Source organism: Colossoma macropomum, unplaced genomic scaffold (genome assembly GCF_904425465.1).
Source record: "Colossoma macropomum unplaced genomic scaffold, Colossoma_macropomum, whole genome shotgun sequence".
Taxonomy (NCBI): Eukaryota; Metazoa; Chordata; class Actinopteri; order Characiformes; family Serrasalmidae; genus Colossoma; species Colossoma macropomum.
This window is the reverse complement of record NW_023494791.1, coordinates 30142888-30287066: the sequence shown is the minus strand read 5'-3', so window position 1 is coordinate 30287066 and position 144179 is coordinate 30142888. Positions and strand designations below refer to the sequence as shown.

At 38.7% G+C, this 144179-nt stretch overlaps 2 protein-coding genes across 2 annotated transcripts; one reads left to right on the top strand and one right to left on the bottom strand.

The window, feature by feature from the left end:
- Nucleotides 1-89213: 89213 nt before the first annotated feature.
- lrpap1 (low density lipoprotein receptor-related protein associated protein 1) lies at nucleotides 89214-94700 on the top strand. Its single transcript, XM_036574825.1, has 8 exons — nucleotides 89214-89474; nucleotides 90413-90557; nucleotides 90897-91027; nucleotides 91186-91306; nucleotides 91552-91707; nucleotides 91875-91957; nucleotides 92561-92737; nucleotides 94133-94700. The coding sequence occupies exons 1-8, from the start codon at nucleotides 89313-89315 to the stop codon at nucleotides 94199-94201; spliced, it is 1044 nt and encodes a 347-aa protein (XP_036430718.1). The 5' UTR covers nucleotides 89214-89312; the 3' UTR covers nucleotides 94202-94700.
- A 751-nt stretch (nucleotides 94701-95451) lies between these two features.
- On the bottom strand, nucleotides 95452-139449 carry dok7 (docking protein 7). The gene is made up of 14 exons (XM_036575286.1): nucleotides 139256-139449; nucleotides 139084-139129; nucleotides 137214-137444; nucleotides 131497-131697; nucleotides 116548-116667; nucleotides 106541-106648; nucleotides 104616-105502; nucleotides 99653-99701; nucleotides 99457-99530; nucleotides 97941-98028; nucleotides 97798-97866; nucleotides 97524-97598; nucleotides 96330-96497; nucleotides 95452-95685 (listed from the first exon to the last, which is right to left on the bottom strand). Exons 1-14 carry the CDS (start codon nucleotides 139307-139309, stop codon nucleotides 95549-95551), a joined length of 2307 nt encoding a protein of 768 aa, XP_036431179.1. The 5' UTR covers nucleotides 139310-139449; the 3' UTR covers nucleotides 95452-95548.
- Nucleotides 139450-144179: the final 4730 nt, after the last annotated feature.

Here is a 144179-nt window from a genome sequence, read left to right as displayed (position 1 = left end):
AGGAACTGGGAACTAAATTAAGACCTGGACATTTGTCTAGACCAGCCCACTACAACCACCGTGAACTCTTTCCTACCATGGCCCACAAAAAACTGCGAACACCCCTCACAACTAAGCCTGCTATCATAGTTACAGTGAGTGGACATGTATTTCCGAACAACATGAGTCTGAACACGTCATAGACGCTGTGCTTGGCTGAGAAGTAGAGTGGCTGCTAGTTAGCGACCTAGTTAATTATCCAGTGTGTGATAGGACATTAACATTAAGCTAGCCGTCTGTAGCCTTAGTGCACAAGTAGACTGAATGAACTGGTTAATTTACTCCTTTTGCACTAATCAAGTACTTTTATTTTTTAATTTCTTTACATCTTATTTAAGTAATGCTTATTTTGATGCTCCCCCTTTTTTGGAGTTTTTCTCCATCTCTCACTAGCCAGGCTTCACATTTTAACTTTCCTGGTTATTTTCATTATACTTTGTTGTTGGGGCGCTGACGTTTGTGTGACTGGCCAATGTCTAGATATGTGCACTCCAGTATTTGCCCAGCCGTTCACCGTTTATCCTGGGCAGACTCCAGTCATTTTATATAGGACTACACTAGAAAAGACCATACACATGTCTGTCTCTCAATCACTCAGTGGCCCACATACATAGCAGCCCACCAGGAATTGTCCCAGCCCTCCCGATGGGCAGTCCATCTCTGGTTAGGACTTCAGGAGCTGAACTGAAGCCCCAGTGCATCAGAGTAACCTTTAACATAATTAGGAACTGACAGTGAAATTCTCATGGGGGTGGTAAATGTAAATAGCATTACCAAAGAGATGTTTTTTTCTCATTTTTGATTGAGTTTTGACATTTATGGCCCAAGCTTAAGGCCTAGCTCTAATGGTCATGGTTCACCACTGAAGACATTTCCCCGGGCTTCTTAAGCGGTATAACTACCTACCCATTGACCCGATCATTAGGAGATTGTAAGTTTGATCATCGGCTGTGCCACAGTCACCTGCGGCCAGGAGTCAGAGAGAGAACAATTGGCCTCGTTCTCTCTAGGTGAGTAGGATAGCCCCCCAATTACTTTGCATGATGTTAGCCAATGCGGACATTTGTTTTCTGGTGTAACAGAATTAGCAGTTAGCATTCTCCTTCAAGCTTTTTGAGCTGTCCAGTGACGTCACATTAACAGCAATTTGAAAAGATGCAGTGGTGCTTCACATGATTTGGAGGAACACGTGCTAGCCTCCCACCCTGACAGCATCACGTGACAGGGGAAGACCTAGCTAGTGGGTGGAATTGTGACTATATTGCAGAATTATGTAAAATAAATTTATTGTTGACAGAAAATTGGTATCTTGGTCTTTAAACCTTTGAAAGATTCTTTCCTCTGACAAGGTTCTGTACATGCATCAACCATGCAGATTAAAATGAAATAGGTGTAAATTCGGTGACTTATACACAATACTCTGTAAACAATAACACTTATGATGAAAAAGGTACAAAAGCTTCTTCAGGGTGAGTACTAAAGGTGGAAACATGATGATTTTTTACCATTGTCGTGATAAATATTGTTATTGTGATAAAGAATTCTGCATGTCATGGACCTCATTCATACTTAAAGAACACTGATTAACTAAGTCATTACAGAGACAGCACAATTAGTCTTGTTTACCTAGATTTAGGGCTGCATTATAGTTACATTCACAGTTTTTGATGGCTCTTTTTAAATGTGGCTCTACTAATGCATGTGTGTATGGCAAAATACTGTAGTAAATATTATGTATCGTGAAAATGTCTTGAAGCAATGTGATATGATATTTTAACTATATCGCCCATCCCTGGTGAGTATTGAGGACTGTCTGTCTGGTTGTTATCAAACTTTGCAGATGAGCTACTATGGGAATACAAGATGATGATCAAAAGAACATTCTAACTGAGCCTGTTTCACTACATAAATTGTCCATTTTACCCCGCGTTAGGTTGTACCCTACTCTCCCCTACCATTGAAGGAGCAGTTTGTAAGATTTAGTAGAATCTAGCAGTGAGGTTGCAGTTTGCAACCAACTAAATACCCCTCCCTCAGCCCTCCCTTTCCAAGCGTGTAGCACAACCTACGGTGGCTGTCAGGTTTTCTGTCTTCAGTTCCGATTTTGTTTTGGTTCTTCATATTTTTGCTTTTTTCACCCTCCCTTGCTTTTTGTCACATAACACCACATAGTCAGCAACCATTGATTCTTCTTCTTTCTACGTCTTCCAACTGGTGCTATAGCACTGCGAAATTCAAGCTTTTGCTTCAATGTAAACATATGAATGGAACGGTTAATGGAATGGTTAAGGTGTTTGGTTTGTCCATTCTGGGCTGCTGTAGAAACATGGCAGCGCAACATGGTGGCCTCTGTTGGAAGAGGACCCGCTCCCTATGTAGACATGTAGAGACCTTTAAGTGCACTATACACAGAGTAGCCAGTTTAAGTACACCTACCTTGTATCTTCACTCACTGGCCATTTTATCAGATACACATAGCATATAGATGCAGTTGAAAGTAGATATAGAATAACAGACTACAGTCCATCTGTTGCACATTTTATCTGCCCCCCCTTAGCCCCTCCCTCAATGCAGAGACCACCACTTGACCACCACTGAGCAGGTATTACATGGGTTGTGGACCATTTATAGCACACCTGTTAGGCAGGTAGGAGTGTATCAGGCCAACAGTACTGCTGGAGTTCTTTAAATACCTTAGTATTACTTCTGGGTTGAGAATAGTCTGCCGGTCCTGTTTCTGAAATGGAAACAGACTTCTGATGAAGTCTTTAATGAGGTCCTCAGTGTTCTCCTTCTTATAACAGGGAGTTTCTCAGTTCCCAGTATTGCTAAACTCTGCAGAGCAAATCCCAAGATTGCCAAACTCCACAGTGCTGTGCCCCACCATGGCTGCAGTCTGACAGCTATGGGCCTGTGGACCCACAATTCTGCATAGTGTTATGTATTCACCGCTTCAACCAGAAGTGGAACATTCAGGTCCAGAAAATGAGAAAAAAAATACTCCCCAGGATTTTATTCCAGCTGCCTGGACAGCTCTACTGCTGGTTTGAGGTCATTAGAGAAGCCAGGCAGTTGGAACTAAATTAGTTTCTGAACCTGAATTATCCACCTCTGGAGGCCGCAACACACTTGATCCAGCTCATGAGGGGCTTCATAATTTTGCTGATAACCTAGACCAGGTGTGTTGTGGCTGGTACTTTAACTATGCAGGGTGGTAGGGCCCCAGGGCTGGAACTCCCCAGGCCAGAGGATGTTTACCACAAATTGTGCATGGTCAAATATGGGATATATCTTTAAATGTACATCTACAAAGTGTACCACAAGGCATATATGTCTAATGAAGTGGCCAGTACATGTACAAAATTTTAAAAACTCCAGCAACACTGCTGAGTCTGATCCATTTGTATCAGCGACACAGACACACTAGCATGCCACCATGCTGGTGTCACTACTGTGATGAGAATGATTCACAACCCAAATGATATCTGATCAGTGGTGGTCCTATGGTGTTCTGTTTCAAATGAGGGATGGGCTAGAGGGTGTTCCATAAAATATACAGCAACAGATGGGCTACAGTCAATAACTGTAAACCCACACTTATATGGTAGGCAAACCTGATAAAATGGCCAAGTGTAGGTACAAGGTATGTGTACCCTATAGCTGGCAATTGAGTGTACAATGCACTCAATATGATACTTCAAATTACAAATATAATGCTTGTGTTATTAGCAGTGAATTAGATGGGAATAAATGATTTTGATGTAAGGCAGGGCTGCTAGAAAGCCTGTAGTATCTCCAAAAGCTGTTGGATGTGTTTCCACAAATAGTCCCACAAAGCAAGGGCCAGGGATCCAGCATCAGTATAAAAATATGCACCTCCCCACCAAATATGTCATCCAAAAAGAGCACTGCCTCAGCCTGAGAGACAGAATAAGGTTGTTACAAACTGAGGAAAATAAAACAACATGCAAAAGAAAACAGTACCATGGTTAATTCATATAGTTTCTCTTTGAACAGTAACAAGTATTATACTGTCATGATCATGAAATTTTAGCTTACGTTTAATTTCCATGTAAATAATTGCAAGCAACAATTTAATTGCCTATTAAGTTGTCAATTAAAATGCAAGTCTAAAGTGGCCAAACTGTCTGATTAGCTATGTTGCTTTCTAGCTGTTCATAGTCCCATATGACAACAGAAACAGCTCAAGCCCACATGCACAAACATTACTAACTGAAGCCGTCTAAAGGTGTTATAGCCCTGTTTAGAAGCTATCAACTTTTTTATGACCCGATGACGTCTCAATAAATGCTTCTGCTGAAAACACACCCAATTCACTTTCTATTTGTTGCGATGTGAACACGTGATTGTAAAAGAACAACTGTGGAAAATAATTGCAGTCATCTTTAATAATTGCAACCAGGCAATTATGTAATAATGTGACATAATGAAACTGATGCTCTATTATATTAATTCTTTTGACATGCACCTTATCTGGAGCAAGAACAGATACTGCTCAGCTCTGGGCCTCCTCTGGCCAGGGCTGAGCAGGAATGAAAAAAGATAAATCATTGGTAATATGGAACAAAGAAGCCCTCCTGGTCACTGGAATAGTGGGAGAGAGAGAATTTTAAGTAAATAATTTGGTGACACTTTATTTTAAGTAGTCCTTTTTAGATGAAATAAACACTCAACAGACTCTCATTAACATATTAACACCATATCAGTGATGTAGCAGCAGTGAATACATTCAGTAGATTTCCAAGAGACTTGTAATTAACTGCGTAAATAAAATTTGTTTATAATCTGCTGAATTCATCTGTTTTTCACTTTATTTGGAGGGTCCAAGTGCATATCTGTAGATGTTAACCTGAGAGATCACTGAACACGTAACTAATACACGTCTAATACAGAGCATCTCAACATCCTCAACAACTGTTACAGACGTGCTGCTGACATCATTCTGTAACTGGAGTTTACCTGGATTAGGTTTTGGGTTGCAAGGTTAGGATTAGGGCCAGGGTGAGGGTTAGAATTAGGTTTGGAGTTGAGTTTAAGGTTAATGTTAGGATTAGGGCCAGGGTGAGGGTGTTGATTAGGTTTTGGATTGAGGTTAAGGTTAGGGTTAGGATTAGGACCAGGGTGAGGGTTAGGATTGTGTTTTGGGTTAAGGTTTAGGGTTAGGGTTAGGTTTTGGGTAAGGTTGGGTAAGGTTATGTTTTGCTTAATTGAAGTAACATATTCTACTTCATATAACGCATCAACAGCCCATCTACTTAATGTAAGTAATGTAACACCAGTACTGATGTGTTGTTGATGTGTTACTGATACTCTGTTAAGAGTTTATTAATCATCTTCAAAGGACCACTCAAAACAGAAGTGTTGTCGAGTCCTTATCTAAGATCAATGTCTGCACTTCACATTCTTCTGAAGATGACAATATCCGTATGGAGAGCTGTTTGTGAGCTCTGAAAGGCTCCATAGTCTAGCTTCTAGGGCCAACACAAAGACACACTTGATTCTAAGACAGAGTCTATTAATAGAATGACTGGGCTCTCTCCTTGCAGCACTCCAGCTCATAGACAATATATTTGAAATTTAAGTACTGAATCTACAAGGATAAGAAACATTAGTGTCTGAGCCTGTCTCAAAAAATGGTCACTATGTTGTAGACTAAAGCCTAGAATGTGTGAACTCAGCCCAAGTCGTGCTAGCTCTGTGCAAACAGCTTAATGATGATAAACATTCGAAGCAAAGTTTACAAGGCAATTATGTGCCTGCTGGAAGTGTGGAAGTTTTGTGGATGAAAGAGAGACGGTTGTTGCTTATTCAGGAGATTTTACATGAATATGTGTTACCCTAGCATTTCGAGTGGCCATTCCACAAAGAATTATGATCCCTGCCACATAGTTCAGATGCTGACTGTTGTTTGGAACAATCTATAGAATGAATCTAAGAAAAGGATTGTCAAAAAAAAACTGAACAGGCACTGGTGTATAAAGACAGATTCACTGAGAACTGAGAATTCATCTGGTACACTTACAGTGAAAGTCTGGTGCAAGACTGAAAGCCTAAGAGGAAATTTGGAAATCCTCTTGATGGCAAAGTAGTTACTGGGGCAATAAAACGATTTTTTATTGACTTTTTTCAAATAAACTTTACAACTTAAGACATAACATGTTACACTGGATATAACAGATGTATCAATAGATTACAGAACATCATATATATTAGCAGAATAGGTCAGGCACAAAAACACAGCATTGGGTTCAATAGTTTGATTACAAACTGAGTAGCTTCACTGAGAAAAATTGAGATTATCTGCCAGTGGTTTATAGAGCCTTGCAGCTGAATGTTTGGACCACAGCAAATTAAGAAAGCATGGCAGTTTATTCTCACACTCTATTAGCATGACTCCAAGACTCTTTACACAGCTTCTGTGGAGGAATTATTCCAAACAGAGGACTAGAGGATGATTAGCTCATACTATACAGCAAGAAATGAGCTATCGTCTCTGGCTTTATATCTACAGGGTGGACCAACAATGCAGGTGCGTCTAATAGAGTGGAAAGTGAATGGACACAGTGTTTAAAAACTCCAGCAACACTGCTGTGTCTGATCCGCTTGTACCAGCACAACATCAGTGTTACTGCAGTGCTGGACAATGGACAATTAGCGTAGAAACAAGGAGGTGTTCATAATGTTAGGCCTGATCGGTGTATATTGCAGTGGACTCATGCTTCTAACAGAAGCATGATACAGCAGAGTAGGCCAGAGTAGACCATCTTGCGTAGCCTCCTTTGGACTACGGTGAACTTCCTCCTTTTCTTGGTTAAGTCCTTTGTCATGTCTGGGAAAAAAAAATTCTGCCATGCCACTTTAACTTGACCTTATTCCTAAATTTCTCCCTAACTGCGGTCATTACACATTAACATCCCAAGAACGTTTGGAATGGCCTCAGAGGGAGACCTTTATCTGCATAGGTGCCAAAGATTTATGCACATGCAGAAGCTCGTTCTTAGCCAATTCCACTCCAAGCACATCTGTAATCAGCTGCCTAACATACTCCCAAGGCTTTCCTCCCTCCAGTTGCTCTTTGACTCCTATTAGGCATAGATTGAGACATCTATCCTGGTTAACTGCATCCTACACCGTCCTCTAAAGCTCTTCACATTGTTTGGCTCTCCTCTGTAGCTTAGTAGCTAACCAACCATCCTCTGTCTCAGTCTCGTCTGCTTGATAGAGTCTCTCCAAAATGGTTGCAATGTCCTTGCTAGTTTTAGCCTGTGAAGCTTTAACAGTGGAAACATCCTCCTTAGGTTTTTTGAGAATGTCGCTAACTTGAGCCATCCCTCACATTGTCTTTTCCAGAGTCCCATTAGTGCATTTATGGCACTAGTTGGTAAACCAGCATTGAGGTCTGTTGCCACTGTTGTCAGTTTAGACGTCACCATGCCAGTTCATTGCTTGTTTAGTTGAGTGTAGTTTTGAATTTGACACAGACATGGGCCACGTTTGATGGGCTTGATGCAAACAATGAATGCAAATGCATTTATATTTAAAGTGTATCTTCTTTCAATTATAAAACCAGTTACTTATCTATCCAATTCCATGTCAATTTAGGTGTGTCGGGAGGAAAGTTTTAGGTACCTATCATAGCAGGTAGTCCCACATGACTCCAACAAAACAAGTTTCGTATATATGGACACTTTTGCAAATATCTTTCAAAATAAATGTAATTAAATGAAATGGGAAGCTGATGAGCCTCACGAGACAGTGAGATCTCCAGCTGCCTAAAATATACAAATATATTTACTACTGATCAATAAAACTGATCAAAAATGTAGTCAGAATTGATTTGAGCAGTGTGCACTGCCTTGCCTCAGGAGCACTCTGGGTGGAGAAAGAGAATAAATATACACGTGTGTGTTGTGCTGGTCTGAGTGGATCAGACACAGCGGTGTTTGCTAGACTTTTTGAACACCTCAGTTTCACAGCTGGACTGAGAATCGTGCATAAACCAGAAAAATCAAACCAACAGAGTCCTGTGGGCAGCATCCTGTGACCACTGATGAAGGACTTGAGGATGACCAACACAAACTGGGCAACAACAGATTAACTACTGTCTCTGACTTTACATCTATAAGTTGGACCAACAAGGTAGGTGTGTCTAATAGAGTGGACAGTGAGTAGACACAGTGTTTAAAACTCCAGCAGCACTGCTGTATCTGATCCATTCATACAAGTGACACACACACTAACATCATCATTACAGTGCTGAGAATGTTCCACCACCCAAATAATATGTGCTGGTCCTGCAGGGGTCCTGAATAGCAGGTTGAAAGGGGGGTAACAAATTATGCAGAGAAACAGACGGACTGCAGTCTATAATTGAAAAAATGAATAGAGTGTAGATGTGTACTTAAAGTGGCCAGTCGGCATATATCACATATAGTCAATGTTGCCCACTCTTCTGCAATTGTAGTCCTCTCACTCTTGAAAACTGCATAGGTCTTGTTTTGGGGGAATTGTAGTTTTCTACTTGCTTTAGTTAGTTACTTTGCTGCTTGTTGATTTATCAGTAGTTATCCAACAAGCAATGTCCTATAGGAGGTGTCCTCTAGTGCTATATACCTATGCAAAATAAATGCTTTCTGAATAACAGTTTTGGGTTTTCAAAGGGTTACTCATACATAAAACTGCAAAATAAAGAAAAAAATTTAAGATAATCATTTTGGACCACACAGTGTAAGTTCACGAACATAGAGTGAATAAAAATTGAGAATCTCATTGTCAGTGTCCCACTGAGCTGAGACAAGTTATTGTACCCATGTAGCTTCAGCAAACAAATGAAAAGTCATGCACTCAGAAAAGATCCCTTCAGAGGATCTCTTTCTCTTTCCATTTAACAGAAGAACCTTTAACGTCCTCAATCATGGGCTCCAGGCTTCTGTTCTGGGCACACCCTGCTGTGAGCTGATCCTGGAGAGTGGAGATAATACTGTCAACAGGGATGTCCAGACAAACAAGGAGGGGATAAACCCAGTCACAAAAAAACAAAAACAAGCCCTACAGCTGAGATGAACTGAGCACTTACCATGACAGAAAAATGACTGCCGATGCCACACTGAGGCATGTCACGGTATGAGATGCTCCAATACACTTTCATATGTGAGAATAACGTGGGCATCTTTTACGCTATGATTTTGATTTTTGAAAATAGCTCATAGCAGGAAACTGGTCTGGTCTGAAAACTGTCTAAAATGGCATTGAGACCTTACAGAGGAAAAGGCTCTTTTCCAGCTGGACATTCCTCTTATACATACCTGGCTGCAGTACTGCTGCTGTGTGTGCAGTCTAATCAGATATATAACCAGCTAGTTCTCTTGTTCTGGGTCAAATCTAGGCAAAATTGAATGTTGTGGCAGCTTTGCTAAGCTGGCTGCAAAATTAATTAATGATAAAGGCCAGACTAGCTTGTCATACTAAGATGCAGTGCATGTACTTAATAGAGTCTTAATTAAGCAAGGTTTTTAGGGTCCTAATTAATATTAATGTAAATTAATTGCAATAAGAATCTATACATAGTCCAGTAAGCTAGTAAGCTACAAAAAAGTGCTACACTTAAGTCAATTCATTATTTATTATGGTTATATAAACTGCTATCCTTAGACTTGTCATGGGCGTTGTTTATGCTATTGTCAGACTTCTAATGATATGCCTTAATTAAGTAATGCTTTTGCTGGGTAAATTGTTATGATCTGGGAATGTCAGCTACATCACCCAGTTATCCTACATTTTTAGCAAAAAAGGTTTTATATAGCACCAACATAAGTTCTTTGACTTTGACTGAAATTTTACAAAATCTGATCACAGATCAGAACACAATGGAACCTTTTTTATTTTTACAAAAGCTGTCAAATGATTAAAATCATTAATCATGATTAATCACATTCTTCTCTGTAGTTAATCATGATATGCTATATCTACAACACTGTTTTAAAAAAGTTGGGATTGCAGTCTGGACTGGTTGTAATACATATAGAATATTGTTTGACACTTGCTGTAATAAGCAAGTCCTTCCCTTAAAAAGACATCATCCGGATGGCAGCTCCAAAACCTGTATGTATTGTTCAGCATTAATGGTGCATTCACAGATGTGCAAATCACCCAAGCCATGTGCACTAATGCACCCCTATACCATCATGGATGCCGGCTTTAGAACTGTGTGCTGATAAAATGCTGGATGTTCCCTCTCTTCTTTAGCCTGGCAGACATGGTATCCATGACTTCCAAAAAGAATTTCAAATTTTGATTCATTCGGCCACAGGGCACTTTTCCACTTTGCCTCAGTCCATCTTAAATAAGCTCAGGACCAGAGAAGGTGATGGCATTTATGCATTCGGTTTATATATGGTTTCTTTTTGGATGGTAGATTTTTAACCTGCATTTGCGGATGCAGCAACAAACTGTGTTCACAGACAGTGGTTTTCAGAAGTGTTCCTGAGCCCATGCAGTGATTTCCACTACAGAATCTTGTCAGTTTTTGATGCATTGGCACCTGAGGGCCTAAAGATAATGGCCAGACAATACTGGTTTTCAGCCTTGTCTCTTATATACAGAGGTTTCTCCAGATTTTCTGAATTATTGTTATTAACGATATTATGTGTCATAGATGATGAAATCCCTAAGTTATACATTCATTTTGAATTTTTGTGCAATTTGCATGCGCTGTCTTCCACAGAGCGGTGAACCCCTCCCTATCTTTATGTCTGAAAAATACAACCTCTCTGGGATGCTCTTTTCATACCCAATCATGTTACTTGTTACTACATGTTGCCAATTAACCTAATTAGTTGTGAGATCTTCCACCAGGTGTTTTTTTCAGCATTACACAGCTTCACCAGTCTTTTGTTGCGCTTGTCCCAACTTTTTTTAAATGTGTTGCTGCCATCAAATTTAAAACGGACATATATTTACAATAAAATTTCTTAGTTTTAACATTTGATATTTTGTCTTTGTAGTATTTTCAATTAAATATAGGGTTGTATTGATTTGCATCATCATCATTGTATTCTGTTTTTATTTACATTTTGCACAGCGCCCCAACTTTTTTGGAAATGAGGTTGTACCACTATGTCGTAAATGAATCCACAAAGGCAGATATTAGTCTAAATTAGAATAATAGCTAAGTTAGATATAGCTAAATTACAGCCATGCCCGCTCAGTGTGCAGCGTTCATCCTGTCAGGTTTTTATTTAAATGGATCCTCTAATTTCTACAGTGGCTGACAAGACCCCATGCACAGTACAATATAAAATGCAAGTATTTCACAATATTTAGGCTCAGTATTGAATATGTCTGTTTTAGTAACGTGGCCCTCTTGACTATAATGTCCCTGTTATGGCCAACCTGCCCCTTTATTCATGGTCCCTTCAGACAAAGTTGCTTGAGCTCTTTTCACTGGAGTAAACATGGGTTTGGTACTTATCTTCATTCAGAAACAGAGAAGAGGGGCATACAGCCGTTTACACACCTACAGGCTGGTTCTGATGGATATCCAATACACTACATGCTATCATTGACTGACCAAAACTCAAAATGTTTCTCTTCTGCACTTGATGCTCGGCTTCATAAATCAATAGTATTTTGGCATACTGAAGCACAACAATAGTGGAAATGCCTTAAAAGGGTTTACTGCAATGCAGCAATCTCAATCAATGGCTACTGTCCAACTTTTCAGAAGTTCTCTGCTGAAAAAACCCATAGAAACCATTAAGTGTTTCTGCTGGTTCCTGATGGTTTTGTAATGTGTTTTGGCTTTTTTGATGGGTTGATATCTCAATGTAAAGGATACTATTGGTTTAACAGATGACCAGTGGCTTATTCTAAATGCATTTGATGGTTTCCTAATGGGATCTAAAGCTGTTCTACAGGAAACTGATCTCTATTGGAAACCATAAAGTCAATTCCAATTAGAAAGCAAAACCTTTAGGTTTTAATCCTAAAGGGTTATAATGGTTTTTTTTTCAGCAGGCTCACAGAACCTATGAAAGTCAGAGAATATTTCTCGTGTTTCTGTTAGACTTGGAAATAAAACTGCTGCTCCTTTAAGTGATCTGGGAATGTCAGCCATATCTAATGAGCACCATCAGTAATGAACTACAGGCTCTGCATCTTCTTTAATGTAGTTCAGAATCAGAATCAGAATCTTTATTTGCCAAGTACCAGGTGTCAACATACAATTAAATCCAATAAAATAAAAATAGAAATATACTGATATACTACATATAAACATAAAATAGACAATACACAAACAAGCAACTAAAAGGATGAGCAATGGGAGATTACTGAAGCACTGAGGTGCATATATACAGTACATACAGCTAAAACAATTGAGCAGAACATATATATATAAATGTAACCATATTTCTAACAGTGTATTGCAGCGAGTTAAAGTGCATATGTGCACTGACTACAGTAGAGGACATTCAGAGGAATTATTGTATGGTATATACAGTGGTTATGGACATTACAATGTGTGTATTAAAGTGGTTGTGCAGCAGTTTAAAGCAGAGGGATGTGAGAAGAGTTCTTGTTTAGGAGGATGATGGCCTGAGGAAGGAAGGTGTGGAAGTGACGGATCGTCCAAGTCTTTGGGGCTCTCACTCCACTGAAATGGAAATAGCCGGAAGAGAGTGTGACCAGGGTGTGAGAGGTCAGCCATGATTTTCCACACCCTCTTTCACATCCTAGATGAGTAAAGGTCATCAAGGGTGTAGAGAGCCAACAGCTGATGATTTTCTCTGCACATCGCACTGTTCACTGTGTCTTAGGCTTGATGTGCAAAGACACAGCCAAACTAGACGGATATGGAGGATGTGATGATGGTTTCTGTTATGGCAGTGTAGAACTGGACCAGCAGTGCTTGAGGCAGCCCAAATTTCTTGAGTTGTCGCAGGAAATACAAGCACTGATGGGCCTTCTTCGTAACTGCAGTGCCGTGTCTTTACCATTTGAGATCGTGCTGAACGGTGGTGCCCAGAAATTTGTAATTCTCCGCTCTGCTGACTGTGAAGACAGTGGGGTGGGTTTCTTTCTTTGTGTTCTCTGCAGGAGCTCAATTTTCACTTTTCTGATGAAATTCAGATTAGTTTCAGGAAGTTTTCACAGAGGACTTTTCAGTTTCTGGTTGTATTTTAAAAATATTTTTCTACTTCTGGCCTCTTTATCAGATACATTTACCTTGTATCTATGCTCGTTGTCCATTTTATCAGGCCCACAAAGTATGCAGAGAAACAGATGGACAGATGGACAGTTGAAAGTAACAGATTACATTAAACCTAACTCTAAATCTAACCCTAATCTTGACCTAAAACCTAATACTAAATATAACCCAAATGATAACACTGTTGATAATCATCATTTGTAGATAATCTATAAGGGACTCTCAAGTGATGATGATGTTTTGGCCAACGTCTTGTTCATCATAAAAACAAAAAAAAAATTGTTTCAGTTTTTGATCTGATCATTTTTTTTCTCTTTTTGATTAGAATGTGCTTGTATAGTAGCTGTAGTTGGTGGAATTTCTAGTACTATACTGAAGTGTTTCTTGACCCTGGAGCACTGCCATGCAGTTTTTATTCTTTTCCCTGCTCCCAACACACCTGATTCAAATAATCAGCTTATTAAGAGCCCTATATTGAGTTAGTGGCTGTGTTAAAGCAGGAAAAGCACTAAAATGTGCAGAGCATTGTGCCTTCAGGACCAAGGTTGAGGAGCACTGTTATATCGCTGCTGGAGCTGGAATTTTACTATTACGTTATTAAGTTTTCTGGGGATAGTCCACCAAAAACAGGGACTGTCCCTGGAAAATGTAATAACATAGTAGTGAAACAGCTGGAGCTGTCCCTGGAAATGTCCCCAGTTTTAACTGTGAACTAAAAACACACGGAAAGTCTTAAGAAAGACCTAGCAGCAGAGCAGACGGAAAGACTGGCTGCTACTATCTGCTAACCACTTTGTCTAGTTTTAGAGAATATTGCTGTGCAAAACTCAACCAGAAGCTAGCATGTGTCAAGTGAGTCCGCAACATCACCACAAACATCTTTTCAAGACATGAGGTAAGGCAGGGGTTAAAACCAGGGATGGGGGTACGGGACTTGAATTCTACTAGCAGGTGATAGGTAGACTGATTTGTATAGGCATACAGTCTACTTGAATTATCATGTGATCTATAAATAGTGCAGCATTATTTAAACTGCATCACCTTTTTAGCCATCCATAACATATGGCATTTGTTGATAGCAGCCGCCTGCTTTGTTTGTAAGGTCTGCTTTTGGGCTATAGCCACAGAACTTTTTTCTGTCGCCACGGGTCTTTTTTTACTGCCAAAATATTTAATATGACTATGAATTATGGGCTCATACAACCACTAGACATGTCCCTGGTTTTCATTCCACAAATCACCTTATATTACAGGAGTCACCAATCTTAGCCACAAAGGCCAGTATGGCTGCAGGTTTTTATGCCAACCAAACAGAGGCACACCTCCTATGAGTAATCAATTGCTGGAAGACTGAGACCAACAGATTCAACTAGTGAAATCAGATTCTGCTTCTGCTTGATTGGAATTAAAACTTGCAGCCCCTGCAGTGCTGTATTGTACCTGGAGTTGGAATTTCAGTACTCTGTAGTAGCTGGAGTGCCTTCTGCCCAATGACAGCTGGGATAGGCTCCAGCACCCTCCTGCAACCCAGAAGGATAAGCGGTTTAAATAATGTGTGTGTGTGGTGTGTGTGTGTGGTGTGTGTGTGTGTGTGTGTGTGTGTAGTAGCTGGAGTTGGAATTTCCACACAACTGCAAAGAAACTGGAGTTTAAATTTCAGTGCTTTTTTGTAGCTGGAGTTGGTGGAATTCCCACTTTCTAGTAGCTGGAGTTGGAATTTCAGTGCTATATTGTAGCTGGAGTTGGTGGAATATCCACTGTATAGTAGCTGGAGTTGGAATATCAGTACTGTATTATAGCTGGAGTTGGTGGAATTCCTACTGTAGTTTATAGTAGCTGAAGTTGGAATTTCAGTGCTATGTAGTAGCTGGAGTTGGAATTTTAGTGCTGTATTGTAGCTGCAGTTGGTGAAAATCCCATTGTACTATATAGCAGCTGAAGTTGGAATTTCAGTACTGTATTGTAGCTGGAGTTGGAATTTTAGTACTTCAAGAAGTTGGAATCTTCCTTTTGCTTCAGACTGCATGTCAGTTTACCTTTGAATTCAGAGCATTCATTCATTCAGTGTGCACTGTGACTCTTTCCCCTTCTCGATCTGCAGTTTGTCAGTACAAAAGTTGTGGATAGAACTTTGTTTGAAAAAGGTCAGCTGATTCCAGCCAGCTACTTCAGACACAAATGGGGGTGAAAATCGTTCAACATTTAGCTTAATCCCTTTGCATAGCGTGTGATAATAATAGTTTTAGCAGCTTTGTAACCTTGTTGGCATCTGTGTAATCTTCAGCTAAGCCCCTGAAGATACTGAGAGAGAAACGTGTGAGCAGCAGTATGTCAGACTGAAAAACAACTGGGAAATGGCTTCCATTATTACACTTCATTTACATAATATCTCACTGCGATATTACACTGTTGGAGAGACCAAGCATCTGTGCTTATTAAAGAATGTCCCTAGTGGGCTGAGGGTCTCTCATGGGAAGCTGAAATAACCGAAGGCTAGCATATTTACTCACCACATTTCAGATTGCACAATTTACAGGGTACCATAATACAGTCAGGGTCGTGTTTTCATATTAATCACTGTCTGTTGTGTCTATAGCATACGGTCAGTAGTCACAGATATTATTTTCATCTTTCTCTGCACTTAAGAACAGGAAACCTGTTCATTATTTCACAACAGGTGCTGAAACCCATTAGCTTTTTATTATATGGGTGTTCTAAGTGAATGGGTTTACTGTTCTTTTCTAAGTACCAGGAGATTATTGTCCATAGTAATAAACCATATGGTACAGATGCAGCAGTTATAGTTAGCAAAAAGCACTAGAATCAAAGAGGTTCCTACAGAGAAAAGACTAAATGCACAGGAATGTAATGTCTAGCTCTAGACCAAGACCAGGAATAAAGCAGGTAAGACAGTCTAGTTTGTTTATTATAAGGTTAATTTTATTAGATCTAGAATTAGAACAAAAATCATCCACAGTTTTGTCTGTCCTGTAATGAAAACAAGGTAGATTTATGCATTGTTTTTTTCCTCAGGTGGCTGTAGTATCAGCTATTATTGTATGTGCTTTAAAAAACAGATTGACATTATGTTGCTGTCTAGCTTATCTGTGGTCATTTTTTCAGGAACTGATATTTAAATTCGATTATATGTCATAAAATAAATTTGTAAACCATGACAGTCTGGAAAACCAGGGAGCTTTCTGTTGATATCTGTAAAAAGCACAAATATGGTCAAATGCAAAAGTTTGACTGCCCCTCATCAAATTACATTTTTTGTTACTTTTTTACCTGAACATAAATACACATCCTCTACAGAGAACACACTTCTGCACATTGTAATGCACAATTACTGTTTATTTGCTGAATTTAACAAAATTTAACACACAATAAAAAATAAAATGTGGTCTGTGCAAAAGCTATGGGATATTTTACATTATATCTTATCTTTTTTTACTATGTTAAACTCAGCAAATAAATAGGAATTGTGCACTAAAATTGTGTTCTCTGTAGAGGATGTGTTAACTTTTTTTCACTTAGAAAATAAGGGTGATCCAAATTTTACATATGACTGTATAATCAGTTCAAAATAAAGCTATGATCCAAACCATTTCTTATGTGCCCACTCAACATGCCAATAAAAATTATTAATTTGTTTTTTTTATAAATTCATAAATTATTAAGTTGTCTGACTATTTCTCATGATTGAAATCTTGGAAAATGTAAATGTACCGTAAGGGAGAGCAGGGCACAAACTAAGAAGGGGTCAAATGTAACTTATATTTTATGTTCCCATACTTTAATACCAACAACATCTGTAAAGTTTGACAGCAAAGAGACAGATATTTCTCAAGATTCACCCTGATATACCATAAAAGTGTTTTTATGTCATCCACTATGTTTGTTGATTACTGAATTGTCTGTATAAGTCTCAGAATTCACACCTATATTATTTTAATCTTAGTGGCTCTAATATAGCACCATTGTGAAACATATAAACAGCTTACAGTGAAAGTTAGCCAGGCTGTTATAACTAAGCCTCCCTAGGGAAACAATAGGACATATGTGCTATGCACAGAGAGATGTCATGTAAATAGAATATATTTTAATTTCCACTTCTTACCTACTCTCTTTTCACTAATCATATTTATTTTGATACATATATTTAATGTATTTAGGTTGGAAACTTGTCAGATTCAAACAACACAGCTGTATTGAATTATTTGTGTTTTGTATCAGTTTATACTATTTATAGCAACTGTTACAACCAGCCCCTCAGTCTGTTATAATTTACCCTGCCTAAGGGGTCAGTTGTAACATTTCTATTCACTTTGCTTTCGGATGAATTATTTACAAATTTATTTTTTGTAAATAGTTTTAAAATGATTTACCAGAGAACAAAATGTGTTAGATTGTGCCCCACTTTCCCAGAGCATCTACTTTCAGGTCTATTTTGTAAACAAACACCATACGGTTCACAAACAACATAAAGATTTAGAAATCTTTTTAATGATGGCCAAAGCAGTAGATGTCTACAGATAACAAACTGTGCTTTTAATGATTTTTGGACCATCACTGGTTTGCAGATGAATAGGCTTTTTCAACATGCTGAAGCATCTAAAAGAAGGAGTAGAATAAGGATTACAACAAATTTAAATATAGTGTGGTCCAAAGGTTGGAGACCACCTTTTGTAAGTTATAACAAGTCAAATGAGAAGAAATATTCAAGATTCTGCACTCTTTCTGGGTCACTACTCAAATTTATAAGACTGACCATGTTGAGGGCTTTTGTACAAAAAGGTCATTATTTTTTATTCGTATCTCCTTCAGTGAAGCTCCTGTCCAGAAAAAATCATCAAAGCCCTTTGAACAAACTTGTGTGCTTCCACAAACTTCCATGCCAGCTTGAGTGTATGCTGTCATTAAAGCTAAAGAAGGACATAACAAATACTGAGAAATTTATGTTAAAATAACAATTCATGTTAAAATTTCAAAGATTCTTTTTCTATCTACACACACACACACACACATAGACACACACACACACACACACACACACACACACACACATATATATATATATATATATATAGAGAGAGAGAGAGAGAGAGAGAGAGAGGGAGAGAGAGAGAGAGAGAGAGAGAGAGAGAGAGAGAGAGAGATACACTACTGCACTTTTTCAGAAGAAAGAGAAAAATGCAAGATATATTGAGATATATATATATATATATATATATATATATATATATATATAGATCTGTTAAATGATTAAAATAATAATGAATCATGATATTAATCAGAATAATTTATGTAGATCACATTGATCTCAAAAGCCGAGCACTTATTACAGCTATATGAAAAGACAAAAAACTTCATCAGAATGTATTTATTATCTTCAATAATCTAATAACATTATCTTCATCATGTGAACTGTGATCACATGAACAACAAAATCACATGAATGCAATTATCACTTTTTATCCTCTCTATCTGAAAGCACAAGTGGATGCATGTTCCAACCTCCTCCACAACTGTAGCCTCTCACTCTTATTTTACTGTTTTACGTTTTGTTTTGAGAGTGTCTGTGGCTTTCCACTTTACTCTGGTTTTTGTTTGCTGCGCGCTGGCTTATCAATAGCTCTCTTGTGCGAGCACTGCCCAGTGTCATCTGTCGAAGACGTCCTCCACTGATATCCTATGAGCACTGATAAGAGTTGTGCTCATAAATGATTCTTTAGACTGGATATACTTTGGTGATAAACAAATTCACAGCATGGCATGGAAATATTTTAGTTTTATCAAGAAATCCATCAACAGAACTCACCATTTAAACACTGTATTTGAATGAGAGGACTACAGCAGCACAGTCAATACAGTGTCCGAGCAACTGGGCTTTAGGCTGTTTAGAGTGGAGCTACTGAAGCTGATCACTGATGAAAAACTAAAGGACAACTAGTCAATGTTTGTTTATGTATACAACTGTGCAGCAGACTCCAACAGCACTGCTGTGCCTGATGTACAGGTACCAACACAACACACACAAACATACAACTGCCATGTCAGTGTCACTGCAGTGCTGAGAATGATCTATCACCCAAATAATACCTTCTCTGTGGTAGTCCTGAGGCAGTGCTCACACAGGAGAACTATTGATAAGCCAGCACGCAGCAAACAAAAGCCACAGTAAAGTGGAAAGCCACAGACACTCTCAAAACAAAACATAAAACTGTGAAATAAGAGTGAGAGGCTACAGTCATTGGAACATGCATCTACTTGTGCTTTCACTGGACATTGAGAGGATGAAAAGTGATGATTGCATTCATGTGATGTTCATGTTCATGTGATCACAGTTCACATGAAGATAATATTATTGGATTATTGAAGATAATGAATAAATAAATCATTGATGAACAGGATAAAGAGGGGGTAACAAATTATGCAAACAGATGGACTATAGCCTATAATTGTAAAACTATGAAGTGCTCCCATACGATAATTGGAGCTGATAAAATGGACAATAAGTGTAAATACGACTTATAATACTTATAATATGGCCAGTGAGTGTTTAGGGAAAATGTACAACCACATGTTCTCACAAAGTGAGTTTCAAGATAGGGTGAAATGGAGTACCTTCATTATTTACTTATGGACACACACTACTCAGACAAAGAGATTTCTCTTGAGCTATGGCTGAGATGTTCAGCTTGCCTGTTATTAAGGATCTGCGTATCACTTTGATGTTTTCTTTGATGTTGCAGTGATTGTCATGCTGCTGAGAAAAGCATTTGCATTTCTCAGTTTTATACATAAATCCAACAACATAGCACTGCAAATATGAGATTTGTTTTTCAACAACATTTGTAATACTAGCCATCATTATATAAATGAAAGCTTCTTAATTCAATGTATTTCTTCAGTTAATCATCTGTTGTCAAAATTATGGTCTGTTCACATGCATGTTGATGTTTTTTATACAGTACTGTGCAGACGTTTTAGCTATAAAAAAGCTATTTATCATCCATCCATCATACCTGGTTTGGCAAATGAATCCTTCATTAATACCATTAAATGAAATGAAATCACTGAGCAACAGAAGGGTTATCATCGCTTACTTTACATCTTTTATACTTTACAACATGAACTTTACAAGGTGGACTAACAGATAACTAATAGAGTGGACAGTAAGTGCACACAGTGTTTAAAAACTCCAGCAACTGAGTTGTGTCTGAGCAGCACTCTGAACTGATTGAGCTCCATCTAATACCTCTAGGATGAGTTGGAGTGGAGTTTGTGATCCAGAACTTATCATCCAACATCAGTACCTGACCTCACTAATGCTCTTGTGACTGAATACAATCAGTTCCTCACAGCAATGTTCCAACATCTAGTGCAAAGCCTCCCAGAAGAGTAGAGGCTGATACTGCAGCAAAGAGGAGAAACTCCCTATTAACACCCTTGATAGCAGACAAAACATTGGACAAGCAAGTGTCTGTTGGGATCCTTCACTATTTCTTGAAAGTACATATATTTTAACTGGCCTGAAGATGAGACACTGTGTGTGTGTCCCTGTGTGTGTGTGTGTGTGTGAGAGAGAGAGAGAGAGAGAGAGAGATGAAGGTCAGTATGGTCATTACTTGCAAATCAGCACAGACTCCTCTTAAACAGATTTTTCCCATCAGTACACTGGGTGCTGGTGTTGTCTGTCTGCGGGCTTGGTCAGCTTGCATGCTTCTTGTTAATGAAGCTCTAGGTGTCAGTCTGATGTGTCAGTTTAATATGTTATTTTTCCCTCTGGATGTCAATTAAGTGCCGCAGGCCTGCGAGCAGTGTGTGATGTTCATGTGCTGGTGCTGGTTAATCGCAAGTATGTAATAATGAGAGAAGTTTGTATGGCTTCATGCCCCCACATTGTCTGACTGGTGTAAAACAATGTGACAGCTCAGTCTATGCAGCATGCTCACTGCTTGTCACACACACACACACACACACACACACACACATACACATACACACACACAAACACACACACACACACACACACACACACACACACACACACACACACACACACATACACATACACACACACAAACACATACACACACACAAACACACACACACAAACACACACACACACACACACATACACACACACACACAAACACACACACACACACACACACACACACACACATACACACACACACACACACCTTCTTGTTTCTGTTTGCTTTTAAAGAATTAAAGATGCCAGATTTGATGTGCTAATGTGTTAGAGCAGTTCTCTCTCTCTATCTCACTCTCTCATTCTCTTCTCTTTCTCTCTTTCTTTTATCGTCTCTCTTTTTTCTTTCTCTGTCTCTTTGTATCTTTTTCTTTGTTTGTCCCTCTCTCTATCTCTGTCGCTCTCTGTCTCTCTCTCTCCTCTCTCTCTCTCTCTCTCTCTCTCTCTCTCTCTCTCTCTCTCTTATTTTCTCTCTTTCTTCTTTCTCTGTCTCTTTGTATCTCTCTCTCTCTCTCTCTCTCTCTCTCTCTCTCTCTCTCTCTCCCTCTTTTATTGTCACTCTTTCTTCTTTCTCTCTCTGTGTCTTTGTCCCTCTCTCTCTATCTCTGCCCATCTTTTCTGTCATCTTTTTCTTTCCACTCTTTCCTCTCTATCTGCCTGTCTATCTCTTTTCTCTCTCTCTCTCTCTCTCTCTCTCTCTCTCTCTCTCTCTCTCTCTCTCTCTCTCTCATTATCTCCTTTGTATCTTTCCTGATCTCTCTCATTCTCTCCCTCCTTCTCTCACGTTCTATCTGTCTCTTCCTCTCTCTGTCTGTCTCTCTCCCTGTAATGTGTTAAATATGGTTTGATCTCAATATTCCAGTAGCTATTCATGCTGTTCCTGTGAATACAAATGGTCAGATAGATAGACAGATGGTCAGAACATCAGTAAATGCTGCTCAGCTTCTAAAATGTCTTGTCTTACAGAAACTGTAAAATCTGTAAAAAGCATATTATAACTCCAGATCTTTTGCTTTAGAAAAAAATAGAAAAGTCTGAACTCTGAAAAGATGTAACATTTCTGACAAGGAAACTTGACAGCTACATTCTTTGTTTTTCATGCAGTTTATTATCTTTGCCATAGGCCTTGCTCTATATGCTTTAAAATTATAATATTATCTTTTTGGCCAAATGGAATACATTGAGGAAAATAGATTGAAATCACACAGGCCAAGTGTGATGAACAAAGTGCCCCAGGGACATGTTCTAGGACCTATATAATTCTTTATAGACTGTTTATGAATCACAATATTAAGAAGAAGAAGGAAAAATTAAATATATATTTCTTTGAAGATGCTAGTAATATATTCTCATGACACTTCAGTAGCTTTGAATATGGAGATTAATATGAAATGTGATGCTTTGGCCACAATATGGATATTACATTAGCATTTCATGAAGGGAGGAATAAATTAGTGCTGCCTTGATAAATTTTTTAAATAAAGTTATACTCAGAAAATGGCTTCTCTGTCTGTCCCTCTCACTGTCCAGACATTTAGGATCTTGGTTTGACAAAAGAAACACAGAATTATCTTCTATAATCTTTATGTATATATTCTATGTAGACGAAGGCTGATAGGCTGCTCGTCTTTAAAAGTGATACTGAATTGTTTTAATAAAATATTTGGCAAAGCTGTCCTCCATAATTCATACACATTGTACCTCTTCTAATAGCAGATTGCCACAATCATTCACTACACAGTTCGTCCTTGATATTCTGTTTATTCAGCTGAGGAAAAATACACTTTCTGTCTACTGAATATCCATTCATGTGGTTGTTTAATGACCAGCTCATACAACTTAGCACATTTCTGGGCTCCCTTCATGGGGGCAGTCATGGGCTGGAGGATAGGGAACCAGCCTTGTGACTGTAAGGTCACCGGTTCAATCCCCTGAGCTGACAGTACATGACTGAAGTGCCCTTGAGCAAAGCACCTAACCCCTGACTGCTCCCTGGGTGCCGTGGATAGGGCTGCCCACCGCTCACGTGTGTGCATGCGTGCGTGCGCGTGTGTGTGTGTGGTGTTTCACTGCATGGATGGATGAAATTTACCCATTGTGGCATTAATAAGGGTCACTTAATTTATGCTTTTGTGTGTATAATTATTTAAAGTAATTAATTAATAATAATTATTTGTACATTTGTACTGTCTATACATACATACATACATCATCTAAACCGCTTATCCTTCTGGGTCGCGGTGGGGTGCTGGAGCCTATCCCAGCTGTCATTGGGCGGAAGGCAGGATACACCCTGGACAGGTCGCCAGTCCATCGCAGGGCAGACAGACAGACACAGTCACACACACACTCACACCTAGGGGCAATTTAACACGTCCAATCGGCCTGACTGCATGTCTTTGGACTGTGGGAGGAAACCCACACAGACACGGGGAGAACATGCAAACTCCACACAGAAATGACCCTGGTTGCCCGGCCGGGAAGCGAACCCAGGCCATTCTTGCTGTGAGGCGACAGCGCTACCCACTACACCACCGTGCCACCCTGTACTGTCTATGTACAATTTTTATTATTTTTTAAGCCATCGCTAAGAATTGAACAAACATGTTCTCAGAGGGGGTTTGTCAAGGGTTCTCCAGTAAAGGCTACAGTTATATAGAACTTTTGACAGCTCAGGTGGTGGAGAACCTGTTCTTTATACAACCTTTTTTGATTAGACTGTATGAATTTCTCCAAATCTGAATCTCTGTACTGTTCACCTCCCTTTACACATTTGCTAATGAGGCTGTGATATATGTCACTCTACCATGAAAGGAGTGTTTCACAGGTTAATGTTAAAGAGAATTTTTAACACCACAGCTAATACCTCACTGATACAGATGTAATAGAGACCAGCAGAGAATGATTCCTCAGTCTGAAGGCTGGAGAAGAGATAGTGAGGCTGGGTCTGTCTGGCCTGAGCTTAGTCTGACCTCACTGGGGAAATTCTAACAAGTAAACTGATCCTTCTCCAAAACCTTTAGGCGATTTCCCTTATGCTATGTGAACATGTGTATGTTACTGAATACCAATGGTACAAATTGAGTATGTGGAGAATGTGTAGGTAGTTCTTTCAATTAGTAACATAATCCACACCTATAAATTAAAAATGACTACATATAAAATGATATAAAATGATATACATCATTTAAAAACAGCTGAGGGAAATCCATAGGTTTTCATGTCAGTTGAGCAACAGAGGCTGCCCTTTCAGATGAGCTAATGATTTAATACTAGAGCTAACAGGTACACTTCTACATAAGGTCTTTGCTCCTCAGTGGCAGGCACGGTCTTTGTGCTTAAGCAAAGGTAGGTGGCCACACAGGCCCCCCGTTAGCCAAGGGACCTATGAAAATAAAGCTTAAATATATTACATGATGTTGTTGTTGAATTACCTGTTCTAAAACATTTATACATTTCAGCCATAGCTGTCATCTGTGATTGTAGTGATTATTTCTAGTACTTTTAATGCAACCACACCCCCAGATAATGGTCATAATGGAATTATTCCATGTTGGTACGTGATACACAACTGAGTAGAGACAGACTGCTATGAACAAGACAATTATGTGATGATCTACATAATCTACAGAACAGAGTGCAGCACAGGATCAGCAGTACATGATGTTGGTGTTAATTTTATAGACAGCTCCAGTGTTGGGGTAGTTATTTGAAAAAATGAATCCAATACATGTTGCTAATTACTTTTCTCAAATTTGATGGGATTACATTACTTATTACTATTTACTTCTACGTTACTCTGACCACATTGTCTTACTATACTGACAGATAGTTTTGCTTCAGGCATATTTCTTAAAATGAGCCAAGTTATCTGCCAATGTAGTGAGATAAGTTCACTTAATATAATTAGTCAAATGTCTAGAAATAAGTTAGTAAGTCTTTTAATATTCTTGCAACAATCCCAAAATAAGAACTATTGTATATCTTGAACAGAATTTATTTGCCAAGATGTCATCAGATATCATACAAACATCAATGATTTGTACAAAAATCAATAATTTGTACAGATTCTGGAAGGATTTTTATTTTGGAACCCCTTCCCACCTGTCCATGATCACATTTGGCCACATTAGTGCTCTGCTGTCTTACGTCCTGGCAGGGTTAGAGGTTTATTGATCTTGCTGTCTGTGTCACGGCGCCCACTGCACTGACCTCTCAAGCCCAGACTGAGGCTATGGACGCCAGGTCCCTCCTAAATCCCCTCCTGTCACTGGTAGATGGGGTAATGCATCATCAGATTGTGGGTTTGCAGATGGAAATGGTAATATTGTTAGTGTAACATGATTAATTATTTCCTTACCCTCGCACATAATCCGGTCCAGAAAGTCCTAGATGCCTTTGATTAGTGGTATCAGTGGGACAGCAAGATGAATGGTCCATACTCAGTGTTGTAATACAACTGCAGCCTTTGCTTGATGTGTTATACTTTAAAAAAAAAAAAGGTTTGTATAGCGTTGGCTATGTAGAGTGGCTCAACTTAGTGCAAGCAAATTGAGTCACAAGGTTAAATGTAGTGCATACTGTAAAGGAAAGCGAATGTGAACTACTGAATGAATTAGCTTTTACAACTATTGTGCAGTTTATAGTGGGCGGAAATGTGTATTGTGCTGCATAAATAAGCTTACATGTGCCTAGCAGAGTGCATGTCTGCAAATAGATCCCACACAAATGTCTGACTCACAAACAAAAGTGCCATTTAATTATAATTAGGTATAATTCAGTTATTCAGATCCTTAGCAGATGGCTTAGTGCTTGGTTGCTTTGTGACTGCCAACAATTCATCTATATATTTTCCTCAGGTGTCTGTTCTTTGTTTTCTGGTCATTAATAATTTTATTCGTGTGTTGTTTATTTCTGTCTTCTTTAATTACAATGTACATCCTTTGTTAACAAAATACAACTCAATTCATATTCATGAATTTACAGTTTTACCTGTGAAGATGATGTATATTTAGCTCAAAACTGACAGTTTTGCATTGTGACAGTGTGCCTTCTGTTCCACAGACATTCCCTTCTAAAAATGGTTATGGTTAATGTTTTCTAACAGTTCTCAAGGCAAAGCAGTAATACTTGAGGTCTAATTGCCATCATTAAGATGAAATCCTACCATATAACAAAACATCTTCGATATTAGCCACTGTTACCTAATGTTAGCTAGCTAGTTGTCATGCACTAAAATTCCATTCATGTCAAATTTATCAGCATTTTATTAACATTTCTGAGAAACTGTAGCAGATTGAGTTAGTCATCATCAAGTTTACATAAAAACAATATTGAAAAGCTAATTTAACAGCTAGTATACAGCTGTGGGTAAGAAACAAAGCATTATAGTTAAGTAGTTACTTTTCCTATAGTGAATTGATGTGATGTACTTAAATTAAGTTCTTGTAATCACCTTGGTTACTGACTTAATAAGACATTTGCTAATTGCTTTACTTATATGTCTCTGACAGAGCAATAGTGTTTACATGCAATATATTTAAAACATCAGTTTCAGCAAACAGTCTGTCTAAGCATCTAGTACGCTTTGACACCATCTGATATGACAGCATCTAATATGAAACTGATGGATAAAGATGGCTGTGCAAAAAGAGAGCAAACCAACCACATCTAAACAAGCTAGACTTGATTTTCATTCAAAAACAATTCTGTGAGCTATACATTTTATTCATAAATATTTTATTTCTTGATTTTCAACCAATCACTAAAATTCATCATTTTAATCAGTCATAACTTGCTGTGTCTTGTTCTGACTTTCTGCAAATAAGTAAAGTTTTTGTTTTAAGGAAACATTTTAATAATGATTTTATGAGTGTGCAACTGTTCAAAGCTTGCTAGTCATATAGTGGCTAGTGTTTTTGAGTGCTGCTTTAAATTGTCATTACCGAAACAGTCACTACTGACACATTTGGTTAAGTTTTGGTAATGTTAGAATTGTTTTGATATTGACAAAATGGAATGTTCAGTCATTTATTTTAATAAATAATCATATTGAAGGTAAAGTGTCACTCACAGCAAAAGGATTTTAGTCTGAAGTCCAAGTCAAGTTCAAAAGTCAGAAGAAATGACTTTGAACCAATTTGGTAGAATTACCCATATATGTCATTTGGTATGCATTTCAGAGTAAAACAGACGTAAAGTAATGAGTAATGACATCACTTCAGGAAGTAATCTCATTACATTTTCTAAGCTGTTTGTCCTTCTGGGTCGTGGGGGGAGCTGGAGACTATCCCAACAGTCATTGGGCTGAAGGCAGGAAACACCCTGGACAGGTCACCAGTCCATCAAAGAACTTAGTAGCAAAATATTTTAACCAAAATATAATTAAAATATTGAATTTAGCACAGATATGCAACAGCAGCTAAGCCTCCTCTCCCATGATGACAATGCAAGCTGTGAGGTGACAGCATGCAACCCAGCATGCAACATCATGTGCCTGGAAAATGCAGATAAACAATGAAATGGAAAATTTCTGTTTGAATTGTATGGAAGAATAAGTCATATGCTTCACCCTCCTGACTGTAATAAAAATAACCTGTGTAGGATTTAACAGTGTAGGATTTATTCTCTTGTTTAAACCAGCAAGGATTTTCTTAGAAAGGCGTAATCGAGCATCCTTCCAAACCTTTTCAGAGCAGCGCTCTGCCTGAGTCCCCTGCTCCTTCTGTGCTCTGCAGTTAATAACTTATAACTCTATGAATGTGTGCTGCCTGGCTCTGCCACTCTGTTTGGTGTTGCCCTCTCGCTGACTCTCTTTTATTCTCTCCCTCTCTTCCTCATGCTCCGCTTCTTTCCATCCCTTCAGCAGCACTCAGGCATCGCAGATGAACAAGAGGATAAGCAGCAGGCTGTGCTCTTGAGGCCTGCCTGTTCTTTTAGCTGCGTAATCACTCACTGTGAGAGGGAAGGAGGGTTAGTGGGCTGGTGGTGCAGGTAGACAGGATTTCAGCAGGGTTTATTCAACATCCCGTGAGTTTCAAACTCCACTAGGCTGGACCAAAATGATCTGAAATTATGTTTTAATGGTAGTAAGATAGATTAAATATAGGTAAATTGAGGCATACACATGCAGGAGGTCTTGCAGGGGCTTGTCCTTTCATGTCTGTAGTGCTCTTTTTGATTTTTTTTATTTACAACAAAATTTTTCAATTACTAATAATTTATCACAAGAACTGCATAGAAAATCACTGAAATCACTAATTTTGTTTAATCACACTTTGTTCTTTGACAGCCTGATGTAAAGCCCTGTCTTATTTTCTTGACCTCCCAGTCACTGCCTAGCAACAATTGCTATCCACCATTACCTCAGTCAAGCAGTGCATCTTTGTTCCGCACAGATAGCCCAATTTATAGTCATAAAATGTGCCTGGGAGATGTGGAATGTTCTGCAATGGACAAGTCAGTCACTTGACCTCAATCCAAGTGTGGATACATTTCGCTTACTGAAGGCAATACTGAAGGTAAAATGTCCCAAGAACAAGCAGGAACTGTAGACCTGGCAAAGCAACACCAGGGAGGGAATCCAGCTTCTAGTGACATCTATGGTTTCCAGATGGCTTAGAATTTGCAAGTATAAAAAAAGCTAATTTAGTTTAGGATTATGTTGGTTTGTCTGCTTACTTTTGAACTTTTGAAAATGAGAGGCTATGTATGAAAACACACACTAACACACCACCACCACATCAGTGTTACTGCAGCGCTGAGAATGATCCACCACCCAAATAGTACCTGCTCTGTGAGGGTCCATGGGGGTCCTGACCACTGAAGAACAGGGTAAAAGGGGGCTAACAAAGTATGCAGAGAAACAGATGGACTACAGTCTGTAATAGTAGAATGACAAAGTGAACTTATATAGTAAGTGGAGCTGATAAAATGGACAATGAGCGTAGAAACAAGGAGGTGGTCATTATGTTATGCCTGATCAGTGTAAGTATCACATATATGCCAAATTAAGAACCTCCTTGTATCTAGATTCAGTCCATTTTATCAGCTACACTCACCTTACAGGTACACAGGTACAGACTGGAGTCCATCTGTTTCTCTGTGTACCTGTATTAGCCCCATTTTACTCTGTTTCTCAATGGCCAGGACCCCCACAGGACCCTCACAGAGCAGGTATTATTTGGGTGGTGTATCATTCTCAGCACAGCAGTGATACTGACATGGTGGTGCTGTGTTAGTGTGTGTTGCACTGGTATAAGTGAATCAGAAACAGCAGTATTGCTGGAGTTGTCCACTCAATGGCCACTCTATTAGACACCCCCACTTTGTTGGTCCACGTTGTAGGTGTAAAGTCAGAGACAGCAGCTCATCTGTTGCCGCATGGTTTGTGTTGGTCATCTTCTAGTCCTTCATCAGTAGTCACAGGACGCTGCCCACAGGAGCGCTGTTGGCTGGAGGTGTTCAAAAACTCCAGCAGCACTGCTGTGTCTGATCCACTCATACCAGCACAACACATACAACATGCCACCACCGTGTTAGTGTCACTGCAGTGCTGAGAATGATCTACCACCCATATAAAACCTGCTCTGTTGGGGTCCTGTGGGGGTCTTGACGAACAATTGAAGAACAAAGCACCAAACATATTGAAAAATGTAACATACATATATGTATGTTTCATATATTATTGGTCATATAAGTATAACACATAATATGGCCATATATACATATATACATATATACATTTAGCTAGAAAGCTAAAATTTTGTCAGCATCTAAATATTTATGGACCTGACTCTATCTATACATTTTCACATGCTGTTGTACAAATGGAATAGACAACAGGTGGAAATCATTGGCGATTAGCAAGACACACTCAATAAAGGAGTGGTTCTGCAGGTGGGGACCACAGACCACTTCTCAGTAACTATGCTTTCTGGCTGATGTTTTGGTCACTTTTGAATGTTGGTGGTGCTTTCACACTCGTGGTAGCATGAGACGGACTCTACAACCCACACAAGTGGCTCAGGTAGTGCAGCTCATCCAGGATGGCACATCAATGCGAGCTGTGGCAAGAAGGTTTGCTGTGTCTGTCAGCGTAGTGTCCAGAGCCTGGAGGCACTACCAGGAGACAGGCCAGTACACCAGGAGACGTGGAGGAGGCCGTAGGAGGGCAACAACCCAGCAGCAGGACCGCTACCTCCGCCTTTGTGCAAGGAGGAACAGGAGGAGCAATACCAGAGCCCTGCAAAATGATCTCCAGCAGGTCACAAATGTGCATGTGTCTGCACAAACGGTTAGAAACCGACTCCATGAGGATGGTATGAGGGCCCGACGTCCACAGATGGGGGTTGTGCTCACAGCCCAACACCGTGCAGGACGCTTGGCATTTGCCAGAGAACACCAGGATTGGCAAATTCGCCACTAGCACCCTGTGCTCTTCACAGATGAAAGCAGGTTCACACTGAGCACATGTGACAGACGTGACAGAGTCTGGAGACGCCGTGGAGAGCGATCTGCTGCCTGCAACATCCTTCAGCATGACCGGTTTGGCAGTGGGTCAGTAATGGTGTGGGGTGGCATTTCTTTGGAGGGCCGCACAGCCCTCCATGTGCTCGCCAGAGGTAGCCTGACTGCCATTGGGTACCGAGATGAGATCCTCAGACCCCTTGTGAGACCATATGCTGGTGCGGTTGGCCCTGGGTTCCTCCTAATGCAGGACAATACTAGACCTCATGTGGCTGGAGTGTGTCAGCAGTTCCTGCAAGATGAAGGCATTGAAGCTATGGACTGGCCCGCCAATTCCCCAGACCTGAATCCGATTGAGCACATCTGGGACATCATGTCTCGCTCCATCCACCAACGTCACATTGCACCACAGACTGTCCAGGTGTTGGCGGATGCTTTAGTCCAGGTCTGGGAGGAGATCCCTCAGGAGACCATCCGCCAGCTCATCAGGAGCATGCCCAGGCGTTGTAGGGAGGTCATACAGGCACGTGGAGGCCACACACAAAACTGAGCCTCATTTTGACTTGTTTTAGGGACATTATATCAAAGTTGGATCAGCCTGTAGTGTGTTTTTCCACTTTAAATTTGTGTGTGACTCCAAATCCAGGCCTCCATTGGTTAATAAATTTGATTTCCATTGATGGTTTTTGTGTGATTTTGTTGTCAGCACATTCAACTTTGTATATATATATATATATATATATATATATATATATATATATATATATATATATATATATATATATATTATGGCAAGCCAAACAGGAAATATTTCATGAACATTGATATATATAGAATGAACATTGATATATATACAATGAACTTTGAGAACTTTGTGTTTATAGGTGTAAGTATGTTTTATATATAGGTGTATACATACACTTATTATATGTAGGTGTAGGTGTATATACAATACTGAGCAAAGGTCTAATAATATGTTCACATTAGTTAATCTCTGGTCTTGGATGTGCTGCAGGCCGCTCTTCTCTTATGTGTGTGTGCTGTCTAGCTTCTGAGAAGACAGTGTAAGTAATATCTACTAAATATAGATTACTGTTCTTGTTTAAATTATAAACCACAGTTAAAGTTTACATGTTTATAAGTTTCTCTTCCATTTTAATGCAATACTATTGAGGATAGGAACGAAATGCTGTTAGAAACAAAAAGTTCACACTGTAGAGACCATGAACCTTGGAGTAGCATGTTTACAACTGGCCTGAGGAATTTACTAAGGCCAGTTGTTTACATTGTCACTTCACCAGGCATAAAGTTGAGAAAATCTCAACTCAATTTGTCACATCTCACCCTGTCACTGTGTGAAGTGCACTTTTTTAGTAAACAAACAATGGAACACAGAGGTAAATGATGCAATGATTGAGAAATGAAGTACAAATGAGTGTTAACATAGATATTGCCTGAAGAGATGAGTCTTCACACCACAGCAAAAGAAACTGATGGTGCAGTGTAGTGTTCAGAGGGAAGCTGGACCCACCACCGAGGGACACTAAGCAGCGAGATCTAGCCTTCCGAGCATGTTCCCAGAAGTTGAAGAGCTAAGCTAGCACGCAGATGTGAAGTTCTGGACCAAGGTTCAGAAAGGTAGTGAGGAACTGCTTTAAAGCTTGAAAAGTGAGAACTACACACTTAAAAACAATGGTTCGTCAAGGGTTCTTTAGTAAAGAAAATGATTCTATATAGAAACATGAACACTCAAAGAACCCTTTGCATGATTAAAGGGTTCTTCACATCAGTAAATGGCTCTTCAGATTGATGGAGCATGTGCTGTAGATGGGTTATATAGAACCTTTTTGAAAAGGGTTGTATATAGTACCAAAAAGTGTCAAGCCTGTAACAATAGAAGAATCCTTTTTGGTGCTATACAGAACAATTTTCTTTACTAAAAAGCCCTTGAAGAAACATCTTTTTTAAGTGTGTAAAGCAGTGTAAAGCAAGTGTGTAAAGCAATCCTATCCAAAAAAGGCTGATGTGGCTGCAGGTTTTCATTACAACAAAACAGCAGCACATCTGATCAGTTGTTTAAAGGCCCTTTGTGGATAAGAATGGACACCCCTGGTGTAGAGCTTTGTGTCTAATACTTCCACAGGAAACCAATGGAGTGATCTCAGCAGAGAACTCACAAACACTAATGTTAGTGGTTTTTGAACAAATAAATGCTTCCTGCCCAAATAATGCTTTACATATCATTTTCTCAGATGCCTTAGACTTTTACATAGCACTGTATTATTATGGCTATCATGGGAAATGTCTATGGTATTCTGATTAATGATACAGCTGAAGCATTATGTTTTGTCATTAGGCTTATAAATGAATATTAAATTAGTTATGATCAGGGTCAGGATTAATGGAATAACAATCAGATTGGCAACACCAGCAAATTAAAGCTGTACTATGTAAGTTTTGGGGATTTGGAGACCTCTCTGGTGGAAATGTATAAGTGCATACAACATGTGGAAGAACATTTTGTAACTTTAGCACCACGTCAGTGTCTCTGCAGTGCTGAAAACTATCCACTGCCCAAATAATACCGGCTCTGTGGTGGTCCTGTAGGGGTCCTGATCATTGAAGAACAGGTTAACAGGAGGGGAAACAAATTATGCAGAGAAACAGATGGACTACAATCTGTAATTGTAGAACTACAAAGTGCACCTTGTGATTAAAAAAAAGCTGATAAAATGGACAGAGTGTAGATGAAAGTTATGTACCTAAAAAATTGGTCAGTAAGTGTATCTCAGTTTAAATTTAAATCAGCATTATGAAAGTTCTGGATATCTCTCTGGTGAAAATGTGTAATTGCATGCAAAATACGAAAGAACATTTTGTAATGCCAGTTGTGCTTCGGACCCATTCCTCGAGCGGATGAATCTAATGATTGTGCTGAAAGAGTATTTAAAGGCCCCTCAGTCAAAACTTGGTGAAGGACGTATCTTCATCAGCCTAATGTTGATTTTGCATTCGAGATTTAAACGTTGAGCCGGACCTTCTGTTTGACCATAATTTGACATTCTGTGTTGTTTACAATCAATCAAGTTTACAATTATGATCTGATGGACTACCCATTGTGTTAAATATACAGAGTGTTACATGATGTCTAACAACATCTCTATCCATGATGGGGAACTGCTCCATCTCTCAGCTTTGCTGTAGAGCACTAACATAATCACGTCAGACTCATACAGAGGACCTGCATCACCGGTTTGAAATGATTCCAAACCTCCATACTGTAATGGTCTGTATGAGTCAGATAATCCAGTCATGATGTTTGATATCATGATGTAGCATCTCCCTTCTGTTTCCTCTTATCTATAACACAGCTCTCCCTGCAGGATCCTTATTACTGCAAAAACAGTAGGATTGCTGCAAAATTCTGTGTCATACATGTTACATTGCCGACCCACAGTGAAATAGCTTTTAACTTGGAATAAAAATATTATGTTAGCAAGAGCAAATTTTTAAGAAAATCATTTCATAAAAAACAACAATACTAGGTTTTTACCTTATTTATTTCTACATTTATAGAAAAAATGATAATTTGGGAAAGAAAGGAAAAAGAGACTGACAGTTTGGCTGCTGTGCATTACACTACATAACTGTTCCATGTTTAATTTATTAGGACAACAACCATGTCACTAACAGTCTTCTTCTAGTTACGAACAGTTAGGATCATAAATAAACTTTTTAAATGAAATGGAATTGCGAAAAAACTCACTTGAGAGGTACAGATTTTGTAGGTCTTGAGGACCATCCTACACAAAATTCAATTGATTTTTTTTTTAAATCTATGTCTGTATTTAAAATTACATCTATGTCTATAACAGGCATTGACTAGAAGGAGCGTTCCAGAAATGTTGGTCCAGAAACCTAATCCAGACTGCTGCTAGGATGAAAAACCCAGATACGAGCATGAGAAAATGGTCAGATTGTGTAAAATATACAAGATGCTTGATATGAAAACATGGTAGGGGAGAATTTAATATGAGTAAACACTTATAAAAACAAACTTTTTTAAATGGTTCTTGGTTTGGATGTACGATTCTATTAAATACATTTTTCATTGACATAAAACCTATATATTATGTGCTCTTAAGAGCCATCCAATGGTTATTTCAGGCTGTTTTATTTTTATCAATAAAAAATTAAGAAACTGACTAACGAATCATCTGTTCTGAATTCAACTCCCCAAAGAGATTTTGTATGATCCTTTGAAAGTAGAGTAGGTTTTGTTTTGCAGTTTTGCTATTAATGCTGTATACACTTTATTTTCCATGTAGACATCTGCTTATCCAAGGTGTCTTCTGAAAGTAAGGGCATTAAGGAGGAGGTTTGACCCCTTTTGCTGCAGTAAAAGCCTCCACTCTTGGCTTTATTCTAGATGTTGATGAATGCTGCTATGAGGATTTCAATGCATTCAGCCACAAGAGCATTAGTGAGGTCAGGTACTGATATTGGATGATTAGTTCTGCATCATAAACTCCACTCCAACTCATCCCAAAGGTATTAGATGGAGCTCCATCTCTCTAGAGAGCACAGTTCAGTGGCTTACTGGTAAGGTCTGCGAGGGTGAGACAACCAATAGGATGAGCAAGACCAAAAGTAGACAGCCCAATGCTGGGGGGACTTTATACCCCTCTAGCTGGCATTGGGCATAGTGAGCTTAGGCTCATGCGCAAACTACAGATCGTCTGCAAAAATGAGTGTGCAAAAGCAAGTGAACACCTGGGTCAACAATGGATGCACCCTAAAATAGCTGGATTCATTAATTAAAAGGATCATCTGGCTACTTTTGGACGCAGTTTGTATAAGTAATTACAATCAGAACTTCCCTAATGTCAGCCTGCAATTTGACCTTAAAGGTACTCAGTCTAAGGCTGTCAAGTTTTGAGGCAACATGACATTCTTGGAGTTCAAGATTCAGGCCATAAAGTCAGAAAGCTTCAAGCAGCCAGATTAGTATGTGATGAGAATAAAGCACAGAAACCCTGCCGTCACATTACATCAATAGTATTGACTCAAATATCCATTGTGTAGGTCTCTGCCTTATTTTATAATGTAGTGTTGAAGTCAAGCTGCCTCTTTTTTTAAAGAGAAGAATAGAACAAATCGAGCCACTTTTGTGTTCACTAAATCACCCAGACAACAGCCCAGCCTCGCCCAAGCCCATTAGAGAGAAATGTATCGGGCAGAACCGCCATTGGACCTCCGCCCGGAAAACCATCTCTTTACATCGTCCCCCCAACCTCATTAATCTCTGTCTGAGCTCTCTCATCAGTTTAAAATGAGTTAATGAGATAAAAGCTGTTTTAGCCAATTGTTGGAAGCCAATGAATAAAACCAAATTGTTGTTTTGGTTAATGGTTCACTGATTCGTGCCTTTGTGAGTGCTTTTCTCACTGTTGTCAATTGTGCGCTAAGACAATGGAGGACAGACAGACGGCAGATGTGCAACTCCTGTCCCATAACAAACAAAACAATAACGACTAGAAAAGTATGCAGTCTGTACAACTGGGAGAATAAGCAGTGGAAAAGAAATGCAGTGAATGGTGGAGCTGATAATTTATGAGTCATGAGCAACATCACCATCATGTTTACAAGTACTATAAGTGTCTGTGTGAAGATTTTGGGTTTTACATGTGGCTTACTGGTAAGGTCTGCGAGGGTGAGACAACCAATAGGATGAGCAAGACCAAAAGTAGAGTGCACAAGCAAGCAGTTTATTTACACGACGTGAAAACAGGAAACAAAAACTGTACAAAATGAAAAATAAACGGAAGGTAAGGTATTTACAATATGTACTAAGCGTCAGGCTTAGTCATGGTATGGGAAGCAGCCACGAGGCTGGGTCCCAACTCCCTTTATAACTTCCCCCACACCAGACACTACAAGCTGCTAGTGTTTTTCGGTGGCAAACAGAGTCATGGGGAGAAGTAGCCTTCTCTCTTAGGAACCCTCGGGTTTTAAGTCTAAAGCCCCACCTTCGGAGATCCCATCCCCACCATGAGGTTACAACAGTGTGGTTTACACATGAAACAAATGATAGCGCTATATACAAACAACCTAAGTTAAACAATTCGTTACCGGTATATACATTGTCTGGGCCCATTAACTTATCACAACTTAATTATTTTCTTTTTCCTCCCACAGGATAGAATAGACCCCCCCCCCCTTTTCTCCCCATCGCTGAATCCTCCCGATAAGGATAAGGTACGTAGGTCTCCCTGCTGTCCCCCTTTTGCTATTTCTCCTTTCACAGGCAGACACAGGTAAGTACATCTATGCACACACATATTTTATAGTGCACGGGATGGTATTCATTGGTGATGGGGTAGGCCTCGCCTTACCACATCACAGTCTGTCATTGATTTTAGGCATATCTGTGGCAGGTTGCACCAACAGGTCTTAACTAAGATGGTCTTAGCTGTTGTCTCAGTCACGGCTAAGACCTTTATGCCTGTCACACTAACCAAAGTTACACCTAATGGCACAATGACTATTGTCAGTTGCCAGTTGATGCTACCAAAATAAAAAAAGTAATTTTAACAGCAGTGAGACTTGCATATTGATCAATACATAAAATCTGTATGAAGTGACAGTGATGGTGGACATAACAGCTTAAGTTAAAATAGACAAAACGTTAACATAGGCTGGTTCGGAAGGATAGCGCTAAGTAGAATCGCATTTCTCAACCTTTTTGAGCTGCAACCATCTAAAGGTGTATTTTGGGGTCAGTGCCCCCCACCCAGACCCCTCCCAGAGTCCAGACAATATATGGGCATGATGGCACTCTCCTCACAGGAGCACATCGTTTTAAAACAAGACAACGATTATCTAGTCTCTCAGTCATGGTTTAGTTACAGCTCTGCACTAATGCCAAATGGAAAGCAATGGATTGACATTGACCTTAGATTAAATATTGAATTTAAAATGTCGATTATCTGTGCATACTGGGCAATTTGGATGCATATCTCTCAGTAAATATTAACCATCAAGTATTCAGCCAAGTCATAGTTTAAATAGTATTTTATATTTGCAAATTCATAAAAGGAATTCTCAGGGAGCCAGTCTGAATGGGCCTGATGCAGCTGATAAAATTAATAATAGTATTATTTATCATTGTTCAGGTGCTTTGCTGACGTTTGTCAGTAGAGGAATAAATATCGATTGATTGATAAATATTGTTTGTTTGTACCTCATTCTGTTCTCTATAGGTCTGCTTTTTCTTAGACCGACAGATGGAGCAAACTAAAGAAGAGAGGATTGTAGTGGGAGCACTGGGGTATCAGGTGTGACTGTGTGGCGATTGCAAATGGTTTACATGGCTCATGCAGGTAGGAGGGACCTTCTGTCGAATTTTGCATAGGGCTCCAGGGGGGTCAGGACCAACTCTTCCCCCCTCCTTCTCAACACAACCCTGAAACTGCACAGCGCTTCCCATTTCTCTGCATAGTGGATGTGGACCTCAGCTCTAGAGGAATGTCTCTGCTGTTTTTCTGTTGTAAACACTTCCTACATTGCTAGTTCTGCTTCTACTTGTAGGATGTCAAAGAACACTTTATCAAATAAAGACAATGGGGAAAAAGGTATTTCTGACCCTGAATAAACAAAACAACAACCATCCACTTTGTGTATGGGAATATTTGCAGACATCCAACAGCTCTTTCTAAACTCAGTCATTCTTAATGAAGCGATGTTGCTTTATTGTATGTTCTGTAGCGTATTAGCTAATCACAAAGGCTACAAGTTAATGGAAATAGCTATTCAAGCGCTGCTGCACACCACGCCAGTCAGAGATAAAAGTGGATAAAATCTGTCAGAAGTGGATCAGATCTGGTCTTTTCTTTACATATGACTCAGAATTTTCTTCTGTGTGACAGTGTGAACAACAAAAAATACACTGAATTTGACAATTTCAATTCAGATCTGAGCAACTTTTACATCAGAACAACCAGGCTGAGTTTCCTGAAACCTTTGCACAAAGAAGATTATTAAATGGTAGAGTGAGCAGTACACTACCAGTTAAGTTCACCTTAACATTAAGATACGTTTGTGAAACTGTGCCCTGAATTGTCATCATTATTTTGCTTATGTAGGAACAGACCTTTTACGGTACCATCATTACAATATGTTACTATGGTTACACTTTGCACCTTCTTTCACTTTGGAGGCCAGGCAAGACAAGCATGTGCAGTACATACAAATTAGTGCAGTCCTTTCTTACTAGCTGTTCAAAATCGTGTTTACTTCAAGGATATTTTGAGAAAAAGAGAGACACTAGAGTCAGGAGCCTCACACAGATCAACTCTCTTTATCCAATATATATCACAGTTTGTGCTCTAGCATTCTTCTTCACAGAAGCTAAACAAAAGAAACAGCTTTCTTTCATTCTTTCATTCCTTCTCTTTGTTCAGCTTCCACAAAGAAAACAAGCACAGAAATCCACAGTTTTTCAAATGAAGGGTCACTCAGAGCAAAAGGAGTCTGAAGTCTAAGTCAGTTAAAAGTTTGAAATGGGTTTTCAACTCTGACTTTGAACCAATTCCATAGAATGATCCATACATTAAAGCCCTATTTGAGCAAGATTAGCTTTTTAATAACTTATTTTAATTAATGATTTCTAGTGCCCGGATTTGTTATTACTTTACTGTGAGGTTAATTCTAACAGGACTACTATGAGTGAGTTCCGATTTGGTGAATTGTAAAAGGTAGTACAGACATTACAGCACCTCCCCAGATTAAACAAATCCAGCTCAATTAGGGCTTAAAACACACTGGTAAATTCTTAGTGTGTCACAATCAAAGACTGACTGACATTAATGTGACTACAGTAATTTAGAATAGTTGGACTTTGATTCATTAAAACACCTACAGACCTTTGCAAATTGAAGCCTCCTGCAAGGCTTTTGTTCTGTAAAAAACCCAATATTACTGATAAAATATTGTGCATCCCTAATTTTTTTTTATTACAAGTTTTGGTCTTTGATAGTACTTCCACCAAGTTCTGTGATATTAGGAAAGCATCAGGGGGTTCACCTCAAAGTCTTGTTACCTCCGGTCAATACACAATTTTAGTCAAATATTCTCTTCAGCATTCTCTTTCCATCCAAAAGCAAAATGCAGAAAGCTGTTTAGCTGACACACTCACTCATTCGTGGTAACAAACTACAACCTTGACTGGCTGAGAAGCTGCTGAACCCTGTCAGATTTTTAGGAGGTAATCAGTGCAACATAAAGGAACACATAAGCAACACTGAAATCTAAGAATTAAAACAGTAAATTATGCAGAGCCTCATTTGGGTCAACTTTTTTTGACCTTGTGTTTAAGTCCAGGGTTGGGACATTGGGTTACTTTAGAAATGTATTCCTGTACAGATAATTATTACCTTTGGAAAATGTAGTCTATAACCTAATGTAATGTAGTCTGACTACTTTCAGTTATTTGCGGATTTTTTTAAATACACGTAATGAATTAAATACATGATAAAAACCATTTTAAATCTAAGCAGAGAAATGTAGGGAAATGTTTAAAACATAAACTTACAAACGTGCTTCGCTGTCTACTGTTTCCTAGCTAGAACAAATAGGTTAGAGTCCAAATTATCCTTGAGCTAAGACACTGCCAGAAACAAAAACAGAACAGAAGACATAGCATAAGTGCAATACAGTACATTAAGTGCAAGATTAGTGTTCATTTAAGGGCTTCACAAATGAATGGGTCTTTAATCAGCATGGAAGACAGCAAGGGACTCTTCTGTTCTGTCATTCCACCACCTATAGGCATCAGGACATAGAAGAAAAGTCTTGACGCTTGTCTTCCATGTGTCTTGAAAGATGGCATGTCAATCCAAACCCTACCTGAAGCTCTGAGGGCTCAAGGTACGGATCGAGTTTTGGCCATTGACATCAGGAAGGGAGGACAATGTCCATTTTTGGTTGAGTAGGCGAGCATCAGGGTTTTAAATCTGATGTGGGCAGCTACAGGAAGCCAGTGAACGGAGTGCAGCAGTGAAGTGATACAAGTGAACTCAGTTGCAAAGACCTGATGGCCTGCTTAGGAAGACCAGTCAGGATCGAGTTGCAGTAGTCAAGCCTTGAAATAACAAGAGACTAAACAAGCACCTGGGTGGCCTCCCAAAAGGGAAGTGGTCAAATCCTCCAGATATTGTAGAGGAGAAGCCTGCATGACTGGTGGGCTGCCATGCATGAAGAGATGTCAGCAAGACATGCCAAGACTGGAAATTTGTACAGTTTTACAAGTTAACATTGCCTAAACTGCTTGCCATTAGCTGTCCACAAGGGGAGCTATTACTACTCATGTAGCTTTTAAGTGCATCATTGAAAGGGAGGAAATGGGCTCCACTAACATAACATTGCATAGATGGGCTAGTGCAAATTAGCACTAGCATAACAGTGAAAGATAAACAAGAACTACTTACAAGGTGAAAGTTTAGGTCTTGATAATGATGACTGGCAAGAAAATCTTCAGGAGTCCTGTCTTTTTCTGTAACTATAAAGGAGTACAGTTACCTTTTTTCTGTCCTGATTATGTGGCGCGGTTTTAGCCATTTCATTACTACCCAAGTCTGTTAAAGTCAGTTCTGACAGCAGCCACCTCGTTATCTGCACCTTTTCAGAGTTGATGACAGTATCTAACTTGCTTGAATTAGGCTATTAGACATGAAGCAGAAACATGTTAGAGGCTGGAGGCACATTAATCTCCACAGTGCTCATGGATGAAAGAAGCTTTCAGTGGCCACAGGGCAAATCCTTGTATTCCACATAGATGCCATGCCAATCTTTCAGGTTATCATCTCAAGGTAAAGGTAAATGTATTCTGAGGCTAAATCTCTTGTCAGCGATGAGGCATTTTGCACTGGTTGCGCCTCTATCCAGTTTTAATCACTTTCCCAGTTTTCTGGTTTCTGTTAAGCAGGTTTAGGAGCTGTTTTACTGACAGATTGATAACAGGCCCAATCCTGACAACATTGGGAGGTTTTTTTTGTTGTTGTTGTTGTTTAGAGAAGTTAGAGATTTTTTGTGGCCTGAGGGTTCAGATCTGCCAGAACACCATTTAGACTTAAAGGGAAAGATTAGCCAGCAATATTGATGCTCTGCAGAGAGAAAGTCTTATCTACAACCTTGAAAAACAGCTTAATCAAGGAAGAACAACAGCAACACAAGGAAAGACTCAAAATAGTCTTCCATATAAGTTATATGAACCTTCTGGGGTCTAAAGGCATTTTCTTAATTTTTTCAATCTTCTTAAATTAACTTTGAACTTAAATACAACATGATACCCATGTGTTTCATATCAAATTGCTTATTAACATTATCTTCGTCACTCTAAAGTCTTTGCATGCCATTTCACATGTCTGTTATGTCGAATGAATAAATAATGAAGGGTTTCCAATGTGTTGGGTAAGTTCTTAGTGATTTTCTGAGTGTGACTTTTACGCCAAATGTAGACGGAGACATGAAACCACCTATTACACATATTGAGAGGCAGATGAGATCTCCACCCCTTATGTTTTGTTCTGACAACAGCGAAATAGAGAAACATTAAATTTGACACACAGGCAAGTTTGTGGACCCCAGAGGGTCACCCTCAAAATATTCCTGAGTGACCTCTTACATTTGTTATATAGAACCATTAACACTCAAAGAACCATCTGCATGTTTAAAGATTGATTCTTGAGATTAATGCAGCATGTGCGTTAGATGGTTCTATATAGCACCAAAAAGAGTTTTTATGTTGTTACAAGCTTGAAGTAGTAACCATAGTAGAACCCTTTTTGGTGCTATATAGAACCCTTTTCAAAAACGTGCTATATAAAACCATCTACAGCATATTCTCCTTGAATGTCAAGAACCCCTTCATGATGCAAAAAACCCTTTAATCAGGCAAAAGGTTCTTTGAGTGTTAATGGTTCTACATAAAACCATTTTCTTTACTAAAGAACCCTTCAAAAACAAGCTTTTTTAAGTGTGCACGATCAATGCCGGTGGCAGCTCAAAGTGCTTTACAGACAGGTGATAAAGCTTAACAGTGGTAGAAGAAACCATGAGTATTAATTTAAAATCATACAGGACAATGACACAGATCAAATTAAAAAGATTAATACCAGGAGACGTAGAGTTTCAATTAAGTTAAAGAGATACATTTTTAAATGTTTCTTGAAGGTGTGCACTGAGCTTGACTGCCTAATAGAAGGTGGAATTGAGTTCCACAGTTTAGAAACATAATAGCTGAACGAGGCCTTCATGTTTTCTGTATTTTACAGAAGGTATTTTCAGAAGGTGAGTCTCTGCAGATCTAAGATCACATGCTGACATAAACAGACAGACATTCTGTGATGTAAGTGGTGCTTTAAGGTCATGTAGAGCCTTAAAAACTAGTAGCAAAACTTTCTGAAAGAAAGTGGGAGTCAGTGCAGTTCTTTCAAAATGGGAGTGATATGATCTCTTTTTTGTCTTTGTTAGGATGCGTGCTGCTGAGTTTTGTACGAGTTGTAGAGGTTGTATTGTTTTCTTAGGAAACCCAGTAAGAAGAGCATTACAGTAATCAACTCTGCTTGTGACAAGTGCATTAACCAGTTTTCTGCATCGCTCTGAGAGACAACTGGCTGGCAATATTTCTCAAATGATAAAAGGCTACTTTAGTGATTGCATTTACATGTGGGTTTAAACAGAGCTCAGAGTCTTACACTCAAGATTACACTCAAGTTCCGTACTTCAGGTTGGTATATGAAGCTAAAGAATGGAGCTTCCCGTAAAGCATTTTGAATTTTATTACCAAGGATCAGTATTTCAGTTTTGTCAGAAAAATTTTGTGAAAACCACTGAGAAATATCTGACAAACACCTGGTTATCCTGTCAGTAGAGTTTTGATTACCAGAAGGATGGATGGGTATAATTGTGTGAAGACATTTTGCTTCTCAATGTCAGTTCATCTAACTTACAAATGTTGATCCAGTTGTTAGATGTCAAATGTTGAAATCCTCTGTCTCTATTCAAATAGTCTGTAGGCATGTTTGCCTCCCTCAGAATGGCTTTATTCAGTGAAAAAAGTAACATTATGACATTTTACTGTCTTGTACAGTGTGTGGTGCATTTTTTTAAAGAAATAAATAATTTGACCACTGAATGTCACTTCTGAAACAAATATGTCAATATCCAAAAGGTTGTTTAGGTAGTGACAAATTTGTTTGAGGTGTGATAATCCAAGAAAAAATCATACTTATCTTTAAATATGTACATAGCAAGAGCTAGCAGCAATATGTTTTTTGATAGATACGTTCATCAACAGGTTATTTCTTGTATGCAGTGTGCAAAATACCCCCTGGTATTCGGGGGGGTCCCATTTTGGCTGGCTTCACTATCATTGCCTGGCTGCTATCTCACTCGCCATAGCTGTGCTGATGCTGGCTTCAATGACAACAAAATGTTTGATTAAGCAATTCTTCTTCTGGAAATGCTCTTTTCTAGTTTGGTAATGCGCTCTTCCACACATTAATGGAAATCTTACACATCTTCTCTTTTGTCTTCAGTTTGAGAAATCAGTAAAAAAATTCTTTTACCATCAATCTCTTGGGAAAGGTTTTTAGATTTACAAATAAGCTATGGCATATTGTAATAATCAGTATATTTTCAGGGACCCCCCAGAATTTTGATTTTGAGATATTCAGTCCAAGAGTTTAATTAGGGGGTTTCTGGGCCCCCCAGGACCCAACTTTTCACACTTTGTTTGTATGAGTAATAAGGTATCCAATAGTGACACTTTATAAACATAAGAAAACATGCATTTTCTGAGGCTTTTGCTGCAAATGCCTGTATTTCCTGTGTTAGTTGCAGGCATTGTACTCTCTGAGTCAATTTACACTATATAACCTCCAGACTTTCTTTAAAGTAGGCATCTGTTGTCTCATCTTTTAGCTCCAGTAATCTAATTACCTCAGAGTGTGTCACACCACATTTCCTTTGTTTTCTTAATCTCCTCTCCTCTCAGTTCTATGTCAACAGTCGGCAAGAAGATGCAGGGATATACTGAAAAGCAAAAATGAGTATTAGAACCTCCCACCTGGGCTTTTGGAACCTTGAGGGCCTTGAGATTTGAGTTTTGAGAGTTTTCAAAGTACTGGGGTGATGACCCACCATTGAGTTCAGGACGTTTACCCTCACAGGAGTGCTGACCTATAGACACACAAAACTAAAAAAATGAATTAATCAATCAAAATCTCCATTTCAGCCAGACATTTTTCAAACAGTAAATCCTCCATGAGTTGGTACTTAGTGAGAGAAGCTGCACTTCACTAATCCAGTAAAACTCTTTTACTGCGAAACACAAGATAATACGCTCGGCCTTTGTTACTACACCTGTGAATTTACAGAAGGTCAGTTCTTGACTAAGGGCTCTTTCTGCATTGTCTGGTACAGATCTGTTAAACTTTTTCTTCTTAGTTTGATCTGTTTTGAAGTGTGAACGCTCCTCTTGTTTTCAGGTCCACACCAAACGACTGAACAGTGGTCTGGCATAAATTGTTGGTCTCAGTCTGCTTCTAACTGACCCCTGCTTCAGTTCACTGCTGGTGGGAATGCTTTTTTGATGGTCTGAACCAAGCAAGGTCATTGGACATCAGAGCACACTTTTCTCAGTACACATCAGCGCCGAACTGTCCGCACAACCTGCGGAGACGTTAAGCGTCTCTGTTTTCTGTTTTTCTATTTTCATGGTGGCAAATGTGAGAGAAACAGACAGCTTGCATCCCTACAAAATTACAAAATTTCTGACCCGTGAACAAACACCCACATGTGTAATTTGGTGCACTTTAGCCTTGCAGTGTGAAACCAAAAGAAATAAATGAAAAAGATGCAATATCACAAAAAAAAACAAAATGATGTGATCTGATCTAAAAAAAATTACTCTTAATATAAAAACAGCCTGAGGTTCTTCAGGATTGCTAGCAGAGACTGCTGTCGGAGGCTGGACCAAGTGAAGTGCAGAGTCAAAACAAACACTGACACTGTTCATGAGCAGGTTTATAGAGACATGCTGTCAGCATGACATGAAAGTTGCCTGGTTGCATTTTCTCACTCAGCATCTGCGTTTTTTTTTTTTTAAACAATAAGTTTTGCCCTACCACTTTTGTAGGAGTGGTGCCACCTCCGCCTCCCTCTCTCTTTTAGGCCCCTCTACGTCCCTGCTACAGGAGGTATCTAGAGATGTTAGTGTCTTTTACTTGTCTCCTTGACAACTCGGGCAGCAGTGAGGAAATATTAGGAAATATTTCTGGCTAAGGAGACAAAGATGAGGGAACGTGACCCTATGGGGCTACTGGGACACTCAGTCCATCTTTCAGCAAGCTGCGTTTGTTTTGGTAACAGACGGAATGATGTCTCGCCCATGCAGCTCTGCGCCAAGTGATCTTGTGAATATTTAATGTCACACCCACACAAAACTCCATGCAAAACTGAAAAGTTGTATAATAAGACTGTAAAATATGCTCATTGCACTCTACTCCATAACAAACCACGCTGTTAAATCACATTGTTAAACAGATCTTGTTCTAAAACCTGAATGGCAGCACCATGTTAAAGGTCGTTGTAAAATACTTACTACTGTATTTTGCAAATGTTAAAGTAATAAACCACTCAAAGCCACTAAAGTGATTTTACCACTAAACTACCAGTTTTAACAATCTGTAATGTATCTTAAAGAGCCTATGTCATGCAAAACTTAATTTTCCTCCTTTTTTAAAGCAGCACTATGTAATATTTTTGTTCAAGCTGAAGAAAGTAGCGTGACTGAGTATGGAGAAAACAAAACACTTTAAAATATGGTCTGTGTGCAGCACTGCAATCACCCTGTAAAGCCTGAACTAATCATTTAAAAGTCAGAGGTACTGGGAAGGATTTGGTGGGAGTAGTTTGGTCCACGTCATACGTCTTTACATATGACCATCACATGCGCAGACTCAAAAAGAAGGTCTGGCTCAATGTTTAGGTCTTAAATGCAAAGTCAACATTACAAGATTATGAGAAGATATGATGACAAAAGATCATTCACTCACATCCTCAGATGACACATCCTTCACCAAGTTTTGACTGATTTCTCTTCTTATACTCTTTCAACATACTCCCAAAAGTCAGATTCATCTGCCTGTGGGGGTCCGAAGCATGACTGATGTGACAGAACGTTCTTCCGTTTATTGCAAGCAATAACATATTTCCAACAGAGAAGTCTCCAAATCCTGCATAGTGTCACTTAAAAAAAGTCTTTAATGTGATATATAAACATGGTTAAAGTTTCAAAGCATACCATTCAAAAAACAAAAAAGTGCAAAAAAGCTTGTTCTGAGTTGTCTGTGATGTCACTTAAGCCAACACATTTACATATATTCGTCTATTCTAACCTGCACTTTAGCCCGACCCATTTATGCACACTAAAGTTATAAAGAGTGTTTCAGCTCAGACCACTTTTTGAATACACAATACAGGGCAGGTAATCAGAACAGGACTCGTTTACTTAAATCAGTCTGTAAGGTACAGTAACAATACAGCCTGTTTGATTCTGTAGGATAAAGAGAGGTAGGAAACTGATCATATAAACATGAATTATGACTGTTTTGGTTCAGAAAATTAGCAATAACATTATAAGCGTAAAGAAAATACATGAAAATGTAAGATACAGAACGTGTATGAAGATTTGATCTGATGCTTACTTAAGCAGTGTTTACCACAGGTCTGAAACAAGAGAGAGGTAGAGAGAGAGAGAGAGAGAGAGGGAGAGAGAGAGAGGCAGAGAGCATTAGCATTCATACAAATAAAATATAGCACTGAAATATTAACCTGAGTCACACTGCATGATTTTAGCTTTTTGTCTTCGTCACATTTTCACTCTCACAGACAAATTCTGTTGACAGTTTGCAGGTTGTAAATGATTCTGCGGACATTTGGTCGTAAAGTGCGACAGACTCAAGGACCGATGATTAAGTACTAGTGCGACCTCTCAAATGTCCCGATATAAGACTGTCAGTACCACATAATATGGCCATTGGTCATTCAGTGAGACATGCAGTATGACTTGGTCTCAGGGATGGACCAGACTGGACAAAGCATAAGCTTAGCTTTACATACAACTTTAATAGCTCTAATTAGCTAATAACATTAGATAACACACAGTCATGGATACAGTTTCATTATCATTTTGTTCTACTATTTTATTCTACTGACACTGCCTAAAAATAAAAAAATACAAAACACAGCTAGCCACCTCACACACAGCAATACCACAACATTAAAATAGGATGTTTTAGGAAAATAATCACACTACACAGTCACGTCATTCTACAGTCTTAAAGTAATATGTTTTGTTTATTTCATATTTTATTATTTGCAGTCATCGTAATTTTAACACTATAAACTTAGATCAATAAGGGGAGCACTGCACTCACTGCTTGACCTCAAACTCCACTTACAAGCACAACCATTGACTCATGAGCTGCTGAATGCTGTCATTTTATTGGTCCAGTCATTTATTGGTTCAGTTATTTGGACATGCTGGAACAGTTATTTAAACATGAAGTGCTGGAAGGTTGACACTTAATTTCACTCATTGGTTCATCATTTGCATTCAAATTTCTGCTTGTTTCCACATTGTTTAAAAGATTTATGAATCAGATGCAGAGTAAGTCATACATTTTTAATATCAGTCAAATCTGTGCTCTTTTTTATGCAACTTTGATGAATAAAGACCATTGTGATTTTGTGTGTGTGAGTGTACTTAACCATTTCCAGGTCTCTTCTTCAGTAAGCCCTATCACAGTCACTATCCAATACCTAAAACATCTGATCAAACCTTCATTTAATTAAATCAGGTGCTGCTGATGGTATTTAACAAATTCAGGCAATGGACTCACGTAATCATGGGTGGTCTTTGCACTCAGCAAAGGTAAGCAGGTGCCCAGGAGGCCCATGAATCACAAGACTTTGGATTGTGAGTTTGTGAGGTCAGGTGCTGTTGTTGAGAAGGCCTGGCTTGCAATCAACGTTCAAGTTCATCCCAGACATGCTCAGTGTTGTGCTCAGGTGTTGAGGTCAGGGATCTGGGCAGAGTTCCTCCACGCCAAACTTGTCAAACCATGTCTTAATGGAGCTCGCTTTGTGCACAGGGGCACAGTCATGCTAGAACAGGAAAGGGCATTACCCAAACTTGGAAGCACATGATTGTCTAAAATGTCTTTGTATGCCGTACCCTTAACCTTGCTTTTCACTGGAACTGGGGGGCTGAGCTCAAACCCTGAAAAACAGCCCCAGACCATTATCCCTCCTCTACCAAACTTTGTTGGTGGTGCTGTGCCTTCTGGCAGGTAGTGTTCTCCTGGCATCTGCCAAAACCAGATTCATCTATCAGACTGATCAGACAGTCAACTGTAATTGCTAATATTTTGAAATGGAAGCGTCAAGGAGCAACGAAACCTCAGTCAGAAAGCTGTACATCACACAAATTCATAGAATGGGGCTGCCGAGTGCGAAGCCCCATAGTGCAGACAATTCATCTATCTATTCCAAACTGCCTCTGGAAGCAACATCAGCACAAGAATCTGTGCACCGGGAGCTTCATCAAATGGGTGTCCATGGTGGAGCAGCTGCAGCATAATATCTGGAATGCCAAGCGTTGTGTAAAGTATGCCACTGCTGGACTCTGAAGCAGTGGAAATGTGTTCTCTGAAGTGATGAATCACACTTCATCTGGCCGAATCTCGGTTTGATGGATGCCAGGAGAAACACTACCTACTACAGTGCATAGTGCCAACAGTGTTTGGTGGAGGAGAAATAATGATCTGGGGCTGTTTTTCAAGCTTTGTTCTAGGCCCCTTTTTCATGTTGTTGATGCCACAGATGTCACAAAGATACAAAAAGTGACCGGAAAAGGACCACAGCTCTGTCATATGTTTGTTTCTGGTTAAAAGCCCACTCCTAATTGGTCCAATAGCTGTTTATGAACTGTTATCCTGAACCTCATCAATTGGCTTGGTAATTTAGCCTAGATTAAAGTGAGGCACCATAATGAGACAGAACATCTAGGGTTATATTGAGCTAAGTTTCACACTGAACTAAGTTTAAAGTTAGTTGGCCCGAACTTGAACGATGAAGTACCATCAAGTAACAAAAACTTATGTAATATGTATTCAAATCTAACCTTTAGAGTGAAGATATCTCAAAATGTTATAACCCAAACTGAATTATGTCTTTATGTGAAGATAAGTGATAAAAATAATAAAAATAAGAGCTAAGCTAGGCTGAACAAGAAATTACAGAAACCAACAAAACCACTTAGATGCTCCACCTCCTCTATTAAAATTATACTAAGTCAAAAGTTGCCAGTTTCATGAACTTAAAAAGGGAAAACTTTAGAACATTTAATATATTTGCTTAAATAAACTGTCATATGGAAAAGTTTGGATGCCCCTGTTTAAATGACGTGTTTTGCTGATTTTCTATATGAAGAAAAGTTAACATATTCCTTACTGAAAACATATTACTACACATTGCAATACACAATTACCTTTTTGCAATTTGCTGAATTTAATATATTGGGGAAAACATAAAACACACATAGAAGAAACTGTGCACTAAAATTTGCAGAAAAAATTAGGTATATATTTAAGTTTGTTCCTTGTAGAGAATATTAACATATTTTCACTTAGAAAATGAACAAACTGTGATTTTACCAAGGGTGCTGAAGCTTTTGTATACAACTGTAACTGCTGGATAAATGGAAATTTTCATCACTCAATACAATTAATAAATTTCAACAGTGGGATTTACGGTGAAGTAAAAACATACTGTTTCTCTGGTGGTCTAAGGCTTCTGCACCGCGCTGTAATTTTTTTCTTGAATTACAGAGAAGTTTAGTTGAACTAGTTGGACAGTAAAGAAGTGTGCAGTGGTACAGGAAGGCCTCAGGTTTGACCTGAGGAAGGTCCAGTGAGGGCAGGTGTTGCTTTGATGTTATTCTGGAAGCATCTGTCATGAATAAGTCTATCGATGCATCTTTTTTAACTTTCAGCTTTCATAAGTTTGTTCAGAGGTGCACATTGAGTTTTCCTGGACTTCCTCTGCCCAGATCAGGCTGGGGCATCGCCGGGGCAGACAGAAATGCCGTTTCTTCAGTAAGAACATTTCAGTGCAGCGCTGCACTCAATCCCCAGGTCATTATGCCACAGACTGAGTGCTTTATATTCTGATGGGGTTCATCCTCACTGACAGATAGAGCACAAGTCACCTTCCTCTGGGAGAGAGTTAGGGGAAGCCTAGTGTGTGGAAATGAGTGAAGAGAGATAAAGAGCAGAGAGAGAGGTAGAGGGCGAGAGAGAGAGAGAGAGAGAGAGAGAGAGAGAGAGAGAGAGAGAGAGAGAGAGAGTAGTACTGGTTGGTATTTGCTAGTGTGGCTGCTTGTATAGAGGCTTTAGCTCAGATGTTCCTTCCAGATCTTTCTATTGTATCTGATTGCAGATGATGACTGATCTGAGACTGAAAGTAATTACATTTAGCTCATTAAGCTTTCGGTTTTTTTAATCTTTACTGAAAATTAATCAAACAGATTTAGTTAAGCATCTGAATATGTTAATTCCCGCTTCCTTTGATTGTATTAGACTCCTCTGATGTCAGCTGTGTCAATAGCTGTTTTCATCTCTGTGAATTTTAATGAGAGAAAGGAAACATACTGCCTTCAGACTACAGGCAGTTTGACAGTGCAGGCCTGTAATACTGGAATAAAGCCAACATCTTAGAATAAGTAGGCCTGAACAGGCAGGTCTTTTTTGGTGAGGGATGTCTGTTGTTTTGCATGCATACACAGTCATACGGAGCCTAGTCATACAAGAAAACATGATGATTAATGTGGCATTTAAGATATATTGCACTGTGCATTTTGCTTTATACCAGTTATTAAACATCAAATAGGCCTGTCACTATAATGCCACATTAAAAAGCTTACCAGACACAGAGGCAGCAGCAGTGTGACTAGCACTGCTAACTCCACTCTGCTCCATCATCACTTATTTGTGTAACTGTTGCTTTATATTTAATGTCCATTGTGTTATTAACAGGGTTGTCAAACAATTAACATAATTCATTGTGATGAATTGCATTACTTTGTGTAGTTAAATGCGATCAACCTGAAAATGAAAATCATGTGATTTCCTTAGATATTTTCATAGAAGTTTTCAATTATCGTAACTGATATCAAGTGAGAGCAACACTGGCTGCATGTTCCAACCAATGAGTGTACATCTTATACACCCATGAGCCAAACATTATGACCATATGCTATTGGTCCTCTGTGAGCCACCAAAAGAGCTTCAACCTGCTAAGGTATGGACTTTACAAGACCTCTGAAGGTACCCTGTGCCATCTGGCACCAAGACTTTAGCAGCAAATCCTTTAAGTTCTGTGAGTTGTGAGGTGGATTAGACTTCTTGTTCCAGCGCATCCCACAGATGCTCGATCGGGTTGAGACTGGAGGAATTTGAAGGCCAGGGCAAGACCTTGAACTCTTCATCATGTCCCTCAAATCATTCCCAAACAATGGTTGCAGTGTGGCATGATCCTGCTGGAACTGCCATAGCAGAATAGCATTTCCATGTAGGGGTTTACCTTGTTGCAAAGATTTTTAAGTATTTGGCAAGCATCAAACTGACGCCTATATGAATGCCTGGAAGTTTCTGAGCAGAACACTGCCCAGAGCATCACATATCCTCCACAGTGCATCCTGGTGCCATCGCTTCCCCAAGTAAAAGGCATAGATGTATCCAACCATCCATGTGATGTAAAAGAACACAAGACTCATCAGAACTCAGGACTCTTTCCATTGTTCCAAGGTCCAGTTCTGACACCCATTGTAGACATTTCTGACAGTGGACAGTGGTTAGCATGGGCGCTCTGATCAATCTGCAGTCAAACAATGCACCTGGAGGACATGTAAAAGTGAAATGTCGTTTTCTACCTATTTCACGAAGCCAACAACAAAGAGAAAAACGTTTTTATTGTCAATGGTTTCCAAATGTGGTATATAAATGCTCTTCTACTATGAAAGCTCAAACGGTCTGTGTTAAAATGTTGAAGCAACTGTCTACTTCAGGGCATCGAAAGTAATCAAAGGTAACACTTTTTAAAACATTTTTCATGCTAGCCTTGGCAGTATGATTTAGCCTAGGGTGATAAGGTTTAAGCTTTTAAGTTTGCTGTCTATCTCCGTCTATGTACATCTCAGCTGTCTGGTTTAAACTCAGTTATGACATCTTCTTTGGGCAAAAGTTGACTAGCAGATGCATGCTTTATGATAAAGGGTATTGCAGAGTTGGTTTTGTTTAGGTGAATCCACATTTTAGCATTTAGTTTTGTATCACTATAAGGTAGAAGTGATGGATAAGATGGCACTGCTGTCAGTAATAGGCTATAGCTTGACGTTACGGCATTGCGGGACACTATTACACTATTGCACTATTACATATAGTTCAAAGGGTCAAACTAGGAAAAAATAGTAGTAAAAAAATTCTAAGTGTTACCTTCAGCAGTCCTAGTTTCAAATTAGCCAGGGATTGTTGGATTGATAGCTAAAAGGGAACAGTTTGGAAACAAGAAAAACAAAGGGAGACCGCAGTGGCGTGAGCGTAAGGAGACAAGGTGCCCTTGTTAAAGTATTTTAGCCAAGCTGCTGGTGTTTTCATAAAATTATTATGTCATTCTACTACCTAGAAAATATGACAATTCGTTCTTTTCTTTTCAGCTCTCATCAGTAGGGCTGCAGTACATCTCTTGTTCTCCCACCTAACTCTGCCCGTGAGGGAGTATGTGTCTGTGTGTGAGAGGAAGAGACAAAAGGTGTCTCTGGAAAAATGTTTTTCTACAAGCATTGCAGCAGAACAAATGTAGCTCTTAATATCCTGAGTTATGCTGCAAGATTATTGCCTTTTGTCTTTGGCAGTTTCACACTTTCAGACAAAGTTTAAATACATTTATAGTCATAGAGAGCAGCAGACTCATGGACCAGCGTGTGACTTCTGAAACATCCTGACAAAAACTGTCAGTAAATTTTGACCACTGGTGTTGGTAAAAGACCAGGGGGAAGAGGAAAACAAGAAAGAATAGTGTCGCTGTCATAACAAAACCTTATATCCCCAAAACGTTATCTTTATGGTTGAATGAAAAAGTTCTTCATTTGAACGTACATCGATGTAACAAGCTTTTATTCTTAGTCATTTTGGACAATTTTAATTGGTGACTTTGTTAGTAAATGTTTGCACAGTGTAAAGGACAGCTGGCATTTTCAAATGTTACTAATTCTACGAAGTTTAAGGAATGGCAGCAATGATACACCAAAGCATGTACAGTCATGTGTAGAAGTTTGGGCACTCACGATTTTCACTACACGTTCTTTACAGAGAACATACTTCTCCATATTTTAATGCCTGATTATTGTTTATTTGTTGAATTTAACATATGAGGGAAAAACATTACGTTACCTACGCAAAAGTTATATTTTATGTTTTATTTTTTTCCAAAATTTGTTAAACTAGGCAAATAATTTGAAATTGTGCAAGAAAATTTGCAAAAAAAAACATATTTAAGTTTCCTGTCAGAGGATGTGTCACTTTGGGTCACTTGAAAAATCAACATACTATGTACTATGATACTATGAGTGATTTTTTAACTTTTCATACTGTGTATGTCCACATGATGCTGGATTTAGTTGCCAAGTTAGCTGTTTTCTCCATGGTGTTCTATCTGATGCTAAAACACTGTGTACTGGTTGCCTCATTTGTGATTTTTAATTTTTTTAGAAAATTAGCCTATAAATCAGCCTCTCTGTAAGGCTCTCAGGTTGGTCGTAGGATTAACCATCATGTGTGCAATAAAAAAATAATTATTAGGCTCAGAGTGTGAACACAGGCAAGAATAAATCAGCCTTTAATCACTGCACAGGCTTAGAAACACCACACAATTGTTTGCCTAAGACGCTGACCAGAAACTTACAGCCAGTGCAAAGCCACAGGGCTAGCAGAGCACAGCTCCCAATTTACACACTCTTCTAAACTAATTAAAAACTTCTCTGAACTCAGTGGGCAGTTGTTTAAATCTTTTAGTTCCAGCTGAGGCCAAAACTCAGCTTAAGCCCAAATTTATTAGATCCTTTGTGTTGTGACTTGTCCCAGGGCCTCTGAATAATGAGGAGATGATGTGCGGAATAATGTGCACTGTGAGAAAGCAGTTTGTGTTTTTCTGCAGCGTGGGTGGAAGAGTGTGTTTTACACTCATCTGGGAACAGCTTTATCCAGGCAAATCTCAACCTTTACAAGTGCAGAACAAACACTCAGAATGTCAAAATGACTAAAAGGATGATACCTGTTTCTTTAAAGGGACCGCTTTTCTTCCTTTATTTTGAAGGAAAAGAGTTTAGGATGTAGGATTGTAGTTTTAAATGTATCATTCACTCCCCTGTCCATAGAGTCTATATAAAAACTAAGCTGCAAAAAACACCCTGTATTAAATACATTGTTTTTGTGATGTAACAACAGTGGTGGAAAATAAGGATTTACATTTACTCTTCTTAGCGTACTTGAGTACCCTTTTCCCTGTAATGGTAACAGAGTAAAATTAAGTCATAGCACTTTTATTTGTGTTAATTTATAAAGAAATACTTCTACAAACCCGTTTCCAAAAGGTTGGGATGCTGTGCAAAATGTAAACAAACACAGATTGCAATGATGTGGTTTTAATAGATGTTTATATATAGTATTGTAGATGACATCTGTGAACAGTCAGCTTTCTGGCAATGAATTGATTTTCAGTGATGATCATGCAAATGAGCTTGAATTTCCTTGTTTACAATGTACTCCATTGGTACATATACAACAAACTGGATTTGTAGCATCTTCTGCCTCTAACCTTCTTCTGCATCTGCCATTCCACTCATTTCACATTTCTTGCATGTTTTTACAGCAGTCCACTGCCTTCACCGTTAGCTTAGTGATTACAAAACTGATTCAGCCCATACTCATTAATTCAGTGTTAAGGGTCAAATAATTTTAGTAGTTACATTAGTTTTATATTTATGGACTGTAGCTCCATGTATTATTTTCAGTAAAAAGCTGTGCAATAATGTTGGAAAAAAGGAAAACATGACATAGGCGTTACTATTTTTGGTATCAAGTATTAGTAAATGGATAGTGACATGGTTTTTTTGCTGTTCTGGCCTTGTACCCCAGCACACTGATAGACAGACAGAAGCTTCACTGTTCTTGAAATTTTTACAAATTAACATTAATCAATATTAATGACATACACAAAGCAATATGTGAATCTAAGAGTAATGTTACTTGTGATGCTGAACTGGGGAGGAGCAGAGCCAGTCACACTGGCTGAGAAGCTAACCGCAAACCCAAGAACACTCAACAGAACCAATGTAGGTGCAACAAAGTGCTTTATTTACACTTAACTTCACATAACCAAAAGAAAATGTAACTCTAATAAAACCTGGCCTGGTTGAGTTCAAGCATCTCTCTATTAAGGCTCTCCAACTTCAGTTCTTCTCTGTCTCTCCTTCTCTTTTAAATAATGCTGTTCCTCCTTTGATTTCTCCCAGCTGTCTGTGATCATAGAAAGGAACACTCCATGTAGCTGGTGGCAGAACTATAGCTCCGCCTCTCACCGTCACACGCTAACAAATATGAACATAGCCATTACCAGCATATCATCAACACTACAAAAGCCTATACATAAAAATCTCAATCTGTACCACAGAATGAATGCTCAACAATCATCACCATCACACAGACTGTAAGTAGATGTTGTGTGTAAGCATCTTATGTGCCAGCAGTTGGGAGGAGGGTGAAAGAACAATGAGGATATTGTGTTTGATTGAGTTAATCAAGCCTTCAGGAGCATCTGAATGGGAGAATCAGGTGGATCTGATTAGAACTGCAATAAAACTCTGCGGAAGAATCACCAGGGGCTAAACCAATGAAAAATCACTTAGTTGGACATTATTGCTGCAGACGTTTCATTGAACTCTTTTGTTTTGTGTTAATAAACATATTACTGCGCAGCATCTACAATCAACCATAAACCTTGTTAAGTCTCTGGACATGAACTAACTGAGCCACCAAATGTATAATTACTTGATCTTCTGAAATGTGGGGACCATGTATAAGAAGGACTGTGATTCTGTAATAGTTCGTGCAAAATGCCAGTCCGGGTAACTAAACCGGGTAATTAGCTGAAGAGATCAGTTGTGTTTGAGCAGGAAAATTACCAAACAGTGCAGTTCAGTTTCCCGCCCCTGCACTAAAGCTGCTCTTCCCAACTCTGGTCCCAGAGTACCCCCTGCCTGGCACATTTTAGTGTTTTACCTACTTTCAACCAGAGATGTTCACAAGTCGCTTCTTGGCTGTGGTCACAACAACTTCCATTACTATCTCTAGGGCCAGAACTTTCCTGCTGCTCTGCTCACATTTTGGCACTTTCCTTTTCTAAACTTATGAGTTGGACTGGAATGTTGCTGAAAGATTTGGCATTTATTGGAGATTTACTTTGTGGTAGTGACTACAGTCACCAAGGTAATAATGTAAATCACACATGTAAGATTAGAAACAAAAGACTTCATTTGTTTCCTGTATTATGACTGGTGGTCCTAACTCAATCAGTTTTGTTTCGTGCCTTGATTCCCTGACTGAAAGTGACCTAAACCAGAAAAGCCTCACATTTTCACCAAGAGACACTGTCATTTTTTCATTGGCATGGTTTCAAGTGCTGTGGTGATGAGTCAGAATTCCTTCAGAGGCAGCTAGTCCTGCACCCAAGGGGGCGGGGGGTGCCAAAGAGCGATAAAGCTTGCGGAATCCAACCCACCTATTAGCTCTGTTTGCAGGACTTGGCTGAGCTGACTTGAGCCAAAGCAGATTTTGGACAATTATTATACAAGCTGACCAAGAGGGCTCTTGTGTAGTCTGAGGGTAAATGGACAGAGGCTCAAAAAAACATGCCTGGAGCTGAATGAGATTTTTGGGTTTTAGAAGGATTTCAGAAGGGATTGGAATTTAGCAGGAAGGTAGGAGGGTTGGTGACCATGGTTCTAAGAAAAGCTTCTGCCTCTATTAAACCCTTGAACCTTAGAAAAGTTTGTAAGACTTATTACTATGCACCTGTTATGTATTCAGTAACTAGTATATACTATTCAGGAACTAAAAGATTCATAATATCTAAGTTGTGTAGTTAATAATGAAGAACTGTGTGGACCCCCTGACAGATCATCTTGGTTTAAAATGTTCTGTATGTTCTGTTCCACACATAACACACACACCTGGGCACGGGCTCTCATGCTGACTGGGCCGTCTGCTTCTCTGCACTCATGCCCACAGCACCTGCATGGTGCCAGCAGTAACACACACAAACACATGCACAACTCACTCACGCTGCAGCTCAGGGAACAGGTGCTTCATCTGAGTCCTCGCTGGATCACACTTCACACCACTAAGAGATGCCAGAACAAATCTCTGAAGCACCGTGGAACCGTCTCAATTGAAGTTAAAGCATTTAGGCCTAGGGATTCTTTTCTGGACACAGGCTGATCTTATACAATGATAAAGGATTTTCATTGGAGAGTGCCCACTGGACATGTGATTTAATCCAATAAGATTAATGTGTGGCCCAGAAATAGGGTAATAATCCACTTAGTTAGCATAGAATTATCATACCAAACTGTAAGGCATGACCAACCCATTCATCATGGTCATTTGCTTGATTTATGGAGGTCTCATTGCACTCATCCGCTGTTATTGTGGCGATAATGAGAAATAGAGTTTTCAAGGATGCTCTGTTGACAGCTCTGACAGATTTGTGGTTGCTTTGTTTATTTGTGCATGTGTGTGTGTTCATGTTTTTAGCTGCTTGAGGGGATTAAGTGTCTCCAGGATGGGAGAAAGAGAAAAAGAAAAAAAAATCCGAGGAAAATGGAAAAGAAATGGAAATATTGCAAAATAAAAAGGGTAAATAATTGCTTTTCCAGAGGTTATATACATAGAGTATACATGGACCATTCTACCGAATTTTTTCAAACTGCAGTGCCACATTTAAAAAAAGAATTATTTAGCATTCAGACCTTGGATATTTACAAGGATTATACGTGACCAATTTGAACCCAAACCATTACATGAGATGGTTATAGGCTAAATACATACACAATCATCCGTTATAGGTTACTTTCTGTTGAGAGGTGGCTGTCTCAAACCCTAAACCCTAAATTTCAACTTGTGAAAATAATGCAGAAACCTTTTAATAATAATTCAAGGCCTTTTTGATTTCTTTTATAGCAAAGTCAAAAAGCTTTCATTCATCATGAGTCACTTAAATCATGAGTCACTCACTCTGTGTTTTCAACTCTGACTTTGTATGTTGATACATATATGGATCATTCTACTGAATTCAAATGACTTGGTAACAATGAGAATTAATCATGATCTTTTTTAGTCATTTGACTAATGTATATGGTTCTGTGCAAAAGTTTGATTTCTGATGATTCTTTCTGCTGACTTCTTATGCAGATTATGATTGTGCAAGCAATGCATCAGTTCACTTCATTTGCAGTTCCCCAGCCAGCTGCTAATAGGAGCCTATGGCTGTTGAGTATTAGCACAAGGTTTGAAGTGCTGACAATTCCTATTGACAATTCTTGACCTAATCTGTCCTAACGAGTCAATTAAAGCCCAAAGAGTTACTCAAATATAAAGCAACTGTGCATTTACAGATAATGTTTTTTAGAAGTTGTGTTCACTTGATTTCTTCAAAAATCAACAAAATATGCCACTTGTAGCTGTGTATCACTCTCTGTATAAAATCTCATATAAACAAAAAAAGGAACTTCACAAGAGATATATGTATACATGTAAGTGTGAATGTACGTATGTTTGTGTGTGTGTGTGTGTGTGTGTGTGTGTGTGTGTGTGTGTGTGTGTGTGTGGTGTGCGTGTGTGTGTGCATGTGTGTGTGTGTGTGTGCTTTCCCAGGGCCAGTCTGAACAGACAGGCTGTGTCACTATGTTATGCTGACCCATAGTCTGACTCACAAATACCTGTAGGCGAGACCTTTGAGATGATGCCAGCAGTCTGACATGCAGACTGCTGAGTGTGCAGAAAGAGTCGTTCTGAACCCCAGGCTACACAGTCGGCTCAAACACTGCCAAACACACTCTGTCCATGTGATGGAAAGCACCTTTAGCTTGGTGCAGTGTTGAGGGACAGCAGGAGTGTATCAGCACTCAGAGCTCAGTGCTGAGGCTGACATGGTGGGCGCAGTTTCACTGAATAGACTGTGTGCTGAACATCCAGCCGTAGTAAATACAGCTCAGAGTAATGGTGTCTGAGGCTCTTTTGTGTTATTATAGTCATCAGTACACAATGGTACACTGACCGTTTATCATTGGGGAACCCTCAGAACTCTAACTCTAATGAGTTCTGGGAAATAAAAATGAATGTAAGGTATTTTTAGTTCATTTTCATTATATGTAATAGAATCACCATGCTTGTTGCAGTTAAACAGTGCCACTATTATAGTAATACTCTCATTTCATTGTTAAGTTTTGGTTGGAAACAGAAAGAGTTAAAGCCTAATGGAAAACTATCCAATTAGTATTTTTCTCTGTGGCATCCAGGTAGATACAGCCAAGCTAATTCTGGAATGAAGGCATTACATGTTAGGTTAACCACCAACATAATTAAGACATAACAGTACAATCAAATAATCATGTTTCCATTGGGTGGGACCAATATCATGAGACCAGAAAGGGTCACACTTGGCCTTCTGTCCTAGATACACCACTGACTATGAATATGAGTGGTAGTCTATCAAGTATTCAGTCATGTGTGATTAACAGAAAAGAGCAGCAGCAGCTCTGTACCAGCTGTTTACTGTAGAACTACTATATTCAGGGTTAAATATGTTACCATGGGCACCAACTTTGGTTAAACACTGAGGAGGGCAAAAAAAAGGAATTTTGAATTTTTATCCTGATCCTATGCATTTCATTTGTGGCAGGGACAGAGACATAAGAGGGAATCATGGGTGAATATATGTAAATTATTAATAATAATTTTTTAGTCATCCTTTTTTGTAATAACACATTAACACATTAAAAACACAAAATTAATTAAGTCAAGCTAAAAGTTAGGTTAAGCTAAACTTCATGCCATACCAGTGTTTTTGCCTGCCATAGAAGGCCAGCAGGTCAGACTACAGGCTAACGAGCAGCTCAAAGTTTACTTAAAATCCACCAGAAGCTGAAACTGTCCCAAAATCTTTGTCTAACTGTAAACATCTGAAATTCTAAAATAATTCCTTGTAAAAAAACAATCTTTTAATTAATAGTTGTCAGTGTCACCTTACAGAGATCTCTTTTTGTAATATTACATGCACATATGTGCGCTGTCAGGTTTAGAATTGTCAGTGACTCTACCAAATGGGCTACACTCCTCGGCTGCTTCTCTTACTTTATGTGCCTATGAGACCTTAGGCTAGAAGCTATTTCACATTAGAATCAATACACATTCATAAGACAATTCATTTTTATATTCAACCATTTCTCTTTGACCGCAGTTCATTTAGACAAAAGTCCAAACAAATACACACCCCACGAATTTCCACTTGCACTGCAATTTCAGACTAGTTGGATTTGTTGGGGAAACTGCTGGCAATCCTCCCATGACGGAGAAAGAACTTGCATCACAGTATTTCTGGTTGCTATAGAAACCTTGCATGAGTAAAATCCCTACTGTTAAATGCAGTTTTGCTATGGCAGTTGTTTTTGGTTTCACTATGCAGTTTTAGTATGAAGGCTTTTCTTGAGTTTTGTAGTAGGATATGGGGGCATCACCACACTTCTTTAGTTTTGGGGAGGCCAACCGCCCAATTCCCCCCAGTAGTCGGTGCCTATGAGTATAAATGTCTGTTGCAACATTTAAATAAAAATACACAATGTCTTTTACAAGCTTCAAATGTTTGTGTTTAATCTAGAATGGCCAAAAAAAATGTTTACGTGCACCAGCATTATCTTAGTACCAACATGCTATTAGAAATCCCATAGGGGTAGATTATAGCAGATCTTAAAAATGGGTTTTCATGTTTTTTGACAGAGTTTTGTTTCGTTATAGTGCTCACAGTCCACTAGTACAGTTTTTCAGGTGTATTACTTGCTGCCCCACGAATTCACCAGGGCCTGGAGTCTCCAAAATTCTGAGTGCATTGCGCATTCCTGTCACACCGTGAAGAAATCATTGCACTGCATCTGCTGCACATTGGATGGCTTGTGTACAAACAATGCAAATGTACCCTCAAAGGCACAACAATGATCTTAAGGTCCAATTGAGTGCAATTGTGTACCTTAAAAAAGTTTTCCCAAGGGAAAGACATGCATTTTATTTTTTCATGACCTAATGTTTTGAAATAGAAAAAGAAAAAAAAAGGTTAAGACAGTGTGTATGGGGTCAGTGCAACTTATAAAATATAACTGCAATGGAATAGAATGTTCCTTAACTAAAGATACTGAAGATATACCTTTTAGGGCACCACTCCAGTGACAATTTAGTGCCTTTTTTTCTGAGCACGAATGCTACATTATCATGCAGGGATTGTCCATCTAGGTCTGTATAAACTGTGGCTATGAAGCAATCAGCTTTGTCAGCAATGATGTTAAGTTATGCTGTGCCATCTGGGCATTCTTTTGTCTGTAACCCTGATATGGACCAGGAAAACATTTCCTGCCATCAAATGGCCACCACCAGCCTGTACTGCTGACACCAAATGGGATGGTCCTTCCATCAGTTTGATGCAAAAGGAACTTGGATTCCTCTGAACAACTTTTTATCAATCCTCAGTGGTTCTGAGAAACAGCTGGAGATGCACTGGCACTCGACATGGCCTTCAGTTGTTGTAGCCCATTTGAGACAAAATCCAGCAATTAGTGGTGCATTCTCAGACAAGAGTCTGCACACTGTTGTTGAATTCAGATGTGATTTGCCTGAATGCGGCCCGTCTGTTTGACTGCATGATTCTAGTCATTCTCCTTTGATCCATCTGGTCCACAAGCTGTTGTCATCTACAGGGTCACTGACAGTAGTTTTTTGACATCATTCACAGTTAACTCAAAATGAAAAGTCCAGGAGATGCTAAAACTGGCGTTACTGGCAACTATCATGCTATATTCAAAGTCACTTAGTTGCTTGTTTTGCCCATTCTGGTATGCTCAATCAGACATTATCTGATGCTAGAAACACTGGTCTGCCTGATTTGTATCACACACCGCAGTCATGTGCAATTGGAATTGTTGGAAAGTACAGCTTGTGTGAAGCTGGGGGCTGTAACTGAATACAACAGCCATTTAGTGCATTTTACAGTGTACTGAATTAGTTCGGCTGCAGTCACATAATAAAGTATATTTATATTAATCATGAGTTTAATTTTTCTTTTAAAAGTTCATTTAAAAATGCTGTCCCACATTTTCATGTCACTACCGAAACACAAAGTTATAGTCCATAGGCGGAGCCTTATTCTAGCCACACTCCTGCATTTTAGAACAGGAAGTGAGGCTGCATCCCTGTCCCTCTTGGCCACATGGTGAGCAGTTAGATCTCATTGTTTTGAAGTAAATGTGTCCCAAAGCCTGAAAATCGGTGAGTAATGTTAAGAATTGTCACTGCTGAAACACATATTTTTTGCAAGTAAATTTTTTGTTTTAATGAAAAAAAAGTATGATTTTATGTGTGTACAGCTGTTCAAAGCTCTGATTGCTAGTCATGAACTGGCTAGCATTTCTGAGTTATGCTCAATATTAGCTAAAACTGTCACTAACATACAAACATTTGGTAAAGTTTGATTTCTGTTGATTTCTGCTGTTTACATCATTTTTGGAACCAGAATTTCAAGACTGCTCTTAAAACTTTCAGCTTAGTCATGAAAACATAGCAGTAGGTCTCTAAGTTTGATGTACACCTAATACCACGCTGCTAGCTGATGCACTTATCTCTCTCTCTCTCTCTCTCTCTCTCTCTCTCTCTCTCTCTCGCTCTCTCTGGCACTCACTCCAGTGCTGTGTGTGCAGAGTTCTGGAGCAGATAGTCCAGCACACTGCTGAGACGGATTTGGACCCAGCCAAACCTTTAGCCCCTGTGGGACTTCAGCCCTCATGCTGCACTCTTGGCGTTAAATTGGAGATTTGAGACATAGATAAACCCTTTATTTTTTTTAATGCCTTTTAAATGCCCTTTAAATTTTAAAACCCAGTTTGTATGCCACAAAGTGTATGTCATGTAGGCCATGAAGTTACTTAATAATAGGTTGTAATAAGCCTGGGAATCTACATTTTTTTAACAACCGGACCAACAGAAATCTAAAACTGTAAACCATGGTAAGTTCAGTTTACCCAAACCATTTGAGGTAATTTGTTGCTTTAAATGAAAAAAGTTTTGAAATGTAGTTGTTTAAGTTGTCTAAAATTAGACATGATGTTGAATACAGACAAGGTTTTAAGTTGAACAGACAGAGTGTAAGCATAGGTAGCATGAGGAACCTGGCCACTTCCTGTTTCCCTCGGTATATCAAAACATGACTGCAAAACATCAGAGGGTGCCCACGAGCGAGTCCTCAATGAATGGGGTGAATAGAGCTAAAAGCCTAAAAACATAAAGTTAAAATAGTTTCTAATCACTTGCCCAGAACTTTCATTTCATTTTAGAAAGTAAAAGGACGTATTTCACTAAAAAGGCAAAGAAAACTCACCGCATTATAAACTATAATTTTACTCAAATGCTCCATATTAACCATTCTCGGAAGTGCCCTCTAGCATTTGAGAAACCATTGCAGAGTAGTAATTCTCCTCTCTACAATTTCTCTGTAGGTAGTATTCACAAAACCAGGAAGCCACATGGCCACACTGATGACATTCTGTCAGCATAATGTGAATGAGCAGTCAGTGCCAGCCATGACTTCTAAATCAAGATATCATAAAAAAGTCAGTTTGATCAGAGTTGTTGATCCATACCAAATCAATAAGTTACCTTTGAGTCCCAATTCTATGTTATTGCCCACAATAACATGTCCAGACATGTATGAATACCTATACATACTACATCAGCCTAGCTGCACATCACAGGAACTTAGCACATACAAAATACTACAATCCTATAATTATTTAGTCTGTGGAAGAGTCAGCGAGATTCTCTTTTGTACCATCAACAACACAATCAAGCACCATCATGATTGCAGACATGAGTAACAGCTACTTTGATGGGGTTAGTCAATGTTAGCTTGATGTTAGCTTAAGTTATGGGAGCACTGCTTACTCTCTGGCATTAACTACATTTATTGGTTAGCTAAAGTATAAGAGATCTAAATATTAGATTCCAAAAGTCAGTCCTCAATGTCAGTTGCAAACAGTTGTTTTCAAAGATTTCTCCTTTGCTGGCTCAGTTCTTTAGCCTCTTTCTAGTGGTGTAGAGCACCACTGTCATTGTAGCATTGACCAGGTTAATGTCACCAACATGTTGCCTCAACAACAAATATTATCTATCCATCACACAAACTATAGTGTTGCAGAAAATTGAGTGTTTATGTTGCAGTACTTACTACATAAAGTAATTTATCAATGTTTTACAACATTGACATAATTGTAGTGATAATTATAATGCAAAGAAAAAAAGTAATGTAAAAAGAAAGCTTTCAGAGGTACATAATCTCACCCCAACCCTGAGTTTGCAGTGATTTAAGCTGTTTTGTTACAACAAAACTGACTACCAAGCAAAGACACTAAACACTAGGATTCCTAAAACATGTAAAGTGCATCCAAACTTACATTTAACCCATAAATAACATATGAACATGTTGTTCAATTTAGGATGTTGTTGTTGAACAAGTTAAGACTGGAGATATGAGGTTTTAGTCTGACAGTGATGATATACAGACTTGGTTGATTTTTATAAAAGGCATTTCCCCAATTTCATAAATTGCTGGTGTCTCAAGAAAGCAATTTTCATCCCACAGAGTTTTGAATTTTCTTATCTTTGCACAAATTGAAAGTTGACACTCCCCATTGTGTTCTGGGGATTTTATAGTTTGATTCTCAGGATGTAGCTGATGGGCCTGGACAGATTTACCGCCCAACCCAAAACTAATCATCTGAGAGAGAGCATTTAATTTTAATACCAGTCCCGCTGCTTTCAATGAGTTGAATGAGCGCCAGTGGAACAGTACAGAAATGAGAGACTCACACACACCCACGGTCCCCATTCCTTCAGTATAATGAGTTCAGCACTTTTTCCAATAGCTGGGCTTGTGCAACGGGATTAATTGAGGTGTGAAGAGATGAATAAGAGTAAGAGGAGCTGCTGAACAGCAGGCAGCTTTTCAGTGCTGTTTGCCATCCAATAAAGCTAGCATACATCATGAATTGTAAATAAATAAATAAATAAATAAATAAAGCAGGAAAATTTAGCGATGGCCTTCTTTAATTTCCTCAAGTATACAACCTTATGAATGTGAATTGCTCTTGTGTGAGTGGCCACGTTCAGCAGGCCATTCCATCTGTGATCAGGCATGTTTCTGTAATACGAATCTCCATGAATCTCCATTTTTCATTTAGTTGCAGTGTGCTCAGTAATCACTGATTTGTTTTCTTCCCTATTCCCTGTAGCCACTTGTGTAATGATTTGTTCAGAGTGGAGAGGCATTTTCCTGCCTTAAGGTCCTCCCCCTTTTCTATAGGCAGCTTCTTTTCATCCAGATGTCCTACTGCTCGCTGCCCAGCGTAATTGCCAATATCTCACTGGAATAGAAGTAAATTACTACCAGTAAAGCACAAATGACTGTGTGCTACTACACTGTAATATACATATATATTGCATGATATGTTGCAAAGCTCCAGTGAGCAAATATAATTATGTGGGATGCAGATTTTGTTTTCATGGTTATTACCTAATTACTGAAGAGGGAATTCAGCAAAATTTCTGGCAAAACTTTTTCTTTCTTTTTTTTCTGTTAAATAAATTTAAACCTCAAAAGCACTTCAACTTCTGCCCTGTTCTACTTTAAAGATAGAAATGTTATTCGCTTAATATATCCTTATTTATGAGACTGTAAAAAAAATATATATATTTTTGTGCCGTCAAATGTCAGTATGACCACATGATCTAGACTATTAATGCCTTAAATGGCCACTGGTGGGCCTAAAGTTTTATTACACACCTCTATAACCTGAGAATAGCTCAACCAGTTTGCATTGTAGTCCCTGTATTTATTTAATAATAATTGAAGAACAATTAGTATGTAATAAACCTGGGATTGCAAGGGGTTAAACAAGCGTAAGTGCAGCTTTAGAACAAAATCACACTCTACAACATATCGCTGCTGTCAGAAGAAAACCTTGTATCTCCATTTTTGACATTTTTCTGTTTTTGACATAATTTCAAAATGCCTGTTGTCCTTTACATTGTGCGTAAATTTCATGAAGAATGGACCAAAAGAAACAACCCAAAATGACTTGGAAAAAATCCTGGTTCCATTGACTTACATTAAAAGTAAAGTAGGTTTTTCCTTCTCCTGTAAAGTTACCATTTTGGTAATACAAGGTTTTCTTCTGACAACAGGGATATTTAGAATCTGCAGCGTATCTATGAGAGAAGAGGTAGCATTGCTTGACTTTAATACCTTTGTTTATCTTTGATCTGTGTAGGTGGACAGATGTAGTATTTAAGTCGTAAAAGATTTGTGCTTAATACACTATGAAGAGACAGCTCTACTGTGTGCCAACTTGACCAAGTGGCCAGTTTTTGATAAATTTCCACTTCTTTCTGTCTATTTGTTGACACAATTGGTCATATTTGTGCAAATTATAGTTAATGTTAAAATTGCCTTTAGAAATGCATGTGTAATATATTCTGTGTGTATACAGTGCAAAAATTATTAATAAATATGTTTAGTTATATCGTTTTTTTAACTAACATATTTTAGGCCTAAAAGTATTTTTTTCCTATGAAAATCTACAATGAATTACTGGCTTTTGACTTGCTTTGTTTTTATAGCTGTTATGTAAAAATATGTAAAATAACTTTTTTGTATATTCATTTCAGCTTAAAAACTGTAAGTGTCCAGCAGAATACAGCTGCATCACAACAACCTTGTGATCCAGGTAACTGTGAAGTCACAGTACAAAGTTGCTATTTTACTTTTGTTTACTGTTAATATGTACAGTAAATTACTGTGAAAAGAAATGCAGCTAGTAGCCAGTAATTTACTATCATTTTACAGTGAAAGTGTTTCATTTTCATTTCATTTTTCATTTTATGGCCAAACCACAGCTGTTCTGAGGTGACCTGAGAATCAGTCATTGCTGATAAACTGTTGATGTTTCCACATTGAATTTCAAATTATTTCAGAAACTACTAAGGACCTTGTGATAGTTCATAACCGGTGCTGATAAAGAACCGAAGGCTTGAGGCAATGGTTGCTAAGTAGTGGTTGGAGGGCTGAGAAAATAAAGCAGTGCTTAGTGGAGAATGTAATTATTTTGATTGGCCATAATGCAGTTTCCATTTTAAATCTCGTAGACGGAGATACATAAAAAAACCCTTTGAAACTCTCGATGTCCAGACCTTGGTGTCCTCATAGCTAGTTACAGCCATGCCCTTTTCATATTAAGCGCTGTTATTTTATCCAGTAATAACTGAATAGCAGTTATAGTTTGAAATGTCATTAATTAGACAATAGAGGGCAATTTTAGATGCACAATTAAATATTTGTTTCTTTTCAGATGTTAATTTTATAACATCAATGTCGATGTTATACATCTTTCTCAGTCATTCTGGAATCATCTACAGCTCTGTTCATCATTCTGGACAAACCCTACATTCTAAACATTCTAAACATTCTATAAATGATAAGAATCTTGTATATTTGTAGAGTAGTAGTGCCATAATACAATTATAATACAATCAGATACGCATGTATCTACATAAACATAACTGCTTTTATATGAACAAAAACAGTGATTCTAAACTGTTGTCTAAACTAAGTGTCACCTGTTAACAATTTAGGTATTTGTAGATCAGTTCTGGAGGACCATCAAAGTAAAGTGTGACCAATTTTGGTTATGCAGATGTGACAAGATTTGAAATGCGCCAGTAAATTTCTATTCTAGTGATTTGTATCAGTCTGATTGGCAGTGCTTTGCAGGCTTGCAGGGAAAGGCAGGGCTCTAGATGTGTTTTATTGAGCTGAGTGAACTCAGCAGGGTCTGGCTCCCCAAACTGAACAGCCTGCTGAGGAGCTCTCCTCTATCTCCCCTGTTCATTACAAAAAAGGTGGGGAAGATACACGTCCCCCCATGTGGACTGAGTGGAAATGCAGCCCTCATGCCTGTGTATGAGTTTATTTTGGGTTTGTTGCGCTCTGAAGTTTCGACAGCACCCAGCAGAGTTGTCAGGCTTTTAACTGGCTTCTCTGCTGCCACCGTGAACAACCAACAGCATCGACATGAAGAATCAAAACGCTCCCCCCCATCTCTATCACTCACCTTCTCACTCACACGCTTGCCTGTTTTTTTCTTTCTGAGGTGACATGATGAAGAATGACAGATAGATGGTTTGTGTGTTTCTTTCCTACATTTTGTAGGAAAACCAGAGAAAACAGAGCCTACAGAACCAGAAAGTTTGTAAAGTGCTTTTAACAAAAGCTTCATGTTCCATTGTTTAAAACTGAAAAAAGTAAACCATTTCTTTTTGGTTGCTGAGGTTAGGTTTGGGATTAGGCTTAGAAAATTCTTATTACGTATAAAATGCACATGGTACACATTATTATTACACATACTCTCAAAAAATGAAATCACTCTTTAATCGCACACTTATTAAATGCAGGTAAGTCATGCAGTAATTCTGAGTTACATGTGTTGTTTCAGTGAAATTGAGTTGTCAGATTTACTTCATAAGTGTTTATTTGGTCAATGTACTGTTGTTGTAATGAGTAAAACTCATTTTACTCACCCTCTTCATCTTTCCCCTTGGGATACTTTCTATTGTGTGTGCATCTTTCATTGTTAACTGCCCACAATGTTGTTGGTTTTGAGTGTAGGTTACCATGTAACATGATGCTGAGCTTAATTCTATGACAGCATATGTAGATCTAATGGAAACCTATTAAGTGTATGTGCTTTTTCTACTTTAATTATGGCATAGTGGTTGGCATAGTGTACTGGGTAACACCTCTGCCTTCTACGCTGTAGACTGGGGTTCAATCCCCTACCTGGGCAAACACCCTACACTATACCAAAAAGAGTCCTTGGGCAAGACTCCTAACGCTACCATAGCCTACCTGTGTAAAAATGCTCCGATTGTAAGTAGCTCTGGATAAGAACGTCTGCCAAATGCCATAAATGTAAATATTATTCATCTTAAAAGCTACTTAATGTGATAAGAACCACTGGACATAACATTTTTAAGTAACTTAAAAATAAAAACATTCAATGTTTAGGCAATAGATAAAAAATATCCGTCCAGTTAGAACTTAAACAAAAAATTTACTTGTGATTTACTTGAATCCATTAAGCAATTATTACTCATTTTTTATTTTAGCGGCTACTTAACACAGTTGCATGGAACCACTTGACATAACAAGTAAATGTAAAGTAAAAGTACATTTTAAGTAAATCCTACATTTCAGTTTTCTGAGTGGGTGTAATACATATTGTCATTGCCTGGCCTTTTTTGTTGTTTTTTGGAAAATGCAATCTGTTGTTTACACTGCATCAAGTTTTCATGACAATAGAATTTATCCAAAATGACTTATAATATCTTGCTACATTAACTTACATTCAAAGTTCAGAACATTGTTTTTTTAGAGGTTTTGTTCCAACAGCGACGATATGCACTGTTAAAAGTGAAACAGGGAAGATGTTTTTGAGGTTTGATGTTAAATATTGCTCTGGTTAATCTAAACTAAAGCTTTGCTTTGCATCTGAGGTGAGTAAAACTAGATATATTGTTTGTTGCCACATGAAGTACACAAGCTCTCCTAGTCAGTCAGGAATCACCTTTTATGGAATAATCCTCAGCCTGGTTGTCAAGTGTTAAAATGTCACTAGCAGCAGTTGCTATTGCTAGCTTTATTGCTAGCATTGTAAACTAGAATCTAGCTCTGTGCCAGTACCATCCAAGTTTAGACTTTTTTCATCTTATCCTCTTAAAACATGCCCCACACTAAAGTATCTCTCATGACAACACAACCACAGTGTTTGATTGACAGGAGTGCTCGCTGAAAGTGTAAATGCAGTTGCAAAACAAGGTTGCAAATATATTCTAATTCAGCAGAGCTGAAGTGCAATAAGGAATCGCAATTGCAAATCAGTTTTTGATATGTCACACCATTAAGACAATGAAAATTAAATGTCAAAATTACTTTTCCATATTAACTTTTTACAGCCATTATACACAGAAATACACATACACATTTTGTATTTGAATTTAAATAATGCACACTCACATTGGAAATACAATTGCAAATACACAAATTCAAATTCAAAATTGCATTTGAATTTGAAAAAGGTCTAGAATATGCTGCCATTCAGCCATATTAGTAAAACAGGAAACACATATTTAACAGAAAAAAGTACATTTTAGAAATTTTAAAACTTGCCAGATACAGCTGTGTCCTCCCAACAAAATGAGCTCCCTCAGATAACTGACATTATGCTCCCCTTCAAAGAGATACTGACATTCACTCAAACAACCAGCCAAACTCACCTTAGCTGCCCAGCAAATTTCTTTCTAATGTGCACCTAAAGTGGCTAAAGGAGATGTTTCTGAGAAGATCAGATACAAGATGATAAGGAAGAGGAAAGTGAAAGTGTTGCCAAAACTGGAGTTCAAAAAATGATTAAAAGGTGTAGAGCAGTGTTTTCCATCCCTGGTCCTGGAGGCCTGCTGTCCTGCACAGTGTTTTCTTAGCTCCTAACACACCTGATCCAACTAATCAGCTGATTACCAAGCCATTCATGACTTGAAGGCATGGGAGCCAGGCAGAGTAGTGGACCCCCATGACAAGGGCTGGGAAACACTGGTATAGAGAAATTGAGACTCCTGTTAAAGACCTGGTAGACCACCAAATACCATCCCCATCAGATATACAGTACTTGAAGCATTCATCTTTGAGAGAGAGGAGAAAATCAAGCTCCACTCTTGATTCAGATCTAAAAAAAAATCTACAGGTGTTTCTGTCCATCCTTCCACTGTGAGAAGACAACTCAACACTATGAGTCTGAAAGGATGTGTAACTGTCAAGAGGCCGTTACTGAGAAAAGAAAATAGAGAAAAAATAAGAAAATTTACACTTGAACAGCAAAACTAACAGAACACTTTTGTTTTTTCACTTATTTCTTTTTTAAATTTTACTTTCCCCTTCCTTATATAAGTGATTATCTATTTTCACAAATCCCTTTTTAGTTATTTTAGATGCAAATGCAGATGGAAAGTAATTTGTAAGGCAGCTAAGCTGTGTTAGGGTAGTTTGTGTGATTGTTAGTGTCTCTTTGAAGAGGAACATAATGTCTATGACTTGTTTGTTTGGTGGATGCAGCTGTAACTGGTTGGTTTTAAGATTGGAAGAACAGAAGAGTTAAAGTGTAAAGAGTGATACAAGAGTAAATACCGATAGATTTGATATATTTAGTGTTGGAGGCTTTTGTGTGATTTTCTGAAAAAGGAATAACTTGTACTTAATGGCTGTTTAAATGGAAATGAAATAAATGAAAGGGCACTCTGTGACTTTTGCACAGTAGCTAAAAGTAGCAGCAGCCATCTTGATGTTTGAATTGTGCCTGTCCTGTTGTCCACTTTTGTGGATAACAGTATGTCATACATTGTCAGAAACCACATGAGATATAAGCACAACACAACTGTAGTGTTCTAATAGATATAAGCACACATAAAATTTTAATCATTTTCTTTTTACTGAATATCTTTTATGGCATGCTTCTAGCACTTGGACAGTGATGTCCTTTACTAATGGCAAGCATAAGAGCCGAATGTGTGTTTACATAATAAGAAATAAACATGCTGTTATTATATGAGCGCAATGCCCTGGAAGTTCAGGGATATTAGAAGAGGTCTCTGACATTCCATGTTTCTTCTTCATAGTGCCATGAAGGAATGAAAAAAACAACATAAATCACTTCATCACTTCACCACAATCATAGCTGTGTTCTTTAATTGCTCTCACTATGTTGGCACAGTTGGCACTGCTCCTCAGTCTGTACAGATCCCAAAGGAACAATTCAGGAAGCGAAATGGTTTTTCATCTTTTCCTGGCTTTATTCCAAAACCCAACTTCATCAAGCTCTTGTTAGTGAGTGTATAAACCACAGGGAAAGTCTTGCTTTCTCCTCTCCTCATTTACACCATTAATGTGTTATTCAACTCTAATCTTCACACGCAGGCTGTAGTACTGTATATAGTAACATTCTCACATGATCTTCCATTTCCTGCACTGTGCAGACTTAAAGTCTCACTCAGGATGTTCAGGGTATACGTACTTTCCCAGCTGTAGAAATTAGCATTCCCTGTAAACGAAAGCCATCTTTCTCTTCCTGTCCTGCTTATTATGAACAAGTGGATCTAAACCCTTTCTTTCTTAAACACTTACTGAGGGCCTACACAACTGCATGATTTTAATGATGATGATGATGATGATGATGATGATGATTATGAAGTTCATAAAAATGTACCTGAAATAAACATTAGTTGGAATAAGGCCTGATGCAAACAGAGTAATATTTTACTTTATACATCATCACTGCTGATAAAAACATCAGAGTGAATACCAAACATTGATTTATGGTCATTTATTGTTACTAGCACATTTACAATGAAATAAGAACATAGCAACCCAAAGTAAACATTGTAGAAGTTGTCAGACCGAGATGAGGTTACTAATGGGGGATGAAATAAGATCTGCATGTTGTTGGTAGCTTCTAAGATCTGATGTTTAAAGAGACACTACAACCTAAGACCTTTTTTTCATTAACAGCAGAAATGCACTGCTCTGAAATAATAAAATATACCAGCCCTGCTTAAAATGTGAACACATGTTTCCAAACCGTAAAAATATCTTTTTTATCGTGGTCAGTTCCACCTCTGCAGCACCTCTCTGGTTCAACCCTGCTAAAGGTGCTTGAGTCAGTGGCTCATACTGTTAAGGCTCAAGACACACTGCCTGATCAGAAACACCTTCCCTCGTTGGAGATGGGGATGGTAGTAGAGAAAAATCTTCAACCTCGTAAGACCTCTCAGCTGCAAAAGTGCCGTTTGATTCTGTCACTCTCCATATTTTTTGGTAGCTAACATACACTAGCTCTAAAAACACAGCAGCCCAGCCCACTCATTTTCCCTCCCAGCCCCACCGCCAAACCCAAACATCATTGCAGTGATAATGGGGTGTAGTTACTCTTTAACCTTTAGAGGTTTCAGTTATTTCCAGCCAGAACAACAGCATGCTGTAAAGCAGAGAAACTCAGTCAACAGTTCAGGTTATACACTTTACAGTATATCCACTGCTATATTTACTATGTAATTAATGATGATATTACATCCTTACTTTTGAATAGTACAGCAAAATGAAAATAATAACTTTTTTTTCAAACTTGAAAGTCCAGACCAAGGTCTGAACCAAGGTTCATGTTTTTGTTACATTGTATACATTTGATCTGGTTAGTTTTTGTTTCATGGTGCTATTAAACGAGCGGCTAAAGAACTTTTCATGACACACCTACATCCTGTTATTATCACCTATGTGAACTGCATCTCCCTGTACTTGACATTGATTGGTTTATAGAGGAGCGCGCGTCTGACATCGGCATGTTGGCAATTCAGCAGGTAGCCTTTTCCATTAGAATGGAGAAAAATGAATATTCTCTCTCTCTCATCCACTTAGAAAATAAAGTAGAAATTTCATAATTTTTACACATTTTTCAAGTTGACTTTTGGCTTTTTCTTTAGACCAAATTACTAAATATGTTGGCTCCTCCTCTCCCCGTGTGATACCACTGTTCGGTTTTACTTCTCTTTACTTCTTTTTCTTCTTCAGTTGTTTAGTGGCTGACAGTAGCCTGCCTCAGCTTCAAAGTCCAAACCAAAAAAATGTTTTCACACTGCAAATGAATCAAACCGTGTTTCAGTTTGATCGGGATCGAGACCACCTTTTTTGGTCCTTTGGGCCGGACTGTGGTCTGAGGCACTTTTCACACCTGCTATTTTGGTTTGGACGAAACTGAAAAGTTCAAAGTTCCTGACCAAACAAGGTAGGTGTGAAAGCACCCTTAATTTCACCACTTAGAATGAAGTTTTGAACTCTTCATCAGATACATAATAATAATAATAATAATAAGAAGAAGAAGAAGAAGAAGAAGAAGAAGAAGAAATGCATTTTATCCCCTTAAAATCCCAGGTGTATTACATACTAAGGCCTATTATTCTGTACCCGCAGTGCAAACTGGTGGAGCTATTCTTAGGTTATAGAAGTGTGTAATAAAACTTTGGGTCCGTTGGCAGGCCCTGGCCATTTAAGGGGTTAGTACAATATTGTACTAAACTCTTTGAAAGGTGAGCTGTCGTGAAGAGATGGCCTGAAAAGAGCAGCACCTACTCCATCCACACTAACCCACAGAAAAAGAATGTGATGGGAATGAAGAGAAATGGTGGAATTTGCCTGAACACTGATCACAGTGACGTGCTCAGTAAACCTCTACCTGGAAGGGCAGACTTGTTGTCTGAAATGTGCAGCTATTCAGGCTAATGGTGTTTTTGTTTCTCTTGTCTCACTTTGAACAGCGGCACCTGTGATCTAGTTCCTCCCTCCACCATTACAAGCGCATTCTTTCATGTTAGCAAACAGCACCACATGCATTAAGGCCACAGTGTCTTTGTTTTTGTGATTTGATCCATCAGCACTTCTACTCCTCCCTCTGCTTTAAACATTTCGGACATTTTTTTTAGTCCACCTGGACCCGTTTGTTTCAGACGACCCGCTGACTGGCACTGCGTGTGACAGCGTTGAATAAAATATGAGCTTTTGTCTCCTTCTCTCTCTCTCTTTTTCTCACTCTCTCTCCTCATGCTTTCTCTCTCTGTCTCTTTCTCTCTGTCTCTCTTACTCTGTCTCTGTCTTTCTAGCTCTCTCAGTCTGACTCTCACGCTCTCTCTGTCTCTCTCTCGTTCTTTCTTTCTCTCTGTGTTTCTGTGCCCACTGCACACTGACCCCTCTCTCTTGCCAGACAGAATGGTTAGCATAATTACCACCACCAGAGCCTCTGGAGATGCTCCTTCCTGCTACATGTTCACAGCTTTAGATCTCTGTTGCTTGAAAGACTTTTAAATAATTGAAATAGGAGCAAACAAAACTGTGACATTCCTGTCTTTAAAGATTAATTAAAATGCCAAGGAAAAGTTTCCAGGGTCATGGCTCGAAGGTCTAGACTTATCTTAATGGCTGGGATGCCGGCCTGTTATTTAGCCATGATTTCGCTCTACTCAGGCATTTAAGCCTTTAGAGAGATGTAGGGGTGAAAGATGATAGGAGTTTATCTTTGGGTCACTAGAGGAAAGAAATTAAAGGGAGAACTTAGACACAAGTGAATCAGTGGTGGAAAGTAAGTGATTCCAGGTAATTTAGTTTTAATACTTGTTTGTACTTGTAGTTTGTACCTTTTTTGTGTATTTTTAAACTCTTTCCATAACCCATGCCTCATATTTCTTGGCTATTTGTTTAAAATTTTGCATTTCCAATTTTTTTCATACCCATTGCTCATCATCCCTCATTGTACATTATGTACTTTATTACATGTCAATCAAAATTACCTCCCAATGCCCCAAAAAATGTTTGAATAGATCATATCCAACCTCTTCCATTCCAAAAGAGGTACCAGCTGGCCTCTTTTCTCTGAACCCTTTTTAAAAATGCCATCATGGTCGTCCCATTACATCTCGTTTAAATGGCGAACCCTGCAGCTGCCAATGCATCTGCATGCATACATTCAGATACTCAGGGGGAGCTCACAATACTAGCTCCCAAGAAGTCATTAGTCTGGGCTCTAACCTTTAGCACCACGACAGGCATCTTTGTCATTAAGAAAGAAAGATTCATTCACTCATTCACATGCAGTAGGCACTGACTGTCTTTCAGCTATTTTGGCTGGGTTTGGTTGCATTACTCATCTCCTGGATGCAAAAAAAAAAACATTAATTGAGAGCTTTGGGGAGTGTGGTAAAGAAACAGATGAGGAGCAGTTCATTACCATGGAATTATCCGGATGACCAGAAGCGCTCAGTATTCACCTGGGTGCTTGTTATATGTTGTAAATTTTGCAACTAGTCTTTGGCCTTGGAATATTCAGCACCTCAGTTTAAAATGATGATCTGGCACATAAATTAAATGTACACAATGTTTTCCTTAGACTAAATAATAGTCAATTGGCCAAGACATGATACATGTCTAAAATTTGCTTCTTTAATATTGCTAAAGTCCCTTTCCCATATCAGTCTCACTCCATGCTAATCATCTATTTCCACCATCAACTATGGACAGTGGATTTGTTATTTGGTCTAGACACAGTGTTAAAACACTAGGAGACATATATGTAGACAGGCACTTTTTTTGTCATTTCTGACCCTTTTGGCCAGAAGCCTTAAAGTGCTATATTGGAAGTAGCCTGCCCACTCAACTCCTTTTCTTTGGATTAGGGATACACTTTACCATGCTACCCTTGAACGTATTCAGTGGACCTTAAAAGGTTCCACTCTAAGATTTAATGAAATACGACAGTAAAAAAAAGTTTACTGTCCCTGAGTAAAATTTAATCATTTTACCAGAATGTTGACCAGATCCACTGACATTAAACTTAAGGACTGATTTGTTTTGCTGTTTCTTTTTTTTCTTACTTTACTGCTCTGTACTGTTTGTTGGTTTTGCGTTGCACTTGGTTACACAATATCCCTTAAAAGAGGTCTGCTGTGATTGGCTATTCCTTTTTAAATAAAATACTAAAAAAGACTACTAGGTTTTCCTGGTACAGATATATTTAGGTTTTATAGGTTTTAAAGAGTAACAAAGAAGTAATCCAGCTTCTCATGCAATAAAATGTTTTGTATCTAGGTAACTTAATGGGATGATCACGTTGCACTGCACATGCATTTGCTGGGCAAACTGGACAAATACATAAACAGAACATAAATCAGTAGGACAGATAATTTTTGTGACCTTAAGGCTTAAAATGCAGTGCCAAATATTTTTATAATATAAAAATAACAAAGCTGTCCAAAGATGGATACTGAACCGCAATATTTTGATAGAAAGTACACCAAACTGATTAAAACTGTGCGCACATCCTAAAGAAAGTTAGTTACCACAGAGTCAGTATTTGGTCCCAACCGACCTTTTAGCCTCTTGGCTCGATGTGCAGACTGTGTAGATTAGCTGTTGGCTCATAGCCATGCTTTCTCCCTGGAGGAGCTTTACTGACTTCCTGTTAGTTTCATCCTTGCATTGGCAGCAATGGACCATCTTCTTTAGCCAATCAATAGCACTGATGAGCCAAGCGAGGACCCCCAGTCTGCCTGACCTTCCTCACTGCACAACAGTGGTGAACCGTGATCAGATCTAGGCCTTCAGTTTGGGCCAGATATGTCAAAACTCAGCTCTACAATGCAAGATAATGCAAGATAATGCATAATGCAATTTCTGCTAGCCAGACACCCTAAGGTATTCTAGAAGTAAGTTAGCACTAAGCTGACGCTGATTCACATGAACATTTTTTGGCCATTATAGATTAAACCCAGATATTTGAAGCTTGTCACAACCATATATTAATAGTAATATAACATGTTAGGTCTTCAGTTCAGCTCCAAAAGTCCGTACTATTGGTTCAGCTAGCTTGGCTGTATCTAGTCAAGCTAGAAAAAAGAATCCTGATTGGACAATTTTCTGTTGGCCTTTTTAAGATCTTAACCCTTTTTTTTCAATTAATGTTTGTTAATGATATAAGAGTACCATTGCAATATTTGCAGATTTTACAACAAGCATAATAATTATACCAAACAAAATGATCTAAAAAAACACAGATTTTATTATTGTATTATTTTACAGAAACCATGAGGCCTTCTCTGAAGACTCTGAAGTACTGCACACAACAGACTACAACAAAATTTGTTGTGAATGAACAGCAAATAAATAGTAACTGTGTATTAAAATGTGTAGAAGTGTGTTCTCCACAGATGATGTGTTAACTTATTTTCACTTAGAAAATCAATAAAATGTCATTTGACCAGGGGTGCCCAAATTTTTACAAACTCCTGTGTGTAACAGCAAACATAGTACTAGGCAGCATCTTAAACGCTGTTGAACACACAAAAGCATTACTTCAGCACATTTAGCATTTAGTTTGGTATGTTTTGCTTTATATAGACACAGCTTATATCCATTCCACACTGGTGTGAATTTAATGGTTCTTTGCAAGTGAAACAGCAGAACAGATTATGATTAATATACACTTCACTGAATACACCTCCTTGTATCTACAGTCTTTGTTCTTTTTTCAGATCCACTTACCATATATGTGCACTTTGTAGTCCTACTATTAAAGACTGTAGTCCATCTGTTTCTCTGCAAACTTTGTTAGCCTCCTTTCACCCTGTTCTTCAGTGGTCAGGACCCCCACAGGACCAGGCATTAGAGCAGGTATTATTTGGATGGTTGATCATTTTCAGCACTGCAGAGACACTTACATGGTGATGGTGTGTTAGTGTGTGTTGCGCTGGTGTGAGTGGACCAGATACAGCAGTGTTGCTGGAGTTTTTAAACGCTGTACCCAATCACTGTCCACTCTATTAGACAGTCTTACTTTGTTGGTTCACCTTGTCGATGTAAAGTTGCTGCATAGTTTGTTTTAGTCATCCTCTAGTCCTTCATCAGGGCCCACAGGACACTGTTGGCTGGATGTTTTTAGTTGGTGGACTATTCTCAGTCCAGCAGTGACACAGATGTGCTGTGTCTGATCCACTCACACCAGTGCAACACATACTAACATGCCACCGCATCAGTGTCACTGCAGTGATGATAATGATCCATAATCCAAATAATACCTGCTTTGTGGGGGTCCTGACCATTGAGGAACAGGGCGAAAGGGGGCTAACAAAGTATGCAAGTCTGTAATTGTAAAACTAAAAAATGCACTTATATGGTAAGTGAAGCTGGACACTGAGTGTGAATACAAGCTGGTGTACATAATTAAGTGGTGGGTGAATGTATATTCAGGTGCCACTAATGACCCCTTTTGTTATGCTGGTACATGAATGCTAAATGTGATTTCCTTCTTGAAAGCTGAATACTCAGGTTCCCCATCCATCCTGGTTTTGGAGTACTCCTGCCCTGCACATTTTGCACCTTCTAACACACCCACTTGCTTGATAATTAGCTAAATAGTTAGATCAGGTGTGTTAGAGGAGGAAAAATACCTAGATATGCAGGGCAGGTTACTCCAGGACAAGGGTTAGAAACTGTAGCTTAATAAACTGATTCAAAGTGATGCTCCAGTCTCTCCTAAACATGGTGCAATTGACTGTGTCAATTAACAGTAACTGCAATTTAAAAGAACCCCAGTATGCCCAGATTATAATAGGTCACTGAAAGGGCTTTTTCCTTTGCAATGTCACCAGAGGTGAAGCAGGTCAGGCCTCCACTACAAGAGAGTGGCAGTGTTGTCTTCTGCTTCATATGGCCTGACTGTGCACTGAGGTTATGAACACAGGTTTGTAATTTATCAAACTTATCAAAATGGGCCTGACAGAAAACCTTTAAGAGGTGATTAGTCACAGAACTCCAGCAAAACATGGCACTTTATTGTGTTTGGACTGAAGAGACACTTCTATAAATAAATAAATACTCTATGTTGTTTATTTATTTTAGATGTGAGGCACCTAATGAATCTGCCTTGTAACTCCATCACTCACTCACACATTTAGCAGGCTGAAGGTTCTCCACAAGGGGGTACTATTAACACTCCAGTAGGTTTTGGTGCTTCATAAGAGCGGTCCTTGTTCTTTTATAAAAAATAAATAAATAAATAAATAAATAAATAAATAAAAATCAGTGTCACTCATATGCCAGGGGATTCCCGCTTTGTGCCTCCAGAGGTCACTCTCGCCCCAATATTAGTTTCTTTTTTAAGCTCACCTGCAACCATTTAGGTTAATCAGTGCGCTTTATATGGACACACTTTACTCTCTCTCTTTGTAAAGTCTTGTGCTTTCTCACTGCAATTCCGAGCCTTTTTCGAACTGCTCTTAGTTAAATCTCCCTTTGTTTTAGATTAGCTGGATTTTCGACCTTGGACTGAGTTTTGTATTTGTGTCTTGGATGTCCTGTTTGGACCTTTGCTTCCTTGTTTCTAACCGCTTCAGGTTCCTAATTAAACCTGTACTCGGATCTTACCAGTGTGTTTGTCAGTTCATTACAAATAGATGCTTAACCAAATGTTTGACCAATGTCATGCATCAAAAATCTAATATAACTGAATTCTATTCCGTTCCAATAAATCACAGGTCCTATTTAAATAGGCTTCATTAAGTACACCTCCTTGTATCTACAGTCTTTGTCACAGTTCCTATTTAAATAGGAAGTCTTATCATTCAAGTTGCAATAGGTAATTGGCTACGCAACAAAATAATGAAGTGTATGGCTAAAAATAGTGTTGTTAAGGTCCACTTTCTGAAAGGACAATAGCACAACAATGTACCATATTAAAAGCAAGCACCCACATGTCATAAGACAAACAACTGTTTTGTCCATGTTCTTGGAAAGAAAGTGCGATGCATGGCCATGTAATGAAACACAGGTCTGCAAAATGATAGAGAAGGGCATTGTGGATGCAGACAGCTCTCAAGAGATACTGAAGGTTAAGCATGTCTTTAAGCCAAAGGTAGCCCCAGCCAATGGCATTTATGTTCGTTTTAACTTAGGCTAGTAATAAGTGATAGATACAACATAAGAAATATAGAATGTAGCTTTTAGTTTTTCAGTCATAAAATAATGAACGTATTATAGTTGTCAGCCCCTCAGGTAAACAAAGCCAGGTTCTTATGTAGGGTATATTAATACGGTTTCAGGCCATTTCTAAATAATACATTCCTCTGTGCATACAAGAAGCAATTTTTAAGTGTTTTGGTGCATTAAAACAGAATTCATTTGATGTATGTTCTCATAAGTGTGCAGAGGATTTCAGAACTGAAACTATCAGTTTTGTAACTGGTTATCCATCAAAAGAATTTCATGGTTTGCATTATTAGTGCTTATACACCAATCAGGCATAGCATTATGACCACCTCCTTGTTTCTAAGCTCATTGTCTATTTTATCAGCTCCACTTACTATATAGGTGCACTTTGTAGTTCTGCAATTACAGACTGTAGTCCATCTGTTTCTCTGCATACTTTGTTAGCACCCTTTTATCCTGTTCTTCCGTGGTCAGGACCCCGTGGATTCTCACAGAGCAGGTACTATTTGAGTGGTGGATAATGTTATGCCTGATCGGTGTATTTGTCTGTTTCAGGGCTGAACAGGTCAAAGTGGTGCCCAGTATTGTATCTTTTGGAAAACGCACCTAAAACAAGTCTACAACAACTCTAACTGAGGCTATTGCAAAAATAAATACATCAAAAAATGGAAAAAAATGATCATTCTGTTGCTAAAAGGTGCCTCACGGCACCAGATAATCTCTTCCATTTTCAACCCCTTCAGTTTCTCCCTGTTTCTTTCTGACCTTTGTTTCTCTTTGTGTGTGTTATTTCCTCAAATGCTGTCAGTCTCTTATTGATCATCACTTGAAGCATGACGTTTTAACACACTGCCAGTTTGACAACAAAGAGTAATTGCTTTATTCCTGATGTATATTTTTTTCTTTTTTTTTTTTTACCAGGTCTGAAAAGAGCAGCATTGTTCAAACACAATTGTGCTACTCCTCGTAAGCAACACATGCCGGGGGCTTTATGAGCTGTTTGGGGAAAATTAGCTGCTGTTATTGAATCAGAGAGCGCAGAGGCGTCGCCAGCCGAAGGGAGGAGGTGGACGTAAAGGTCATTGGTGGAGGAGACTATTGAATGAATATTGAATAGAAGACCATTTACAAACCCCTTAAGGCCTGCTGCCAACTTCTCCTCACATTTTTACAACCTGTAGATTACAATAACACTCGGTATTGGAAGTCAGTGCATGCAGGTGTACTAGGAAACTAGACCTTATGAACTTCATGTTATTGAAATTATTAAAATGTACAGAACCTTGGGGGACTACACCTTATTGCATCAGCTACTGGGGAGCGAATGGATTTGGTTTTAAAGCTGAGGTGTAGGACAGTGTGTGTGTGTGTGTGTGTGTGTGTGTGTGTGTGTATGTGTGTGTGTCAGTAAGAGAGAGAAAGGGAGAGAGTGATGGCCCACTAGACACCTGTAATTGACTTTATCACTCATGGACAAGAGGGTCCTGGTGCTTTCACGAGAGTACATCTGTCTTCCAGATGTAACCCATTCTTTATGCCATTCTTTCCTTTCCTTACTATACAGGCCACTTCAGCACCATCTACAGGTGTTCAGGAATAAAACAAGCAATAAAAGTAGCAGTGACCACCAGACTGCAAGTTCAGCGGAACAGCAGCTAAGGGTCCACCTTTTCTTGGAACCAGAACATTTGATCCCTTGGCTTATTATTCAGTAAACAATATTAAAGGAATACTCCAGTGTTTTTCAACCTAATCTCTTCTGCTATATTGGTGTGGTCACTTACCATGGATGATAAATCTGATGCAAATCCCTGTACTTAAAAACAGAGAAACTCACTGACTCAAAACACAATTACAATGGAGGCCACTGGGCAGATGCTTAATTCAATAAAATAAAATAAAAACATTTGAAATATGTGACTATTATAGTCTGAATTTGAAACTAGAATAATTACAGATTTTAGGATGTGAGACACATTAGAAAATGTTTTACCAAAGTTGTTCTAAGTTTTATTCAACTTGTGAACACAGGTGCAACACAGTCATAAAGTAGTTCTGGTTACTTTCACTTTCTGGTATCCACAGAACACTGCAGACATATCATCATATGGGCTCTTATGCCCATATTAGGAACTCAGGGACTGAAAGTTTTTTCTTTATGAGAAGAATAAATGGAGGTTTAAAAAAACCAAAAATGTTCCAAATCTGATACATTTTGTCCTATGAACATTTTTCTCTCGGATATCACTGGATCCTCTGAATTACGAGGTCATTAAAGAGTGGAAATATGAATATTGCTACTTGTAAGCTAATGCAGTAGCACACTCAATTGATGTCATTAGACTGACAACTTCCTTAAGCACACTTTACCAGTGTGACAGTGCATTTCCATGTACAGTATAGGGGCAGATTAAAAGAAGTCAGGAAGAAGAAGCAGGTTTCCCAGCAGTTCTCTATTCTTCATCTGACACTCACCGAAACACGATAGATCTTTCTCTTCTGCTCATAGCTTGATTTGAAAAGCAAACTTAACCTGCACTGAGGCTAATTCAGTACAGACTCAGCGTAATATTCCTGCTTATCCTCTGATAAGCTGATTCGGGCTATCAAAATATCCTAATTATTATTTTAATGTTGGTAACATTTTCTGGTAAGGATATTCGCCGGCTACTTCTGCGCCATTTAAGGTGGAACAGGAAAATTCGAACAAGCTAGTGAAAAACAAGCTGACCTCAGCTTCATAGAGTTGAAAGGCATGATATGAGTAGGTTGCTCTGTTTCTGCTTGACAGCTGAGTAACATCAACTTATTTTTGCTGTTTCACAGAACCAAGGGGTCAGTTTTGTTTTGTCCCGTTGGCTAATGTTTGAAGCTAATCACAGCTGCTGCACCTTTTAAGGTGGAACGAAAAAACTTGAACAAGAAGCTAAATTCAGCCTAGTAGTTTTTAGGCTGGTAGTATTTTTTATGTTAAAGAGTTTTAGGCTATTGTAATGTCTTGCCTAAAGTTTTTATGTACAGAGGTACCTATAAATATGCAGGACATTTCAAGGTAGCACAACTCACCAGAACTCCACCACAGCCCACCTTACTTTTGTGTAGCTTACTGATGTGAAATTGATGCACAGTAGCATTAGCTTACATGTAGCAATATTCATATTTTGACTCATGATTAAGAGGATCCACTGATATTCAGGAGAAAAATGTGCAACCCCGCTTCTAAAAAAGTTGGTACACTGGAAAATGTAAATAAGAACTGAGAAATTTTATTGGTTTTTGAAAAATATATGCCATTTTAAATTTGGCAAATGTTTCAAAAAAGTTGGGACAGGGGCAACAAAAGGCTGGTAAAGTTGTGTAATGCTAAAAAAACACCTTGTGTTTATTTGGAAGCCCAGAGAGGCTGAGTCTTTCAAAAGTAAAGATGAGGAGAGGTTCACCACTCTGTGACTGCACAGGCAAATAGTGCGACAATTCAAGAATAACATTTCTCAACATAAAATAGCAAAGAATTTGGGGGTGTAATCATCTATGGTACAAAATGTCATTAAAAGACTGAGAATTCAGAGAAATCTCTGTATGCAAGGGGCAGGGCCAAAAACAATTACTGTCTGGCCATGATCTTCGGGAGCTCTGCACTACATTAAAAACAGATATTGATTCTGTAGAGGAAATCACTGCATGGGCTGAGAAACATTTCTGAAAACCACTGTCTGTGAAAACAGTTCATCACTGCATCCAGAAATGCAAGTTAACACTCTATTATGCGAAGAAGAAACCATATATAGACAGGATCCAGAAACATTGCCGCTTTCTCTGGGCCTGAGCTCATTTTAGATGGACTGAGGGGAAGTGGAAAATACCCACATACCCAGAATTTGATATCAAAATTTTAAATTTTAGGCGTGTGGGTATAAAGCAGACAACAGAATGACTCACAACTTACAGTGGTCTATGTATGATTAGGTAGGAACCTGAGAAAACTCCACCCACACCACTATACTCCATGAATTCTTCCCTCTGGAAAAACAGTGCCATCTTTAAAGAAATAAATCATACAAACAGCATTGACTGAAGAAAAAAACCTAAATGTTTTATAAAACATATTTTTTTATATTTAATTTTGTTAATGGAAAGTTAGTTGAATCTGAAAACTAAGTTCCTTTCTGGGACTACTTTGCCTTACAACACCCTACATGTACCTCCCTGCCTTGAATGTATTTTCTAAAAATATATATTTTTAGTTCATAAACTATCATAAAGCAATGTCTCAGGTATAAGGCAACATATTCATAACCATTTCATCTAATCACTTTTTGTGATGTAGCTTTAAGAGGCATCAAACCCCTTAGACATCTGGTTCCTATCACTGTGAACAATTCTGACTTACCCTTTCTCTGAGTTTCTCTAGAACAGAGCATTTTGCATCAGAGCACTCAGAATAACTTTGTTTACATCTTATCAATAATTAGTACAATGCATTAGAATTTAATTAGTAGTAAGCCTTTTCTAGGCCTTAAGCTTATCTTGGTGATTCCTACTCTCTTAGAATAGTAGGAGGTTGCCATGGACCTTTATAGTCGGGCAATGTGGCAGCAGCTTTTTCCCAGTACTCCATGGGCCTCAGCTGGGAGATGCTAGAGTAGCGGGGTATTTCAGACAGCATGTCCTGCAGGACAACCTCCTCTTGAGCCAGCAGTAGCCGTCCTGCACATTTAAAGCTCCGATCCCCGCCCCATATGGACACATCACAGTATTTATTCTTCTCCTGGTCTCTTCTCCTGGTCCCGGGGTGGCTGGTGCTGCTGGACCTCAGGCTCTGGGTCTCCTGTGACGTTGGAGAATCTCTGGTCTAAAGGAATAAGCGAGAGAACGATTAAACTGGCTCATGGAAGGTGTTTGTTAATTTTTGTAAAACAGATAGCTCTTATTCTGAAATAGGACATTTGAAGCAATTGTAAAATACTCAATATACACACATATTTATGCACACTATTAATCAAAGTTCTATATTAACACATTATGGAAACATATCAGCAACTGAATTGTGCAGAAACTTTGAAAAATCAGTGGAATTCCCTTTTAAGATACTCAGTTATATATATATATATATAAAACCAAGATATACATTTATGCTACAACATTTTTGAAAAACACTGCACTGCATGTTACATCATCCTGCTCTCTAAAATCTGAGCGAGTTCCATTTGAATGCATTGTGTTTGTGACTTCTGTTGTCTCATCATTCAGTTAAAAGGTTTTGCAAACAGAAGCAGACAGGATGAAGCCTGCTTTCTGTCTGTTTAAATGAAGACGAATGATTTGGGGACGGCAGCGTTAAGTGCGGTGTTTGTGGTCTTAATGACACTGTTTGTGCCTGTTGTCTGTGACTGAATGCGTTCATTAAGGCTCAGTACACCAGCAGAGGACTCCAGCAGTGCACAAAGCTCTGAACATCACACAGCACATTAACGGGATCAGATACACACCAAAGGTCACAAAACATCTCAAGTAAGCCATTAAACAGCATTTTATAAAAAATGGACGGCTGTGGAGTGCTGGCTGCCCTCTGCTTGCTCTCTGCACGTTCAGTGTTCTCCATTAATTTTGTTGTAATGCCAAAGGAGTCACCATGGAAATGGTGGAAAGTGAATAGGGCAGTCAAAGCATGCAAATATGCCTTTGGCTAAATGCACTTCTTACCATCAGTAACAGTGACTTCAGGGGTACAGCTACAGTTCCAGCTGCAATAATACTGTATTAGGCCACACATAAGGCTGCATATTCGGTTACCCTAATAACCAACATTGTTACTCTTCTTGGTTTGAGTAATGTCCACCTTATAGTGTCACCTTAGGGGCCCGTACGGTTGTGATCCGATTACCAAAAACCAATGTTAATGCAAGATGTAAATAAACCCTCTGTGCCCATTAGGATGTAAAAACAGACCCTAGATCCATGCCCTGTGTCTAAGAGGTGAATCAATATATTGAGGCCATAAATTACTATATTACTAAATTTCACATAACTAGTGGCTTCAATATATAAATTTGTGGTCTCACTATAATAATTTGTGGCCTTGATATATTAATTTGTGGCCTCAATATAGTAAACTGTGGCCTCGATGATCCGATTATAATCATGTTAATGCAAGGTGTAAATAACAAACCCACTGTGTTCATCAGGACGTTAAAACGGATCCTAGATCTGTCCTGTGCCTAAGAGGTGAGCCATATAAGCTTAGCTATATAAAGTTAGGCTTTAGCTATAGCGACCAGATTAGCAAGCCCACTGAATGCATTTGAAGAACCGCAGACGTTTAGTGTCGTGGTCAACAAAGTCTAAAGTTTAAATGTCCTTTGTATTAACTATAAACCGATGCAGTGTGGCCTAGATTTGGACTTAACGTCCTACCAAACTCACTGACCCGTGAGGATCTGCTGTGGTGTCTGCGTGTCCAGCGCCTCTCTGCGCTCTCTGCTCCGCTGTGCGCTGTCCACAGGGGTAAGGACGGGTCACTTTGATCAGGACCACCTGTACAAAACACTGTGGTAATGTCCGTCTCCATGTGAGATAGAGACATTTTACACGGACTTCGTGTGTGAAGATGTCGAATGTGTTTGAAAAATGATCGCTGTCTCTTAATTGAATGTTTTGTTATTGTTATTATTTGAACTGGATGACGAAGCACATGAAAATAAACCGGACTCGCCTACATTTTATTTATTTTTTAGAGACAAAAATCAATTAATCTTTTTTTAATTAGATTAGCACATTCGGTTCTCTCAAGAATATGGTTTCTGTACAAGTGAATCGGTTGGGAGTTTTATGTCCGTAAAGCTCATTTTATGACACAAAAGCTCGCCTGCACATTTATTTATTTAACCTATTTGTTTGTTTTTTGGTGGTGGGGGGGTCATGTTATGTATTAATTTACTCACTTAGCAAGTACATTCAGTGGTCATGGTTTCTGTGCAGAAGTAGTATTTATTTTAACTACTGGGTGCGAGTTTACGTCTACAAGCCCAATTAAAAAACAACACAAAATAAAAACAGTCGCATTATTCATCTCTAAAGGAGTGTCTCCACTCTAAGCCTCAAACCGTTAACTTCACTGCGTGGATTCATCCCATTTGCCCAAAAATCTCTTTACACCTCGTTACCAAAGCAAAGAGTGAGCGAATATCTGTGGGACTTGAAGTCTTTGTTCCATATTCACCTAATAGAGAAGGACGAGGCGATAAGACACTATAAAACTACATATCCCAGAATGCATTGTAGGCAGCTGACCACGACATGTGATTGTTACTATTTCCTGGCTGCAGCAGCGGTGTAGAGGTTTTTCTAAGCGGCGAGTTTCGTGTCTCTGCTTTGTTTTGTTTGCAGTAGTTATTGAAAATGAGATTGCATTGCTTGTTTTTGAGCGTTTGCCTCAGTGTTGGAGTAATGGCGGGGAAATACTCCCGGGAGGTGAATGAGCAGAAGGTTTCTAATGATGGCAAACATGCTGTGGAGTTCAGGATTGCTAAACTGAACCAGGTTTGGGAGAAAGCGAACAGGGTAAGTTAAGCGACCTGTAGAAGTAAACAGCGGTAGTGCTCTCAGTTTCAGTGCACTTTCTTTTCCATAAGAAGGTATATTGAAATGGTGAACGCAATCCAACGTCATTAACTGTACTTCATTGTTAGCTCCTATGTTTTAAAGGGGAATTTCACCAATTTTTCAAAAATTCTGTTTAATTCAATTATTAAGGTGTAAACAAAGTCATTCAGTGTGGTATGATGAGAAGTGATGCTTTGAGAAACTTAGCAACTTAGTGTTTTTTGCAGTGGTGGTGATAGGAACCAGGGGACACATATAACTACACAAGGCAAAAATAGATCAAAACCACCAATGAACCCACACGTGTTCTGATATTTTTTAATGTGTTGTTGATAATGTTAACATAGTGGTCAGTCTGGAAGAATAATTTGGGGCTGTTTTGCCGAACAGCACCATGTATGTACCCCCCACCATGAGTGGCTTTTTAAAATAATGTATACTTAGGCCAAATGTTTATGGCAAAACTTGTTAAACAGTGTGTTTGACATCAGGCAGCATATTCGTAACCAAGTACTGTAAATACTTTCTGGAGCATTTCACTTAAAACCACATCTTAACCATTTAATTACACAGATAATTTCAAAAATCGGTGGAATTACCCTTTAGGCCTGGAGTCTGTTAGAAGTCTGTAAGCTGATGATTGTCTCAGACATGTACGGGATGTTATGTATACAGACCTGGTGGGTAAAGAGTTCAGGATGAGTGGACATTGTGGAAACAGGTTCATGTATTGGCAGTCATTGGTTGGCAGAGTTGTGATGATGCTATCCATTAAAATCTCAGGAGCATCCAAGCAAGGTTTTTCATTGCAGTAGTGATAGAGTGGATAGTACCAGTTAATTGTGTATCTGCGTATTTTTCAGGTGTCCCCTGTTATCACTCTTTTCTTTCCTCAGATGCAGCTTGCCCCAGTGCGGCTGTCGGAGCTTCACAGTGACCTGAAGATCCAGGAGAAAGACGAGCTTCAGTGGAAGAAACTGAAGGCAGAGGGGCTGGACGAGGCTGGCGAGAGAGAGGCCAAACTCAGACGGAACTTTAACAGTAAGTTAAACCTTTCAGTGAAGCTGTTCTACGTGACCAGATTCATCACAGAACTAAAGGATCAGTTTGTGGTTGGTTGAGTTAAACTAGTGTATGATTATGACTGTCTGAATACTCCTATATAGTCATCTATCTCTAGGCTGGTTAATCAGTTACCCTCAATGCCGCCATGCACGGTAGCCCAGTAACTTCAGACTAGACTTCTCTGCACTCATGTAACAGATGATAAAACAGCATTAAAATCACTCAAATGTAAATTCTAAATTAGTTTCTTTGTGCTTTTGGTGTAAAGACACCAAAAATGTATTTAGTGTCATTGCATAATATTTGCTTTCGTAGTCATTCTTGCAAAGTATGGAATGGATGGTAAGAAGGACAGTCGCGCTTTGGACAGCAACACCTTGAAAGACCATGATGCCAAAGAGGGAGACATGTTTGATGACCCCAGGCTGGACAAGCTCTGGAACAAAGTGAGTTCTTATCTCTCAAAGCTTTATAATGCTTCACTTCACTAAAATAATGCCTATAAACACTGAATTACACATTACACATGTTGACTTCACTCAGCTCTCCCCATTCCTGCTACTCTCCTTCCAAAACTTCTGTTCGTTCTGCCACTCGTTTGTAGGCCAAGTCTTCAGGAAAGTTCTCTGAGGAGGAACTGCAGAGCCTGCGCAGAGAATTCCAGCACCACAAAGACAAGATCCATGAGTACAACATAGTCATGGATACAGTCAGCAGGACGGAGGGTGAGCTGATTGATGTTGCTTTACTAAAGAGTTTAAATAAGGCCTTATATAGTTTAATCTACATTTGAAATTATGTAGTTTATTTTTATAGAGGCCTTGACTATATTGATAAAAGTCTGTTAGTTGAATCATAAGAGAACTTAGCGCACACACAGAGTATAGCATTAATGAGTAACATTGAGACATGACTTTACATCTTTCCATTCATTTCTGTACCTTATTTAATTTTAACCCCTCTCGTTTAGAGATCCATAAGAATGTGATCTCTCCTATGGAGGGAGAGGGGAAGGAGTCTGCCCTTCATGAGAAACACACAGATCTAAAGCAAAGGATGAGGGATCTGAACCAGGGCTTTGAACGGCTCCGCAGAATCTCTCATGAAGGCTTCAGCAGTGAAAACGGTGTGCTGTTAATGTAGTTCGTGCTTTATGTAAACCAGTTTATGCAGAGGAACTCTTTCGTATAACTTGTAGAGAGAAATGTACTGACTTTGTAACTTGGTTTGCAATTCTCTCTCTCTCTCTCTCTCTCTCTCTCTCTCTCTCTCTCTCTCTCTCTTTTCCTGTAGAGTTCAAGGAGCCCAGGGTCATAGAGCTCTGGGAAATGGCTAGAAGATCCAACCTCAGTGAGGATGAGCTTGACTCCCTCAAAGTAAGATGTTTCTTCTAACTTCCAAACACACTGTTTAGGGCCTTTAGGTAAGCTTGGAGTTTTTATTCAGTCTTAAAGTGTCTCTGTCACAGTGCAGGAAGGTATGCTGTGTAATAGGCTCTCAGAGGAGGAGCGACAAGCTTTTGTTAACAGTTTAGTGTCACTGGCAGGCAGTAAAATCAAAGCTTGTAATTGACGAATGGAAGTATTGCTTTAGAGGCTCTGAGGGAAAAAATGAAAGTGATGAAGGATTGCAAACAGAGTGGCCAGCTGAGATTTATAGCTTCTCTGTATCACGATTTAAATAATTTAGAACTTAAAAGTACTTTCACTTCAGCCACATTCAACTTGGAGAAGTAGTTTTAGTGCTGACAGTTTGTTTTCCCTGCTCCTGAGTCAGATCATTAGCTAATGATCAACTCCTTCTGGAGCTGAATCAGGTGTGTTGGAGTAGGAAAACTAAAGATTTGTGCCACGAAGGTGTTGAGGGGGCTCTAGGACTGGATTCGGAAACACTGCTTTGTGTGTTTATGAAACCAAGTATCTGTATGCTAGCTGTAGCCTTAATCGAAAGACTTTGTTCATGGTTGTTTTATGGTTCAGGAGGAACTGAGGCACTTTGAAATAAAGGTGGAGAAGCACCAACACTACCAAGAGCAGCTGGAGTATTCACACCAGAAACTGCAGCATGTGGAGGCTCTCGGAGACAAGGAGCACATCACTAGACATAAGGAGAAATACAACAACCTCGCTGAGAAAGCACGAGAGATGGGGTACAAGGTAGGGCTCCATTTCTAATATGAACACAGTGATTTTTTTGGGGTTGGTGTTAAGAGATATATCAGTATTGGGCCAATGCTACCAGAAATTGTTTGAGAAGATATCAGAGGAAATAAGGAACAAATGTGATCTGACAAAGTTAGAATACATTTATTATTTTTTGACAGGTATAGGTACTGTGCTAGAATTGCATTTTAAAAATACTACAGACCTCAGTTCCAAAAACACAAGGACAGTATGTGAAATGCAGATAAAACAGTAAGCAGTGATTTGTAAATCCACTTTGTTTTTTATAAATAAATCTTCATTCTGAAACTGATGCCTGCAGCAAAGAAAGGTGCAAAATACATCTTAAACAGGTGATGCATTCATATTTTGGTCAAAGGATCATCCAGGAAAGGCCTAGTCATTTTTAAGGAAGGATGGTTTGAGGCTCACCACTTTGCCAAAAATGCAAGGACTTTGGGTATTTCACCTTTTACAGTGCATAAATACTACCAAAGTTTCATGGAATCTGGCCAAAAACCACACCATTGATCTCGGAGATGCTGCCGCATTAAAAACATTAAAATGCCTCTGTGACTGATATCACCACGTAGGCTTGGGAATACTTTGACAAACTGTCGCTGCCCCATAAATGCAAGTTAAGACTGTATTGTACACAGTGGAAGCCATATGTTAAAAACGTTCAGAAAACCACATACTTCTCTGGGCTCAAGCTCATCTGAAATGGACCGATGCCCAGTGGAAATCTGACGAGTCATTCTTTTAGATTCTTTATGGAAATAATTTGTGTCAGGCTCTCTGGGTCAAAGAACATAAGGCTTCGTATGGTTGCGCAGCTGAAGACTTGTATAACGGAGGAATGTCAGAAAAGTAGACCTGTTGGTGTCTTCTGCCCCCAAATCAGTATTACGCACTATAAAAAAGAAAGGTGATGTAACACAGTGGTAAGCATGCTTCTGTCTCAGTTTTTTTTAGAACGAGTTACAGGTATCAAATGAAATGAGTGTTTATTTGCCAAAAAGTTCATAAGGTACAACATCAACTATCGTGTTTTGTACTGTTCAATGTAATACAGACCAAACAGAACTTACCAATCACTGCTTTGATTTTCATTACTACTTCTTAAACTCAACTTATTAGGAATTGAGGTTTTAAATAGTCTTAGTAATCTTAGTAATCATCTAAGTCATCTTTGCTATTTATTTCTTCTTGAGTGCTTGTTTTAACAGATTGCATGTGGTACTTTTAAATGAATTTGAAATGATGTTAAGTGTTTGGTTTCTATCATCACACCTATATTGATTGATAGCTCATCAAAGCAGAAGTGTAAAGGTTTTCTTCAAATTAAAAGCAGTGATGAAGTAATACCACCTTCTCTTTTTTCCCCAGATGAAGAAGCATTTACAGGATATAAATAATAAGATCTCAAGAAACGGACTCCAGCACAATGAACTCTGAGCACTACCTCGTCTTCTCTCCATGGCAACAGACCAACCTGATACCCGTGTGCTGGTCACATTCCTATAATCCCTCCATTTCCATCAGACATTGATCAGCACATGGGAGGGTCCATTGATTCATACAGTTTTTATTAAATGTCATTTAATGAGGACCTTCGCTAAGCACTGAATTGTTTTTTTGTGTACTGGATGTTCAGTACTGGGTCAGTAAAAGTGGTTAAAAACTGGTTATGGTACGAATGCATATGTAAGTTACTTTTAGGCTTAAAGATTACCCATGGCTTATGTGGCATGACTGCTAATATAGTTCACAGAGGCAATAGACTAGGGTGGCTGCATTTTCAGCTTGAACACTGAAATACTGGATGTCACACTGTTTTATTAAGCAGCAGCTTTCAGAGTTTAAAATGTGTTTTAATACTGATCATCTTCATGAAGTCCAATACACTATTTGTTACTGTGATGTCTGTAAATAAAAGACTGTTTTGTCCATTAAAGACCTATTCAGACTATGGACTAAAGAATGAAACAACTTTTAACTACACTAGAACACAATAGGTATTATAGTTAAAGAATATATGCTCTGTAATTTAGTATATAAAAACCTTCTGAATGTTTAGGTACCTAATCAATGATAAGTCACTAAATGTATTGTTTATTGTACTAAAGATAGAAACATTGGAAAAGAATACATAAAAATACTGCATCTGTTTCTCATGATGCACACATTTGAAGTTGTAGCTGTACAAGTCAAAGTTGGTCATTTGAAAGCATGTAGGCTATTTACAATTTGTCAACAGTCTTGACAACAAAACAGACTAACATTTTAGACTCTTAGCGTATTTCCACAATAAATCTATAGCACAATGGAAAAGTGTAACTTCTGGTTGAATATTTCTGTCAGTACAAAACAGCCCAAAACCAAATTAATGTTGTTGCTGTCCAAAAAAAAATCTCTAAAATATTAACTTTACAGAAGAAGACAAAAACATTCTTAACTTTTAATGTAAGATTTTATGGCAAGTAATTTTGGACGATTTCTAATGGTCCATTTGTCAGAAATGTTCACACAATGTAAAAGACAGCCGCGGTGTTCAAATTATGTAAATTTTTTAAGTACATTATTTGTAATAATGTAATTTTTGTTTTTTTTTTGGACAGCAACATTTTCTTGAGATTTTATTACAGAGCTAAAGTAGTTGATAGTATAACCACCTAAATCTGATGGCTGCAATAGCCTGTATTTCATAACATTAACTAGAGGCTTAAAAAGAAAAAGGTAATGCACTGTGTGGTGATGAATGTCATGAGAGTTTCTTCGTGGCTTAGTCGTGCTGGTGTGTGTTCAGTTAAGTGTTCCTCGTCTCCTCTGCTCTAGCTCCTGCAGTCTCTCCTCTCTGCCCTGAGCGTGCTGGGCTCCGACTCTTTGAGCTGTTTCAGTCGCAGTGATGTCAATGTGGGCATATTTAGTGCTGGACGTCCCTGTTCACATACACACAAACACAAATTGGAGTTTTTAGCACACCTGGTCACACAGTGCAGGGTTAAGCACCTGTAAAGTAAACTACAATAAAAGGATTTGGACAGTTCTTTGCATAAGTGCTGCATAACTGCTTGAGATATTCAGTTCAGAGGTAATTGCTGTACTGTACAGAAACAAAGCAGAAAAAAGTAATAAGATGATACATATAGAAATTACAGTTATTCCCAAATAAATCCATTTATCAAAAGCAGAAATGAGTTTTAGCAGAGGTTCTACTGTGTCTGATCCACACACTAACACACCACCACCACATCAGTGTCACTGCAGTGCTGAGAATGATCCACCACCCAAATAACACCTGCCCTGGGCTACAGATGGACTACAGTCTGTAATTGTAGAACTACAAAGTGGACTTAAATGGTAAATGGAGCATTGGTGGGCAATTTTCATAAATTTTTGAAAGCTTGGAAAATGTTTGTTATTTAGGAAAAGATGTAAGAAAGAAATCAAGATTCTCAAAAAAAGATTTTATTTCTTAAGACACGTTTGCGCATCTAGATCTGAGAGTTTAACGGTAAAGCAGAAAAAACGAAACTGCGGGAAAAGGGAAATAGCTTAGAAAATCAGAATAGAACATGGTCACCTCTGACAGTGTGCCCAGTTTCTGGTATGTCCTGTAGATCCAGCTCCATATAGTGAAGCTGCCTTTTAGATGTGGGGCTAACTGGGATGTTGACATAATTGGCAGAATCACCCTGAAGCCGGTCAGTAACTGTGGACCCAGCCTCAGCAGGTAGGACTAATGACCTCCCTGTTACACAAAACAAATTAGCATTGCATTAGGTTAATTGACAAGTGTCAGTCATTATACTGATTGGTCTGGCTATTAGCAAGTATTTCACATTATAATACACACTGCATGTCCAAACGTGTGTAGACACGCCTTCTAATTAGTGAATTCAGCTACTTTAAGGTGCACTCATTGCTGACACAGGTGTTGAGTCAGGCACACACAGCTTGTATAATCTCCATGGAAAAGCACTGTCAACTGAATGAGACACTCTGTAGTCGCACATGAACCTGAGATCACCATGCCCAATGCCAAGCATCGGCTAGAGGGATATAAAGCCCCCCCCAGCACTGGGCTGTGGAGCAGTAGAACAGTGTTCTCTGGACTGATTGAGCTCCATCTAATACCTTTGGGATGAGCTGGTGTGGAGTTTTTGATTCAGAACTGATCATCCAACATCGGTACCTGACCTCACTAATGTTTTTGTGGCTTAGAACGCAATCAGATCCTCACAGCAATGTTCCAACATCTAGTGTAAAGCCTTTTCTGAAAAGTAGAGGCTGTTACTGCAGCAAATGGGGGCAAACTCCCTATTAATACCTGTGATTTCAGAAGAAACACTGGATGAGAAGATGTCTCCAAACATTTGGACATGTAGTATGTCTCACACTATATCTCACAATGCAATAAAATCTAATAAAAGACACATGAAAATATTTCTTGTGCAAAGCTACATGCAAAAAAAAAAATAAAAATAAAAAAAACATATATACGCCAAGTTGTAGAAAAAAAACAAACATTTGAGTAGGGCTGTCACGATTAATCGATTAAACTTGATTACTTGTTTTAAATTTTAAAAATAACTGATTCAAACTGACCTCCTTGTTGAAGGCATAATTGATTATGTGATTACTAATATAACTGGTAGTGACAGCCGTACTTTAGATAAACACTAATACATCTGTCACTGTACAGTCCCACACTGACTGTTATGAGCAAATGAAGGGAATGACAGAAAACACAGCTATATCTGACCATAAGACTGACCATCTCTAGCACTGAACTCTGCTCTCCTGGACGGCTCCATGCTGAATGCCATGCACACATAATTGCCTTTCGGATCTGCCAGGCAGAACAAGACAAGGTCAGTCATTTACAAATCATGGTTAGAATAGTTTACAGTTTGTCTGTTTACTATGAAGCTCACGCTCCAGTTAATGATTTGTGAATGCTGACCTTTATGCTGTTTCATCAACCAACACAACAAGTTCTCTCAACACATTAAAAAGCACAATAAGCCAGCCTTGAGATCCCTCATTACCAGAGAAAGAGGATTGTCTGAAAAGCCCCAGAGAGCTCATGGGAAATGTAGGCATTGCCGATACACGTCCTGTTGAGAGAAGAGTAAAACTGTCATTCAATGCGTATGAGAGCATTTAAAACAGTGCAGACTTACAGACTCACCCTCTGTCTCCCAAGCTGACTTCTGCTGTCCATAGCTACTCATCAGCTCATACCTGCTCTTCTCCTCTGCCTGCGGAGATGAGACGTGCTTCAGATAAGCACCACGTTTACAAACATTAACAGAAAGTGCAAAAGAAAATAAGGGAACTTCAATAATACATAAACCTTACAATGGTAAATTTATAGAAATCGACTAATGTACGTTAATGTAACAAGGTTTTATTCCATTTATCATGAAATGTTCAAACAATGTAAAGGGCAACTGGTGTTTTTCAATGGTGTAAGAAATAAAAATAGTGATTATAAATCACTATTTAAACGGGAATTTTCCCATATAATCACTTTAAGATACAATCAGCACATATGAAAGTTTATAAATGAGGCCCCAGATTTTAACCACTAACTGAAGGAATCTGAAGTCTCATAAGAAACTGTTTACGCTACTCTCATTCTCTGTGCCCTTAAGAAATTACTTGTATATCTAGAATTGACCCAAAATTAGACCTGTCCACGGAAACATATTGGAAGTATCAGGATGTACATTTCCCAAGAGGAGGTGGTGAGTTAAAGGAGGATCTGGGTCAAAAGTAGAGTTAGAGAGACAGAGGACAGATACTGTCCAAAAGTGTCCAGACAGTCCTTCTAGTTACTGAATTCATTTACTTTAAGGTGCTTTCACTGCTGACACAGGTGTTCAATTGTGCACATACAGCTTGTATAATCTCCACAGAAAAGAGCAGCTGCAAATTAGCCTAATCTCACCATGCCCCATGCCAAGCATCAGCTAGAAGGGTATAAAGCCCACCAGCACTGGGCTGTGGAGCAGTGAAAATGCGTTCTCTGGAGTGATAGAACTCCATCTAATACCTATGAGTATGGAGCTGGAGTGGCGTTTGTGATCCAGAACTAACCATCCGACATCAGTACATGACTTCATTAATGCTCTTGTAGCTGAATGCAATCAAATCCTCACAACAACGTTATTAGATAGATATTATTACTGCAGCAAACTGCCTATTAAAACCCTTGATTTAATGTCTGCAAACATTTGAAGAAAGCTATCGTGAAGGCTATTACTAGAAATTAGCTTAAGACTGAACGCCCCTAAACCAAATCAGTGGACAGACATCATGCCTGAGATATTTCAGATGAAAGAAATACACCTTAAGAGCGAAAAAGGATCAGTTTACTGCAGTAATGCTTTGACTGCAAATTGTAACTGAAGCAAGTGATATTCTATTCTTTTATTCTTTATTTTGTTTCGCTTTATTTTCTCTCTTCCTTGTCACTTCTGTCTGTCTGTGAAAATCCCAACAAACAAAGGTTTAAAATGACTGTAAAGGGCTGATCAGTGGGACCAAAATAAACACAGATTCAGCCCAGTTTTCCATAAGCATTCTACTAGCAAGCTCACTGTAACATTATTATTAAAACTACTGAGATGATGTATTTTGGAAATTCATCTCAGCATCTTAACATTCGCCTAAAGAAGAAGAAACATATTAGAACCGTTTACCTCCGTTATGTCCATACTTGTGCCCTCAGCACCTGCAGACATGGCACTGCTGCTGAACTCATGCTTCGGTTTGTCTAAAAACAGCAGTAAAGACACAGACATGCCAAAAACAGCCTTTACTCAAACTGCCATTTTTATACAAATGTGAACTGAAAAGAAAAATAAGCTTATTTCTATACAAATAAAAAGGCCTTACCAGGTAGAGCAGATACGGGGTAGATTCCTGCAGGTGTAGAAGGCATTACCTATTAAGAGAAACCATCAAGGATTTTAGTCTTATAGCAATACAGCATAGCAATATAAAACAAAAGGTCATTCCAGGCCTACATTTTAGAAAAAAATGCATTTTGTTGATGTTCATTATGATAATGAACAACAAACACGTCTTACAACTGCAGGTTTGTGACTTAATAAGGAACAGTGCTGCTTGCTCTTCCTTTATGGCTTAAAGGCATCCTTCACACAAACATGCTAACAATGACTGCAGGATGGAGAAGGCCAATTAGCATAAGCTCAACTGCTTAACGCTAACTGGGTGCAGTTCATTATTTGCAGTGCTAGCATTTCAGGATTAAGTAATACATGCTGTCGTGTATCACATATTTTTTGAACAAATACACTTTATATTGCACGTCAACCAAAACAAATGGACACCAACAGGAAATCCGGCCAGCCACCAAAGAGTAACCAAACATCAGTAATGACCACAAGACCAAATACTTTTAGCCTGTTAAAGCTTGAAGGCCCTTGAGTGGCACTGCAAATCACTGATACGCTATCCTTCCTCCCATCAGGCCAGCACAAAGCCATGTCTGGACCCCTGAAAAATTCTACCGAATGGACATCCTCTAAGATTTTCTTGAGTCCTATCCGACATTTGTATTTTTATAGATTAGTGGTTTTCAACCTGTGGACTGTGGCCCTCTAGTGGGCCGTGCTGGTACTGCTAGTGGGCTTTTGTCTTTCTGATAAAATTTATCCCTCATGGATGAGTGGCTTCAAATTGATTTTTTTTTGGAGTTTATTATATTGTGTAAACTCACAGGCAAGTGAAGTATGATACAATGATTACTGTGTTATATTTGCTTGTGTTTAAAATGACTGGGCTGGTTAAATCTTTTTTTTGTGGGCTGCAGCGGCGTTTGTGGTTAGCTGTGCGGGCTTGGAGTTGCAAAATTTGGTAACTCGTGTCGTAGATATGTAGTTCGTAGGTACATACAGGGCACACCTCAAGTGTCAATCTAGTACCAATCTAATTCAAGTAAGGTAACATATGTATTCATACACTACCAAAATAACCATTTATAGTGTATGAATATTCTATGATTTAATATGGCTGTAACCTGCGTGCAGCAGCCTACTCCTTTCTTTTAGCGTTGAAAATGCTGTTACTGCTAAAGGCTGCATCAATGCATCAGTATAAACCAAGCTTAATGTCTTTTTGTAATACTAGACATGGCAGTGAAGTGTTTGTAGAATTTTGTACACCAGTACCGAGTGCAAAATGCTATTTTATGCATTCTTCTACTGGCGTGCTCATGGCAAGCAGCAAAAATAGACTCAATGCATAATAACTGCAGGCCCTATACATACAGCAGGGTCCAAAAATCTAAAACCACTGGTGGAAAAGCTTCTATTTTGCATTAATTTCCAATTTATTACTACAATATCTTTCATTACAAATGATATTTCACTCAAAGCATAACACTTTGAGTGAAAAGAAGAATCTTCAAATGTTTACATGAATTTCAGAATTTCTTAGCATTTGTGCAGTTTGTGCAAAAGGCTTTGATGAGTAGATCAGATCCACCTGAGAGTCGTCTGAACATGGGCTTCAACGGAAGGAGTAAGACTAAAAAAACATGACCTTTTTGTATGAAGATCTTAATGTGGCCAATTTCACAAATTTGCCTCAATTTGAAGAGTGACCTACAAACAGTGCAGAATTTTAAATATTTCTTCCTCATTTTAATTGTGATAACTTTCCTTTGTTTTAAATTTGTGAAGATTCTAGAACTGTCTGATTTTTAATGGCAGGTTTTAAAGAAAAAATTCAATATGGTCAATGTGGTCTCAGTCTTTTGGACTCCACAGTATGCTGCATTTCACATGCAGATTTAATGGTGTTTTAATACAACGCTGGTAGATCAAATCTAGTGATTTTGCAGTTATTACATTATTTCCGTAATTGCATTTTTGTCTGAATTTTCCATTTTAAAATGGTTTTACAACACAGACAAAAGTGGTTCAGACCACTTTGATAGTTTCTGAAAATGCATCTCACTGCTGTAGGTTGTGGAGATGTCTGAGAGGGTCTTGCATATAACAAAAGATCAAAACTGGATCAGACTTAACATAGTCAATATCGATCTATTAAAATATGTCAGGATCAGCTTTGATACCGTTGTGAGCATCATTAATATTTTCTCTTTGAGGAGTGGTAAACTTTAAGGAAAAATATTATTTTCCACTGTCCTATTTTCTGAGCACAACACTTGGTCTCTTGGGCTCCCCATTCCCGAGCGGCTGGGCCCCTGAAAGGTTCCCCCTATTTTCACCCTTATAGGTGGCCCTGCCTCCCAGTAATATTTTTTTTTCTGAACTTCTGAAGCTTTATGTCTGACATGGAGTGAAATAATGATTGGTTGAGCAAAAAAGTTGGGCCATTTGTTTGTGTGATGCAGAAGTCCTTTTTTGATGGTAATTACTGTGCTCTCAGATTATTCTGCTGCTGGCAGCCAGAGGCGAGATGAGAAATGCATTTAAATTCACACAGCAAGCCTGCTTCCCTCCTGATGCACACGAATGATGGTGGAGCAGGTCTGAAACAGACAGCTAACTGATTTGAGGCGAGACAAAGCCGGAGTGTGGGGTTTTAAGATAAAGAGTAGAGAACAGGGTAAAGTCTGATTCTTCATCACAGCTAAAGTTCGTTGTGAATAAAAGGCTTTGTCTCTCTCTGATGTGCATATAAACCACAACTGAACTCAGCCAAAGCGGCAGTTTAACTGAGAAAAAAGTATCAGCAGGATTACCGCTTTAAAGTCAGATCTCATTAAAATCAGTGGTGGACAGAGAGTCTTTTCAATTATTAAACTAACCATTACATATTAAAGATGGATTCTTTAATGTTATGATCTCTCAGAGCTTATTTACACCTTGCATTAACATGTGTTTTATGTCCAGATCAAAGCCGGATTCAATTTACAATTTTTACTAAAATGTGTCCTCAGTGTGACCAGATGAGGTCTGATTTTACTTTCCCACATAAAAGCACATTAACACATGCGTCATTTCTGATTTACTTTCTGTTTACTTTTTCCTCCATTGCCATACAAATCAACAAGCTTGGCTTGGACGCTTTCATCAGCCCAGACCACAAGAAGTCATATTGCGTTCCCTCGTTTATCCTCTAACCTGCTTGTCAGCTTGTCAGCACTCTGCAGATGCATTTTAGCTTAAGTAACTATGTGCAGACATAGAATACTGTTGCTTGCCCAAAAACCATGTATTTACAAAATAGTAAATTTAACTTTAAAGTGAACATAAAGATTTAAAGGACAGTTGCCGGTTCAAATAATGCAGAAAAATCGAGATACAGGGGTTTTTTTTGGAAGACGATATGCTTTCCATTTACACTTGTGTTGAATGTGGTAAAGATCTTGCCTACCTCCAAATGTGATTTGAGTGATCTGTTCATAATCCAATCACAATGCATCCTGATTATGTTAACTCTTGGCTTTTCATGCAGTCAAGTGAAACGTAAACACGACTGAATCATCAAAAAAGTCATGTTAATGCAAGGTGTAAACAGCCTCTCAGTTTCTTATATTTGCTAGAATGTTTGAGCAACTCAATAGGCTCACAGTACATTTTTCACACAGAAAGAGCATCAGCTCAACTTCTAACAATTAAAGAACAAAGTTGTTAGTTGTTGATGCTGATTATAGGAAAAAGATGCATAGACATACTGTCTATTTAAAAATAAAAGTGCTCTATAGTGCTGTATTATGTTCATATACGTTGTCATTTTGACAGACTGCAACACAATACGGTAAGTGTGGGGGGTTCTGTTGTTTCACTGCACCATAAAGGAAGAAATAAGTTCTCACAAAAAAAAAAGTGGCAAAGCTGTGACAGGGTAAAGTGAGAAGAAACAGCAGAAGTAATAATGGCTGATTAGTCAATTCAATTGAAACTACTCAATTTAGTTAATAAATTAATCAGTTCAACAAATAATTGTTCATGCAGCCATACAGGAATGGTTTAGCGAAAAATCTAATTGACACCATTTTCCACTGACCTCAGATGTAGTCAATCATCTGAGTCACTTATTTAGTTTAGCACTGGAGTTACAAGGCTAACGTTGCTAACAAACACTAAAAGTCAGTAGTCACCCAAACACTATTGTCTAAAATGGCTGACTTCAGTCCAGGCCCCTAACTACATCCGCATGTTTGTGCAACCTGTATTTGCAATACATACCTGAATTTGGTCTGAGTGGTCTGAGAGAAGGCACAGGGATGTAGCTGCAGAAAAGATCTGGGTGACTATTGACTTCTAGTGTTTGTTAGCAACATTGTCTTCATAGCTCCACTGCTAAACTAAAGAAGTAAACTTTGGACACCAAAAAAGTCTCGGCCATGGCTCCCGAGTGGCGCAACTGTCTAAGCGTTGGCCCTATCATCAGGAGATCGCGAGTTCGATCCCTGGTGATGCTACAGCCATCCGTAGCCGGGAGTCCGAGAGAGCACAATTGGCCTCGCTCTCTCTGGGTGGGTAGGATGGCCCCTCCTTCTCCCCCCATCACTCAGCGCGATGCTAGTCAGCGCAGGCGTCTGTTAGCTGACGTAACAGATCTGGCGGTTGGCGCTTTCCTCCGAGCGCGTTCGGCTGTCCAATGACGTTGCGTGAGCGGCAGCTTGAAAAGAAGCGGTGGTTGGCTTCACAGGTCTCGGAGGAAGCCTGTGTTAGCCTTCACCCTCCTAGCGTTGATAGCATCGTGTGATTGGGGGAGTCCTAACTAGCGGGTGGAATTGGAGACGACTAAATTGGGGAGAAAATCGGGTAAAAATTAGTCTCGGCTGATTGAACACAGCTGGGTAAATGGAAAATTCTGACAATTTGAGTTTTCGCTGAACCATTCCTTTAAAAACTACCTTCAATCCTCCACATATGGGACAGATCATATGACGCTGTGTGGTGGAACCTCCAGGGGCTGCTATTCCTTCACCACTCCCACTTAATCTCATTGATGCAGTCAGTTTGGGAGCAGCTTCTGCAGTTCCTGAAGGCCCTGAAAGCCCAGGCTCAGGCCTCCGGTCTGGGGCAGGTGGAGCCCCGGTGTCCTGAGTTGAGGGGTGGAGCTGGATGAGCCTACGGGGGGTGTCATATTGCGGCAGGACGTGACCTGGCACCTGGTACTCTGAGGTCTGCTCTTGGGATGCACCGAAAACAGGGCAAACACACACTGGCCTGTTCTCTGGTGCCAGAGAAGATGTTCTTGATGGTGTCCGGGAAACGGGACAAATGTTCTGGAATTGTGGCAAAAGTCTCTGGCCTGTGTTGAGGTTGGGGTTTGTATTAGACTGCACACTCGCACTCTGAACTGGGATGTTTGAAACGAGGCTATACAGGGACCCAAACTCATCCGCCTCCCCCTGCCCAGTGTCCAAGCTGCCCGTGTAGGATGAGAAGCTTCCGGAATATGACGAGTGACTGGCTGTGGCAATGCCGCTGTCGGTTGAGCTCTGGCGCCCCGTCTCCTGAAGCCCTCTGGGTGGTGGAGGTTTGGATGGAGGGCGGAGTCCCCCCATCATTACACCATACAGACGCTCATCGCTGGATGCACTGACAGATGCACTCAAAGGCTTTGGTGCTGTTGTTCCTGACAGCATTGGTGAGGATTCTAAAGGGGTGGGGTATCTGACTGGGTCGGGCCAGGCTGACAGACGACTGCTGGTGTCTGAGCGGCTGGTGTCAGAGGAGGAGCTGGATATACTGCGGTCATCTCCTGCCAGGGAAGTGCTGTAACTGGAGTGGGATGCTGACCATTCAGGAAAAACAGAGAAAGGAAAAAATAGTGTTTCTGTGAGTATGCTGAAAAAGGAAATGTTTAACTAAAACCAAACAATCTTTGTGCTACCATGTTTGTTTTTATTACTATAAAAGATGCACTTTTTTATTTTCTTTTTTTCCCCAAGTGCAGAATCTCATTCAGAGAGCAGCCCATATCAGTAAGCATTTATAATTAATTCATTTAATTAAAGTAATGATAAAACGTGATTGGAGATAGCTGATATGGCAAAATGTCATATGATACTTCAAGAATTTTTTACAATACATTTTACAATATTTATTTTTTCTGACAACTGATAAGTTAGGACAGACAAAGTAAGCCCACATTTAAAAATGCTATCAAAAACTATAAATTAAATCATTTCTATTCGTTTAACACGATAAATCCAATTACATAGGACTAAAAGAACTCCTTTTGCAATCAAACATGTAAGTACTGACAAGATCCATGATGTGTTCAGAAAAGCACATTGTGACATTGTGACTATCACAATTATGATAAATATTGTCATATTGCTCAGCTCTTTAACAGACTACGCTAATTAACAGGAGCTTACTGCAAGCAGCCCTCAATGCGCAGTTGAATGTCATTTTTGGTGAGTTTATATGAGTTATATAAGTGGTTTGCCAATGTTCACTTTGTCTTGAGAGCAGGCTGTTTGTTGTTTGGCATTTTTGGATTTATCACGGTGTCCGAGATATGGAAAAATCCATATCATGAGACAACCCCACATTAGTATTCACTGTTTATCCGTATACCTCCCATCCCTAACCGGTGGAATAACAAGTTTCCATTTGTTAGCTACATTAGCCTCATAGACTTAAGAAGCAAACTTCAGACAACAATAATTTTCCTGATTGAACAGCTACATTTGGAATAAGAGCAACACTGCATAAATTTGGTTTTTGCCAAACTATTCCTTGAATACATATTTAGTTGAAAGTTAGTGTCAGTTAAACAAACTGAGCATCAAAATAAAGTGTCCATTTCCTGTGTGTGTTTTACCTGAGCTGCTGTGGCGGCTGCTGACAGACAGCAGGCTGAGGCGCTTCTCCAGCTCACTGGCCTCCTGACTAATCCTCTCCTCCACAGAGCACGGGTTAGCAGCAGGGTCTAGAAAACCGAAACCATTCAATTACCGTTAAACCAAATGAGCAAATGCAATGTTATTCTCTCTCTCCTGCTCTCTCTCTCTTTTACTCTTTCTTTCTGAGATACACATGAACGTACACCCATGCACACGTTATTTCTGATAATGCATTCGTCTTATCAGAGACAAGACTCTGAAAATGAAGTCATAATATATCACTTCTGCCTCCTACTCCCTGTTCTGAGACATTCACGTTCAGGTTTGAGGCAGGAAAAACAACTGTGAAGCAGGCTGTGAAAGTGGCAGCGTGCACTCTCTGTAGAATAAGCCAAGAGATGCTGTTCCCAAACAGCTCTGATAAGATAATAAGTCAACTCAGAGGAGAATAAATAAATTATCTCTGCTAGAGATAAAAAGTGCAGCTGAGAGACAGGGAAGAGGAAAAAAACTACAGCGTAAGCAAGAGATAGAAAGCAACAGAGGCGTAAAAACAGAAGAGAGCCCAAGAAAGGCGGAGAAGTTTACAGCCAAGAGATGAAAAGACAGCGAAGATTGGCGAGATTAAAGGAATAAGATGGGTATTCGGCAGTGGCTGTTTCGTTCCTACTGACTGCCAGAGGAGGTGTGAAGGACAGTTGATACTCCCTCGTGCACCTACTATAGGCTATGGTTTCTTCTCTTGAATCTAGGATTCAGAGTTGCAAGCACCAGGTTTTGCTCGTGGCTCCTTGATGGACTGCCAGACCATAGTACCTCTGCTGCTGTCCTCGCTGAGGGACTCACTACTTCAGCTGGGAAGTTGAGTGTGGCAGCCATATCAGGATTGCCTTCAGTTTTGGTTGTGGCTGCTGGACCAGAGCTGTGGCTAGTGGACGGTGAGAAAGCTGGCAGTCTGAGAGACCATCCGGGATGCCAAAGCCTTGTCAACACAACACATGTATGCCGGCATAACCTGGTGTGGTGTTCAGTTTTCATGGTGGTACAGTTACTACAGAGCCTGTCGAAGAAAGATCACTCACCATCCACACATGATGTTTACATGGCTGCTATTTCCACGTATCATTAGCCACTAGAAGCCCACCAGGGGGTTTGCTGTTTTCTACACCCAGGTGAGAACTGAATTTTCATCTATGAAATGAAACTTTCTGTATTCAGGAGTCGTAGTTAATAACTGAGCAACTTCAAAATAAGAATAGGAAATAGGTAAATATAAAAACAGGAAATAAATAGATAATTATGCGTGTATCTTATACAAGTCATTCAGCGTGGTTCACATAGCTCAAGAAGAAATGTCGCTGATCAGCCTAATGGCCTCAGGTACAAAAGTCACCCTCCGCTAGACAGACCAACATCTGGGACAGCGATAACAGTGACTCAGGGAGTAGACATTGCCTACTGCCTGGTTCCCCAGGCCACAACATTTCGGCCACTAAAATATGCAGAGCCTGTGACCAGAGAGGCCATTTGCCTTGGAGATTTTTTGTATTCTCTTCCCCTTTTAACAAACTACTTTTTAGTTTAGTTCCCCTTTTAACACAGAATAGAATTAATTAGACAATCAGACACACAGAATTAATCAGACAAATCAGATTTTGTTGCAACTTGTTAAATGCAATGATATCTAACATTGCAGTAGTGGTCCCTCCTGCTGAGCTGACCCACCAGCCATCATTGATACTGTTCCATTGCTTAAAGTTTGCTAATATCACAGGTCTTCCATGACCTGTCAACAGAGGGTTTCCCATCCACCTCTTGAATTTTGAAAATGGATGGGATAGCCAAATACCAAGCAAAATATGGAAAAATGCATAAATATCACAAAAACATTTTTACATTTGTTGATGAAGTGTAAAAGTTACTTTATCGATAAATGAGAAATGGTAATGGAATCAGATTTTTCCAATAAGCGATGGTTTAGTGGGAAAGAAAGTCACGTGTTTCCACTCCATTAAATTATTAGCTGCGTCTCAAACCACATATACCATACTAAATAGTATGTCACATTAGTAGACCATCAGTGGTGCTATTAACATACTATTTAGTATGGTAGTATGCAAATTGTGGCACAGTCATCAATGCTACGCCTGGCATAGAGGTTTGATATGCGACCGTGAAGTGGAACAGCGACTAAACCCCTCATTAAATAGGCCACAACTTCCTCCTGCCAGCCTATTAGGGCTACATCTACAGTTGCCAAAGGGCTGTCAAAACTGCTCTACCAGGAACGACTGAAGGTTCAAATCCACACATTGTAAGTGAGACTCTATGGCAAAACGTCTGAATGGAAGCCCAGCCACTGATTTTGTTACTGTTAGATGTTCATGCAGGTGCATGAGCAGCTTCACGCCACTTCTAGCATCCATCAAGACTGCTGCACTGCATTTTTATGTCTTCTTTGGCCTAAGGTGTCCTATAATGATGAATTGATTTAGAGGTTCTATAGGACAGATCTGAATCTGTCTAAATCAATCCATTATTATGTAAATTATCACGCTTTTCTACTGCAGAAATACACAAAAATCCTCATGGCCAGTGAAGCGCATGGCCAAGGGCATCCGTTACAAGCAACCTGGCAAGTACTGAACTTCAATAAGTGCTTATTGTAGGATTTGCTTAAACACACCACCATGCTTACTTCTTTGTCATTCAACCACCCTTGACAGCACTGCTATAGCCGGCACCTCCGAAGGTAAGACAAGAAAACACCGCTTGTTCAGTCTATGTCACTGTCAAGAAGAAAAATGTACAAACATGATGCAAACCCCTGAAAACATAGTCATTTAACATTTGACAAAGACTGAGGGTGAAGAGAATGATGCCATAAAGGCTGCTTCTAAAGGGGTTTGAGGAGCAGTGAAAAATATCCAGCATCAATACGTCTAGTTATTTTAAAAAGTTCTCTGCACTGGAAGCTTATCAAAGACATTCTGAACCAAAAATGAAGTGTTCATTCTTCTAAAACTCTGAATTCCAGAAGGAGAAATTTCCTTGCCTCCATTCGCAGTTGTCAGAACAGGTATCATCCAAACAATATTACGTTTTCTCTCTATCTTGATTACTTCTCAGTTTCTTCTCCTCTTAGCTTTGGCATTTTTATGCATCCAAAATGTTTTACATTAGTCTTCCTTCAGGTCTTCCACAGACTTTGTTGGCTTACCCTGTTCCAAATCAATGGGAACATAAAGAACAGAAGCCAGTAGCACTTTTTACCACTGAGCCTGCAGTGCTATAAATCATAGATAACTGTAAATAGATACACACACCTGTAAACAAACAATTTTTACAGCGTAGAATCTCCCATATAAACCACCAATCAGCTTTAAGCAGTACTTGGCTGGGTCTGGCTGTGATATTAGACATCTGATCCTCATACCACAGACAGAACTATGTAAGTTATCAAGACAAGGTTTGACCTGCCAAGTTATAGCTTCCAAGAGATACAGTTACACCAGAAGCAATGGTCGCCAATATAGGAGAAATATCATTCATTAACACATAAAACTGGCAATGAATCTGCTAATCTGACAAATAGAAAATGAGATGGTCTTAAGCACTCTCTCTCTCTCTCTCTCTCTCTCTCTCTCTCTCTCTCTCTCACACACACACACACACACACACACTGACACACAGTTTTTTTTTTACAATGTCATGTATCATGCATATGAATATACATACACATACTGTCCCTGTTGGAACAAACCCTCCTATCTCCAAAATGGTCACTTTACAAAAGAAGAGAAGAACATTCTTAATTCATTCATAATGGATGCTAATGCAAGTTGGGACAGTAGGAAAAAATGTAAATAAAAGCAGACAGCAATGATCTGAAAATCCTCTTTAAACTATATTCAATTGAAAGCAATACAAAGACGAGATATTTGATGTTTCAACTGCTTAACTTTATTGTTTTTGTATATATATGCTTGAGACATGTTGGGACGTAATTGTTCAGTAATTGTTTGGGAACTGAGGACAGAGTCAGAGGCTGAAATACCTAAAATCCTTCCAATTGCTTGTTGAGGAACATTATTCTTAAACTGTTTTAAACCATTTTTTGGTGGCGATGCTTGACCCATCCTGGTTCATTAAGGATCAAGCCTTTCCTTGATGCTCCTTTTATACCCAAGCATGATTTAATCACCTGTTTAAGATGTTTTTTTGGAATATTTAACAATATTTTAGTCTCAAATTTAGTCTTTTAGTCTTAAATTTAAAACTATTCTTAAACTTTTTTGGAAAATGTTGCAAGCCTCCGTTTCAGAACAAGCATATATTTTGAAAAAGTTCAAAAGGCAAAACATGAAATATCTTGTCTTTATAAGGTCAAAGTGAAATGACAATTCACTGCTTTCAGTTTTAATTTGCATTTTACCTCATTATCACTGTTGTTAGAAAAAAATGTTTACAGCCAAGAGATGGAAAGTACCTCCATTTTTTTTATAGTTTAGCAGAATTTGAAAATATCAGCTGCCTTTTACAACGTGTTTAAATATCATGATGAATGGACCAATAGAAATGTTCCAAAATTACTTGGGAAAAAAAATCTTACCTTCACTTTTCTGGTTTCAAGATTTAATGTCTTGTCATGACAGCGGCAATATGTAAGTACCTATATACAATAATAACGTCCAATATGTACTATATGTAGGTGTGTATGTACCTATGTGTAATAATAATGACATGTCCCTTATGTATTATGTCTATCGCTGCTGTCGGAACAAAACCTCGTATCTCCAAAATGTAACACAATGTAAAAGGCAACAGGCATTTTCAAATTTCAAAAACTGATAAATGTTTTGTTTCGACAGCAGCAATATGTAATTATGTATTATTTATAGTTAAGCCTAACCCACAATTTAACTAACCTGATCTTATCTAACCTTGGCCTCAGTAACCAAATGAGAAAAAAAAAACATTGTTTTGTTTTATATACATTTTTGTCCTGGAAATGTACAAACACACACACACACACCCTGGCTAGCATACGTGTTCTTCTGTGTACTGACCTGCTCTCTGGCTATGCAGCGGCTCACTGACAGTAATGCCAGCGCTAATTTTAGTCACGAATCCACTGTGAATGCACAGTTTTAAATCGCAAAAGAGCCAAGCATTCTTTGCCTGCCATGTACATCAGCAAGAACAAGCTTACTGTCCCTGCGCCACCACATAGCCCTTGGTACATTATTGCACTAACTAAACTCAGCATTTGCAACCCAACCCAACAAAGAATTCTCCACCAAAGAGGTCCAGTGTGAGGCAGCTTAATTAATAAAGAAAATCAAACAATTCATTGAAATTTTAATATGTTATTAAGGCAACTAATGTGGAAAATCAGTCTGGAACAGGTCAATATTTGAAAGGTGAACCTTCAATCGAGCCACAAAGTGTTTAGCTCAGTGTTAAATAAGCACTATGTCACATTCAGCTGATACTCCAAGTTGCCATCAAAGTGTGAATCATATTCCCAGACAGATGAATCCAGGAAAAGCCTCGATAAATCATTTAATCACTGTTCATTGTCACTCATTAATGATAATTAATGTGATTTAACAGTACACGGCCACGGGTGCCACTGCAGCTGCTTGATGTAAACGCCCCACCGCAGTCGAGTTCAATAAAACTGTAATTGCACAAGCTATTAACTGCGGGGAAAAAAACAAGGTTGCTGGTGGTTTCCCCTGGGGGTCTGGTTAATGATACACATTGAGAAAACGACTGAACGCACTGAATTTGTTCAGTGGCAAAAAAAAATCCTTTCTTTTCTGCATTATAGGTCTTTTCTTATTAAAAAAAAAAAAGAAATGTGAAGAAACAAGGGCAATGAAGATGTGACACAAAAACAACACCCACATAAAGTCCCATACTGGCCTTCATTCTCTGCTCATTTATTTACAAGACACTCCATTATATCTCCTCCATTAACTTGTCAAGTGCTCAACCCTCCTGCCAGACCTCCTAATGCAGGTGCTGAGACACATATTTAGTTTTTAAGCAGTATCTTAAAAAAATTGAGACACATCCAGACAGAAGAGTTTCTCAGTGTGTGGTTTTCTTTGGTAAGTAATATCTTGCAATATGCAAAGGGCTGGATGAAGACAAATTGATGGTGAGTTTTAAGATGAAATATACCCAAGACTTTAAAAATATACCTAAGAATTTTGCTCTGTACATTCCAATAATCCCACAAGCAATGTTTTTATTTAACATTTTACATCACAAGCATTGCAACAACTCTTTGCCTCCATGCAGTTTTAGCTGGACCAGTCAGCATGCTGTGTTGAAATGTGGGGCTTGTTTAGTAAATAAAAATAAATATGCAAACCAAGGATACAGAAATAAATGTTTGGCTGGAAAAAGCAGCACTGGCTGTTCATCTTGAGGAACAGCTTGCATGACTGCAGTAAAAGGTACAGCTAACTGCTTTCAATTGAATGATGTTCTGTATTTCAGGCTTGTTTTTCTCAAAAATTGTTTATCCGTACTATATTTCAGAGAACACTGTTTTCATTGGAATATTTTGCATAATATGCATTGTTTTAATGGGACTGTGGATTAAGAGCTAATATGACATGCCAATATTATATGTCATTTTCATGTTTTGTTCATCAGTGTTCTCTCACTCCATTCATTGCCCAGCATACATTATGCAATTACATCATACAACCATTGGGACCCACAGTGGTATCAACCAATCCTGACTGCTACTCTGTCCACTGATCTACAGCCTAATAAATACCACTAAGCTAGCATTAGTCTTTAATGATTTGAAGACCACAGTTATATGACTACAATAAGATATTCGGCTTCCTAGCAGTTGTTAGCCATCCATCTGCCTTCACCAGCTAGTAAAAAAATAAAAAATTAAACAGCCTCCCCCAAAAATCCACCCCAAAGCAGTTGTAGTTTTTCAAGGTTCCTCTCACCTTCAAGAGAAACTGATTTTCCTAGTCTTTAAACCCAAAAACCTTGCTATACAGACTACTGCAGCACTGCTGTAGGAGGCGAGTAGGCATGTTTACAACAGTTGTTGCAAAGGTACATTTTTTTATTTTGGCTGGAGTGTCTCTTTAAATAGGAATTCCACTGATTTTCCAAAATTTCTTATCACACTTATCACAGTGGTGGTCATAGGAACCAGACATCTCAGGAGACGTCTCTTATGCCTCTAAAAGCTACCTAACAGAAAGTCATTACATGAAATGGCTATAAATGTGCTGCCTGGGACCTTGTTTTATGAGAGTTTATAATAGTTATAAAATAGTCCCCATAGAAAACTTACTTTAACATTATCAGCAGGTTCACTGGTGGTTTTGGATAGTAAATTAAATGGCTATATTTGAGCTGTTCAACAGAGCCCCTGGTTTCTATCACCACCACTGTAAAGTAATCCATGCCGGTAAATTTTTCGACAGTTTACCATTTCGCATCAAACTACTACATCAAACCACTGTTTACATATTAAGGATCGAATGATGCAAACATTTTGAAAAATCAGTGGAAGTATCTGTATGTCAGAGTAGTGGCCTGCTGTTGTGCTTAATATGTGACCATGTTAAAAAAAAAAACTTTAATATTTATTTATTTTGGCCATTGAGTGCTTATTGGATCAGATAATATAATACAATAAAATAATATTAGTACAATAAGTAGACATGTCAATGTGTTTGTTTAACCACTTCCAAAGCTGTTCTCAAGGAGCCCAGCATTATTTGTGGTTATCATTTGATACCTGGTTTGACTAATTAATACTTCATTAAATTTCCTGTATTCAAGAATATCATAATTTACTTTTTAGTACAATAAGAAAATAAAATGAATTAAAAATATATACAATTATGCAATATGTGTATAATATTTACAATGAAACAATCAATAGATTTGTGATTATTGATGCATATCATTAACATACAGGACAATTAGCAGTCAGGACTGGAGTGGCAAACAGAACTCTGAGCACTGAGACCAAGAGCTGGGAAGCTGCTCCAACTTCAAATGTAGCATGAAACAGTATGAGTTCAGTTCTAACGTGGGTCGAGCTGACACACAGACTCTAGACAAACAAAGCTTGTAACAGATGTTCAGGTAACATACTTTGTATGCTATATATATACAGTGAATTATTCAGTAAACATTTCAGTTTAACACCAAGCTACTGTTAGCTGCCAAACTGCTTTGCTTCAGTTTGAGATGTTTTCGTGACTTTTACTTCACACACACACACACACACACACACACACACACACACACACACACACACAAACACACACACACAAACAATTCATGACTGCAAATATCAATGTTTCCGTAAGACTGGACATTTTTGCTTCTCAGAGCTGGGTGATAAACTGAGGGATAAACAGTTCTCTGCCTGATCCTCCTTCTGATGCGCTGTGGCTGTTGTGCTTGTTTACAAGCTCCGCTTAGAGAAGGGGCAGTATCACATGATCAGAGCGTGTGGCACAGTTGAAGTATGTGAAAGCAGAGCTGCTATGCGTGTCTAAGAAATCTCAGGTGAAACTACAGCATGTTTGACTAAATTACAGTGACAGCATTCTGACAAACTGTCCTACCTTGTTGAAAACTTCTACCGTAACTCATATTTAGGGTAGGTAGCTCCCTGCATAAAACCTTAGGTAGGATATGTTTATAGCCTAAATCACTGTATCAGAAAATGTTAATGGCAGTAATACTGCAGGGTGGATATTTTGACCACCTATATCACCTTATCAAAAATGCTACCAGCATTAAAAGAATGAATGGGATATTTTGATCACCAAAATCACCTTATCAGGAAATGTTACCTGCATTAAATGAATAAGGTCAGCTTTAATCACTTTACTGGGGGTAAGTAGTAATATTAAGCTGGGTCTGTACAACAGACATGAGGTAAAGCTGAATTAATATTAAAAAACACAAGTTACTATACTGTAGTAATGATATGTGTATGTTTGGTGGGACTTCTCGAAGGGGCCACAACAACATTACTGTGTGTGTTTAATATCACGGTACACCGAATTACCAAATACCTGCAGGAGTTCACATTAAATTCAATCAATTAACATATATACTTAAAAAAAAGATGGTTCTTAAAGGATTCTGTAGTAAAGGCAATGGTTCTATATAGAATCATGTGCACACTTGAAGGGTTCTTTGCATCTTGAAATGGTTCTTCAGATTGATGGAGAATGTCTTGTATATGGTTCTATACAACACCTTTTTAAAGAATGTTTCTATATAGCACCAAAATGGGGTTCTGCTATTATTACAAGGCTTGACATTCAAACAACAGAAGAACCCTTTTTGGTGCTATATAGAACTACTCTCCAAAAAGGTTCTATATAGAACTATATACAACACATTCTCAATCAGTCTGACCACTTCACTATGCAAAGAATCCTTTAAGCATAAAATAGTTTTATATAGAATCTATGGTTCCCTTTACAAAGGAACCCTTGAAGAACCATCTTCTTTAAGAATTTAAAGGAGGTTTAAAAGCGTGAAGGAGAAATTTGGAGCCACAGTCTGTTCCTCAGTCTTGCTCGCAAGATAACAGATTTTTTGAAAATAAGAAATTCTTATGATTTTACAAATAAAAGCACACTCATGGCCAAGATAAATGGCTTTAAATAGTGTGCTTCAGTGCCTAAGGCTTTTGCACAGTACTGTATATGCAGCTGTGTTCATTATAGAGCGCATAAAGTGCAAGTTCATGATTTTCATGGCTCTATGATCGTCTCTCTACTCTGCATGAGCTCTGACAAACTTTAATTAATGTAATTAATGAACTCATTTTGCAGTGAATTACTGAAAGAGAAAGAGTGAGAGCAAGACTGTGAGAGAGGCAGCAGAGGGAGAATGAAAAGCACTTTACATCCTATACCACACACACAGACGCACACACAGACACACATGCTGTATTAACCTGGAAGATTTGGCCGCAATCCAAACGGTGCCCTGCTTGGAGAGACGCCTCGAGCAATACAGTCGAACAGAAAGCTGATCTGTTCTCCCTCTGTACAGGCCAGAAAGAAGACACCAGTCCCTGCGAGGGGAGGGGGCACAGACAGAGAGATCAATGCCTGCAACCACATTTCCACTCAAGACATAATATTCCATTCAAAAGGAATTACAACTAGAATGACATTAATTGACCCTGCTTTACAACCGGAGATCAGTTTAATTTAGCACAATCATTCTCTTTAGGTAATCTCTAATGAGAGAACACAGAGTAATCCTCTGCCAAATGACAAGCATTCACACTTTACTGCTTACAGATAAGCAGTTCATCTTTCACTGCACTCTCATAGGTTTGGCTGTTGTGTTACATCATGGTATATCATACTAGGAATTTAAAGTATACAATATTGTATATGTATTTACTAATTTAGAGGTTTGGTCTACAGTTTGGATCAAATCCTGGTTCAACCTTCCATAGTCAAAGGAAAGCCTAGCTGGTCACATTCAGTGGCACAGTACCAGGCAAACAATGGGAAACACCTGATTCAATGTACATTTTAACCCCTTAAAACGTCAGGGCTCAGCCAGTTTGCACTGTAGTCCCTGTAGTTACTGAATAATAAGCCTTAGTATGTAATAAGCCTGTGATTTTAAGGGGGTTAAAGACAATTTATTCTGCAGTCTTATATATAAATCATTGCCTTTAAGATCAATGTAAAAAGTAAAATTTAGGGTATATATATATATATGAATTTCTTTACAAAACAAGCATTGTTTTATTAGGACTACAATGAATATTTGATACAATTCAAATATATCTGATAATTAAAATATTCAAAAGGGAAAAAGCAATTTGTATAACTAGTACTTTTACCTTTTTCTGAAAAAATGCACTTCAGGGCATTGGATTTTATCAGCACTAGCAAGTCACCACTGGCTCACAGTAGCAGTGCATCTAAAGAGATAATCTGTCTGCATGGCACATAAAAACAGCAATTTATAATTAGCCTTTTTTCATGTCAATAAAAACAGTAATTTTCTGTCAAAGCAACGGTGATATCTCAGCAGTAGTCAGAGGTAGGACAACATTGAGTTCTAATTTGAGGTGATAATGTTGGGTTTAATCATCCCGTTTAGTCCGAATGATTTTTGTGCTGCTGTGGATTGCTAGCTAGCATGCTCTCACCAGACACCAGCCGATAAGACCGACACATGACTTTAGCATATGCTTGCTTATAAATACGTTTTTGAGCAGGTTGAGCAGCAAAAACTTCGTCATAATAACTGTAAAACCCCCTCATTCACTGACAAGAGCTGACCAAAAAGCTGTTTTCAGTTTTTAAAACAACGTGGTTAAAAGGAAACTGTTTCCCCTGCTGTTCTGAACTGCTCATCACTGACCATGTTGAAACTGTCTCAGGGGGTGGCAGATTGGGCATCCATCAGAATAGCACTGTACATGCTATGACAATAACTGTTTATCAGTGAGTCTTTTCCACAACCTTTCAAGTTTCATGAACTCCATAAATGGCCAGGGCCCGCCAGCAGACCCAAAGTTTTACTGCATACGTCTGTAACCTAAGAACTCATTTAGTTTGCATTGTAGTCTGACATTACTGAATAATAAGCCTTAATATGTAATAAGCCTGGGAGTTTAAAGGGTTAATAAATATGAATAATATGAAGAAAAAGAAGCATAGCTTTTATGATGCATCATAAGCAATTTGATTGCTAATAGTTCCCCCTTGGGAGAATTTTTAGCCTGAGTGAGTGAGTTTCAAGTCAGTTCCATGAGGAACTTTGCATCTAAAACGGTCTTTAAATTGGCAGTTTTAAAGCCAAAAAGGTCTCAGCAAATGTGTAGCTTAATCAGTCTTATTGAAAAAGCATCCCAGGCAGCTCCTCGTGATGCTGCATGAGAGAATGCCAAGATTCTTAACATAAAAAAATAGTTTTGATTTGTTTTTTGGTCACTGCATACAGTGGCATGCAAAAGTTTGGGCACCCCTTTCAAAATTTCTGGTACTGTGAATAGTTAAGTGAGACAAAGATGAAACCTGATTTCCAAATGGTATACAGTTAAACATGAAACATATCTTTACTCTACAGTACTTAATAACATACCACAGCTACCAAGTACCACAGCTTGTAAATATTGTTTTGTAGGCAGCCAAGAGTCATTCTGTTCTTGTTTGGGGGATTTTTGCCCATTCTTCCTTGTGAAAGTCTTATAGGTCTGTGAGATTCTTGGGCTGCTCCTTTTGAAGTTTTATCCACAGATTTTTGGTGATGTTTAGGTTGGGGGACTGTGAGGGCCATGGCAAAATCTTTAGCTTGTGCCTCTTGAGGTAGTTCACTGCGAATTTTGAGGTGTGTTTAGGATCATTATCCTGTTGAAGAACACATCTTTTACAGATGGTGTGATGTTTCCTTCCAGAATCTGTTGATATTTTATTGAATCTATTCTTATCTGTATCAGAGAAATGTTCCCTGTGCCACTGTCTGAAACACAAGCCCAGAGCTTGATGGATCAGGCTTGTTTAGATGTTCCTTTGCAAACTTCTGACACTGAATTTTGTAGTGAGGATGCAGGAAAGGCTTACCTCTGATGACTTTTCCATGAAGTTCATATCTGTGCATGTGTTGCTGCACAGCAGCACTGTGCACTACCACCCCAGAGTCTGCTAAACCTTCATTAAGATCTTTTGCAGGCAAAAGGGGGTTTGCTTTGCCTTTCTAGCGATCCTATAAGCAGTTCTCTTGGAAAGTTTTCTTGGTCTTCCGGACCTCAACTTGACCTCCACAGTTCCTGTTAACTGCCATTTCTCAATTACATTACAAACTGAGGAAACAGCTACCTGAAAACGCTTTGCTATCTTATTATAGCCTTCTCTTGCTTTGTGGGCATCAAGGATTTTAATTTTCAGAGTGCTATGCAGCTGCTTAAAGGAGCCCTCTGGCTACTGGCTGTTGGGACAAGGTTTGAGGAGTCAGTCTTTTTAAATATGTAGATACAAAAGCAAGAAAAAACCCAATATATCCGCATTTGACATTGCACACACATGGGAAAGGGGAGAGAAACAAAATAAAAAAAGATTTATTTTTTTTTCGAATTTCTGCTGGTGACACATATTAGTCTTGCCTTATATAACTGCATGGCTTCACACAAATGTGTAAGAAGAAATTCATCATACAAATTAATCTCGTATTGTAATTTTACAGAGCAGTGAAGCAGTCAAGAAATGACAATTCACTCTGAAAGGTCTAGACTTACTGTATCCCAATAGGACAAGAAAGGTTGCCATATTGTATAATACTTACAGATAAAACTATGAAGAGCATCCTTTACTTTTTCAAGGAGTCAGAGTATTTATATATTTATATATTTATAAACCTTTGAAATTTGCACTTCCTGACTTTACATAACAATGATTGTGAACAAGCCATAGCCCTAACAAGCTAATTAAGGTCTGACCTTGACAGAAGTCATCTGAGAGCTCAAATCTCTTTTGCATGGTGCTCCTTTCGTTTTTTCACTCTAAAATTGAACAAAACAAAAAATAACACACTAATCTAAGAACGTTTCATCTGTAATGCCTTTTGAAGATCATTTTCTACTCAACGTATTCAAACTGACAGAAATTTTGAGTGGGATGCTCAAAGTTCTGAAGCCACTGTATATCTCATTTCATAGTTCTGATGTCATCACTGTATGGAAAATACAAAACTAAGGAAAGTGTCTGAGAGTAGCTGAGTCGTTCTATGAGATCAATGCCAATTTGACATGCAATTTTTTTCATGATAAGAAATTGCAGTTTTTGTCCTTCATAATTTCAACTTTATATTGTTAAAATAAATTTTTCCATCTCAGTAACCATTTTTTACATTTTTGTGCAAAATACATCATGCTGTCTCTTATCAAGGCTACACCTTCTAACATCAGTATTTCAACACTTAATTACTTTTCTATGAATATTGCAAAAAAAAAAAATCTCAAAAATTGCAGCAGATGCTATCTTATGTCAGTAAGTACTGGGAATGTCCAGTAGTAGCAGGGTTTGGGAATTTTGTAATTGAATTTATTTCAGATATAAGGTCACCAACATGTCTGGCTCTTCTTTTATTATCTGATGACTCTGATATCACCCTGAATATCACCCCTTCTCAATGAACCTGTTCAATGGCTCCTATAAAAACAATTCCGAAGCAATATTACAAGCCTAAGAAGAAAATGTAGCTATAGTACTTCTTGAAAATTCTGATTCTTGAATGCTACACAGCTAAGCTCCATAATGCAACTCCAACTATTGTGGATAATTGGTCAAACTATTTGGTTTGTGAAGGATTGTATTTGAAAAAGAGGGCATCTTGACTTTGTTTCCCTAAGAGATTCTCCTTTTTTTTGCCACTTTTTAATACATGTATATACATGTAACCCAATAAAATGTAATTCACAAAAAAATTGCATGTGCATTTATTGGCAGATTTTTGTCTCTAACACAATGCATTGAACTCTAACTCAAATGCCAGTGACCCAGGTGTGTCCAGATTTTTGACCAGCATTTTGAGAGGGACTGGGACAGTAATAGACTGGGACAGTAGTAGACCTACTGTACTGTACTGATTAGTCAAGAATACTGCATGCTTGGTTTACTGAGGGAGTGCGCTCCTCAGAGGAACTGAAAATGACTAAATGGAAAACTGTATTACTGCATAATTCTTCTTTTTGCTGTTCAAAGCATCGTCCCTATGCACATTTCCTTACAAAAAACAGTCAATTGGATGGATCCATTATCTACAAAACTTGTCAGAACACCCACACAAAAATAACAAAATGACCGGGAACAACAAAGCACTGTCTGCAACTTACAATTCACCGAGCACCCAGGGCTGCCACTTTAACAAGACAAAACTTTACAGGGAGGGAACACAAAGTTGTGTTGTGACGTTGGGCAGACGCGCGGTATAATTACGCCACTGCGTTTCTCTCCCTGCAGCCTAATGAAGCCCAAGCCTCCAGCACTCTTTGATGGTGGTAAATATAGCAGTGTCAAATCCCTCAGCGTCGCCATGGAGACTGCAAGGGCAAGGCTATAGGAGCAAGAGGCCTTTACAAAAATAACCAGAACACCCTTAGTGGTGGGTTTCATAATACATCAACACAGTCTATAAATACAAGAGACACCTTTTCAACAGCACACTGCCTTCCTCTCGTCTCCATACTGAGTCAGTGAAATATAGCCACAATCGCTGACGTTTTGAGAGATTCACTGTCATCGGGTTAATGCAGGAGCATCAGACAGGGAGATATATGGGAAAGGTGGCAAAGATGTGGCTGATCTTCAGAAAATAAGGACCACTCCAAACCACCAGAGTGGTGACATCTGTTTTCATACCTTCTATCAGAGTCTGAGTGAAGTAAAAAAAAATAGTTGTACCACAGATTGTATGTATTTTTTCACAGTATGCGGTGCAGCTCACAGCTTTTAAATGTTTAGCACCTCAACATATACATTTACGGCATTTGGCAGATGCTCTTATCCAAAGCTATTTTCAATATGATCATTTTTACACAGGTAGGCAAAGGTAGTGTTAGGAGTCTTGCACAAGGGCTCTTATTGGTATAGATAGTATTCGCAAAACCCAGTAGTGTCTGCGGCCATATTGTTGACATTCTGTCAGCATAATGTGTATGAATAGTCAGTGGCTTTCAAATCAAGATTTCAAGATAAAGTCAGTTTGTTCGGAGGTGTTGATTCGTACCAAATCGATTTGCATTATGTACAATTTAACGATTTGTGATTATGCATTATTGTCTGCAATAACATATCCAGATGTCTTTACCTACCTAATTACCTAAATTCTGCATTAAAACATGACAGCATTTCACTCAACTGTTGGCTTGTATATTTCCTCCTTGACTTTCTGTACTGCAGTGTATCTAAACCCAAACAGTGATTTCAGCACTCAAATAGGCTACTGAGACTGGCAATGATTAACCGAGCACTCGACCACCCGTGCACATCCCTCTTAACCATTTCTAACTACTAAACACCCAGACTGAACAGATGGACTGAACCCAGCCTAGTCAGGAGCAGAATGCCAACTGGCTCATCTGAGTGAGGATGTCTTCATGTCTTGAGGGGCTTGTGGACAGCAGCCTCCCTGGGCTAAAGGAATTAAAAGGTCAGCAAATGACTCTGTGGAGAAAGGCGTCTGGAAAGATGTCAAGAGCGCTACTCTTAAGTTGGCAAGAACATGAAGTTTGCCTGCTGTCTTGTTTCTTTTGCCATCCTACCTTGTCACTCCATGAATGTGTGTGTGTGTGTGTGTGTGTGTGTGTGTGAGAGAGAGAGAGAGAGGGACAGAGAGAGAGAGAGAGAGAGAGAGAGAGAGAGAGAGAGAGAGAGAGAGAGAAAGAGATGGAGAAGGCTACATATACAGTACTGTGCAAGTCTTGGGCAGCCAAGAAAATTGCTTAAAACTATTTATCTCAGCAGTAAATGTGTTTTTGACAATAAAAGCACTATATAACATTAGATTAAATACAAATAAACATTAATACAGTAAAATATGACAAGATTTATTTTGTTTTTAAATACTCACATATATGTTGGTTGGAAGAATACAGTTAGAAGAACACAGGTTTGGTTCCTGACCTCTTGCTGCAGTCATTATATGTATTAGTTAAATTCCATCAGTAGCGCCTAATTTGATTTAATGAATGACTGATTAGCTGAAGCAGGTATTGGATGGTAACTGTAAATACTAGACTTCATCGAGGAGAGATCTGGAAATAATTATGGTAACACAAATAACACTGTTTATTCGTTTGCATCATGGCATTTGGCAGATTTTTACACAGAGCAACTTACAATTTAATCATGTTACAGAGGTAGGCATGCTACAGATTTGGAGTCTTGCCTAAGGAATCTTGTTTAATCTTGTTTGTGTAGAGTGCTTCCCTGGGTGGGGGAAGTCTGCCACATAGAAGGCAAAAAAAAATGCGTAAAAAATTCATTTTGGGAAATCAGCGATGCAGCAGCAATGCTTGGGTGCGACAATATGCAATCTGTATCACTGAACATAAAATATCAACACATAAGGTGAACATAGGCTTGTTTTATGCCTGAAATCAGGTGGAATAGCAGCAAATTAAGCTAAACTTTTCACTTGCAAGGGGACGACCGAAAGATCAGCGAAGTGTATTTTGTTTCTAGGGTCAAGGGGCAAAAAATAGCTTTGTGTGCCATTGTTGCATGACTTAAATTAAAGTATTGTTTACCATTTAAAAACATTTCTTTCTTTCTTATTATTAAGTCGATTATTTCTTTGTTGATTTTTATGACAAAGCACCATCACTGTCCCACTACAAACCACTGGTCCAAAGACCACCAGAGGACCAGTGTTAAACTAACTCTGCATTTGCCCAGATAAATTCGTTCATAAGTCATTTTCTCAGGTGCCTAGGACTTTTGCCTAGTACTGTATATGCAGAGAATGATGAGTGTACCGCTTCTTTGTTCTCTGCCTCAAGTAGGATCTTGTGGTTCACTGTATTAATATATGAGACAACGGCTCACTGACAAAGTAAAGGCCGCATAAGCTAATGCTGCATCCTTTCTAATTAAATATGGTTACAGGTATGTTCAGCGTATACATACCAAGCATTCCAGCAGTTTCTCCAGTTTAATTGTGTAATATGTGTGCTAGATTAACACATTCATATTATGGATTTAGGATGATAGCTGTAGGCCTGGTTTATATTGGAAAAAAGATCTTTGCTTTAAATGTTGTTTGAATCGGTGCTTTTTGGTGTCAAGGGAAAAATTCAATGATGAAAAAGAGAGAAGAAAACTCTCCGAGCCAAGGCACTCCTTAAATTAAAATGTCTTTATTGTATTGACTTTATTGATGTTCAAGCTGGACTGCTAAAAAATGTCCCTCCAGAGCGGCTCATGCCTTCTGTGCGCCCTGAAGAAAGCACAAGTCGCTACACATGGGCATTTTTTAACAGTCCAGCTAGGATATGTCAATACAATGAAGATTTTTCATTTAAGGAGTGCCTTGGCTTGGAGAGTCTTTTTCCTCTCTTTTTCCTAATTGTATTCATGCTACAGAACCTAGCAATGTTATGACTGACCAGGACGGAGTGAGTTGTAATAAAGAACTGTTCTTGATAAATGTACCTAAATGAATTCCTCTCATGAATATTACTGGGCATGTTTAGGGTAGACTGTAATAATGGAATTCTTCGTATTGGACACTAAGTTTATTTATTTATTTTTCATGTAGCTGTAGTAGGAGTAGGAGATTTCTACACTACTATTTGTATTTATTTTGTGTAAATATGCGTATACAGGGACGTACAGTTGTGTGCTGTATGCTGATTTTCTACATGAAAATAAGTTAACACATCCTCTTCAGAGAATTCTGCACATTTTAATGCACAAATACTGTTTATTTGCTGAATTGAACATACTGGGGGAAAAAAGATAAAATGTAGCCTGTGCACATTTTATACTGTATGTTTTTTTCTAACATGTTAAACTCAGCTAATAAACAAAAATTGTGCACTAAAATTTGTAGAAAAATCACCTATTTTCACTTAGAAAATCAATGAAACGTAATGTGACCAAGGGTGTTCGAACGTTTGCAAGTATCGTATTGTATCGAATTGTGTCGCAGCATATCGTATCGTTGTATCATGACCAGCATGTTAACTTGTGGTTAGTGTGTTAGCGTGGGGCTAAAATATTAGCTTGTGTCTTGTGTGAGATTGTGGCACTAATTTCAAATATTGTACTTTCATAATGTCAAATGGCTAACAAATGGAAAATGGAAACATCAACATAGTAATGTGAGACGTCTAATTGAGACAGGACTCTACAGTATCAAATCAAATAATGAATTTTGGGAATCGTTACAATCTTAGTATCTTATACAAACATTTGAAGGGTATAGCACAAACAATCACTGAGTTTTAGAGGCTGAAACAAAAAAGTGTTCCAGCACCGCCCCCCCCGAACGAAACAGATTCAATACTGTGATCATACCTTTTCACCTCAATGCAGTTTCCTTCACTTTCAGAAAGGAATAATGGTAATATAGAATTTCTCAGCACAGAGGCTGCTCACAAACAGCCAAACAACCCCCAGCCACCTCACTCTCCAAATCAAACACGACAGCTGACACACTAGCTAATGACACTATCGGTATGGGTTGTGACAGAGCTTTGAGCAGCGACAGTGTGCTTGTGTTTCCTCACTGGCGTGGAAACACAGGTACATTTCCATTTCAATACACCGTCCCCAGCCCAAAGCAATCACCTGCTCACCGTGTACTAATAAATTAAATAAGACGTGGTCTTTGACCCTGCCAGCACCAAGACACACTGCTAATGAAGCAAGACACAGACTGTCTGGTTACAGAGGGAAACTATGTCAACAACACTATGAATATCAACAAAGTAGATTCCTTGTCATTCCTTGTCATTCCTTGTCAAATCTGATTTTTTCCTCTTTAATCTGTTCGAAGTAGTTTCTAATGACAAAGAAACAAGCATATAGTCTCTTAAGCACTTCCACCCTTCTGCAATCAGGTGTAAATGAGTATCTGAGAAAGCACATTTTCCACTGAAATAGCACACAGTACTAATTATCAGACATTTTTACTTTACACCTAATTTTATACATACCTATCTTTTATAGGTATATCTTTTATACATACTTTTATATATACACACACACACACACAGATGACAAATTAAATGAAAAGCAACATTAACTTATTAAGGCGTTTAGCACCTTTTACTGTTTTACTGAACTGTAATGGAGGGATTGAACATGATTCTTCCAAGTTTTCAAGTTTTTCTCTCTCTTTTCATGATCATAGATCTGATTTATATAATTTTCATACTCATTAAACCAATAATTTATTATTATTATTATTATTTATCATTTCCTGTGGATGGAGGCATCCTAAAAGATAGGATAGAATCAGGATAGAAATGTTTCATTGCAGGATAAGGCTGATCAGTCAGAATAACTTTGTATTGATTTGCAGTGACTCTTCCTTTCAAGGGGACAATTGGACCCAAACCACTCGCCCACTTGTGGAGATCATGGTGAAGGATGACTCATCTGACCGGATCACTTTTTTCCTCTCTGCAGACCAGTGTCTATGGTTTTTGTACAACTCTAAATTGTGCATTCAACTTTGTAACGGGGGGATTTATGCACTTCAGGCCTACCATATCTCTGTGTAGTCATGGACAGACAGTGCTGACACAGTCTGATCGCGTCCTGATGACATTCTCAGTCATATGAGGAAAAGCTACACTTCTGCTTTTCCTTACATATTACACTAATGAACGAGCATCATGGTCACTGAATATGTGCTTTCAACCACATTTTCAAACTCTATCTACTGACCTACTGATCTAAAGCTCCTGCCATCCGTGCCTCAATAATAAACCCTCATTCAAAGTCAGATCTTTTCATCTTGTCATCCAAAATCGAGGCCGACTGGGCCTGCTCAGCCCTTTTACACATGCCACAGAGCATGGATGATAATTGCTTAATTATATCACTTGGGGTGGCCCAATTTTGAGAATTTTGTATTGGCATTGTAATGTTTTATTATAACTTTGTGCAACAAACTCTTTACTGGCAAGACTTTACCATGTAAGTCCCTGACCGCACTGTGAGACTGTGTTTTTGGTGCCCCATGTGATTTCTCTCTCTCTTTGTGTTTGAGTGTCTCCACTTGGCATGGTGCCCTTATCACAGATCCCTATCCCACACACACCCTGAACATATAAAACTCCTATGAGTTCCCTGCATAGCCCACTTCAACAGCTGAGAGTTGCCCAAATGCGCCAAATACCTCCTTCATAAGCAATAACAAATTAATTAAAAAGATTTATCAAACGAACATTCTTTTTGGTGTAACAGCAGGGTTTGGATGGTAGACACAGCTTATATAAGTCAGGCTTTTGAGACTACTGCAGCTACAGGAACAGCTGTAGGCAGTTATGCCAAAAAAGCAGCTGGTGGGCTTCACTAGTGCTAACGCAATGATCTCACACTGGACCCTATCACACATTACTGAACACTGTGTGTGTGTGCATTTGTGTGTGTGTGAGGAAAAGACTGAGAGTGAGTGAGTTCAGAGAGTGAGAGAGCAGGGGAAGAGTATGTGTGCGTGTGGACTGGGCATCTAATTTTCACATTGATTCTTGGCACGCACCCCCTGTTACTTTCACTACTTGGAATGTCACTAACACCGAGTGAAAAAGAGAGAAAGAAACAGAGAGCTCTAGAAAGACGATATCCTCCACCATCTTATATTCAGTCCCTGATGAATCCTTATTAGCACTCACAGGTGCGTACGAGAGCCCAACTGATATATCGGCCAATACTGACGACCTATATTTATATGCATAAATGTCACAGATAATGCTCCAACAATTACTGACTTTCTTTTGGTTCTGCTGGTGATAAGGCAAAACCCTATACAGCCACTAAGGGAGTCCAATAAAAGACAACCCCTATTTAACTATTTAACAGTAATACAGGCTAAACTGGTAAACCTGAACACAAAACTCCATCATGGTTAAAACAACAAATATATGTAAAGTGCATCCAAATTACAAAAGTGTTATAACTAGGGCTGAAATGATTACTGGACATTATCAATAATGTCAACAGTAAAAAAATCAACAGATATTTCTGTTTTTGATTCTTTGTTTACTTTTTCACAGTGACATCCAACCTAGAGTGAGTTAACAACTTAACCTGAAGAGAGCAGCAATCCACTTACAGCATCCTACCTATGTAAGCAGATAGCGAAAGAAAAAGAACAGTTATGACTGAAAGTAAAGTCTGGGTGCTTTTTCTTAAAATTAAGGATAAAATAATCGCATACTACATATGCAAGTCTGACTTTCCACAGCTTTCCCTGGAAGCATAAAGTTACCTTCAACCAATGTAAAAGAAAATGGTAGCGTTCCTTCCTGTTCTGACAACCCAAAGTATTCCCTGAGGACACGCTGTTGGCACTGTAAAATCTCATCATGTTACACTAATGATAGTGACTGGAATATTCTAAGCCTTATCAAGTTCTGTTAATTAGAAGTACTCAGTAGCAACTTCAAAAAAACACTGAACATTTGGCAGCTTATCCTGTCACAGCTTTACAAATATTAGTTAGTTAATTTTGTACAACTAGTTATTTAGCTTAAAATACAGCTCATTTTGTAAATATAGTTTTCCCAAAAAATGGCTTTTGCTCACCCTGAAAACCTATTTACATATAGCTGATCTAGTAAACTACCACATTAAAATGCTAAAGTGCCTTAGCCTGAGGAGCTATAATGTTAAACTACATATTTATTATCATTATACAACTTTTTTGGCTTTTGCTTATTGCTTACTGTAGCTCAAAATTATGAGCAGGCTTAACCACTTAAAAGGCCAGGGTCTGCCAGTGGGCCCAAAGTTTTATTACACACTTCTACACTCTTAAAAATGATGAATCTTCAAGGGTTCTTTAGTAAAAAATGGTTCCCTAAGTACTAAAAGAACCCTTTGCATGATTAAAGGGTTCTTCACATTTGGAAAAAACCTTTCATGATGCAAAGAACTTTTTAATCATGCAAAGGGTTCTCTGAGTGTTCATGGTTCTAAATAGAACCATTTGCTTTACTAAAGAACCCTTAAAGAACCATCTTGTTTAAGAGTGTATAACCTAAGAATAGCTCAGGTCCCTGGTAGTTGCTGAATAATAAGCCTTAGTATGTAATAAGCCTGAGATTTTAAAGGGGTTAAACAAAGCACCACATATTTTTATCTGTTATCTCTTGGTAAACAGCACCTCAGTTTGTCAGAACATTTTCTTGTTACAGCTCTTCACATTCAAGCCGATTCACTGACTAGTAGTCATTTCATAATAACTATCAAAGTATGTTTCTGCAGCTCTTGTTATAATACAAAACCTCCAAAAATAACTGAGTAAAAATAAGAGAAATAAGAGCTGATTAGCCCCGTCTCCATAGCTACAATTTTATTTTTCAGTGTGTGAATTTTGCTGTTTGAGTTCAAGAAGTGAACTGATAATCGACTGTTAGTAAAGCATTGTTTAAAACTACTGGAGTATAGAATGAAAATCTGAAAAATAAATATAACATATAACAATATAACAATATTTTTAGCTCTTAAAATCGTTATCAATATCAGCCAGTACATTTTATATCGGCCAGGCTCTAGCGTCTAACAGGGTATAGGAACCAGTTACATTAACTCAGTTACAAGTACTTTGGAGAGTTTTATTCTTCTCTAAGCATTTTCAAACACTAATAACTTTACTTCTATTCAAGTATATTGTGAGGGAAACATTTCACTCATTTACTCATTTCTACTTTAGCATTTCACACTGAGTCAGTTTCCCAGAAAAGAATTGAGCTTAGTCTTGAACTGCACAGCATTCTGAATGGAGATTCTTCTTTGAAAGGAAACTTAGTCCAGAACTAGGCTTATTCCCTGACCAAGAAGCCAACCCACTGAGTTATAAATTCTCCTTTTGGATTTAATTTCTTCTTGTTGTGTTGGTTCTGTTTACAGACTGCTTTACTCTTTCTCACACCTCTTTGATACTTTAGCATTTTATTTTAGACCAAAAGATCCAAAAATACACGTACTTAAAAAAGATGTTTTTTAAGGGGATCTTCAGTAAAGGCAATGGTTGTTTTTAGAATCATGAGTTCTATATAGAAATCTATATTAAATGGATCTTTGCATGGTGAAATGGTTCTTCAGATTGATGGAGAATGTGTTGTTTTTTTTAATCTTTTTGAAAATGACTCCATACAGCAGCAAAAATGGTTCTGCTGTTGTTACAATGTCAAGCTTGAAACAATAGAAGAACCCTTTTTTGGTGACATATAGAACCTATATAGAACCTATATTTGGTGCAATATAGAACCATTTCATGATGCAAAGAACCATTTAAGCATGAACGTGGTTCCATACAGAACTCTATAACTCTAGTTCTAAATAGAACCATTGCTTTTAAGCACAAAGGTCCCACCATGGAAGGAAAATATGCTGTGATTTGCTATTCATGATCTGCACATTTGACCACCCTAAGTGACAAACATACTACTGATCTAATTCATGAAACTGTCCTCCAGTGCCAAAGCAAGTGCTGATTTGAGCGCAATTGATGAATCAGCTTTAGTGCCTGGAAAGAAGCGTCCACACAGTGTTGCCCTATTTACATATCATTTGCAGAGGACATACATCAATATGCCCTCACCTACATATAACTTACATGATAAATAACCTATATCGTGCAGTTGTTGCTACAGTGAGCCAATAAAACAAGCATTCAACAGGCTCATGAGTCCACCCTCATAGGTGGAGTTTGGTGTTAGGCTGGAGTTTTCTGCTCCTGCTGCCCAAAGCTTAAACAGCTTTACATTGAAAAGAATCAAATGTGAAATCGATAAAGTACTTTAGCTTTATTAAAGATGGTAGAATGATGTGACTTTTTAGTGTGATTATTTTTCTAAAATACTGGTTGCTTGAGCTATTGTATTGCAGTATATGAGGTATATGAGGCTTATACTGCACTATGTTCACTATGTTTTGTATTTTTGGGTGGCAATTACCTACAGAATGAACAGTATACAGACAAAACGCAATGCAGTATATCTTTAAATGGAGCATATAGCTGCAGCATATCAGTGTGCACATAAAAACTAAGTATATCTACTTTAGTGCAAAGAGGCCATGTTTTTTTTCTCCTGTCTGAGTAATGCTACTTTCAATTTTAACAAAAAAATCTTACGGAGTGCTGCCTTAAGTACCACAGTGAACATCAACTGCAAGTGAAAACACTTAAATGGACTCACAATAACCACAGCGTGTCCCTCCCTCGAAGACAAATCCATTGGGAACTGCCCCGTATCGCCTTAGGTCAGACAGCCTCCACTGGCCAATAACTGATGGAGGGATGTCTCTGGCTACAGCCAGCAGGTTATTGCACAAGTGGAGTATGGCTGGACCGCTCTCTAGCTTGGTGCCAGGCTGGACATTCACACTGAATCTGTGGACTGAAAGAGAAGCAGTTGTAATTGAATGATGACAGTGTGGTGCTGTAAAAATGAAGGGATTATGACGGTTCTTATCTTCACTTTTTCATTACGCTCATAAAAAACCACCACAAAGGGTTGCTGAAGCAATGCTTTTGAAGAATTACTTTTTTATCCCTAAAGAAAATTTATCCCTGTGAAAGTGTGAAGAATCATTTAAAGAGCCCAAATCCTATCCTACCCTAAATAAAATCCTATGCTATTTTTCATTCTGAGGCACACATATAACATTTGTATGTTTATAAGATAAGATAAATGAGCTATGTTCTGAATGGCTGCCTTGTACTGTGCCTTGTTCAAAATCTTGTTGTGCTGGTATGAGTGGATCAGACACAGCGCTGCTGGAGTTTTTAAACACTGTGTCCACTCACTGTCCACTCTATTAGACACTCCTACCTTGTCAGTCCACTTTGTAGATGTAAAGTCAGAGACGATAGCTCATCTGCTGCTGCAAAGTTTGTGTTGGTCATCCTCTAGTCCTTCATCAGTGGTCACAGGACACTGCCCACAGGACGCTGTTGGCTGGATATTTTTGGTAGGTGGACTATTCTCAGTCCAGCAGTGACACTGAGGTGTTTAAAATCTCCAGCAGCACTGCTGTGTCTGATCCACTCAGACCAGCGCAACACACACTAACACACTACCACCACATCAGCGTTACTGCAGTGCTGAGAATGATCCACCACCCAAATAGTACCTGCTCTGTGAGGGTCCATGGGGGTCCTGACCACTGAAGAACAGGGTAAAAGGGGGCTAACAAAGTATGCAGACAAACAGATGGACTACAGTCTGTAATTGTAGAACTACAAAGTGCACATATATAGTAAGTGGAGCCGATAAAATGGACAATGAGCGTATAAACAAGGTCATAATATTATGCCTGATCAGTGTACATTATATGTCCAAAGGTAAATAGTGAATTCAGCTATTTTAAGGTGCATGTACTGCTGACACAGGTATTCAGTTGCATAATGTCCATAGAAAAGCACTGTCAATAGAATGAGATGCTCCGCACTTTAACCTAACACCACCATGCCCAATGGCAAGTGCTGGTTAGAGGGGTATAAAGCACCCCAGCATTGGGCTTTAGAGCACCAGAACTGTGTTCTCTGGAGTGATGGAGCTCCATCTGATACCTTTGGGAAGAGCTGGACTGGCGTTTGTGATCCAGAACTAATCATCTAACAACAGTACCTGACCTCACTAATGCTCTTGTGGCTGAACGCAATCAAATCCTCACAGCAATGTTCCAACATCTAGCGTAGCCTTCCCGAAGAGCTGTTACAGCAGCAAAAACGAAATTACATCCCATATTAATACCTTTGATTTCAAAATAAATCTAGTGTAATAAAATGATGCTTACACACATCATTACTGAGCCCAAATAATGACTTTAGAAAAGTGTGATCTGTTAGCAGGCTAATGTTTAGCATGTTTGAATAGACTGTTCTGTGAGGTTCATTTAAATTTAGTAAAACAAACAGATGAACAAAGTAATGTGTATTAGCTCAATTGTAGCCAGAGGTATAAAAGCCTAATGAGTTCTTATAAGAACAGTGGAATAAATCATTTATGGAAATGATCAGCAAACAGGAGAACGCTGCCCTGGAAGGATTCGAGACAGCAACACCCCTTTATCTCATTCAGGACGAGTAATCGATTACGAGCCAAATAGAATCAATAAGTGATGTCTTTCAAAGCAACATTATCAGCAGCCACACATCAATGATGAACCTCATTTCAAGATGAGGATTCCCACGTCTGCTGTACCACACAAACACACTCACGCTCGTCCGTGCGCAGACAGATGAACAAAAGGACTCTACGGTGACATACTCATCAATCAAGCTCAATCTGAGGCAACTTAGCGAACCGTCCCGTAGAGAGGGAGAGCGGTGGAGGGACAGGTGAGTGATGAGAGCGATTGAACAGGAGGGGAAATATTCGCTGTGCTTCACCGAACTCCATTTATTATCACCCTGATTGCCAGCGCAGCCTCCACGGAAAACACAAACACACATGCAGACAAACAAACAAATGAGGGACGGACTTGGAAATCAAAAAGGCAATGGAGCAGGAAAGAGATGCTTGATGTTTATGGCCAGAATGAGGTGGGGCTGGGACCAAACTGTTATACTGCAAAGGCTGAAGTTTCATTCCATCTCAGTTCAGTCAGTGTCGACCTATGACACGAGTTCATCACTCAAAAAATATGCAGTGAAGTGCATTTCAGTCAGCAAACTGCATTTTCCTTCCCTGTCAATACTCAATGGGGCCAGTTTTAAAGGGTATATATAACTGAAAACTGAATATATCACAGGAATATACGACTGTATGTAAAAGCTGGTCAAATGACATGGCTTTGTTGATTTCCGAAGTGAAAACTTGTACACATTATCTACATGGAACACACTTCGGCATGTTTTAATGCACAATTACTGGTTATTTGCTGAATTTAACATATTGAGAAAAATATCTAACATAAAATGTGTCATTTTTTAAGCAAATAAATAGAAATTGTGAAATAACATTTGCACAAAAATGCCATATTTAAGTTTAGTCCCTGAAGAGAATGTCAACAAAATATGTAATCTTACTTGGGGTGTTCAAACTTTTGCAAATAACTGTCTCCACATCTGATGATCCTATGTGGAAGACAGCCCTCCATGCTAGATTAAATTAATCTCTATCTGCTGCACCTACAGTCAATTACACAATAATTTCAACGTATTTAACAAAGCAGAAAAAAATTGTTCCACACGTTTAATTACAGATTTTCCTTTGGTCATACACAAAGACACAGTGAACATCACAAGTGGGTATATGTCACCTGCTTATGTAAGAATACTGAAGCTGACGCAGAAGCAACAGTTACTTTCCACACGGTTAGCCCAACAAGAGGACTCTGTCAGCGGCACAGGCCGAAACATAATCATGCAGTTCAGGAAATTGGTTTTAATTTAAATAAAGATACAATGCTCATGTAAACATGAACTGCATCTTGTTTTGGTAAATAAAACCAAAAATAATTGTTAGAAATTACAGTTCTGAAAGGCAAGAAAACTGTCTGAAGAAATATGGACCTTTAAATTTGAACCGAATGTTCCAAACCTGATAAAAACAGCCCAACCCTACAGGTTGTCACTGTGAATAAGAATAAGACCTAGGATGCCATGCTGGTCAAACAGTGGCTAAAAAAGCCATTCTGTACTTTACCTCCACTTTCACCACATGTGACAGGAATTTGATGGGAGCACGTTCTGGAAAAATTTTAGGGCTCTTACAGGATTTCTGACACCTCAGGAGGCCATATTTAACTCCGCCGTTTCATGGAAGGATGTGATTGCATCACACGCTACCGTGCCTGGCATGCAGGAGCGTGACTTGAGACTGCCACAGAAGACGTGTGCTATGTGCTGTGTATGTGAGGGTGTAGGTGTGTGTTTTCGTGGGCAGCCTTAACAGGCATGTGCATGGGGAGAGGGGGTCAGCAGCCCAGCGGCAGGGTTTCAGTCCATTCTGAATTGACCTGTGAACCATAAGTCCAGTACTGTGCAGGGAATTTTACTGACACCCATTTTTTGGAAACTGAATTGAAAATGCACTGAAATTAACTGAAAAAAGAATGTCTCAAATCTTGTATGAGACTGCTATAGTTATGCACAGTCATGAGCAAAAGTTTGGGCACCCTGGGTTAAGAGACATTGTGTTGATTTTCTAAGAGAAAAGGGTAACACATCCTCTACAGAGAACACACTTCTGCACATTTTAATGCACAATTGCTGTTTTTCTTTGATAAATTTAACACATTAGGAAAAAGGCCCACGAGTAAGATGAGTCTTTAGCAACGGCTGAAACACGGAGTTATACATTCCCTGTTTGAGTGGAGCGACCGACGATCTGTTCTCCTGTGACCGAGTGTGAGTGACGAGGTCAGTGGTGTAACTATACTGTCCTACAGCGAACTCACTTCTATCATAACATAACACAATCCTCACAACTACAGCACAACTACAGCACAACTACAGCACTGACACAAAAGCACCGCTTTCAGTTTAAACGTACCTAAAAGGACGACTCCGTTTGTCTGGTGTTGATATTTTGCGGTTCATCACTTAAACTTCTACGATAGTATAGAGAAATCCAGTCGTCGCTAGCTGGTGTCTGAATACTGTGATGTCATTTGTAGCGGGGTAGCTGAGCGCTCGGCACCAGCTAAAAATAATCTGTTTTCTTTCTTAAATTATGACGATACAAAATAGCCATGCTTTTCCAGCTGGTAAAAACAGCTCAGCAGACACTTTCTCCCACTCTCCCATGACAGATTTGTGAAATGTTCCACTGTTTGGCGAGTGTTTGTTGTGTTCCAACCATAAAGGATAGTTTAAAATAGCAATTAACCCCCCAGGACCAAAAATCAGCCTTCAAACTTGAAAGAAATAATGATTTGACATTTAACGCAGTATGTATCGATAGCGAACGATATGAATTTTGTTTATCGTGATAACATTTTTGGCCATATCGCCCAGCTCTACCCATATATTTATTTTTTTTTTCCAATACATTAAACTCAGTAAGTAGAAATGATGCCCTAAAATTAGCAAAAATGTCATACTTCAGTTTGTTCCCTGTAGAGGATGTATTAACTTTTTCTCACTTAGAAAATCAACAAAACATGTAATTTGACTGGGGTTCAAACCTTTGCATATGACTGTATCCACATCTGTTGTTCACTATGTAGAAGAATAACTCTCCATGCTGTATTAAATTATCTCTATACATAAATCCCTATATGCCGCATCTACGGTCGAGTAACAAAGGCAATAATTTCATTACATTTAAAGAAGAATTCAATCAATTTTCCAAAATTTCTACATAATCCAATCATTGAGATGTAAACAAAGTCATTCAGAGTGGTTTGATGTGAAGTGGTTCATTGTTGTGTATATAAAATAGGACCACTGCATCAGTCAGTAAATCACGTTACAATTTGATATTTTCTGCACTTTGCTATTCAAAAAATATATGTACATAAATTTGCTCATATAAAAAATATCTGTGCAATATATGTGCAGCATATGCAATGTAAAAAAATCGTGTTAAATATATTTACCTGTACTATTTTAAACATTTAAATGTCCATATATTGAATTCTAAGCACATATGTACATGAAATGTAAATATTTGAGTCACTTTTTATTATACTGAATGTCAAACATATCAGGATATTTATTACAAACAAAAAAATATATTTCCTTTGCATATGGGTGGCACGTTTTTTAACTGAAAAGCCATCTTTACAGTTATACTGACCCCAATAGAAGCAGCATAACGTACAGAGTGAAAGCCAAAGCCAAGCATTTTCACAGATTTAATTTTTTCATAACATATGCAAGCTCCCATTGCATTTCCAAATATCCATGCCCTCATCCATCACCACACACACACACACACACACACACACACACGGCTCTCACCCTCTCCCAGGCTGTAGCGGATGCGGGAGTCCCAGGCCAGGAGGTTTTCCCTGCTGTCAAAGCCTAGTGTAACGGACTGGGACAAGCAGAGGACGGTGAGAGTGTAGCTCATTCCTTCATAGCCCTGCAGAGCCTCCAGCCCACAGATATCCCCCAGAGTGGCCTGACTCCTCTCCCGCTGACCCTTACTCCTCTCAGAACGGTCCTTATACACCAGCAGAGACAGACAGTCTGACAGAGACATAGACATGTTTAGACTTTACAAACTTGAAAACAGGCACTAATTGAACCAGTTAAAACATTAAAAAGATGTATATATGTAAGAAGGAACAGGAGAAACTGGTAAAAATAAATTAAAAACATAAGATGATGTCGTAATGGGCTGCCATCCAATCAGCTGCTTGTTATTATGCAGGTTGTGCAGTTACTAGACACTGGATGTCCAGAAGTATTGATGATACTTATGATAAAAAGTTATGTGCATTGTGACATAACTTATTCTGATAGCAATGGCATCATACTGTCCACCAATATGTGTATGTGTTCTTACTGTGTATGATAGTAAAGTAAAAAATTGCATTTTTCTGTTATTTTGCGTTAAGCTCTTAATGATTTCACTGAACTAATGTAAATGTTTATGCCCTGTCTTGGTGACCACATCAGACTATGTGAGGCGAGATTAACATTTTGCCCCACTGTCATCACAATGTAAAAATGACGGTAATTAGACAGCAACTTGGCCGTGACTGACCACCACAACATGCTGGGTATGCTAGCAGGCAGTCAAAGTAAAGACAGGTCAGGTCTGCTGCAGGGACTTTCTCCCAGCACTGTGGAGCCGGAGTCACTCACTGTAAGGCTGAGGGTTTATTTCTGTGTGTCTGCTGTACTGTGTGTGGGCTCCACCATAGCATTACAGCACCTGGCCACCGGGACCAGTATGTGTGGATGGACTAGCAGCTGTCATAACAAGCAGTGCAGATAGAGAGTGATCCCTATGAACAGCTGGAGAAAGAGTGAGTCAGACAGAGAGAGAGAGAGAGAGAGAGAGAGAGAGAGAGAGAGAGAGAGAGAGAGAGAGAGAGAGAGAGAGAGAGAGAGAAGAGAGAGAGAGAGAGAGAGAGAGAGAGAGAGAGAGAGAGAGAGAGAGAGAGAGAAAGAGAGAGAGAGAGAGAGTGGCCAGCTGAACTTTGAGTGCTGCCAATATGAATTCCACATATGGCAGTAAATCATGTTTCATTAATCATAATTAAAACCTCAGTCTGGGGAAAAGTTGTTTTAAGAGAATCCACACTAATGTGTTCAATTTAACTGTGATTATATGATTCAAAATAGTAAGGAATGCAGGATCTAAAAAACAACAGGAAATTTCTGTCCTTTTTAAAATTATATTTCATCCAGTGTTTGTTTTTTTAACAGAACTGACCAGAAAGTCATAGGAAAGTCAGTTTTACAACAAAAGAAAGAAAGAAAACTAACCACTAAATTTCTAGAAAATCCATATTTTTCATGATTTATGGGTTGTTTAAATAATAAAGGAGGACTTTAGTATGAAACGACTAGCACTTTTAACTTAAAGTAAATAATAATATTAAGTTAAAAGTAATAATTAATTATTATTATTATTATTATTATTATTATTATTTACTTTGTTTACATCGTTTATCCAACTGTCTGCTGACTGACTCACGTGCAACCAGAACGGCATTATGACATCACGAGAATTCCAGAATCTCCTACATTGTGACGACAACAGCGAGCGGTCTAACGTCAGAATTAACGTGATTCAGGAGAGTTTAAATGAGTCTGTTTCGCTTGGGTGTGCTATGAATACGGAGTTATTATAGAGTGTAAATGTCTGTTAGCTTACCTGCTACCGGCGACGGTTTCCGCAGAATCACCCATCTGCTCTTCCACTGTAGAAGCAGAAAGCAACAGAATGTACTGAGCGCTCAGCCACACCAGCGACATGTGAACACTTCGCGAAGAAACAAGACGTTAACGCCACAAAAAATGAGCATGGTTAAGTAAGTTATAGAAACCTTTTTCCCTTCTCGAAGTCTCACTTGGCCCTCTACGACAACCGTATCCGTCATCTTCTGTCATGGTTCCCGGCAGCTGTGTGAGCGTGTTCGAGTGTGCGTGAGTGAGGGTCTTACTGCAGGGTCACTTTCAAAATAGCTTTAATAGTCTGCTCGTGTGTGCTAACCCGCTAACCTCTGTGTCTGCCCCTCACTGCCACCCACACACAGCACGGCGACGGCACCAGACGTTTTCACAGTTGTTCACTTGGGTCAAAGTGCCTGTTTAAAAAGTGTAAATTGAATTTAAAAAGCCTTCAGCCTCTAAAGTCCACACGCCATTAAAGGAAACATTCCTAAAAGTCCTAGACAATGGAGTCCAGTGTCAGCATTATAAACACTAAATGAACTGAGGCAGTGTAAACCAACTGGATTCAGGTATTATAGCACTGCTGGTCATAACCTATACGGAAATCTCATATGTGGCCACATGTGGACAGATATCATAAAGGGTGAGGCATATATTTTCAAATGTATGAACGTATAGGTTTTGGACATAAATATAAGTATCAAATCATGGACATATATGCATTTTATGTGGATTATATAGGTGGATGAATAAATACATGGCGACATATATACCTCTTATACAAGGTTGAATACATCCCAGTACAGTTATAATTGTTACGATGTATGTGTTTGCTTTTGAATATTAAATTATTTAAATCTTTCAGAGAGCAATATTTCCATTTGTTTCATGGTTGAATGATTTTATTGCGTATCTTACAAATGTGCATGTTTTCTGTCATATATTATTGTATATGTGTGTTGTACATATATGTTAATACATTTTCATATATGGCTGAAATATATGTGCCACATTTTAAAATGTGTGTGTATATAATGTACATATGTGCAAATGTAAGGTGGATATATAACTGAAATCTACATGCTACTATATGTCATATATTTGAAATCTATATATTGCCCTGTATCAGATTTCCATATGGGATGAGACAGTATGTTTGGTAATATGGCATAAAACCGAATGATAAAGCCATTCTTGTACTGAACCTCCCAGTAAAAGGAGTTCTGTATTTTTTATAGTGAAATAGTGGTAAATCTGGAAAAATAAATTATTATTTTCTTTTCTTGTTTCCTCATTAAGCTTGTCATGTATTTTAAGTGGTAGACTTGCTTTACTTAACCCTAAGGACCTCTACTCAGCTTTTTCCAGGGAATAAAAGACAATCATAATGACAAACTCTGCACTGCTTAATTAAACAATTAAAATTGAAATATTGCACAAATTATGTTTTTTCTAATTTCATTAATATGTCTTAAAAAGAATTTGGACAACCATCTTTAAACAACAAATAGTGCTAATAATAAAAGACATTAGCAGCTGAACATTTAAACGTTTCTCATACCTAATGAAAACATGAACAAGAAAATGTGTGCAGCTAATTTGTCTTTTGCAGCTGGGCACTGGTGCTGCTCAGAATGGCCTGTTCAGTATAGCTGAAGTTACCAAGAAATTGGTTGCTGACCACATTTTTGTGACAACTTACTCTACACAGAGACCTCCTTGTTCTGGGTGACCTGTGATTTTGACTGGACTCGGAGAAGTTCTATTCCGCTATGCAGCAGAATTGTGGAGTGGAGTTTCATGGAACAATTCGCCCCTGAGGCTAAGCAGTACGGTGCCTCTCACTGGGGAAATTAGTTTCTTCCCTGATGTCTCTTTTTAGTCCTGCAGGCGCCAGTGACCACTGCAAAGGGCAACTTTGAATTTTACTCTCATAGAACCCTTTAAAAGTTACATTTATTTGATACCTTTGCCCAAAGTAACTTTAATAACTAACTGCAGGAAGTGTTTCCCTGGAAGAAAGTGGAGTTAGGCTCTTTGCTCAAGAACACAATACGTGCTCAATTAAATCCACGTCTTGAGTTGTTTTTTGTGAGCTATTAAGATGTTAAAATTTTGTTTTGGGCCAGTTAAGGCTCACTTAGAGTTAAGTGACTTTTCCTTAAGCATTTTCATATTTTCTATTTTATTTTTTTCCCACATTAAGCTTGTCACATACGAATAACTACTTTAGGGCTATGCTTACATCACCAGGCTCAAGCAGGGGCATACGTCCAGGTAGGCCTGCATAGGGCTGAGCTGATCACATGCCTACCCAATCAAATGGGGAACGAATAATAGAAAATGCAGATTGATTTGTGTCTTGTGTTTATTTGTGTTGATTAGAGCCTTCTTATTTTCGCAGCTCTCCAGTCACAGCGTTGCAACTCTTGCTATCTCCGTTGCAAGTCTGTCAATTTGTTATCATTGTGACAGTGTTTGAATTTGAAGCACCAGTTGCGGTTAAAAGATGTAACAAGGGACGTTTAAAAGTGAGATTCTGTCCTGATCTTTACCCATCCAAAGCTGAAAAAAAGTTGTTGTCATCAGTTTTACTACAGAGGCTGAAATGGACTTTGTGAAACCATCAAAGCAAATATCTAACATTACTTCAGTGAATCAAAGGTAAGACATGAATGGACCATAAACCTTTTTATACCCACCGTGGCGTTGTTTTTGGCTTAGATTATGAGGTTTAGGATTTAAGTTTGTTGTGTCGTTTTTCCCTGCCTTTGCACACCTCAGCTGTCTGATTTTGTCTCAGTCATGTCGTCGTCTTCACCTGCGGTGACAAGCTTTGTTTCGTTTTTTCCTCATCTTTGTACATCTCAGCTGTTTAATTTGAATTTAATTATGTGATCTTCATTTAACAAATATGCCTGTGGCAAGTGGATGCATGCTTTATAGTCTTTATAATAAAGGGTGTTGCAGTGTTTGTTGTGTTTGCGTGAATCCATTATTGTGTTTGATTGCCAGAACATGGTGCCGTTGTGGGACGGAGTGCATTTGGAAGTTGTACCTATCAAACTAGTCTACCCACTTTTTCACAGACCTACCCAAAAATCAGATTTTTTGCCTTAACACAACACAGATCTGAGCCATTTTCATGTAGCTACGTTTAAACTACAAGCCTCATTGCTCAGTTCAGATTTTTTTCTCAGATCTGATCTTTGTAACTTGATGGTTTGCATTTGTATAGGTAAGTGACTGAAATGTGAATGAATCTGGGACCTGTATTCACACATCCTAATCAACAATCACATGAATTAAACATGTGCAACATGAACCAGCAGAACAAGCCTTCATCACAAAGATAATTTGCTCATTATTAGAGCGAGATGAAGATGAAAAAGGGTCAGATCCATTGCTTTGCACTATTTACTGGCACTAACTAAGGTTTGGTACTTCTGCCACATTAACACTAAACGATGGCACATGCATCTGAGCATTCTCATTAAGGTTGCAATGAAACACAAATGAAAGTGGCTCAGATCTGATTTAAAAAGATCAGATTTGTATGTTCACTTAGCTCTGAAAACATCGCATTCACATGACATTATTGATTAGGATATGTGCATGCAGGTCGTTTCAGGATATAGGTTCATTCACATTAATAATAGATTTGAGTCACTTATCTACACCAACGTGAACCATCAAGTTAGAAAGGTCAGATCTGAGCAAAAATGGGAACTGAGAAATTAGGCCATATTGGCAGTGTGGCATTGCCTATGGAATGGGACGCACTGGAGCAGGTGCACATGAGCCTAAGGTTATCATGCTCAGTCTGTAGCATCTGCTAGGGTAGTATAAAGCCCCCCAGCATTGAGATGTGGAGCAGTAGAACTGTGTTCTCTGGAGTGATGGAGCTCCATGCAGTACCTTTGGGATGAATTGGTGTTTGTGATCCAGAACTAATCATCCAACATCAGTACCTGACCTCACTAGTGCTCTTATGGCTGAATGCAATCAAATCCTCACAACACTGTTCCAGCATCTAGTGTAAATTCTTTCCAGAAGAGTAGAGACTGTTGCTGCAAGAAAGGGAGGGCAAACTCCCTCTTAATAACCTTGAAATGGTGTCTACAAACTTTTGGACATGTTTTGTATATTATTATATGTAACATAGCAAATATTTAGAACTGCACAAATAACTAGTTAATATATAGTGAACTTTGGCAGCAGTGAGTCTTTGAGAGACCTCTGGCTTTTCTGCATAGCAGTCTGTTCACAAGTAACTTTCAATGCTGTTAATGATCTGTAAAATCACATGTTTTTTTGTTATACATGCTGTAGGTGAGTAATTTCCCCAATCTTTCTGTTGGGTGTTCTGTGGTTATCTTGGCAAATCACATCTTTGATCAGCTGTATTTGCTGTTCAGGTTACTGTCTCTGCTGAAGTCTGCTGATCACATGGAGCTGATAAACACAATCGCATCAGAGACTTCCAAATATTTTTTTTCACCATAATCCTACTGACTTACAATCATTTTAAGGTCAATCAAAATAATTTGCATTCATGAGCTCTGACTTCGTTTTATAAATGCAGAAATGCTTTGTGCCATGTACCTGTCTCAGAGTCAAAACCTGAAAACCACATACAAAACCTTACCTAGAGGTACTAAAAACCCCTACCAGGACTTCTCAAACTCTGTCAGTCAATGAGCATTTAAGAGGAATCTGCTTTGTCTCAATTACATGAGTGGTGAGACAAAATAACTGCAGTTAGTGGGCAGTACTAATTGCAGTTAGTTGACAGTAAAGACTATTTTATTGAGAAATAAGATTCAAATGGGAAGTCCACAGATGGCTACAAAATGTAATTGTTAAGATGTACACAAAGTCCTTTATTGGTTGTGAGACAAAATAGTCCCCAAAGAAACCTTTTTTTTAAATGGGTTTACCACCATTTTACTATTATCAACATTACACATAACAACTTGTGAAGACACATGTAGGTTCACTGGTGGTTTTGGATCATACATAAAATGGCTATATTTGGGTCGTAGACATCACCACCACTGTAAAGGAATGTGAGTG

What these genes read in the sequence shown, in the direction of transcription:
- lrpap1 (XM_036574825.1), top strand. Translation starts at nt 89,313, where the DNA reads ATGAGATTGCATTGCTTGTTTTTGAGCGTTTGCCTCAGTGTTGGAGTA. An exon ending in TACAGTCAGCAGGACGGAGG is followed by an intron (nt 91,307 to 91,551) that starts GTGAGCTGATTG and finishes CCTCTCGTTTAG; the next exon opens with AGATCCATAAGAATGTGATC. An exon ending in ATGAGCTTGACTCCCTCAAA is followed by an intron (nt 91,958 to 92,560) that starts GTAAGATGTTTC and finishes TTTATGGTTCAG; the next exon opens with GAGGAACTGAGGCACTTTGA.
- dok7 (XM_036575286.1), bottom strand. Translation starts at nt 139,309, where the DNA reads ATGACGGATACGGTTGTCGTAGAGGGCCAAGTGAGACTTCGAGAAGGG. An exon ending in CAGCCGCCACAGCAGCTCAG is followed by an intron (nt 105,503 to 106,540) that starts GTAAAACACACA and finishes CTGAATGGTCAG; the next exon opens with CATCCCACTCCAGTTACAGC. An exon ending in CCATATGTGGAGGATTGAAG is followed by an intron (nt 99,702 to 104,615) that starts GTAGTTTTTAAA and finishes TTCTCTTAATAG; the next exon opens with GTAATGCCTTCTACACCTGC.